The sequence below is a fragment of the Xylocopa sonorina genome, chromosome 11, assembly GCF_050948175.1.
Source record: "Xylocopa sonorina isolate GNS202 chromosome 11, iyXylSono1_principal, whole genome shotgun sequence".
Taxonomy (NCBI): domain Eukaryota; kingdom Metazoa; phylum Arthropoda; class Insecta; order Hymenoptera; family Apidae; genus Xylocopa; species Xylocopa sonorina.
Genome location: NC_135203.1, coordinates 4,849,946 through 4,988,662, shown reverse-complemented (window position 1 = coordinate 4,988,662; position 138,717 = coordinate 4,849,946). Strand labels below are relative to the sequence as shown.

The following is a 138,717-nucleotide window of genomic DNA, read 5'->3' as shown; positions in this document are numbered from 1 at the left end:
CAAGGGGTGGAGGGATGAAATTGCATCGAGGGCGCCGATTGGCCGTTCAGAGGACAGAGAAAGGAAGCACCACTGAAAGAGAGACGACTTTTCGTCGATATCATAAACCACTGTTCGGGGGTTGAAGCTTCCCTCCCAGAGAAAGGGGCAGAAGGAGAGAGGGCAAAGTAGGTTGAGTGACAGGACGGGTTCGACTTGCTCGTAAATTCGTCGATATGCAAAACAGATTCTCTTGGACCGTTTCCTCTACACCTCCTCCTCCTCGTTCTATAACGGAGCTTCTTTGTTTCTCTCCCTTTCTTCCTCTCTTTTTCTGCGTCCCTTCGTTTTATTGGTCGACACGACCGCGTATAAATTCGTAGGATTGGAGCACAATGAAACGAACGATACCAGCAGCCACCTCGATCGCCGCGGTAGTGGTAACTCGTAGCTAAGATAACTCTTTCCCCGGTCAAAGGTTGCGCAATTGCGGTCGTGATTTCTCGACCGTAGGTCGAGCGGCGGAGAATCGTGTTCGCAGACGTCGCAGGTAGAAACACCGCGCGATATCTCGTTGTCGGCGTACTCGTTCATTTGCATAGGAATGGTGAGAATGTTACACAAAGGCGAATCCTCGGAGCGAAAAAGCGGACCGGATTATCAGGCCACTTCTTTTTTTTCCCCGAACGATATTAACATCGCGTCCGTTATACGAGGTGCCTTTAGAAAAAGTACGTTCGTATAATTTGCCGAGCATCGAACGTTATTAAATAGTAATTCACTTCGATGCAGTTTTAATTAACGTTGATTCCCTACGAAACTTCATTACTAGCATTATCGGCGAAACTTTTAATATTTATCCTGCGAGGGAACTTGTCTGAAACGAATTGCAGAGCATAAAAATTCCGTTTTTATATATTTAATGAAACTGGGACGAGTGGTCGCAAGAGGCAAAATAAAACGATAAAAATCGCGAGAAAACGGTGGAACGATTTTATTATAGTCCCTCTCTCCCTTGCTATCGCGAGTTAGCTTTGCATTACTCGCGGGGCGATCGTTTTAAGAGCGATCGCCGTGAGAGATACGCGACGAATCGGCTCGCCTTTTAAAATTCACGCAGCGGGAAGACTTGGCCACGGGAAACAGTTCTCGTTACGAAATTCACGTGGAGGTTAAATTGCGACGCGCGAAACGCGATTCGCATGTTTCGATCGGTTTTTAGCTCCGTGATCCGAGTAACGGTGCTCCAAGCGGGGTGCATTTGTATTTTAGCTTTACGCCGTGATTATGGCCAAGTTAAAGTTTAAACTGGCGTATCATTCAGGATAATGCGGGATAAAATCGCGTCGAACGATCAGCCGGTAACTTCGAAGACGCTTTTGAACGAGGTAGTTTCGGCGACGATGGAAAGCGGACGGGGGTGAAAAGGGGAGGGAGCGGGGGCCGGATTGCAAAGTCTCCGTGATATTACGCGAATTTTACGATCCGGGAGTTAGTTTGCATATCAATGGGATATATATTCGAGTTCGAGTCTCGCTGGACGTGGAAGGTTTTTCGAAAAAGGAGACGACATCGTCGGGAAATTGGGACGTAGCCGGGGAAACCACCGACGCTGCTCGAACTTTTCATATACGTGTAGTTTATTGATAACGCTTATCGTGCTATTCTCCCCGCGCGGATCTTCTCCCGTATTCCGCGAATAACTAAAGTTTCCACGGTGAATACTCGAAAACGTCCGGCTTTATTTCTCTCCGCTCGAGAAGATTCTATTTTCTATTTCCCAGCGAGGTTCCATCGAATATGCTTTTAGAATTACGCGACCTGCAGATTCCTTCCGGGACGGGAGATAAAAGTGACGTATAACTGTCGCGAGATCTACGGAGACGTATAAAAAAATAAGGCACGAAGAAAGTTCGACATGATCGTAAGGCGAATTCGATAAAAGGGAAATACGCGAAAAAAGTTCGCCAGGGTAATGAAAAGTTTTCACCCTCTTCCGTGTTGTTTAACGAGCAAGTTTTTCTGAACGAGCAAGCTTAAACGACGACTCGATGGCGATCGCGTCCCACTGGAATATTTTATTTAATGAAGCCCTAATATAAATATCGAAGATTAATCGAGTCATAATGCGCTCGTTCCCAGATGATAAACTACCCTCGGCCTCGATATCAGCCGAGTCACTGTCCATCAATATTACGTGCATATACCCTCGCCCTGCCCGAGAGTCAAAGTCACTTTACCCTGACAAGAATGAATTTGACGAGAAAAGTAAGTTATCTACTTTTCTCGTTTCTTGGCGTACTTCCTCCGTTCTCCACCCCCCTCGCCCTCTGCCAGCCCTCAAGAAATGGAAATTTCTTTTAAACATGAACGCGTCAACGGAGCTCGTTAACTTGTTACCGTTCATTTTTCAATATCGTTACGGACACCATTTCGTAGGAAATTGATAACTTGTATCGATCAGATATCTCTTAACTTTAATTTAATATATTCATCGTTAGTTTCCCGAACATTTCGCTACTCGGCATATTCGTGCGATCGAAATCTCCTCGTTTCGCGTGCGACAGAAAACCTCGACTTTTGTCTGTGCTCGTTTGAAAAGTTCCTTGCGTTTCTCGTTGCATTTCGCTGAATATTTCGAAAGTTTTATCCTCAGGGTCGTTTCACGGAAGAAAAGAGTACGTTAGATGCGAGTACACGATACAGAGTTAATGTACGAGCCAGCCGTCACGCGCCAATAGCACGGCAACGGAATGACAAAGAGAAAATATCGGAAGGAACGGAAGAGTGGGGCGGGTGTGTTCTAAGGGTGGAAGAAAATAAAGTTGCATGGTTCATAAACAATTCCATATGGTCCTGGGCGTTCGTCGACCGGCACTTACGACGGTGATCGCGCTTCTTCCTAGTTTCCTCGATATCGTCTCCACTTTACTCCCTCCATTTCCGGGTCGAAGCTCGCTGCGTTTATGCCTTCGTATTTCTCCTTTGGTTATGCCTTTGAAATTGTTATATACTTTCGTCTGTACGATTACACCACCCGCACGGTGGCTGGCTGGTGGAAATCTGACGCAGAGAAAGAAGGTTCCATAACCATTACCCGCGTTCCTAAAAGGTTCCAGTTTCGTGGCGTTCTGGCGTAAATTTCCTTTCACGATACCAGCGACGAAAATGTTAACCGGTTCCACGGATCACGCTAAGAAACCGTAAATATAGTTCTCTTTCTTCGCCAGAATTGCCGACAAATAAAGACGTTCGTTACGGTCGAGTTTATGGCGTCCATTCCCTCCCCACTTTCAATCTACCTTTGCATTAACTTTAATCGATCGTTACCTCCGCTGAACGTTTTCACGAGACCCTGCGAAGGCGCGAAGGGATAAAAAATAAATCAAGTATCGTTTCATCGCCTCGCAATCGAACCTCGCCCCATCAAAGTTCCGGCTCGGTCGAACGAACAGGCGAAGGCGATTTTACAGCTCGGTTTTTCCCTCCTGGCGGATTGACCGTTTGACCATTAATTCCAATCACACACTCCGGTGACTTTTAATTACCAATCAAATCCCCGAACGATGCCTGATGAGGGAAAAATTACCAGAGCGCACGATCTACCCTTCGATTAGATTGATTTCTTCCTTCTTGTCCTTTTTTTCGCTTCTCTCTTTCTGACCATTTTCATCCCCTGCGCGCGCGGCCAGAGACTAAACGGCTCCGCCGTCGCCAGCGTCGAGACGACACAGGACGCGCGTGTTACGAACGCCGGAATCGCCGAGAATGCCGCGCGCGTTCACCCCGGAAATGAGCAAAGCGAAAAAACATGTTTGTACCCCGTGCTAAAGTGTCAGGGGTCTTGTGTTGGATGAGCAATTGAATAAAGTGGAGGCGTCAATACGTGACGGCAGTCGGATACGGTTCAATCGACGAGAAACCCTCCAGACTAGAATCTATCGATTAAATACTCCCTACATAAACTTCTGTCGGGTTGGAACTTGATCTTTAGTATGGAACGCCGCAATTAACATTCACGGTATATACATAAAATATTAGTTTCTCACCGCCATATAGGTAACGGAATTAAAGGAACGACTCATTGCGCGTATTGATACAGACGATTCACAAAGTTTCAAGTGCAAGGTATATTTGCATAACGAGTAATCTTCGACCGACCGTAATTTCTGTTACGTCCCGCATTTCGAGCGTCGCGGAGCCGACAATGACTCGTACAAATATCAGTATCGCTGGTAGCAACGTTTGCACCACCGTGAGCTATGCAGTTTGTTTGCGCTGGATTACTTTTTCCTACGACTGGAACGATTCCGGCTCGACACACGCGCCTCGACGTTTCCGGTTTTACCCGTGTTGCTGCTACTGCTGCTGCTGGATGTTAACGACTTTTCGCATGTATATGCAAGGAGACGGCAGCTGTACTTCCTAGACCACGGAAGCCCGTCGATACTCGAGTCGCGTACAAGGTTAATTATAATTACGTCCAGGTTGATCGTAATGCGGTGAAACTCGTTTCCATCGTCAGCCCGTAAATAGCCGTACAGTAAGCGAAAGGGGAACGGACACATGGATGGTACGGGCAGAAGTCCTTTAACGTCGCTTGCTAGTCCCCCACGTGTGTGTCACCTGGTTACGTCGAGAAAAAAAAACCGATAGACACGCTCGTTGATAGACCACTTTTTTCCAACTCGATAAAGTTATCAACGTCCAAGGCGAACGTCTCTGTTCCATCCAGAGCTGGCTCATCTCCGTAGGTGTCCACTGACAAGTTTACGACAGACTGAACGAATTATAGGGATGCTCGAGGTAAAAACAGTTTAATGAGTTGGTTTAATGGTAGCATAACAGTTGTTGAAAAAGCGAGGATTGTCTTTAATTAATTGTATCCACAAGAAATTAAGACTAACTTCAACCAAACGAGAAATTTACGATTCAGCTTTTTGCCATCTATGGATTCCATGTTAACGGAACGCTTCCGTGTCGTCGCTTCAGAATTTCATCTCCAAGGGTTCTCGATATGAATATGCGGGTGATATTATTCGGTAACGGGAGACAATCGCCGAAAGTAGATGGTCGAAAATCGTTGGAAAGGAATCGAGGAGACTCCCCTTGGTGCCCGCGACGTGTCGACGAGGAGCGGCGTCCTCCGAGTTATTTCAATAAAGCAAATGGAATAGGCATCGCGGAGGTGGTATATCTTCCCATAGAATGGCAGAGAGCAGACCGATCGACCGAGGGGCGGAGAGTACGGCGAGTTATGATGGAGCCGTCAGTACATCGTGATCCACGCATCATCAACATTGACGACCTCCGTCCGCTTTTTGGCCCCGGCGAAAACCACCCCCTTCTCAGGGCCATTGCGCCAGTTTACGAGCCTGCGGGGATCTGTCTCTCTTTCCGCCATTCTCGTAGTGCTAGCTACTGGCGCGCCTCCGCGCCTCGACCGTTCCGCGTTCGTGCTCGTTCGACGGCCATCTCTCGGCTCCTCTCTCCTCGAGGACCTCGAATATCCACGACGCGACCCGTGACGTCACCCACGGCTAAATCACCCTTCACGCCTTGTTAGTTCGCGCCAACGTACCGTTTTACGGTCTCACCCTGAGCGGCCTGCGAATTGCCAATTGTTAATTAGCATTCTCGCGGAAGAAGGCCAACCAAGTAGGGGGGTGTCTAGTCGAGGATGTACACCGGGAAGATTTACGCGGTAGAGTTGCGAGCCGCGCGAGCGTACATCCGTCTTTACCCGGCTTATACCCGCCCTGTCGATACCGAAATACGCGTATCGAACACGTGGCGATCTACCGATGTGCAATTACACGGCAATAATTGGTAAGGCCGACGCGGACCGGCAGACGCGTTAAAAGGATCGTGGTCCGCCGTTACTATTACAGGAATGTAAAATTAGTAGTTTTCTAACGTCGGTAGAAGCGGGTAATAATAGTGCACCGGTTTACCGTTATCGTCGTTGCGCGAGGGCACGGTTTTACGGTGCCCGCTGATGCAGACATTGAGTACGTTTAAAAAGTGAAAGCATAAAGGAGCGAATAAGGAGTAACTCGTCGGTAAATTAATAATTCATCGACAATTAGAGCTCCGCAGGTGGTCGGCATAAAATGCAAGGCAGCATATGTTTGCCCCGGTGAATCATAGTGGAATTAGCATAACTAACGCGCCACGGGATCATTAGCATATTCGTGTCGATAGGCGTGCATAGGGATCTCGCATGTCAGCCGTTCGTCGTGCACTTCTGCCGGCGCCTTCGAACGATCATACCAGGAAACATCTTTTTCCTGCATTTACCGCGGCCACTTTGCATCTAATTTCCTGGTTAACCATCCCGTGTTCGCTCGTCAACATCGACGTGTCGCCATCGTGTTTTCACGCCATTAGTCTATCTTTTTCCCGTACGCGTCGAGACTGTAGAGCTCTGCTCGAAGTCGATATTTTCGAACGAAGAGATGACGCGCCAATTTTTAACCCACAGTATTTTCCAATCCGTAACTATGATTTTCTTCGACTAAGACGTAGCGTGTAATTGGTTACGAATCTTTGCCCCACCATCCGGAATTCGAACCAGTTTTACTTCGTTACCTCGATCCACTGAAACACGCACACGCCCGAATTACAACAACCCCCGTGAATGGCATCGAATCGAGGAATTCCCCGGGCCGTACCAATATTTTAGCCAAGCAGTAAATCGGCGTAGCCGACAGAATTTAATTAGCAAATTCTGAATATCGGCACGCGTTGCCCGTGCACCGTTCGTGTGTCGACGGTCGGGAGCCGAATCCCGCAGGGTATAGAGGCTCGAACGAACGAGCAATCGGGCTTCAATCGTTCTCTGGACGCCCTCGATTCCGTGGAACCGATAGCGGGACAGAACGAAACGCGAGCGGAATGACTGCTGCGAGCTACGGCCGTGAGAAACGCGATAGCGACCCCACGACGCGAACCACCATCCGAACGAGCTTGCATTTCGGTCGACGGGCACGCTGCCTGCAGAACTGCCTCTGTCCTCCGCACAGAGTGCATGCGTAATTAATGAAACCAATCAGGCCGCGTCCGTGCCCGTGGAAATTCGTTAAATTTAATTGGACGCGACTAATCGCCAGGGCAGCGAGCGCGTCGAAGGAGAGGGTGTCGCTAAACGCGTGAAACGTGCCAGGAACACGCGTGTTCCGCGAGGAGAACGCTACGAGCTCCGGGAGAACAAGTCAGTTAGACGGGAACGATGGACTTTTTTTCGACGCGATAGAGGTGGAAGAGGCTCCTCCAATTGGACGAAGAATTGAATTGCGCGCTGGATACGTGTAAGCTGTACGGAGTTACGGGCGCGTTTATTGCGCGTTAAAACGGGCACGGGATGAAATGGAAGAAATCCTTTAACGAGCGGTCAAGAAAATTCATTGTACCGTTGCGGCGCACGGAGTAGTGACAAGAGGTCAAGTCGGTTGGATGGAATTCGAGGATCGTTAAAAGCGGTTGCGAAGAGGTTGAAACCCGTGTCACGGTGGATACGACCGTTGGTAAACGAAGTAACCAGGAAACGTAAGACGTTTCCACGGTGGGAAACATTTTCGCGATTAGCCTCGTCGAAGGCTCGCTCGAAATTGGAAAAGCCGAGGAGTAAATGGGCGCTTTTCTGCTTTTAATGGATAAACATGGAACGCGAATAAAACTGCGTTTCGCGTGATACTTCGGCGCAGGCTATTAATTAATCGTGAATTTACGAGTGCAAACGTTGATCCCATTAAATTAAATTGGCATCGCGGCGATGGTACTAATCCGAGCGTGGAATATCCGCGCGTTAGGACTATAATGCGATCCGCGTTATAAATGCGCGGGCATCGCGATCAACGGCGCGCGGATGATCGTAAATTTTTGAATTAATGCCGCATTAAGGACGCGCGTTGCATCGATCGAGAACCTGGTTACGGGACTGAGCTCGTATACACGCGTGTATCGACATTAATCTGGCTCTCGAATAACAACGTTTCACGGTTCGATCGTGCCTCGCGGGGACGACCGTTTTCCGAGAGTCGACACCGGGCAGAGTCGTTCGGAATTCAGTCGACACTGAAATATCGCGTTCCCAACTAAATCTGGCCGAATCTAATTTTACGGGACCCATGTGCATTAGCGGATTAATGCACTCTATTCCTGCTGGACCAAGTGATGAGGTGTATTTGCATGGCATTATACTTGCGCTCCTTCCCTACCCCCACTTCGATCCCTTATACGGGGCCTCTTCAATCCAATCTCTAATTATACGTGTAACACCCGCTATGAGTCCTCTTGCGCAGGTGATAATCATATTACCATCCTATCAACGTTATTGCCATTCCTGGTCGCATACCACGATCACACTATTTGAAGTGCTTAGACTAGTGGCGATCGATCAACCCCTAAGAGGTTCGAATTTACCCTCTCACAATCGGTCTGGTCTTTGAAGAGGATCCGTGGTGCGAGTAGAAGAGGTGAAACGGGGTTGAGGGCTTGAGAGATTCGGTGAACGGAGGATCAGACAATAGCCGAGCATCTCTCGCCACCGAATATCCTATTAACTCGAACGATATTTATTCCAATTTTCCTGGTCCCCCTATCGATCCCAATTCTTTCCTTTACCAACCAGATTCGAACGCGAGTTCCTTTCCCGCCGGCGGGCAAACAAAACGTAAATAAATAACGACAGGAAGGGGGCAACGAACTCGCGTTTGGCAAAGTTTCGGCTGCGAAACTTTTGCGAAACTGGTGCGCGAAGCTATCGCGGCCGAACCGGAAAGGAACGAACGAATGTTAGATACGCCGTATAACTTCTGAGTAATCTCGCGTTGTCGGGGCGGGTTATAAATTTCCGGGCGAAAAACGAAGAACGGAGGTATCTCTGTGTACCGGCTCGCCGTGGAAGCACCGTCGTTTGATCGTCAGCAGTTAGATCGAGCCGATGGAAAGCAAATAATCGACCGGCGGGGTAGTCTTTCCGGTGAAACGGTGTACCGTGTTTGCCCCTTCGCGCAGGCAACCGACTCGCCGTCCGAGTATACACGATCCCGTACACGCGATATGCAAATTCCCAGATAAACGCACCGCTCGTCCCCGTAAATCACACAACCCGCAGATGCTTTTTCTAATGAGATCATTCCATAATTAAAGAACAGGTAAACACCAGAATATGCAAATATCCAGGTAAATTTATCACAACGATCGTGCAGGGAATAATAACGATCAAGTTTAACTTATGTAGGCATCCGTGTGACCCACCTCTGTCATTTAATTTGCCACAGGTGATGAGATATATTTTCGTGACATTCTAATCTCTTCCTGCACGTTCTCTCGTGATTACATGTTCCATGAATTATGCCTCCCTTATTCCGATGCACCTTGCCGCTGCCCCTCTCTTTAATTAAAATACGCGCCCGCTTTCAAAACTATCGATCTTCTCGCGGTTCCCGACATTTCGAGCGACATCTTCGAGCTACCGGATTGTTCGTTGCTCCGAATCCGCGACAAATTAATCAGGCAAGTAACCAATGCACCGCTAATGCAGACTGAGCGCCAAATGCTGTTTCTAACGTAATCGAATTTGCAGCTTGTGTCGTACGCGCCGGGACCCACTCTCTCCACCTATACGCGTCACGTTGAATAGCCTGACTATACTAATCGAGTAATTCATTTTCGCAATCTCGTATCGCGGGACAATATCGACACCAGTTACCGCGGCGGCCAGAATTATTCAAGAATGATTTAATCTTCCAACGACTGGCTCGCCATCGGGTCCAGCTTGATATTTCGCTGGTTATTTCGTGTTGCTCGTGAATGCACCGGCACCGATATTGACGAACACGTAGACAGAGCTGAAAATATCGCTGGTATTCGCCGGGAGTACATTTTCATAATCCGAATAGTTTAATCGTGAGCAGAACGGAACGCGAAACTTTCTCCCCATTGTGCGCGTCAACATTTAACGACACGATGTTTCGTCGCGAAATTTTTACGCGAGGCGTACACACGAAGGCTTTCACTTCAATGCCGTTGTATACATAGATGATATTAATTTTACGGAATTAAGCAATAGCGCGCGATTGAAAGAGATTCCGTGCTGTAACGACAGGTTTCAAACTTTTTTCATTTTTAGGGATCAACCACGGGTTGTTCCGAACATTTATGATCAAATGCATCGCTCTGAGTGGATAATACTGTTTAATTTACGGATGCTTGTTGAACAATGCTTCATGCGTGCTCATTAAGCGTCAGTATTTGATTCATCGTGCACCATAATCAAATATTGGTCGTTCTCTTTAATTTGAGCAAACAAAATTCGATATAAAATTCTGTAATATATGTTATAGATAAAATACAAAGCTCTGAGCGTGATTCTTGTTTTATTTCAGTTAGAAGATTCGAAATTTTTCTGTGTAAATAGTTTTATGTTAAAATCGCAAACCCACATTCGCTTATGCGGAGTAAATTCATATAGCTGCGATGGTGGTGTAATGGTCAGCATAGTTGCCTTCCAAGCAGTTGATCCGGGTTCGATTCCCGGCCATCGCAGTGGATTTACTTTTGCATCAAGGAAACTATTTTACTGCGAACATTCTATTTGTACAGCACTTTTTTTCTCTAATTAAGATGAATTTCATCTGCGATGGTGGTGTAATGGTCAGCATAGTTGCCTTCCAAGCAGTTGATCCGGGTTCGATTCCCGGCCATCGCAGGGGATTTCTTTTTGTTCTTTTTAAGGAAATTGCATTTTTATCTCTTGTAATTGGCAAGACACCTATTATCATGCCTTGAAAACTTAATAACCAAGCTGCGATGGTGGTGTAATGGTCAGCATAGTTGCCTTCCAAGCAGTTGATCCGGGTTCGATTCCCGGCCATCGCAGTGAATTTATTTTTTTCTCTTTTCTTTAAATTATTATTTTTTCAACTAAAAATATTATACATCTATTGTGTACCAAATTTTTATTGTAATTGGCAACAAAATGAACGAGTAAAGAGATAGGAAAAGGAAACCTGAGAATCTAATGATCATTCACTGTAATAATGGCCAATAGATTGTCAAATAAATATGTATTAATTAATTAAATTAAGTTGATAACAGAGCACAAACATTAATAGAATAACAATAGAAATTAGTTGAATTATTTATCGATGACTAAGATTAGATATCTGGAGAGACGTCATTTTGACGGCACTTTGTCAACAATTAGTACGATAAAAGAACTGTTTTTATAATTCACGTGATTTAATTATTTATGATTAATCATTGTAAAGAATTTTCATAAATACCCGCCGTATTCAGGAGGGATGTACTTGGTATGAAAGATAACGAATTGTATGCCATCTATATTTGAAATACGTATTACCTGGAAGGGATACTTCTTCGTGTATCACTAGTCTGTGACGATAGTGTCAGTTGCTCTTTGGTGGTGATATGGTAGTGAGGTGCTGTTATATCGAATGGTAAAAGAATTATCTTCATTGTAAGACAAAGGCCGCATAAAACACAGAAATACTACGTATTTCCAGGAGGCGGTTTTAGAAAGGTAACAATTTTACAGTACGCTGTTCATAAAATCTGAAACGACCACGAGGCTTACGTTTCAATTCCTTTTGGGAGTCATTGACCGCTGTGCTCTCATATTTTCTTAACTCGATGCCAAAAATATTATTAATCATACATTAAACAAGTCATAATTACCGTCTCAACATATTCCAATAAATGACAATCACAACAAAGAAATTTCTAAGAAGAAGTAAAATGTATATGTACTTGTCTCATTATCTTATATTGTTATTTATGTATTTCCTTAGATAGTGAGTAGATTACTCACCTAGGCAATATTTTATCTGAGTAAAGGATAATGCACCATGTATAAAAAAAATATTTTAAATGCAATTTATTTCATACCTTTGCTGTGGTTTTTATTCGTATTGTTCAAAGTACAAATTTGATAAATGAAATAATTAAAATTTTGTATGTCAAGGTTCATTTGGCTGGAGAGCCTTGAAAATACTGTATTCAGACTTAAGGAATGTTACTTTATCTAGTTATCTGAGAATCTACAAGTTAGATTAGGAGTCTTTTCATTCATTTTTATAGATAACTTTGTTACAAACTTAGCACAAATAATACAATAAAATATACATAGACATTGTACAGATGGATAAATTACATCAATATATTCTTAAAATGCTGCGAGAGAGGATAGTGGCCGATATGGATGTACATAATAGTATTATAAAGCCGCTACAATCACAACATATATTAACAGATATTCATATAGGAAAAATTAAAAGTGGTGCTTCTAAAAAAGAAAAAGCTGAAATCCTATTGGATATACTACCAAGGTAGCAATCATACATGAAATTAATTAATATTTGAACTTTTATAAAGAAGTATTATTAGAAAAAAAAACTGTAACCATTGGTATTTATATGCTATTTGCAAAATTGCTGCTCTGAATTTTTTTAGCTGCGGCCCAAGTGCATTTAATATTTTTCGTGAAGCTTTAAGACATCATTATGAATGGTTAAGCAGAGAAATGGATTATTTCGAGGAGAATGGGAAATTTGTTAGCGAACAAAAATATGTAGGCACACCAACGCTTCCCCCAATTTTACCATTAACCGTTGAAAGAAAACAAAAGGTATATACCATATGTGTCATTAAAATGTTGAAAAATAACAGGCATATCAGCTACTATAATTCAATTGATGTATCATCATAGTTTTATATTTTTATACTATATTTAATAATTATGTTCCTATATTTTAATTTTCTATAAGATACATAAAGACTGTTCTGAGTCTAGCTAATTGTGAAATTTGTTATCTTATATGTATATGCTTATGGAAATCTGTCATGTAAGTTTAAAATGTAAAATTGTTCAATATTTGGTCACTATTCTATTTAATTAAGCATAATTCTTACATAAAATCAGGCCAGTGATTTTTGATTATAGATGAAACAGTTGAAAGATGATTTGAAACAATTACAATCCAATGGGTATATCGTGCTCCTTGGTATGAAGGGCTTTGGTAAATCAAGCTTAACAGCTAGTACATTAAGAGACACAGAATTCGTAGAAAATGTATTTCACGTAAGTCTATGGTCTATATTGAAAGATCACAAGTAAATTTTTAGTCTATAATTTAAACAATTTATTATTTTTTCCTCAGAATGAAGTTTATTGGATCAAATTTAGATATAAATATCCAGTCGATGATGAAATATTAATTCAACTGAATAGACTTTATCATCTTGTTAAAAATATAGAAATAGTGCCAAACTCATTAGATTCAGGACCTTTAAAAGAATCACTAATCTATTTCTTACATGATCATTTTTGTAAAGAAAAGCATTGCGATGCTCTATTAATCTTGGATGATGTCTGTGATAGCAAAATAATAGAAGCATTTGATTTTCAATGCAAAACATTGGTAACTACAGATGATCTTAAACTTGTATGGGATAAAAGACCTTCTGTCATTGAGGTAGATTACTTTTCAATCTTCTTTTCTGCAATAACAATATATGTCTAATGAATATATAATAAAAAAATATTTCTGTTTACATACACAGTTGAAAGATGGATTTACCGAAGCAGAAACTTTAGGTCTTTTTGCTAAAGTGTTAGAAACAGAAGTAGAAAATCTACCTTCGGAAGCAAAACAAATTCATGATGAATGTAAAGGAATGCCTTTATTAATAGCAATGTTTGCTGCTCAATTTGGGGAATTTAAACATGATATGAAACTGCGTTCAGATAGGTGGAAGTACTACTTAAATTCATTGAGAAACAGGGATGAAGGAAATGGGTATATATTATATACCAACCATATAAGTACATATTGTCACCTTAATAGTACATTGGGTAACTCAAAAAGCTAGGACTTTTGGAGGAAAGTATATTAGAAGTTAAATTTTCCTTGCGATTATGGTATGCTGAAATAAAAAAAAAAGACAAATAAGGCTAAACTTATTGCAGATTTGAGATATCTACTTGCATTATTAAAAGGTGTTTATACAATATGTATTTGATTAAATTTTTGTGATAATTTCAAATAGTGTTTTACTTATTTTTCAGTGTATATAAACAATTTTTAAAAAAACAAGAAGCAATTTTTGATATGTGTATACAACAATTACCTACTGAAATGAGAAAACGTTATGAAGAATTAGTCATTTTTAGAGAAGATGTTAACATAACACCACAGGTAAAGTGTTGTTATTCTCATATAATATTTATGAAGTATTTTATATTATTATAAAATACTCAACTTATATCTTATAATATTTCAACTGATTTTATAGACATTGGAAATTCTATGGGAAAGAAGCGAATATGAAGTTGAAGAAATAATGCTTGATTTATGTCATAAATCACTTGCAGCGAGACAGTGGAATGACGAATTAGGTAGCTACATCTACGGTGTTCATGATTTATTGCTTTGTCACCTCCGAAAGAAATGTGACAAAAATGATTTAATAAAAATGCATAAATCATTGATTGAAAAGTATCGTAAACATTGCAAGGATGATTTCTCAAAACTACCAGCTGATAATTATAGTTATTCATATATTGGATATCATTTGGAGCAAGCAGAATTATATGACAAATTTGCAGACATATATTTGGACTTTGATTTTATTCAAGCAGCAATAATTCACAGTGGCTTGAATAATTTGTTAATCGACTTGAATAACTATAGAACATACATTACGAACTGTATAGAAGAATATGAAATGCGTTTTGATGATCTAACAAAGTTCTTGAGAGAACAATCATGCATTATAGCAGAACATAGACGTAAGCAGTGTTTGGATATAATACAGATTGCCATGAGTCATCCTGATCAAGGATACATTAAAAATACTGCCATTGAACTTGCCAGAGAAAGATCCTATCTTTTATATTTGTTTCATAATAAGAAATTAGGACAAATGGATATACCTTTTAGTGAAGAAATGTCCACAGAAGTATCCACATCATGTTTTACGTGTGATCCAAATATAATTTTATTTGGGAATAGGACCGGTGAAATATACTTATGGGACAGCTTTTACAAACGACAAAAGCTTTTCAGTGGACATGATCGAAATAGTTGCATAAAAAAAATTATTATATCTAGCGAAGGTGATTGTTTCTTGTCACTAGATGATCATGGCACAGTGAAACTTTTTAGACTTTCTAACGATGAGAATTATGAGCAAAGTAATATTGCTGTATTAAGTCCAAAGCAAAAGCAAATATTTTGGAAAGGAATTTTTACAAATAAAGTGCATCACGACGATAGCTCAGTAGTTTTTTTTGTTCCTAGTGAAATAATACTAGATATGACATTTGCACATGATAACAGTCGTATTGCAGCTTGCACAGATAAGGGGACTATAATGGTATGTTTATATAAATTTGAACACAAGCTTGTCAATGTGTTCCAATTAAACAATGTGTGTCTTTATTTTGTAGGTTTGGGATCGTTTTGGAAATGTATTGTCAAATAAGAACCATAATCCACAGAGGTCAGTTTTAACGCATACACACAAATTTAATATTTTATTCATTAGTATTGGAAGAAAATAAAATTTTAATCATTTTTTCAGTAATAGTTATCTGAAACATATAACATTCACAAGGGAAAGTACATTACTTCATGTAATGGATGAAATACACGGTGTTCTGATATCATATTGTAGATGCGACAACGAATATAAATACTTAACACAGTACAATCCAAACTTAGAAAACAGAAAAATTATCTTTTTCCGCAGTGTGCCAAAGCAAAATAATTCTTTATTTATTGTTACCGAAAAGAAAGCTGTATATGTAAAATGGTTTCCATCAAGCAATAATGATATGCATAGTTATAGTAAGCAAATAAGAGCAACTGCTGAAAATGGAAGAACCGTTTATGTTTGCGCCAGCTTGACTAATGACGGTCAATACATAGTTTTGGCCGATTCCAGCGGTTTCATAAACATATGGGATGCAGACGTTGGACATCAACCACTAGCTACTTATAAAAGTCGTGTCTCCTCTTTGGATACATATTGGTTAGAAGAACAGGGATACCACATCATATGTGGTAGCGAGAACCGATTGCTTCATAACTGGAAATTTCCGGTAGAAGGAAGTTACCCGTCAACAAAAAAACGCTTATTTGACGCAAAAGTGCAAAGATTGAATGTACCAGATACTATAGTTACAGAAACGTTTTCGAATACTATTATCACATTATCTAGTGATGATATAATAGCGGAAACCGAACCGATTAATGGAAAAATAAATAATTTAATTCTTCACGAAGAGAAAATAATTTATGTTACCGATGAAGGCCTTGTGAATATATTTGATATACGGAGTAAAATGAACATACGTGTATTAAAATTGTTGTCTAATGTGGAGTTGATCAAAATTTTAGATGTAAAATCGGACGAAAGCAGCAGTGACATACTTGTCTGTAGAGGAAAAGATGACAACTTAAGAGTACAGTAGAAAATTGTTATCATATTAGACGTATGAAAAGTTACTAACGTTACTTAAATGGTTACATGTGTTGTGTTTTACAGGTATGGAAAAACGCGAAAGTAGCGTATTTAGTTGAGAATACCGGATACGTTATTTCAATTCATAAGATTGATCAAGAATGTGTAATAACGGTAACGCGAAACGGTGTGGTAACACTTTGGAATATCTATGATACAAATTGGTCACGAATAAATAGAGTAGCCGTCGGAGGCTCAGATGTAGTTACCAACTTTAGTTGCTTGAGTTATCAGAAAAATTTCCTAGCTGTGTTAAATGAAGATAGCGATGTGGTTCTGTATAAACTACAAAATGATACAGCAACACAACCACCGTGTACCAACATAATAGAATACTTTAGAAGAAGATATAGTTATAAGCTAACGTGTTGTGAAATCTCAGAGAATGAAAAATATTTAGCTGTAGGTTTAGAAAATGGGGATATTTTTGTAAGTTTTTATCGCATACTATCCTAAACTGTAAAAATAGTATACCGTTTGAATATTACAATGTTTCACTTTCAGGTGATCGATATAACAATCCCGGAGCAAATTCTTACATTGTGCTATCATACTAGTTCCATTACTCAAATAAATTGGGCTCCGTCAATAATTGACGTTCCAATTTTACTCTCTGTAAGTTCTGACGAACTAGTTTGGTGGAATATTGCTCTACCTGTGTACAACCCTCAGAACAAACCAAAAATAAAATTGCGACTCGGATCGAAGCACTGGTTTAACAATCCTCTTGCTGGTGAAAAAATTAATGTCTATCCGCAAATATCTACTAGTCAAAGCGTAGACTCGGGTATATATGATTTCCGCCAAATAGACGAAGGTAATAGCGTCGAGAAAGACACGCATAACTTAACTAAATTTTGGAGATCCAAAGTAGGTAAGGATCCTACGCGCCCAGCGTTGTTAGCTGTTGTCGAATTACCATCAAACTTCTTTGGCAAAGTATGCATATCTACCGATTTCACAAAATTTGTTACAGTTGATATATATGGGTCTGTTAGTACTTTCACATTATGTGGGTACAGCTAATGAAAACTATTTTATAATTAAGTATTCCTATAATTCAGTTTGAAAGTTTTATATCGCGCACATGCAATAATCAGAAATATTTTGTGGAATATATGATCTCAGTTATACAAATTTTATTTACAAGCATCCAATGTGGTTTGATGGTGAATTTTTTGACTAGAGAATATGCCTAATCGGTGATTATAATTAAGATTATAATATCAATTAATTTTGATGCAATTTAATTTAATAATGCTCAAGATTGCATGTGGAAACACATAAATTTCTCAATATTTTAACACGACTTGCATTTACTTGCATTTACTGCGAAATTATGAAGATCTCATATTTTTACATCCACACGAACAAAACTACGGTTTTCATTTTGTTTTTAACTACCATTTTTATAGTATTATACATATATTTTATAGATTTTGAAAATACCCACATATTTGGAAGCATTTGTGTATTTGATAGCTACTTTCATTCGTAATTCGAATAATTAAGCGCACTTCTAAATTTTATACTACTTAGTCTCCAGGCAAATGATTTTTTAAACATATTTTAGATAATTTATCGTAACTCTACACGATGCTCTCGAGTATACACACGCTCGCGGGTATATATTTTATGTATGATTATAATTATGCATATGCAACTTTATATGCAATATAAAGTATATTTTATTACGTATACATCATTTTTGTAAATATCAGTAATTTTATTAAATTACAAAAATTGAGAAAAAAATTATTTTATAATTTTGAGAATGCATTGAAAAAATATTTGCAATATATTTAAAGAAAAAAAATTAAATCAATTAATAGTACTTAGGTAAAGTAGTAAATTTTGAGACCTATTCAAATTTAGCGTTAAAACATCGCCATATAAATTGTTGATGTTTTATTAATTATGGAAAGTTCCATACCTTTGACTTTTCGTCCGTTTATCGAACTATATAAAGTCAATACTAGTTTTTAGTGTTACTTTATACTACCAATGTGCCTTAAATGTATGATATACATATTTAAGAAGTCAAGATTTGTTCATAAATTGAATTTAATTTATAACGAATTGTATATTTCAATTATTCGTTCAGCAATTAATTTGCGATATAGTATTATGATTTTCGTGAGAAGTTTAAGGAGGTCCATCGAGAGCTTATCGCTCCAGATGACTTACGAAAATCAAAGTACAGTAAGCTACGCATTTACTTTATATATAGAGTATAAAAACGAACAAAATTCTTTAAATCAATATCTATAATTATATTTAATTCGTTTATTATATACCATATTTCAGTGCGCCAATTTGTTCATTTTTGGCGAATTTATTTAATCGTATAATTATTTAAACATTATTGAATGTTCCAATGAGATGAATAGTTGAGAATACAACAAGCTGAACAATAATATATAATAGAAAATTTGTCGATGTTTCCGAGTACAACTAATTTAGACAAATTAACTAAAACATATATACATATATATATATATTGAATAGACTGCATATATTTTGACATATATTTCGTGTATGCAATGAAAATATTTAGACACGTATACGCCAAAATATGTATCAAACTTTGTGATATAAGAATACACGCGATCGATGTATTCGTGTTAATTGTGGTGCAATTGATGGGAGGTGCGAATGATACTGTTGCTCACGAATGGCTCGATCTTACTGTTTGATCAGTCGAAAACGAAGTTTACATTCTCTTTATCTTTCTCTCTCGTCGAATACCGTTTTTTTTTTCTAGCATTTATTGTATTTGCGTTTTTTTTTAACATTTTACTCAACGTTCTACGAAAATATTGTATACATTTAAATGTAAATAAACCTCTGCAAACACGCACACTTTCACGCATTATTTCCGTGAGATCAACGGACTTGTAATCGCATTCGCGTACTGTTTGCACTGTTATGATGTTAACAGCTACACGTGGTTAGCGTATTAATAGTATGGAATGACCATGCAACGTACGACTTGGCACTTGACGAAGTGGTCAATTTTATACTCTAGGCCAATGTCGATTACTATATTGGTATGTCGATTATATATTAAGATATGTGTATCGATAGTACATTATCGGTAAAGTTAAGGATTTAATTTCATGATCGTACGTCGGAACATTCCCTTATCGGCAATATGTTGGTGCAATAGTTTGGCACTCGCCAGACATTCGAAATACGCGTGAGAGTTCATCTTCTGAATAAATTACGATCGCGTGATTACGAATCCATATTCATTGGTATTTCGTTGAATCCTAGTAATTGCATACCATTTAAAAGACAGACAAGCGCAATTGAGATTTATCAATCACGATCTTATCTGTAGATAGATTGAGTAGAGCAGCGCGATAACTTCATTAAGATCCGTACACGTAATTATCTGAGAAATTTAAACGATTTATAAATTCCATTACCCTCTATACTATTTCGCGTAGAAGAGTTATTACGAATAATAAATATTTATTTACACAGTAATTTATATAGTTATATTATTTTCGAGTATCGATAGCGAACGATACCCGTAGAAGGGTATTTCCACGTGCCAATAAACGCACGTTAGTTACTACATTGCTATTATCCGTCGGCATTAATCGATCGGGGAGCACGTGTGGTTAACGAGGTCCTAAATAATCTACGATTGTGTGGGAATATTATAAGGACGCACACATGCCCGTAGATATCGTACGTAGACGTAACAGAGCACGTTAGGTTCCGGAAATGTACGCGGGGAAAGGGGTAAGTGCGGACTACTCGTACCGCCAGCACGGTTACCAATCGTTGCACTTGGCGATATTCAGTCTCGGTGTGCGGATCGCGTCGACCGCTTGTCATCTCCACGTTCTGCCCGGTCAGTGGCAGATATCCGCACAATTCGCTCGTCGATACTTATTCTCCTTCCCGAGGATCGTGGGCGTGTGGACGCGTGACAAAAACAATGTCGGTCGTTTACAAAAACACGATGACCAAGATTGGCAAGTTCGTGCCTGAGAAGTTTCAGCCGCTGTGGAATCATCCAGCTGGTTAGTAGAGCTACGATCGTTTAAATTTCTGAATTAGACGACGACGCACGTGCGTGCGTCATACACGCTCGTGTCATCGTGCAGCATGTGTTCAACCGGACGGGCAAAAAGTATACGCCGTCGTTTCTCCCTTTTCTCTCGGTCTTTTCCGCTGCACTGCTTAGAAACCCGGGTGGACTTGACCGTCGTTAACTCGTGTGCACATGTAAATCAATGTCATTCCGCGACACGCTGCCCTACATTGCAATGCGCCACTATTTTTTATGCCTCCTTCTGCTCTGCTTCTCTTGGAACTATCGCTCCAAGACCAAGAACTATCGGGCTCGAAGGTTTCACGCTAGAGCGTATTCTGGATTTACTTTTTATAAGCAAAATTTGCTCGATTTAGTCTGAACACGGTTGAGCAACATGCGTGCATTATGAAACAAAGTTTCTTATCTTCGCGTGAATTTGAAAGCATGGCATAATCGTTATCGTTGTACCATGAATCCTACGCTTTTCGTATCGTTTCGTTGTTAGACTATTTGTACATACATTACACCGCAATTATTCAAAGTGACACGTAACAGCAGTATCGACCTATTTTCCGCTTTTCAGGTCCGCAGACAATATTCTTCTGGGCACCTGCATTCAAATGGGTCAGTAATATCATTGAAATTTTCACGTCTCGCTGATTGATAATCGTTCGAAATCAAGCAACGGAGGAAGGAAATCATTGATCGCACGTAAAGACTCTCGGTTGTTGGATACGCATAATCCAGTTAACACGAGTTAAATCGATTTTAACGCAAGCTGATTAAATGCACGGTCTTTATATTTCTGGCTGCAGTAAACCGTACAGAAATATTTCTCGTCTAACTACGACGTTATATCCTCATGGACTCGATCCAAATCCCTTCGCTCGGACGATTGTTGCAAAAGACACGACTAATCTCATCGCCATGCGATATCTTCAGCATTCTCCAAGTCGCGATGTAAATGAGCAACTTTGTGACGCACCAACGTATGTCTAGCTTTTTTTCTCTTAGATGAAGACGAAAAAAGAAAGAAAAGAATACGCTGTTGCGACAAAAAGGCTCGCGTGTCCGCACCAAGTCCAAAAGTAACGGCTTCATACGGTTAGAGCGATGCACGAAATCGTTAGCGACACTATTTATATATTTTCCCGTGACAACAAGAAGCAACAAAAGGGAACTATATCGCGTGCGTTTCGTAACTCGGGTAATTCTAAATTCAGCGGATAAAAAATTGCCTCGGTCGAAAACACACGCGCGCGCATCTCTCGCAATAAATCGCGGTCGATCTAGCCGAATATAGGTCAACCTTTTAAAGTGAACTATCTGAATACGACCCGCATTGCTGACCCCTTCGTTATCCGCCTTTCTTGTGCCTGGAGGCTTGCTATTTTCCTCTCCGTTCCTAATACACATATATACCTCATCTTTAATGCATAGATTTCGTCAACATTAAAACGAATTTTCAAAATTACAGGGACTAGTGATAGCTGGTCTCGGCGATCTCCAGAGGCCAGCAAATCAACTCTCCATTAGCCAATCATCCGCTCTGGGCGTTACCGGATTGATCTGGACCAGGTATTCTTTGGCGATCACTCCGAAAAACTGGAGCCTGTTTAGCGTAAATCTCTTCGTAGCGCTAACGTCTTTGTACCAAGTTAGTCGGGCGATAATGTGAGTAAGACTTCTTACGGTGTTATGTAAAAGCTTTACAATTTTGTCCTCGCATCGTTCAAATAATATCACATGCAAATGACAAACAGCACCGATTGCAAATAGCAAATAACGCTGCTGGTGTGTCTGGTAACCGCAGAGAGTGTCATGTACAGAATCGGGACAAAAAACTGGAACAACCATTTAATTTTTGCTTAGTTATTGTTCATTCGATAGAATTATTTTATCACGTATAGAATCAATGCCTATCAAAAGTGATATTGTTTAAAGAAAGTCAATTGCAAGATACTGTTTTCTCCGTAGCGCGTATCTGATAAAACCTTTTCTTCTAGGTATCAACGCGAACAAGCGGCTCTAAGTGCAGCGACGGCAGCGAAAGAGAAATAGCAATTGCACTAAAATTATGTACATTCCTAGGGATGCAATGTATATATTTAGAATATTAGGCACACTTTAGTGACGTGCGTATTCATTACGCAGTTCCGTACAAAAGCAAAGCAAACACATGCTTAAGGGAATGACGCGTGTTTATAATCAACATTATTCACGAACTGTCAGTGTTTGTGGGGAAAATTTTATAATTTAATTGTAAATAATTCGGTTCAAGTAAATGTACGTTATACATGTAATAGGGATGCATCGGACGCAATTAATCACAGAGTAAACAATCATAAAATTTGAAAGATAAGTAATTACAAACCACGAATAGAAAGTACCAATAGGAAAAAAAAGTTCGAGCGTTCACTACTTAGAGAAGTGTTGAAATACTAATATTTGCAAAACTGGAAGAGCCAAATATAAAGAATATTTAAAATACCGCAAAAGTCGAGAACACAAACAGCATTAATGTCTGAATCTTTTAAGACAACACAAAATGTTCGCGTTAAGCTGTGATATCGAACGTAAGGTGCTGTTCGTATCCTTGTTCCACTAGCTATGCATAAATTCTAAAACCATAACTATAAGTACAAACGTACCAATATAACATATACAGCATGATTCCAAAGTGCAGTGCAACACTTAAAAGCGTACGAAATAAATTTAATTTAATTACCGTACCAATGAATATCACACCAAAACACGTAGTAAAATATTAGATTTAGGTAAATTTGTTCGCTTACAAATCTACCTCCAACTAATAATGTACAATGTACTTGTCTTAATGGTTAACAACACCGATGCTGAAATACTCGAGAAAGGTAGGATATGTACAAATTGTATACCGAGTTCGATAATGTTGTAACTGCCTTGTATAAATTTAATAAAGTAATATATTTTTCTAAAAAAGAAAACTGATTTCCGACACTTTCCACGTTCGATGCTACTTTAAAAAAAAAAAGAATTACATACGATATTATGTATCTGTATTTATTATCTTTAGTGGAATTGTTATATTTTTTAAACTATTTAATTGCATCGACAGATAGAAGAAATATTATACGTATTGTATTATATAAAACTTAAGTTTTTTGTAATTTCTTGTATATTTCAGTTTTTTTATTATAATTCATTGCATATTATAGTAATTTTATTGGATTTTCTTGTATATTCAGTAGTTCTAATACAATTTCTTGTATATTTCCCGCTTTAGAGGTAAGAGAGAGAAAGATATATATGAAAGCTATAAGAAAGAGTGAGACAGATGCTACCGACCTTACTCTGGAACCTCTGGTGCCATCTCTGCGAAAAGTGCTCAAACTGGTCGCACAGCGTTATCGACAGCGAAGTGAACTACTGAAAAACTAGCGCCATCTCTTGGAAAAGTGCTGAAACTAGTCGGGCATTAGTTACAGTTTTTCTCGCAGAGATGGCGCTAGTAGTTCTTCAGTAGTTCACTTCACTGTTGATAACACTGTGCGACAAGTTTGAGCACTTTTCGCAGAGATGGCGCGAGGGGTTCCAGAGCAGGGTCACTAACATCTGTCTCACTCTTTCTTATAGCTTTCTTATATATCTTTTTCTCTCTTACCTCTAAAGCGGGAGATATAATTTATCTTACTTCTTCTATTCAATGAGAATTAAGGAATTTCTTTATTTAATCAGCAGTACTCTAAAATTCTGCAATTAAGATGAGAGGGAGAACAGCAGAAAGAAGGCAAGAGCAGCGGAAACGAATTCACGAAGGCAATAGATGTGTAATATACAGTGTGATTCACTACTGGTGTAAGATATTTTTACAGCTGATGCTACAGCTGAAAAGCAACAAAAAAGTTCATATAAACGTAGGTCCGATTTGTAAAAATGTATACTGTGTACATCTTGTTTAATTTAAATTAAACAGGAGGAGGTGTTGAAAAATAAATATCTCTAAAATTTCTAGGGACATTTAGGTTCTCGCAAGCATACGGCACTAATCCTTTTAAATTATATGTTAAATTGCATACGTTACACATACTTATTTCGCGTGGTTCTTTGTGAAAATCGATTAAAGCGTTGCGTTTCAATTTGTTTCCGTTCCAGGTTGGGCGTCGCCACCGTCGGTCGCACAGGTTGCGCAGAATGATATGCGCCGTCGCGCGTAGAATCCGCGCAGTTCGTGGTTACGCGACCAGCGAAGCGGACAAGTATCTGCCGTCATTCGGTCCCGTAAGGGTTTCGGGGACGTTTGTGATAGCGTAGAAGATAGGAAGGAGGAGGGAGATCAAGATATCACGCAGCATATTCCAGTGTGAAGCAGTTGCCGTATTATAATATCGAAGATGTTCACCGGATTAACGAACCAGGTGTCTACGTGGATGGGAAAGAAGGCGGAAGACGCCGGTACGGAATTGCCGGCTGAGGAAAAGATCGCGACAGTCCCCGAGGGAGAAGATGCAAACAGGAAAGATAGGTGAGTACCATTGTTAACCTATATTATTACGCTGTCGTATGTCGCTCGATATGTCTCGTCCACGACGTTTCCGTGTTTTGCCAAACGAGCTAATCTTGTTTATACTACGCCGCAGAATAGTCCTCTTCGTTCGAGATAAAGAAACGCGTAGTTCCAGTGTGAATGTTGCCGATTTGTCGCCAGGTAACGATTGCTTTTTGTACGAAAACGCCTATTTACGGCTGAATGTCATCTATGTTACGACATTTCGTCAACCAAAATGAGGTTAAAGCGGAATGTACGTATTTGTACTTAACCTTGTCTGAAGGTGATCCATTGTAGTTAATACTTAGTACGATTTATATATATTCACATATTGCGAGGTGTGAAAATTGTTGTTTGTACATCTTTTCAGTTCTGAACGGAGTACTATGCGCATCGTTACTTTTTCTTTCTTCCTTCTGTAATTCGGAGCAATACTTTCTGCAAAGTACACGTCCCAGTGTATATTCTTTTCGTTTTACGTATTATGTTATAAAACTTTTAAACGTTGCATCACCACTAAACGTGTCGTACGTTCTGTACAGAAAAAGCGATACGATCGCAGATTCGCATAGATATTATCGAACAACTTTTCTCACGGAATGTACAATTTGTAGAAGAGAGGATTTTTTTACACCCATTTTAGAATGCACAGTAATTTTTCCCTTGACTGATTTCGAATAATTTAACGTCTGCTATTCATTAAATACAATTTACAATTCCTCTTTTACCTTTTTTCCCCTCTACTGAATAATGTTACTCATTATTAAATACGCTGTACTTATTATCCTTGCATATATAAAATCATATTCATATCAGTGTGGAATGGTATCTGTCGCATTGATACGGTGACTAACAATAGCATGTCCAATCCTCTTTTTACTCCTCAAGAGAAGAATTCAATTTTTGTTATTCATTTTCGCACCCCTTCGAACACCTTTTACGTACCATCAAAGTCGATATATTTTTTTAATTTATTTCACGTTCCACAACCGCATATTTTTATTCACACGGGGATGGAATAAGCGCAACGATACCCATAAATCGAGCTGCCTTTTAATTTTTCGCGCACGTTTCATCCGCCACGCAAAGACAGGGGAAAAGGAAATGCGAGAGAAAAAATCGTGCCCGTTTTCACCGAAACAATTTCCCAGGAGTACGTCGGTCTTCGAGTAAAGGTGGCGCATAATTCAGCAACTCTCGGGTCAATTGCTCGGCTGATTCTATTCCCGGTATCTACGGATGTTGTCACGATAAACATTTCATCGTGCATCGAACGAATGTCAGTTTCGTTGATGATATGGATAGAATTTCCTGTCACGGGTATCCCGCACGGGGAAAAATTGTTTTTCCGTTAAAGTGGGCGGAGCAATGTTTTTTAAGAAGTCGCTGTGGATGGTAGCAGGTATCTACGTGATCGAACGACGATGTTGTGCAGGATTCGAACGAGCTTCGTTCGCGTATGAGGAAACACCGATGTTTCTATTAAAGGGAAGAAGAAAGGGGGGTGGCGGTCGTAATCTTTTATATAGGTCGCAATCGATACCACCGCGGTCGCCCTCTTACGAAACTGTTAAATTTCGTAAAATGGTAACGAGAGTACGTAACTTTTTTTATTACTCATCCCTTCCTCAATTTTAACAATTTCGTAAATTTTCCAGTTTTCCAAATACTTTAATCCATCGTTTGATACTCGTAATGGACGTTATGCAGAAAGCATAATTGCACAGCATGGAAGCAGCTAATTCAAAATAATTGCATCTGTTCGGACGCGAATCTAATACCGGTTAATAACGGAGCGTCATTATCGCGATATCGATACGAATGGGTGCAGGGCGTCGAAAGAGGGTATTTCAAAAGTTTAAAAGGAAAGAAAAATTTCGCACAACTGCCACATTAGAACGGTTAAAACCAAAAGATCGGTATCGCTAGCTTTATTCCGATCGAAATTGATTAAGGTAAAAAGTAATACGTGTGCTTAAAACACTCGTTTACTGTTTAATCGTTGGTCATTTAAAGAAGAGGCAAGAAAAAGGGGTGCTAGAGGCGAGATGAAATTTTTCACGATCGCTGTCCTAGATCCCTTTTAATTGGCTACATTTATGACCTCCATAAATCACTTATAAAAGCTATGGTACTTTTAAACGAGTTATATACGTGAAGTTTCAACACTGTTTCGTCGTTGTCCTTTCAGGACCGGGTCGCATTGACCTGTTTTTGCGCTAACATATTTATAGCGAGAATAGACAGAAATCGGAAGTGCACTTTGGAGTACGCTCGCTTCCGTTGGCCTGTTTCCGACAAGTGTTAGGTAACGATCGCAACAACATCGCTTCGATAAAAGTTTGGGTACTGCAAAATATGACACGCATCTCGTTTCTACCGTTTGGCCAGCGATCGAACTCGATCGATAGGGTGCATCGAATTAATAGCCGTCCGCGACTGTTAGCTGTGATCATTAAATAAAGCAATTAGAGACATCGAAGTTGAACGTTTGCGAACTTGTTACGCGCGTGAACGTTTCTTAATAACATCGCTCTGGGACCAGATATTTTCGCAACTTTTCCACTTAAATAATTATCCTTAACTTGCGGTCGAAGCTCTGGCTACGTCCTAGCAATTATCCGCTGTAGAAACCCCAGGAAGGAAGAGAAGCGTTTACCTCCAGATGAATGATTTCTCAAGGCACTAAGCAACTTTTGTTCTTTGCGCTCGCGTAATATCCTTCCTTTCTCGCCTCGTAACCAGGTGTACACTTTTTCATACCACCGTGGGCATTGTCGCGAGTTAAGCTAAGCCAGTGGTCGTCGCGTGGTAATTAAAGTATCGTTATCCTTGTGTGTCCCTCGCAGCCCAACCAAAGGCAGCAGCAAATTGGACATGCTGGTCGGTGTGAAATCGCAGATGACAGGCTGGTTTAGCGGCGGGATACCAGGATTAAGCCGCGGTGCTCAGGGGACCGAAGGTGAACAGGGAGCCGGTGCAGCGAACGAGGCACAGGTACCGCAAAACATCGAGGGCCCTGTCGAACAGGCGAAGGACGACGACGCCAGTAGGTAAGAACTTCTCCACTGCATTCCAACATTATTCCGCATTCGAAACAGTATTCTAATCGCGACAAAACAGCTGCGTCGGAGGTGATAATCTCAACCTTCGAATTCGTTTGCATTTCAAACGTGTTCGCTTTGAAATCGTGAATTTGAAGCGCGAGATGGATAGGCGTCAGAGAATGATTGTGTAATTTTTTTTTTTTAATTATTCGATTAATGGGTGATATAGAAGGTAAGCGTTAGTGACGAGAGTAAAGGTAGATTATATTATACTTTTGAGGTTCACACTTTTTTCTGCATACGATTACATCACATGGTTAATGCATAGAACAATAAATCTCGCTTTTCCTCTACATTTTACTTGCATTTCCTATTTAAGCTTCTAAAGAACGTTCTCTATAGAGTAGTATGAAATGCACTGCGATGCCAGTCGTTTGTACTTTATTCCCGTGTTTTTTTTCTCGTTGTACTTACAGTGCAACTGGCGGGGCCGATAGCGGTCCTGCGAGTTTAGGTTCCCCGACCGAGGACAAGGAAGGACAGCAGACGTTCGCAGGCGGTGAGTTTTTCAATTGCTTTTTAACTACCTTCTACTAGTGTTTAAGGCGATTCAAATAATAAGTAGGCTCGATTATATACTTACACCACAAGATAATAAGACTTGAAATTGTTAAGGATTTAATACGCATTCGAAACCACTTTTATTCCGTTCATTAAATTAGCTTAAATATCGAAGAGGGGATATTAAACGGTTATTGTTTCAATATTTGGTAATCAATTGGCAAGCGTTGAAGCGTAAGGGAACGATTTTTTAACCAGAAAAATTGCAGTCGAAACTTTTCTCGTTATTCATTTCACGGTAAACCGATCGATCGAAAAGGCAGAAACTATCAGACGTACCAGTCGCCTCCGGTATTTTTCGCGAAATTTATTCACCTCCGGTGGTGGTTGTTGCGTTTAACGATCGCGAGCGATAGTCATCCGTGGAAAAGCGAAAAAGCCTTTGGTATTTCCATGCGCGTGTCCGCGCAACGAAACCTCCCGTGTATAACTGTTTCACCTGGAGCAGGGATTTGATATTTCCCGCACGGCTCTTCTGATATTTCGATATGCATATTTAAATGCGCAGCGTCTACGCGATCGAGTGAAAGATTCAACGAGAATATTAGAGTAACCTGGACCCTCGGTCCCCGTGGCGAGCCACGCTAAACTTATCTGATTAATGATGCAGTACGCACTCGATAAAGTTGAACGATTTGATACCGCGCTCGCTATCGATGCGCTCAACTATTAAATTAGCTTTCCTCGATTTCCTCATCGATCTGCCATTTCCATCCCCCCATTCATCTTCATCTTTTTCTCCTATCTTTTACTCGTTATCGACGCTAGCGATTGCTCGACCGATCGTCAACTTGAGATACTTGAGAAGCCATTTCAGCGGACGCAGGTCCACAAGAGTCGAAATCGATCTTTTCTGAAAATCTCAAGTTGATACCCACCCACGCGCATCATTCATACGAGATACTTCAGCAAGACGAATAGAGCCAGAATTGTTGCTCGTTATTGTTTTATAAGCGAACAGGTGAATAAGCGAGAAGAAGCAGGGAAAAAGAAAGGAAGAAAAAATATATGGTACTCGTTTTAAATATATTGGAGGTATCACGGTGATAGATTCAATTTATCGTTAACACGCGTAATCTATTCATGATCGGTAAACCAGTCATTCGCGGTATGAATTCCTCTTTTTTTGGGGGAATGCAATAAGGCTACGATATTTAATTTGTGTATATTACTCTTCGTAAAATGGTTCAATTACCGCGAATCGTTTTTATAATTAATTTGTTTCAACCGTGGCTCGCGCGGTTTCAAATTAAAATGGTTCGAAATAGATATGAACGCGCCCACGCGTTTTAACGCGATCGTTCCGAGCATGGTTCTTTGGCCAATCGCGAAAAAAAAAAGTTGAATTTTTTGCTTTTCATACAAATCCGATATTTACAGCGGACAAAATTGTTGCGGCGCGAATATGAATCCGGAAATTTACATGAGAAAAGAAGAAGGATAGGAGAAAGGATTTTATCGGCAAAGGAAGTTGAATTTTATACCGCGGGCCATTGCCAGCCGACGATAAAATCCTCACAGAATTTTCATAATAGTTAGACGCGCACGTACAGTGGCTTTGTTCGCTATTTTAGGGTGAGTCTACCGTGACGCCGATGGAAATCTCGAAGCAATGCGTTTCGCGTTTGTCGTTATCAACCTGAAATATTTAAAAGCCATTGAAACGTGGCCAACGTCGCTTCCATTCGTTTCTTCCGCCGTTCTGTATTAAATCAAAATTTCAATCTAGCACCACGTCGGACATCGAACTGACCGCTGACACGTCCGTTCGAATGGCCATTCATCCATACGTTTCGCGTCGAAACGATTGCGCATTTTTTCATACGTCTATTCCATTGAACGTTCTATCGAAATTCTATAAAGTTGAGACGCACGGTTCGGCTGTTCACCACCTTGTCTCGGTCTGCTTTTTTCGCACTGTGCGACAAGAAAGTCGCAGGACTCTGGAAACATTCTGCCGTGCGCGATATCGATCGTGTTCCCCTATCTCGCGAACCTTTTCGTATTTCAACATTATTCCATCCTCGTGTCTGCGAAGCCTGTCCATGGAGATAAAGCTCCGAGGCTCGGAAATTATGCGTCTTTTGTCGCGAAATCCTTCTACCGAATCGTTTTACTTTCGTACGACCGCGGATTCCATGCACGGAAATATGCGAATGGTAATCGATTTTGTCTTTGAAGTAGCATCGCATGTGAAATTTTATATCGTTACGGAAGGACTGATTAACTTTATCCTACCCGTGTTTTATTGAAATCTTCCCGATTTATCTCATCGCGTAGAATCTCGTTTATTTCTCCACGGCGTGCAGTTGTTTGTCAAAGGTGAACAAAGTTATATAATCGTTCATCGTAACAATCCTTTTCTCCGAGAGAAATAAAATGTTGAAGGGTGCCTGTAAAGCCGCAAACCGAAGCCACTTTTTTTTATCCACGTTTTGCGAAGTGTCTGGAAGTGCTCGTTGAAACGTTCTTTCGTGTCAAAGACATTCTGTTAAAAAAAAAAAAATCGTACGCTATTTCCGATCGTTTAACATCACTTTTTTAACTCTGACGTACAGATGCACAGATGTATCCAACGACCTATACGCGCATTTATGGCAGCTTTTATTGTCGTTGTTTTATTACCTTGTGATATCTAGATTTCATCCCCAGAATAGCCAGTCACGTATCCACGCGTCGCGTGCATACTATAGGGATTTGCATAGAAAAGAGAGAGAGACTTATTTTATTCAAACTGAAAGGCGCTTTAGAAACATCTGTAAACCACCTCTGAACGATCCATGGCTTCGCGTTTCTTACGTTCGTTACAATATTCACACCAGTTTCTTATGACACGTCCAAACTGGCACGAAATGTTTGATATTAACCTTTCAGAGTCACGCATTTCCTCATGGTTCCGTGTCATTTATACTGACAATACTCACGAGACTCTCTGTACGAGAAAATGTAGAAAGAGAGGATCGCACTGGCGAAGAGTCTGTCGAAACGAAAGGGTTTCTTCTTTCCACTCCGTTGGTTTGTCTAATACGCTCGTTGGGAGCCAGAAGCAAGGACATGGGAGACTTTTTAACATTAGGAGGGTGTGTTTAATCAACAGGGAAAGTGAGCAGGAGGTCGAGGCGACGTGTTACGTGTTCGTCGAAGTTCGTGCTCAAGTTCTGCAAAGTCTCCTGGCTAATATCGTCCCTGTCGCAGGATATATCGTTCCGTTGGTCGAATAGGTCGTGTTGTTCGGTCGCGAGAGGCACGATAGAGTAGAAGCAATCTCCCTAACGTCGTTACCTCCCTAAGAGAGGTGGGAAACTTGGACGCGAAAAGGAAACACCCGTTGCATAATGCCATTGCTCGGTTCGAGTTCCGCGGGGGCAAGAGAATAAAGCATGCCCTCGGATACAATTGCGAAGTTACTCGCGGCACCGTGGAAAGAAGTTTCTCGAGCAAGAGGAAAAAAAGGGGCGAAAAAGAAAAAATAGATGAAGAAATCAGGAAAGAACGGGAAGAAGGAAAAAAGTACGCCGCGTAATGGCGTCAACGGAATGAGATTAAGTTCCGAGGGGAGGTTCCGGGAAGAGAACGAGATTTTCGTACAGGATTATAATCCTTAAGTACACGTAATGTCGAAGGATGGTGGTTTTGTACGCGAGTCGAGCGCGGATTAACGAGCCGAGGAGAAGAGCTTGAACTTCGAAAGAAAAACACGTAAGAAAGGGGTGTCTCTAGGGAAAAGGGTGAAGGGGCGATAGAAGAGAGAATCTTTCGCCGATAGAGGGGTAACAGGTTCGTCCTTGGCCCGGGGCTTGGATCACCTAAATATGTCTGTGGACACAGTCGTCGATCCCCGATAAAGCATCGTGTCGCCTGAGAGATGCAACCTATGTGCTCCCTCGGGGTATTCGATGACCGCATACGTACACGTATAAATCAGGGGTGATTGTCGCGATTCGCGTGTACGCGATGGACGAGTAGGTGGCCCTCGGCGTGCGCCACGAAACGTCCTCAAGAAATTTCCTAGAGTATTGCCAGATCGAGTCAGCAAGTAGAGGCATCCCTCGCGTCGAGGGGTTGGACTCCCATCTTCGTCGATCAATACGACCGCTCAAGCGACTTTTCTCTCGGAGATCGACGGCCAGGATGTGCACACGACGGAAGCCCCATTTTCCACTGCCCCCTCTTTTACTTCCTGTTCTACATCCATTTTAGCTTCTCGCTGGTTGGAAATTGCTTTATTGGATAGACAGTACTTGATCTAGAGGAGAAGTTATCTTTTGCTTAAGAAAATGAACGCCTATTTGTTGAAGTTTGATTCCACGTGAAACTAGATTAAACAAAAATCGGGATTTAATATCTCTCGAATAAGTAAACGAGGAAGGAAGAAAAATATAGAAAAAGAGCTGGAGTAAAGCTTGGAATCATTCAAAAGCCGTTTCTTGTATACCACCCTAACAAAGACTTAACAGGGAAAGCCCCATAAGCCCTAGAAAGCTTACCTAGGACACACCCGATTTCTTCTGCCGGTCGATCAACGCTTCCTCTAGATTTTTCGACAGATTTACCAGCGGCAAAAACGCGGTCAAGGCTATATTGTGTCGCGGTCATGCAAAATTGAAGAGAACGAGGATAACAGGATGACGACGAGAGAAAAAAAGGATACGAACGGCGATCGTGGGAAACGATTGAAATTTTCATCGATGAAATTCAAATCCCACGCACAGTATTACTCTGTCAGAGAGAAAGAGAGAGGAGAGGCTAGCTCGGAGGCGCGTTGTTCTGTCTCTGAAACGCTCGCGCACGCGTTTGCAAACCGCGTAAAATTATTCGCGGTGACGGTTCCGGGCTGGAAGCGCGCGCGATCCTCTGCGTCGCTTTCACGAATTTTTCCGCTGGTGGTTCCGCGCCTCGCTAGGTCAAGGTTACCTCCGACTGATGCGTTTTCAATGCCGAGAATCTGGGTTGACTGATGCCACACGAAATATAACGAACGACGCGGCGTTTCGGCTCGCTCGTAAGCTTTTTCGCGCTTCTCACTCCTTTCCCTTTCTTTCTCCTCTGATCCTTCCATTTTTTCCTTTCGTTGTGTCCTATGCTACGGTAAATTGCTATTGAATTTTATACGGGTTTTTTTTTTTGCCTTCATCTCGTAAAAGTTTAAAGAGCTTTTTCGTCCAACTTTTTTGTACCAGACCGGTTAAATTCATAACCAGGACAATCTCTCAGCAGTGGTCACCATCGATCCTTTCTATAGCAAAGCCTGCATACTCGAACAAGACTTCCGGAGGGACATTAATCCCGACTCGAGGAAATTATGTTGGCTCCCGACAAACAATCGTTTAATCTTGCAATTTTCACGAAGCCCTGCCTCGAGACAAGCTAATTGCACGCACTAATTATTTCGTCGAGCCGGCTGGAGCAAAGCTGCAGCGAGAGGACAGGGTGGCTCGGGTTTTAATCAACGCCTTCCCCCTGTATCGCGACCTTGCGCGTCTCCAACGTTCCACTTCCCGTCAAATTTTCTAATTTGTCGCGTCGAGAACGCTAGATAGTTGACCATCGATAGTCGACCTTCTTTCCCGCTTTCCACGCGGAAATTAGCCACTCTTATTCGATCCGCTTTACGCTTCACCAATCCCGTTCGTCTTTCCGAGGCGAGCGAAAGAGATTATCGAAGCTTGAGCGGTCAGATCGAAGATTCTAACGAGCTTCCACTAGAATTAATTACGGACGCCCGTAAGTCTGCCGGCGCACTCCTCTGGGGGTGTTTCGTCGCTGTTCGAACGCAGCCAGTCTCCGTCGAGAGATTTTCCCTATTGTGGCTCGAATGTCAGGCTGCGGTGGGGCTGATGAAATCCACGGAAGACAACGAAGAAATTTGCAAAAAAGGAACGCTCTAAAGGAGACAGAGAGAGAGAGAGAAATTTTGCGATTGAAAGCGCGAGGATCGTTTAACGAAACGTCGAACTTGCCGGACAAGGAACGGGGAAGGAAAGAATTTTGCCCTCGTTATTTGGCCTTACCCCTTTGAAAAGTCCTCTGTACACACAGACAGTCGCTCCTAGAGCCAGCCGGATAGAAGTAGAGATGGATAGCTTAAAGAGACAGGCCGCGTTCTTTGACCGACCTACCGGAAGACGGCCAGGGTTCGATGACATCGAGAGTTTACGAGACTGCGAAACTCCGGCTTCTCTCGAACCGACGGGGTTCGTTTTCCTCTTTCCGAATCGAGGAGTAATTGAAGTTTGAGAATCGCGAGATTCTCCTCTGTCTCGTGTTCCCACTTTCTCCGGCATTGGAGAACGGCACGAGTGGAAAACAACACTTCTGTTTAGCGCGCAAGCGCCAGGAGTTTTACAAGAGCTACCCCCTCGGAGAACAACGAATACGCGGTCCTATTACGGGGTTCCTGCACCCTCGTGTGCTACTCTCTTTGCACGGGAATGCACCTTGAAGGTGGCTAGAAAGCCACCGCTATCAGTGGTGGTAGAAAGTTCAATGAACCGTGTGCGCGACGTTGGGGTGCAACGACTCTCTCTCTCTCTCTGACTGGGGTGATAAATCGAACGCGATCACCGGGAAAAGGAGAAACGGGGGAGAGGACTCGCGGGAGGAGATCTCCGCTGGCGGGGTCAAACGTTAAATCCATTTCTGCCAGACTAAGGTCGTGGTAGGTGGGATTATTAAATCATTGAGCCTGCCAGGGTGGGAAGAAGCTGGTAACTTTATTTACCGTTGCATCCGGCCCCGTCGAGATATATATATATATATATATATCCCCGCCACGTTCCCGGGGTTCGAACGCCACGTTGTCCCCGAGGAATAGCAAGCGGGCCTACGAGGCATTTTTAAAGGGTCGCGTAACACGTAGTTACGGAGGTCCGACATGTAAATTTACAGCCCTTTTGAAGCACTCACGTTCCGAGATAAAACAACTGTAATATATTTTGGAGATCTTCAGGGCCGTCACTGGATATAAATGAATTTATACTAGTGTTAGGGGGCTTGGTATAAATATAGATTTAAGACTAACGAAGTGTACAATGGTTAGATACTCGACAGGGAAAACCCACCCCTATTCTCGATTCAGTTTTTTTTTTGTTCTCCTTTTGCTCTTTGATTTCCTGGTAGCGAAACTGGCACGAGGTTAACACGGTGGAGGCGCAAGGTCGATGTTTGATTAAATGCCAGTCGGCACGTCATATGATTTCTAGAGATCCTCCACTCTTTCAACCACTCTCCCCCTGGAATAAGGGTATGGTCACGAATCTTGAAGTTGGGCTTTTATTGTGAATAATCTTGTTGAATCCTGACTTTTGTCGAGGAAGACAAGCTTATTATTATGGCTCGCGCAGTAAAGATATTTGAGGGCACTCGCTCAATATTTATACTTACCTCTAATGCGCTAGATTCTAAAAAAACGGGACCCTAATATCGTTTCGCTTCTTCTTTGAAAACGGCGCAGCGAGGAAGCCAGAATATTTTATTAAATATTAAATTTGCCTCGAGCTAAAAACGCTCGAGCTCGTTTCTGGATAGTTGAGCGAAGCGAATCAAGTATAAAGGCGTACAAAAGTTCCATAATCTAAATATCAATTTTATATGACGCTTGATAACTCTATCTGGAACGTTATTCAGTTTTTGAAAAAACAATCACTCGAATAGGTGATAGCTTCGTGTAATCGAAAGATAATTTTCTGAAGCTGCTGAAAATTTCAGCGCTCCCAGTTCGCGTCGTTAAGACGTAATCGCATCGGACACGGGACGGTGCGCCCTGCGAAATGAAACCTTCAATCCCTAAGCCCGGCTCCATGGCCTCCGATTAGCTGTTTCTTTCTACAGAATTCGAACGGCCGTAAAGTGGATCTCGCTGGATAAATACGGATAAATACGGTTCGCGCGTTTTATCTGTATTAACCAGACACTCGAGACCGTGACTCAGAGAGTTATCACGCACCGATTATGCGACGCGCATCGCCATCCTTCACGTGCTTCTGTTCCCCTCTGTCTTCTCCGTTTCCCGTAGCCACTCTAGCGCATAGCTCTAGAACAGCACAGTCGACTAGCGTCTCGCGAAGAACTGCTGGTCACGTTCTCCGAATTCCTCTCGCAGTTCCTCTATTGACGTTACACCAGTTGAAAAAAAATTCGTCTTATTGTTCCTGAATCAGACTGGGAGTCGCCCCGTCACGTAGATCCTCGCTCGTTATCTGTCAGAACCGTACAAGTTAGGATAAAAGTGCATCCGGTGAAAGATAGTAACGTATCGATTCGCGTGTGAATCCAATCTCGAAGTTCTTCCGGAGCGGGAATTTTTAGTCATCCCGATGACGCAACGTAGCGCGACCCGGCTGGTGCATCCTCTATCGATTAATCGACGGTGTACAGGGTTACAGTGGTGCAATGTTTCTTATTATTCCCGTTGTTAATACGTGTTAGCGGTAAATCACCGGTGCCGCGCTGGGTGGGTTCGATCTTGTCAGGTAACAAATTACACGGGATACCCTTGCGCGATGCGAGTCTCGTACGATATTTGGCACCTGTTCGGGGACCGTTGGTACCGTGCCAGCAGCTATGAAAGTTCAACGATGGCTCTCGACTTCTTTTTTCACCGCGTTTCGTACGACCTGGCTGGCTGAGGGCTCGCTCGGCCGTGACTTTGGTCGCGCGGCACCAGGATCGCGTGAATACGGTGTTCCCGAGTCACCTTGATCCCTGGAATTTCCCGCATTCAGGCTTCATTCGGCTGGAAGAAACGAATTAATAAATAGTAGTAAATGGGAAGAAGAAACGTTCGCTGGAATGAGAGAGGAACAGAGAGAAATCGAGGAAGAACTGCGAAGAAACAGAGGAGGCGACGTAGCCACGCGAATCGAAGTGGCTCAATTTGGTTGATTAAATTGGCCTCGGTTTACGTCGGGAACTCCGAGCAGCTACGCTAGCAACGCTCATGGTTTATGCACGTTAACGACGAGCCTTCTTCGCAACTTCCGATTAATTTTCTCGTCGGACGTTACGACTGTTGCTTTCGCTATAAACCGCTGTCTGATTCGTCGGAAATAAAATTCCTACGATTGAATGAAGGAAGCGAGCGTCTCGCGTACGAACTTTTTGGACACTTTTAGGGAGGAAGTTAAATTAAAAATTAAAAAGAGCCACCCTGGGTGGCGCGTTTTGAGCCACGGGTGACACAGAGATTCGAGTAATATGATCCTGCGTACCGTCAGCTATTCTGTCAGGTGGCAGCTTGGATGCCAGACGCCCATCTCTGGCGAGGGATGGAAATTTCGCTTGGAGAACGTTAGGAAAGGTGCGGGACATTGTGCGCGCGTCTTTATTAAAATTTAATACTTTCGAGTGGTCTCATCTTCTAAATGAAAGTGTCTTGAACATTCTATTCGCGCTGGTTGTGAAGTAAAAAATCGAGAAATTGAAATTTGAATGATTATATTAAATTCTTCGATGTTATTAGTGTCCCTTAGTGGAATAATGTTTTGCATTATCCAAGATCGTTTCTCAAACTGATCTTGCAGATAGAAGCAATGCATTGTGATTAGAGGTTGATATTCGCTGATGTGTCCTCTATTCCAGGCACAATGACTCTCGTGATCTCGAAATCTGTCAAGCAACGTCTGTTAATTAATATCTACTAGCTATATACCACGATATCAGTATAAATGCTCCATCAAATGTGTAATGGATAAATCATCTACGAAGCATACCAGTGGTATCGATGATATTCGATATTCAACTAATTTTTTTTCATATATTCGATTACTTTGAAATTATCGCGTATCAAAATTATTAATATACCGTAATTCGAGATAAAGCCAGGAAAATTAGCTTGCAGGACACAAATTAATAATTCTGAATATCGACAAATTAATCGCCAACATAAGCTTCGCAATTTTATCCCTGAATATTTTACCTCTGCTTTATTAAGCAAAACTGGACGTTGGTTTAATAATTATCCTTTATGCGATATAGAATAAAATAACATTCTCATATATTACATCTTGAAAAAGAAACGTATTCCAGAGCAGCTTACTTTTTTTTATCGCCTGACATTTTATACATTTTCCCGCAGCCAACTTCATTACGCGAAATAACATCCCCCAATCAGCCGACTCCACTCAGAACGGTCGGCACTCGTTCGTTAAAATGCTTAGTTTTCGTCGAGCGTCGGTGATAAACGCCAGAATCCCCGGGAGAGATCGTGAAATGCGAGAAATTCGAGTGACGTATCCGGGTTTCTCGTATTTTCACTCATGGATAACTGCTGGCAAAGTTTGTTCGCGCCTCTGGCCGACATTTCTTCGTAGACTGGTCCCCGTTAAATTCCGCTCGGCTAGATAACGTATCACCAGTGCTCATTATTCTCCCTTTTCTCTGCCACAGTTCCTACGAAGGCGCTGGCAGGTGCTAAGACTCTGGGTGGATTTTTGTACAGCGCCGTGAATAAGGCTGGAAAAACCGTGGCGGAGGCTGGAGCGAAGATCAAGAAAACCGTCGAGGAGAACGTGAGTAACTTGTCCATTTTCCTATCATTTTTTCTTTTTATTCCTCGTATACACGTAGTTAGACGTACGTCGAAAACTGAACGGTTTTTAAAGTATAATTTATCATGGCCGTCTTTTATTCTCGACTCTTTCGCTGCTCGAGAGAAAATAAAGGCTAACAGCTTTAGTATGCGAAATGTTGAAACGTAGTGTCGCAGACGGGTAGGATTTTAATAAATTGGATATTATTGATTTTCGATGTCGAATCGCTTCACCGCTGAAAGCGCAAAAGAATTTATCGCAACCTTTTATATTAAATCATTTCGGATTGTATTTACGAAAATCTTTTGGAACAATAATTCTCTGGTCGAATCATAATGATCCATTGCGGTAAAAAATTCTCGTGCGTCCGTTCTTTGCGAGAATGTTATCGTAAGAAGAAAACTGTACAAACAAAAGAGAAAGAGAAAATGGAAAAACGCCCGGGTTATGCTACACGTCGATGTATCATGTGTCGAGTTCACCTGCGCGTAGCTTTTCAAATGGGACATGCATTTTTCCGATAATTGTGTTTACGGTATTGTCACGGTTAAAAATTGTTTTGTTAAGGGAAATATGTTATCCCTCTGCTTTCTCGTATGTTTTTTTTTCTTTTTGCGTTGCCAGCTCGTTATTTCAAATTAATTTCGCAAAGTTTCGCGATTCGCGTTCAACCATCATCGTTAATTGGAAAAGGTGCTCCGTTTTATTTCCGTCCGGTGAATAAGTCTTCTTCTGACCGAGAAGAAAATAATTTCCGCGTGTTCAGGCGTTAGGAAAACTTGAGACAAGGAAGTTGTCTGAACCCCTTTCCCTCTTCCATCGAGCTATCATTAAAGGTTGCAAAGGTGCCCGCGTCAAGTCGATGGTTCACTTATAAAAGGAGCAGTTTGATTGTCGGATAATTAATTCACAACGCTCTACTATGACGCAGAGAATCATTTTATTTTTAATCGTTGCTAAGCGTATCACGTTCTCATTGTAATCCGTTAAAATTAATAGGTTCAACATCTCGCTCGTTAAATTACTTTCCTGCTCATAGGAGTGATAATAATATATCCAATTAAACATGCAATGTGCAAATCAATGATCAAGAGTAAAGGGAAATAGATCCTTTTATTCAGAATTCCCATATCGTGTGTATATGTCCACTCCGTTGTATCTTTAGTGTACAACCATTTATAGATACTTGTCTACCACAGACAAGTGCAGCTATTCGAGAATACCATTCCACTATCGAAATGTCATTTCATCGCACACAATGCCCCCTACGAAACGAAGACACAGAACGTTCTCCACTGGTTAGAAGTCATTGAACACCCTCTTAAGCGTCTCTTCTATCTCGACGATTTTTCCGCGTTACACGCGCTCTTGACTTTATTCCTCGATTTTTGGATCTCAAATTTTCTATACGTTCGCGAATGCAGAAAATTTCAATGGGTGTCTTTGAATCGTCGACGCCCATGCCGGGTCGTATTCAGTACATTTAATTCATCAAAGGATCGCTGGATATCGGAGAGGTTCGCGACCCCTGTTTTTCACGATTCTACGCGCCTCGTACGCAGACAGAGATATTGGAAGATCAAACACAGGAACGATACTCGTTTGCACGATTTTCGGAAGTGCTTGCTTATATAAAAATAGCAAACTTGTTTTTCGACGGTCCGTAGAGGTGCCTGGAGCATATTTAGAAACGATCAACGAGTATCGTCGATGAACGAACGTGCTCGAAGTCTGTACAGCTGAAAGTACTCGAAATTTAATTTACTTTGAGTCGTCGTCGATTGCATTACATTAATGTTGACTGACAGTATCGCATTACGGTTAGTTTTTAGTCGAATATTTTTTATCGGGAATAGAAAGGCAAGGTAGTCACCTAATGGAACGAACGGCATATAAAATACGCGAAATGAATTCCAGCTGCTCGACGATGATCACTAGGGAAAATTTCTCGTATCCGCACGATTTTTCGCCGCTAATCGATGATACGTTCGGGTCCGACGCGGTGGCTTTTGTTCGCGGCGAATTGCGATGGATCTCTTTGATGCTCGTCGAAGATTACGATCAGTAATATCGCTGGAAAATCCCCTGCGTGCAATGAAACGAAATGTGTACGCGAGGAGCACCGCGCGACAATTTATTCGATTCGTGCTCGATCAGCCGGCGATTCACACCGACGAACCGTGTCGAAGCCTTTGACTCTCGCGATTTGTAGCTATACACGCGAAAGATTCACCCTTCGTATCCGCGCTTTTTATGCACGTGTACATATGTGCGTCTATGTATAGCTGTAATCAAGTGGCTGTCGAGTGGGCACTGTTAAAATGTAGGTCGTCGAAGTTTATCAGTCGCACCTCTCGAGCATTCGATTTCACTTTTAAAATGGTCTTTCATTTGTAGACCTCATTCGATCTCGCTGAATCGGCTGAGATAGCAATAGGCAGAAAGGAAAAATAGTCGAGGAACGAGGTACAGACAATTATTAATGCACCCGACGGGATTCAATTTCGCACTATCACGGTTGATCGTGACAAATTCTTGGCAATCTCTGAAACTGCGAGACTGCCGTGTCGCGTTTTCTCACAGAAGTCGCGCAATCTTGTACGTGGTTCACCGTATTCGAGTAAGATCGTACATGCGTGCGACGTGCAATTTCTCAAGAGAATCCAAACCGTTCAGAAACTGTAGATTTAATGCATTCGGGACGCATTAAAGTTGCGTTAGAACTTCCAAGTTTTTCGAGCCTGGTCGATGCGCAAGTTTATTATTCTTAAATTCCCCAGTTTAATGGCGTACGATATGTAGAGTCTTAGAGAAAAGTTGGTTATTCAAACTGAACTGAATGTCTTAATGTACAATCTTCGTTTGCTCTTTTCGAATGTATGCCACGCACTCGAGTTTCGCTCAGAAAATCGATTAGCCTGAAATCAGTCTTTGATCAGCTCGTAATTACCAGGTAATATTAGTCGTAATCGCGCACGTACAGTTGACGAATCATTATCAGAACACACTAGGTCAATGCGAGGAGGTAAACTCGTGTAGATCGAAATTAGATTTTCAGCGTGGGCGCGACCGACAAATTCGAGCAAGCTACTTGCGTCGACCGATCCGATGAATTACATTTGCCGGGTCGTCGAGAGACAGATGGCCATCCGTCGAGCGCATAATTAAGTTACGGAATGTCGAACGTTAGGCACGCGAGAATAATTATTAAGGCACGTTCGTTCCAGAAAAAAGACGAACTTTGTTCGACGAAAGTTACACGCGTTTTCGTTCCGTCAGGAACCAGGGGAAAAGAAACTTTTTAATACGTCGCTTCGTTTATTCGCAAGAAAGTTTCACGGAGAGACGTCAGACGGCACGGCTGGACGTCTGACCAGTTGACAAGTGTCACCCTTAATAGCGTCCATAGCGATATATGCACATTGTATTAGCGCTGAAACTCCTCGGTCGTTCGGACACCCGGCGTTTCCCCGATGAAATATGAGCAACGACCTGGTAAAATCTGTCGAAGGGTGGAAAGGGCCGATTAGTGAAAAGCGATGCCCATTCACGGCGCTAGATCACGCGGAAATCTTTTTCCAGTCAAATGGTACATCCATGATTCCGCTCCACGGGAGCAATATTAAATTCCATGAATTACTACCGATGCTCGATTGCAGGCTGCCTCGATAAATTCTAGTAATCTGCACGGGCAATATCGTTTACGGGAACCGAGAACAAACACGTCCCGTCACGTAGCACGGTCTCGCGCGCGTTTCGTCCGCGTGAACGGGAATCAGAGACATGCGGGAACACTCGCGCCTTTTCCATTTTCTTCGTGGCGTGTTAAATTAGAGTTTATTAGTTCCGGTACGCGGTCGCAAAGAATCGAGGAATTGCGTGTGCTCGTTAAACCTTGTCGCTCACCGGCGACAGGCCAACACGCGTGGAACAAATTGAAAGCCCAGATCTGTTAGGGAAATCAGTCGCGTGAAACCCCGCGATACAACGCTCCGGAATACGTGGCCAGGTATGGCGCGAGTGTGTCGGTCGAGGCGCACGGCGTTAATTAAAACCAAACGTCCAATATCGAGGGACGACCAACGTTCGATCCGTGTCGTTGCAGCGGGACGCCTCTGTAAAATCGTAATTCCCAGAAACTTTGAATCGCGCCGGTGGGCCGTTAAATTGCGACGATAATTCCGTGATAATGATCGCTAATGTCATCCAACAAGTGGAACCAACCGGCTACGCGTCAATCTCGGACACGCGTCCGCAGTGGCGGGGCTCTATGTACGGTCGGACACGCTCCAGCACAGAAACGATCTCTGCCAGCACACACGCGAAACCCCTGCTCGTCCGATAGGTTGCTGTTACGAAAGCCACGTCCACGCGAGAGCCAATATACGCGCACAGGTACAATGTTCGCGTGTATGGATCGAACGAGTGACACACGTTGGTGAACACACGAACACAGTTTCGCGGGGTCTCTGCGTGTTGGTACGTCCCGCGACGAAACTACGGCTCGTGCATACACGGATAAAGAATAGGGGCAGTTGGTATTGATCCGAACGCCACCCTCTTCATTCCAGACCCAACTGTACGAACACGGGCCAACTCGCACCGTGGAGAGCATCTTTCTGTTTTGTGTATTCACTTCTGGAAAAATTGCAATGACGCCTACGCTACGATCTATTGCTCGTTCGAGACGTATTGGCGACGAAATCTTCTCTCCATTCTTTTTTCCTTCGAGCCTGTCTTTCTGTTTGTTCCTCCTCCCGTTCGTTCTGCTACTCTCGTCCCTCTTACTCGCTACCCCAATTTGTTTGCCAGCACGATCCTCGTCTCTGTTCGTGCTGGCACTCTCTCTCTCTCTCTCTCTCTCTCTCTCTCTCTCTCTCTCTCTCTCTCCCCCTCCCTCTCTCTCTTTCTGTGTCACTCTCTGGCTGTTTCCCGCGACTCACCAGCCAGGAGAATCGATGCCTCGAGCCTTGAACTTTCTCCGGTCTGTCGCTCACCACTTTACGCACACGCCAGATTTCTGTCTCTAATTCTCTCTAAATTCCAGCCCTCTCTCTCTCTCTCTCTTCGTCCAGCTCGATCCATCCGTAGTTATTTCGCGAGCCTGCCCGCCCACACCCCTCTATCATCCACTCTGTCAGCCACTCTAACCCTAGCCCGGGTGTTTGCACGGATTTGGTTTTGCGTATATTGAATGTCGATTCCATCCGCCTGTGAATTTCAGCCATTTGGCAGCCCAAGGTTCCCAGAACAGCTGATGCGCCCCGGGAATCGCTTTCGATGATTCGCGCCCGCCAAGCACACCTCCGCTCTATCATTATCACCGAATTTATCGAGGGGGGGGATAGAAACGTAAAAGCTTACCATTCCCGCGCAGAGCGTATTATCGATTTTCGTTAACACCCCCTATCCGTGAACGTTTTCTCTCCCTTTCGCTCTCCTCGTCTGCGGCCGGGGCTTTTTGTCCGGCATTGTCAGCTGCCACAGTCTCTGCCGCTCGGGATGCACGAAGGTCAGTTTCCGCGTAAATTAATTGATATATGCCTGGGATTACCACACGTGTTCAACCCTGATGAATTGTTCTGCTTGAATCTCGAATATCCACCGCTGTAACCAAATTCGACTCTACTCGAGGCACGACAAAATTGAATAAATAAAATACCAAGTGGATGGAAAGAATAAAAGGCAGAGAAAAAACAGAGAGATGGTTCAATTTACTAATTCGTTCCTCGAATGGAAAAACTACGCTCTCTGTGCATACCTTCTCGAAAAATCTTGTTCAGCGGTTCGATTTCGCCGATCGTTGCGTCGGGGTCAAAGTACTCGTCGATATCGTCAGATTTTGCCATCGATCCCCAATCCACTGGTATCCTCGCTTGTGGCGCACGCTCGGTCATCGACAGTGTGAAAATTCTGCAGTCTGAAGTATCGTGGCCGCGATGTGGCCTGGCTGATACCGGCCATCGGACCGAAATAGGATTTTCACGACGAGATCAAAGAGACGTCGATGGACTACCGCTCGTAACAGTGTAATGAAAAGAGCCCGGCCAGAGATCATTGTTGTCGGCCCCGGGGAAACTCTCCGATCGATTATCGGAACCCTGTGTTCACGTATGCGGTACTCGACCCGCGTACATACGTTGTTTTTTTATTCGCGGCTCGAAACTTTCTCGATATCTTTGATTAGCCTGGCAACTGTAGATTTAACGAGCGCCCTCTTTTATCGCGAATTTATTCGAACACAGAGTTACTTGTTTTGTGCTACGAATATGGAAAGTCGTGAGAGATTTAATTATACAAGATAAGCTAGAAAAAGGTACGTTGTTCCATATGTAGAAAATACGATACGAGGAGAAATTCGACAGAGGTGTGGTTCGTGGACGTTTGTAGATAGTCCTCTCAGGCTGAATAAAATAAATCTTTCTCTGATTTAATGCGAGTCCCCTATGTATATAAACTGTCTGTTAAGTACCATGTTCGATGCTTAAAACTAGGCCATCTTTCCTCTTATTTGCCTCGTTATTTGTCTCATTATTTCTCTTTCGTAACTTTTGAGGAAGCTCCGTTTCGATACGTTGACGGTGATATTTCTCTCGGTACGGCCGTTGCACATCGTTGACGAGGCACGATACTCGTTCGCAGATCGCAATCGCGAAAATGTTCAACGCGTGTCGTAAATACAAAATCGAAGTAGAACGTTGCTCGATCGAGTGCTCCGACCAGGGCAAACATTGTACCTTAACGCGAGAGTAAAAAAAAGAGGATCCTGTTCGCGCGCGATAAAACAGTCGACTCATACGTGGCGCCGGATGGAAAGTTCGCATTATCCGGGCAAATATTTACTGTTTCGCGAATCGACGCGGAACGAAACGGTTGCTGCCTCTCGGACAGCGAACTTTATCGATATCGACAACGTTCTATACGACAGCAGCCCGTTTTTATAATCTGTGAGAAGAAAAACAGGACTGCCCATTCAGATTTTATATCGCAACTGTTAAACGTGAATCTATTTTACTGGAATTTCGTATCGCGAATAAAATGGCATTTTTGAGGAGAAAAAATTCCTCGCTATTTTCACCGATTCATCCATCGCCAATTTCCGAACTAGCTAACCTTTTACATGGAATTAATACGTAACCGCTGTTCCATCCGACCCTAGCGTATTTCACTCGGCATCAACCGCACGCTAAACTCGCTTAACCGCTGCAGAAAATCGTTCGAAGGGGAATAGCATCGGAGTAGAATACGTCGTAACTGACATGCACATCGCAAACACTTCGGACAGTTCGATTTGTAAACACGATACACTCGCGAACCAATTACATCGTTAATTATATCAACCAGTTATATTCGATTTTTATCTGTTCGAAGTGTGTGCATATTTTCACACCATTGCTCTGAAATACGCCAGTACCTCGATCCGAGATAACGTAACCGCGAACGAAAGATAAGCCACCCCATGGATAGGGCGAAGGTATTAGGTGGTTCAAAGGGTAGGAAGCCTACGTTAGCCAGGGCACGGAAGACACGGCAATTTAACGTCACAGCTTGCTCGTATAACGACAATATTGAATTTGGGGACCTGTGTGATACAGTCGTCGTATACACGGACTGTGGGAGAAGCGAACCTGGCGTGGTGGCTCGCGGCAATCGGGTCGTAAATCAATTTGCAAGGCTTCGACGGTCCTTCACGTAATACACAGGTGGATATTATAAGGTGGGAAGAGACGAAAGAGGTGGCGGTGGACGATGCGTTCTGCCGCTTGGAGCCACGAGCGAGCGTGCCAACCCTGCGAGAGCAGACACTCGGGGGAGTAATCGATAACGAGCCTTGACCTTCGTAGGGCTGGCGAGGTGCATCGCTCAAGGCAGCCCCGTTTCGCGGAGATATCCGACGGATTAATACCCAGCGGCCAGAGTTTGTCTCGTAGCTGTATCGTAATCGTTCGATCCGTTCGCCGGATTATTCTTAATGCCTGAGAGGAGGGAAAGAGAGAGAGAGAGAGAGAGAGAGAGAGAGAGAGAGAGAGAGAAACCTCCAGGGTGGCTGGATTAATATTATCACTCCGTACCAGGGACAATTTGTCGAGCAAGAATTTCCGCTTTGAAAACTTTTTGCCTCCCCGTTCGTATCCATTTGTACGTGGAGTAGTTATTCTTACCATTCTGTTATTGCTCCAGTTCCGTGATTACGTTCCTTTTTATTTATTGCCCCCACTGTCGCATTTGTTTTCCAGCTTTTGCTTGCTGAATTTAATATTCATGTTCTCGCATTCACGTCATCGCGATATTTGCGGACCTTCAATCTTTCCGCTCTTTTTTTCGTTCATCTTCCTATTTATTGTCCTCTCGCATTTGATGCGTCGATTGAATCCTGTGTGTGCGCGTGGTTACCCTGAAACGAAATCGTTTCTCTCGTCTCTTTGAGCCTCGTTTTGTCTCCATTTATTTTTTTATTATTTATTTGTTCGTGTACACGCTCGAAGCGGGATAAATGCGGATCGCAAGACAAATATAGAGAGTAAAATTAACTTTGTTATTCGAAAGATACCAATATAACTCTTAAAGGTTGAACAATACCATTTATAGCGGGATGAAACACGTTTAATTTATAAATATATTACAGCGTAGGGATTCGAAACCCCGTGTATCCAATAACAATTAATCAGTCGGTTTCGTTTCAACGCGCGGAGATGCTTTATCGTAGAAATTTATTACGATTCGAGTCGAGGATTCTTATTTCGTGAAAAATTCGATTCCTTTTTCTTTCATCCATTTCCTGGTGCAACAGGCATGATTTTCACACTTTTTTTTATTACCTCGTTACCCTTATACTCGTTGAACCGGTTGTATACAAAATACGTGCTCCCAGATTGATCGATCTACCTTTTGCTACCTTCTCGTTCCCCGTGAGTTTATCTGATACACCATTAGTTCAGTTTCGCGTTAGGCGAGTACAATGAAATTGCATTCTTTGTACGTAGGAAGCGTTCGCATGAAGATTAATTGTTTCCTGCACAGTGAACCGAGATAATTCATCACTGTACGTTAACCAGAATTCGGAGTTTCGAATTTTAAGTTTGAAACTGGAATTCGTATATTTAAAATTGAAATTAGATTAGAGTAAGCCTCGGTTTACCTCCGTATCGACCATGCATAATCCTGGTAAAATAATGTCTCACGTTCTCATTAACGAAACGCGTTATACCCTCTGCTCGTGATGCATTTCTATGACGCTCGAAACATTGTACGCAAATCGTCGCCTCCGGTCGAATTAAAGCTATTGTTTGTCCAGTGAGCGCGAATTAATTGTACGTTTACAATCCCGCAGATAATAGTCGTTGATTTGCGTTCTGAAAGCGAGAATCGGTCCCTCAAGGCCGTAACCTGTCCTAATATTGGTCTTGTGATTTCGAACTACCAAGAGAATTACTATTTCCCGCGAAAACACCATGAGAAAAATTTATTCGTCGAACGTGCCTACGCGAGGCTTAGTTTGCAAAGAGATGACGCAGCGTTCGTTTTTTCTTCAACCAACACGAGGATCTGCTCTTTTATTATTCAAATCCTGAAATGGATACGCGAAGTAGACAAGTGTACTTCTAATTTTACCAAGAAATCGGATCGATACGAATATAAAATAGCGAGAAGGGGCACGTGTCTACGTCGCTCGAAAATCGTTCGAGTTTAAACGAGGAGAAATGCCACGATTTTTATGTATTGCCCGGCCACTAAATGCTCGGAACCGGATTTCACGAGCAATAAAAGATCGTGTAACTATCGACTAGCTGTCAACACCCGCGAGTGCATTTGGGATCTGTTCCTTCTAAATTCGTCTGTCTTCGGTTCTCTCGTGATCTTGGTTACGGTTCGAAGTGGTTTTGCTGTACGTATTGACTTCTCTGGCGTACGAGATTCATTCTTCGTGTTCAACTTCACATCGTACGAGGATAATGAATTTCCCAATACGAGGCGCTCTTTAAGAGAAAAGTACACGAAGAATTATTGTGACTTTAAAATTTATTTTTACGATTCGTATAACTAGAATAATCAATCGCAGCATAGTCTTCAGCTACGATATGATAACGATATTACCTAAAATCATACAGTCTGGAATTGTTCTATGGATATATACATAGACTGCGGTGGATGCAAATAATTGTTATTTCAATTGATCGAAGTGAATCGCACAAACAAGTTCGACTGGTCGCAAGTAAATAATTGCCTGGCTTCGGATTGCGCTCCCGTCATTGTTTCAAAAACATTTTTATCACATTTACTGGTACAGCGGCTCGCGATACCGACAACCCCTCGTTAAATCGTTGCGCTTCTCGAGATCTCAGTTTTATCCGGTCATCGTGCGCGAAATATTTATTTTTTCTTCTCTTCGATCGAAATGTAAATATTTGCACGGCAAACTTTACGATTTAATCAGCCCGCCATGAATTGGAACAAGTATGTTATTCATGCATTCTCTCCGATACGAACCGTTACCCGATGATTCCGGTGATATTTGATGGAGCAAATACCGGGGACAAAAATTAATTGGTCGAATCGATAGAATCAAACATTTTTCGCCGCTCTGTTTACTCGCGCGCTTTCAATCTCTATACGCGAACCTACGTATGCATCCGTTTCGAAGTGGATTTTCATAGAATTCTGTAGCTTCCCGAGGAAGTCTCTTCTATAGCTTCCCTACAAATGGAAAGCAGCAACGGTAAATCCATAAAACCACGATAACGTCACAAAGTTAAGTTCCTACGATTCCATACTTGATACGCGAACTCTTTCGTAACTTTCAAAGTCCCTCGCCCGTAAGCGTAGCTTCAAACAAATCTACGCTTTGCAATTTGATACATTTTTATGCAGAGTTTCCCCTCGATACTTCTACCTTTACGCTCGCCGTAAAATTTTTAACGGCCCCCCAGGGTGATGTCCGCGCGCGAAATGCCGGACACCTGCCGCCCCTAATTAAACCTCCGGTAGCCATAATGAATGAAAGACACGTGTCCGGGCAGTCTGCACGCGTTGAATACGGAATCAGGCTCTGGGCCGCGCGTTATCGCGATCATCACGATGAAAAGACGGCTAAACTGTTGCTCGTCCAGTAAACGCGAACCGAAACGACGCTGCAAACGATACCGGCTCGTTTTTCCAACCCCTCGAGGCGCTCGAGAAGCCTCTGTAACTCGACTGCTTCTGACGTGAAGCCAGGTCACGCTCGAAGGGTGTCGAAACTGAAACCGGCGATTGCTCGCCGATACCAGCCGTGTTTCCGTGCCTGTTAATTAACCTGTAATTGGCATGGACCTGTTAAGATATTCTGCGCGTTGTTCCACGTTTTCCCCGACGAAGTTCCCTCGTTAATGGATACCGACTACGCAGTCTTTGAAACGTTTCAAGGTCGTCACGAGCTAAGTTGCGTACTCTTCAAACGAAAGAGAAGACGCCAACGGGGATTGACGTAATTTCCAATTATGCGTCCCGCGATGCGATGGGTTGTTTTTCGTTCCCCGTCCTCTCCGTCTTGGCTAATCGAGGCTGTAAGTCTTCTCGTTACCCCGGATATAATCTGATGAAAGACCAACGACGTCTTTTTCACCGACTTTTTCACGTTTTTCGCACGTCCTCCTTTTTCCCGTTACCGCCCATTCCTATATACCTTTGAGTCGACATTCTAAATCGTTCAACCAGATTGCACGTGTCCCAATCGCAAACAGAGACGTCGAAAGCAAAGAAGCAATCCCTACGCGTCGTGCAAGTAGAACGCGACGCACGTGTCAAGCACGTGGCACACAGTGTGAACTTAATTAATCGCCGATTAGCGGATAATCATGTATCCGTGTCATCCGATCGATAAGGACCGCAAACACCAGCCGGAGTATATCCGCAAGCCAAGTATCTGCAAAGGTCAATCCGGGCCGATTTGCATCTGAAAATTTTGCGCCTGTCCTTCGTTCGCACACGTCAATGCCTGGGGATATGCCCGATCCACGGATCGAATGAATCTTGCCGAACTTTGATTGCGTCCGTGAATATTTTATGAATTATTTATAAACAAACATCGTGATCCACCACCCCGTTCCCGTTTTCTTTTTCCATGGAACCTTCAACAGAGTTCTGAACCAGAATTCCTTTCTATCGGGCTTCTAATTCAGCGACGAGAAAGTAGTAGGTGTGAGGAAAGAAGTCAAACGTAGAAAGTACAGCCAAGACAGAAGCGTGCTAAGGTCTCACCCACGCGTTCCCATACCCTGCTCGACCTGTCCACCCACGACTCTTCAATATTAGAGGCAAAGTACGTCCCAGTTTTCAACGCGACCGACATGTACCCGCCGTTGAATGCGGTTAGTTTTTGCGGTCAGCTGCGCGTCACGATGTCCAGCGTCCGCTGGTGACAGGTGTCCCCCGTATAAACGCGAGTAGACACCCCTGGCCGAGCTTTGAAACCCGCCCAGGAGGCTCGCCTTGAACTTGAAACACGTTGGAGCGTGTGACGCGTTTTCCGTTTAGTCCGATTATTGCGCGTTGCAACGCTCGTTATCCTAGTTCGTTTGGCGTTAATTAAATCTCACCTCTCCCTTTCCATCCGCCCCCTTCCCCCCCCCCCCCCCCCCCTATCCGGCTCTGTTCCTCGTCTAGTTTCCCTGTCCCGGGAAACCTGGCGCCCGGGCAACCGTGACATCGGAGTTCGACTCTGGAACGAAAACACGGAAACAGAACACGGGCACGCGCTAAACTTTCTCGAGGTCATCGCGAGAACCGTCGAGCTTTTCAAGGTGAAACGCGCTAACGGGATTCCGATGGAACGTTTCCGCGAGAACGAGCACCCGCTCGAAAACGAACGTTTCCACGGAAGTTCCCAGACGCAGACCAGGGAAAACAGCAGGACGCACACAAAACAGACCCTTGTTTCGACTGTTTACCAGAAGATACCCTCCGCTGGAAGGAAAGCTCGTCGTTGTAATTAAATAAATTAATTGGATGAACTTGAAACCGGAGTCTGGATGGTAAACATTTTGCGCGGATTTATTGCTACTTCGTCGTTGCGAAAATATTAGTGGACTCGTGGAACGTTACGAAAAACAGAGAAGCTCTGTAAGCTACGAAGCTTAGATCAGCCGTGTGTCCGGTTAAAGCAATCGACCGGTAATCCTATCAACCTCCACCTATCCCTCTTCCATTCTTTTACGTCTGGAAACACACCCGACGTGCATACAGTTGCACTTTTCCCTATCGTAACGTGTCTCCATCTTCAACGGACCAGGGAACCTACTCAACCAACCACCCCCGAAATCAACCCCTGCGCCGCGGCTCGTGCAACCCAACGTCCTCACGTTTCTCTGGTAACCACGATCGAAGTTGGCTGGCTCGTACCAGCCGCTTTTACTAGCCTCGCCAATCTTCCGCGGCCATATTACAACTAATCCGCACGAAACGTCGATATCGAACCGGGAGGAATGTCGTCGTGGCTACCGGCTAATAAAATCGCGGCGGAAATTCGGTGGAAACGAAAGACGGGTACGAAACGGGGTTGAACAAACAGGCCAGGAGTATCGACCGACCGGTAGGGTTGTCGCGTTCGATCCGGCGAGGCCTCGCAGGGGCGAAATAAAGGCGTGGAAAAAGCGAGAGCAGCGATAGGGTCGCTACAAATGCCCGAGCAGCAGCTAAACCCGTGCAAACACCCGCGCGCGGTTCTCCATGGCCAAGCACGACGGTCCGGGACCACTTTAACCGCTATCACCTACCTGCACACACTCGAGACCGCGCCAAATATCCGCGCGTCGGCCACTTCACTCGTGCCTCACCCCTAACGACCACCAGAGGGTGGGGTAGTTTATTATTTTCGCAGTTGTACGCCGACCGTTCCCACGCGGCACGAATGTTACGGCTTACCCCGCGACCTGGATAATGCCGTTCGTACGTGGCGTTCGTAATTCAGCGTCGTGACTTCTCTCTCCGCTTGGAAAGAAAATTTCGACTCGTAAGGGTGGAAGTTTTAAATTATGGATTCCTGGGATGGCGTGGGCGATGATCGATATTCGAGTATATTTAGGACGGTGGAAATTGCTGTTGCTATTATTGGTGTATACGTCCAGGAGGCTTTTAACATCGTAGAACGTCGATTCTCAGATGTACGGTGGCGGTAGAAATCGGAGTCCATTATAGTCACATCCACCAGCCTTCTCGAAGCTCTAATTCTGCGGAGTATCGCGAAGATAGGAGCTTCGATAACCATTGCGCCTCATTAAAGGGATAACAAATCCGCGACACAATGCGCTTCGGGCATTATCTTTTGTTCGATAGCACGCTTATTGTTAACCTATATCGAGTTTAAGGGCGGTTTAGTATCGATTCGCCGTAGTCGAACGCGTGTACCAGAACGAATCTATTTCCGCGTTGGATTATCTCCCATCGCGAATTTAACTGGAATTCATAAATGTAATTGAAACTCGCGGAGCCGACGTTCAGACGATCCCAGCAAATTGCAGTCTGACATCGACAGATCGATCTTGGGATTGTTAATGTAGATTGCATCAATTATCCGTCGTCCCACGGTGTGAGACGTTCGAGCACATAACTCGTGTACCACGGATGTCGCTTTCACCGGCTCGTTTTAACGTATTGTGCCTGACTGCTGTAACATGTACACCGATGTTATGTCGGTTTCGTGTACACGCTTCTGTACAAGCTACCTCGCTCCAAACGGCCAAAATTGTGTCTTTCGACTGTTGCCGCTGCACTTTGGGAAGATATCTGCTGTTTAATAGCACCGAGGGCTTGTAACTTCTGGCTGCGTTTAATTCGAGCACTTTGTTGCTCGTTGCTTGTTGGAACGCTCAAGTGGGCGTACCAGAACGAATTTTAAACTCGAAACACATTTACAAAAACCGAGTCGTCTCAAAGGAAAAAGAAAGACCAACGTATATACTTAATATAGGACGTGGTATTTCAAGAAAAGAATTCGCGGAAATAGCTTGCGAGTTTCCCAGGATGTGGAATATCAACTTTAAAAAGAGCCATCCAGTTTCGCGGAGTAAGCACCAGAGAAGAATCGATGAAAAATTTTTTAAATGTCACCACTGGCATTTCCCTTGCTTACTTTCGACGTTGTTTCCTCGTACCCACGCCACAATAACCGTGCATCGTAAAATGGCTCGACAACGGTCTGTGAAAACGATTCGCAAGCAACGCGAACAAAGAAACAACCGATTCTCCACTTTAAACACAGTGTCCAGTTATCCAAGAGACGCGGACCATCGCATTTTATCCTTTCCAAACCATCCAGGAGGTCTGCACAGCTGTCCCATGTTTGCACGCACGCTGTCATAGCCTATCCTTTTGCATAAAGCACGTCATGCCATAATATAACTCACTTCCGTGGAGCATTCAACGTCTCTGGTAACGTGGGTGGTTCCGAAGCGTTCGTCGAAGGGCCAACCGAAGAAAAGAGTGCGGCGCCAAGAAGATACTCTGAGAACCCGCCACCTTGACGCAGCAACGAGAAGATCAAGGGGGTTACGTGACGTCACCCGACATTCATCTGGGTCAGGACAGGCTGCGACCTAGTTACAAACCATGCCATACCCTTCCGCCTCTCTCGCTCTTTCACCCTCGCTTACACACGCACGCGAGTTTTCCACGGTAACTGAGATTCCGCGAAGAGAAGAGCGATGGTTCCTCTAGAGGAAACCGAAATTTCGTTGTCGTTCGTGACCAGGAAATTGAATTCGCGGAATTCCTTTGAAACGCGCTCGCTATGCATCGCGCAGCACCCATCGCAACCCCCTCTGTCTCCCTTGTCTCTCCCTCTGCGCTCGTCTGTCAACGTATATCAGTTTATTCGCGCTAATTCGTAACCCAATGTTGCGGTCACGTCGTGATCTATAACGCATGCGCTTATTAGTGTGCACCCGACGTTTTGGACTAATTGCTCTCGAGTTACCTTTGCGCGCGACTCTCCTGTCGTTTGATGTTGCTGCGAATTTCGTTGCGCGATCGCTATACAAAAAACTCTCACTCCCCATTCACTCTGTTCGAGTGGCCCGATTCTCTCTTTTCTTTGGACAAGAATTCGGTGAATTTTCTCTAGATTTATACGACCGTGAATCACTCGCAAAGAACCCCGGTGGTCTGAAAAAACAGAATTCGATATGGCCGGAAAAAGCAGCTCCGATAAATAAATCGAAATCCACAGGGCGAGGGAAAATAAAACAGCAACGAGCCGGAAACATCGATTCGTTTGAATATTTCACACATCGGAGGCTCTTCCCGGTGAAATGGTACGCTTGTACAGCTTCGAGAAACACCCTTCCGGTGTTCTCGTAAATGAATTTCCACTTGTTAAATACTCTGTCTTAAATAGAGTAGAAGAGGATTTTAGAGTGGATCGCAAATTCGAAATAATCATTTTAAATTTAAAGGGTGTTTCCTTTAAGCTAGCAAGAGGAGAGCTGGCAAAATATTTGAGGAGGAACTAGCTGGTTGATTCATCGATTTCGCACTAATCTAGCGGACGTAATCCCATTCGAAAGACGAGTTTTACAATGGCGCGGTCATCGATTTGTCCTCGACTCCGTTGCCCGAGTGCCGACGCGAACGATTCAGCCGTTCGATCGTTGCTGTTCCCTCGTCCTTCCTTTCATTGCTTCCCTTCTTTCCGCTCTGCTCGCTCTGTTTTTCTGCGCACGCGTTTTCTCGTTATTCCAGCGACAATTTCCCCCGAAAAACGCCGCTCCGACCACTTTTCCTCGAAACGAGAAACGAGGCTGTACTTCCTTTTAAACGACGTTAGAACTTTCCACAGTTTCATCTCTTTGCTCTCTCGTTGTTTCTTTTTTAAACGGTCCCCTTTTTATGGAAATTGATGTAACGAGACATTTTGGAGAAAAGTTGGTTTATTTCGATGGGTCAAGTTTCTAGCAAAGCGAATATTCGAAGTTCGCTTAAGGGCCCGTTGGTCGCAAGCTTCACTTCTTTACATCCCCGTGTTCATTAAAATATAGTTTGCATCGCCAATTAGCCTCCGGGTTAGAATTCTCTTAATTATTTCTTTTCTCAGTCATTTCTTTCTCTTCTCAGTCATTCATTAAACGTTCCAATTAAGGGACTACGTACTGTGTCGTCTGTCCACCTTGCAAGTTTTAAATGCCAGCATGATTTTTACGCGCTCGTGATAATTATCTGAACAACCTGAAAAGTCACCGTACTTTAATTTTATCACAAAAATGACGAATTTCACTACCATTATCACTTCGTTTATTTATCAATTAATTCAACACCACTCGAAATTGCACCATTTTAATTAATCCTCCATATTCCGACCACTTCGACCTCGACCTCGAAGCTCAACGCACCTAATCAGCTGCACAGCGCGCCAAAACACTCCACGCAAAGCGCAATTACGCTAAACCACCGTTCCGCAGACGTACTCCAATATAAATCAGACTTTATGCCTCTCCAAGGACCATCAAACGCGATAACTACCCCCGGTCGAACGTTCGAGTAGACATCGAGGAGACAGACTACAAAAAACCCTCCACCCTCGTAATTGGTGGTCGCCCCAAAAAAAAACCTACGAACCAACATCCAACGCACATTTCGGGAGACAATATATTTCTAGTAGCTACGATGGCGAAGCTCGCCAGAGAGCACGGGAACTGAGGCTAAGAATCTTTATGTGACACACAGGTAGGAGGGAACGCGAGTTCCCTGAAGAAAAGGGTCTATATCTACCGTCTAGACGAAAGTTCCGCCGTAAACGAGGCGCGAGAGAGCCGAGTTTCTCGTTAAGCGCCACTCTAGGCGTGTCGCGCGCCTATAATTACGCGGCGGAAGCTGCGTGTGCCCTCGCGGTCAGATAGCGCCGTGTAATAAGCGTCCAGTGGGGCAAAGGCGCGGCGGAAGTGCCGCTGGAAACGGAACTTTCCAGCAACCGGGTCACAATTGCGGTTCGACCTTGACACGATCGAATAAAAAATTTCTTTTGGACGAAAAGTGCTCTCTCTCTGTCTCTCTCGTGGATCCGCAAATAAAACGTTCGATTAGCGATGGCAGAAACGAACGATACTTTGTACCAGAAAGTGGCCACTGGTACATTCATTCAGCGAATGCGCGATTCGTGCAACGTTGAGGAAAAACGTGGAAAGAGATTGGGAAAGTAGGTCGTTTATTATCGTAACCAGACGAAGTTTTCGAAATGTATACAAATTTGCTGAAGTAAGATGGAAATAAGTGGAATGTTGGAATAAATAGAACGATTCCAGCTTTCTTCTTTTAGATTCATCTGCGAGGAATTCTTTGACGAATTTTACCGCTCAGAGAGACTTCGGATAGAGCAGCCAGGAAATTGATGTTTTTCAATAGAATTCAGGCGAGACGTGTTCGCAATGCGTTCGGAATTTCGTAAATTAGAACACGCGCCCCGTTCACGACCGAATAGCTCCCAAAAGTGACTTTAGATCGAAGAACTTTCAGACAGTTAACGCGGCAAAGAGCACGGCCAGAGTTCCGGTGCATCGAACAGGACGCGTACGTCAACGAAGTTGTCACACGAACGGGGCGATGCAACGACGAAAGTTCCCGGTGAATCGGAAGAGTAATCGAGTTTCCGTGCTTGGATAATGGCTCGTCGATACCGCTAACGATGGCGGCCGATGCAATTTCTCTGGCGCATTCTACGTCGCCGGACAGAATTAATTCGACGTTCAAAAGCAGTGCATACCTCGCCGCTCTTATTATTATTCCTATATCACGGCCATTTAGGAATAAACCGCGGATGAATCAATGCACCATAAATAAGAGAAAGCCAACGACCTCGATATCTTCAAAACCTTTCTCTTTTCTCACTTTTTTGCATTACTTCGCCAAACCTTTAACAGACACCGGAAGTCAGACGTGGGAATTCCCACAGTGGAGCTTCTTAAAATTTGCAGTCAGGGTCACGAGAATCTCGTGCTATTTACCTGGCGTTTCTCTCGTTCATTGTCCGTCCATCTTCTCGCCGTCCAGCTCCTTCGCAGCTTATCTTTTTTTTCTTTCTCGACTCTCTTTCTCGTATGCTTAAGGGCGTTTCTTTGACGATCCCGTGGTGTAATGGCTGTCCGAACTAGGTTAAACTCCGGAGGCGAGTGGAACCGCGGATCTTCGGTAATCGATGAGTCCGGACTGCGTGGAACTCGGTCCAATAACGAGTTCGCGGCACGAAGAATGCCGGTGCACGCCGCGAATCGTTGCTCGTCCAAGTATCGCGAACGAAATTGAGCGAGATCAATCCATAGCGAAGGCGTTTCCACGCCAGTTGCGCGTCTAGGCGTCGAGTGGTTCTCTCCAGTGTCCTGAAAGCTCGACAGTTAGAACTCTCGCAACGGAACCGTCGATCGATGCGCTTAAACAGGTCGGTAATTCAAATCGACGTCACCGACGTCAACGAGCGGCGTCCAATTTTCACGACGATCGTTAAGTATATGTTGGAAATACATACGCGCGGCTGATATATAGCTGTTATTGTTTCGCGTTTCGCGTTCGCTGATAAACGATTATTATATCAAAGTGCCGTTTGCGGCAACGCTTTTACGAGCTAAGAGAATACCGTGTCTTTGCTAAACGACCTACTTTGAACGGAAACTATTCTGGACCGGGAGCGTGTTGTTGCTTTCATTTATGCCACCGTCCGCCACGAAGCATCTTGCATGTACACGATCGCATCCGTCATGGTTAGCTGGCGTTGGCTGACTATAAACGCGTCGCTACTACTGTCCGCCTCGTTTCGCGCGCTCCTACTACTACTTATATACCCGACGCTTATTAAAGGAACTGGAGGACCAGCAAAATTATTTCCAGCCAACTTCCTACAACATTAAACGAGGGAAACGCTGCCGCGAAATGTATAATCTTCTTAAATATTCGGACAGACGAAGAATAACAGCCTTTTAAACTGTCGACAAGTAGGGAGCCACTAATTAGAGTCAGAGAAGTTTGCCAATACTTGACGTCTGTTCCATCGAATCGCGACTGAAATAACGACACCATTATCTTCGCACACTTGATATCGCGACGGCAGGAAAAGACGTTACAGCACGGTCGTTCCGTTTCATTGATTTTTCTTCGTTGAACTTGCCAGTCTGACCACAGCCGACCTATACCACTGGCACAGTTTATCCCTCGGTCTTTCCACCACGATTAACCGTACCTCGCATAATTGCGCGATATTGTCAGCTCGATTTCCGCGTACCCCGTTGATTACGTAGCTTGTCGTTTTGCCAGCGAACGTCAACCAACTCCAGTTCGATCGTAGCTTCGAATAACTGTCCGATTCGGGCTGGTTGGATCGTAATTACATCGTACGCGCCGCGGCCGGACGTTATAGGCCGTTCAGACATTAACGACGAGTGATTTGTCGTGTTTCATTAAGTCGCTCGTTAACACCGGCTAATGGCGTAACGCGGTCCCGCGGAAGAACCGTCGAATCCAATTGTCGGAAATCCGTTAACCTTCACGTGGGTTGGCCTGTCCCAGTGCCATTTCGACTAGCTTCCGCCGCGGCAGAAACGCGAAATATAATTTACAGTTTAATTAATACGGCCCACTATCGGGGCGCGGAGCTTAATTAGGCGTTTATTTCGTTTAAAAATCGATACCGTAACCGTGCGAGCCAAAGACAATAAAGCGCGGGGGAATGCAATAAGCCGGGCGACATTATTCGCGGAGCCACAGCTGCGAGGAGTCTCGTGCCAATTATCAGGAACGAGCGAAGCCCAGCCCAGCTGGAGACGTTATCGAGGCTCTGTAAGAAAATTATCCGAGTGGATTACAAGAAAGCTAGCAGACGTTCCTGACGGGGGGTCTTCAACGGAGATGTCTGACAGTGTCTGAAGGAAACAGAGAACGCCACCGATGTATACGGCTACGGTGCGAGCGAGAGGAGGAAGGGAATGGACGAATAAGAAACGGCACTCCCGCGGTTCATCCCCTGGGACGAGCAGAAAATCGTAAATGGAGCTTTCTCTATCAGCGGCAGATATTACGTCAGGGACGAGCCACCGCCATCTCTTTGGCACTTACTTCACGGATCAATAGGCCTGTTCTTCTCGGAAATGTCTCTTGTCACCGATCGCTCCGCTGGAACACTCCCTGCTGACGTTCTGTCATTCGTCTGGAGACGACTCGTCGATCAGCTTCCCTTTCAGCGTCAAAATGATACTATTATTATTTTATTATCTCATCCGTGGCTGAATAATAGTCGATTATCTACCATTTCAACGGAAAAGAAAACAGGTTATGATATCTAATACACGTATATCATGATTCATTTATTTCTAGTAATTTCATCACTTTTTAGATCTGAAACCAAATTGAACATTATCGTTTTTCTTTTTTTCATACTGATAAATTCCATGGCGAACTTGCACTACCGTGAATTTGCATATTGCAATTTAACTCGAACAGGTTTCGAGCGGAACGTGCCGAAAGTTCAGCCGAGAGAAATATAAGTCGGACGGACCGTCACGGATCAATAAGTCGCTCGGTTGCCGTAACAGACTTCGTTGAGCCGCTCGAAAATTCCACCGCACGGTTCTCCTTCCTACCGCTGGATCCTCCAACCGCAGCTGAAAAAAACCCGTATTTTTCAGCGCCCGTTCGGGCGATGCCGTGTACAAACGCAAGGGATATAAAATGATTAAATGCGGCCAGGCAATGTGGCGAGTCCATTACTGTCAAGGCTCGCGCGTGGATCAATAACGACTTCTGTACTCGCGAGGTTCTTTCGCTGTTAATCGCCTCGCGAAAACATTTTCTTACGTTCACGTCACCTGTGTTACGAGAGCAATTTACACGAATTGTACTTGGTAACTGGTACAACAGCACACTGAATGCCAACCGATATATCCCATTTCACCTGTCCAAACCACTCTGGTCTCGTACCTTCGTTCTGATTATCGTTCAGTATTCATAGCAACTAGACATCGATCACACCAGCCGATTTTCACTCGACTTCCCATCGAGACGACCCCTTGCTTCCTCCACACGCTCGACTTAGATGGATATTTTGAAATGCGTGCATAAAAGACGCGTCACCGCATTGTTCCGCGAGTACAAAAGCTCTTCTTGTTCTTGTTACGTTTCCTGCCATCGTCCCACGTATTCGTGTTTGAACTTGACTTCAACTTCGCCGCATTGTCAGCATGAAACCGGAGCCTGAGTGTTCTTGACAGCGAGGAACGAAGTCGCCCGGCGTTCCGATGTTTCCCTTGGAGAGATGCTACCCCCTTTTACCGTGTTCCTCTTCCACCGTTTACATCCGATGCATCCACGTTTGATAGACAATGTTATCCCATTGATTCGTATGGTAGAGGGGCGAGCGAATTACGCAAAGAACGACGCCCGATAGATTAAACCCGGCGAATGGAAAATAGGTCGTTACGCATGTGTAACAGAATTCAATAGGAAGTTTTTTAGGTGAAGGTCGCCAAGGGATTGTTCAGCCAGCTCTTGTCCTCATATCGTAGTGCAATTCCAGACCGGGAGAATGGAATTAGCGTTAATCAGATCTTATCAAACCCGAACTGTTAATAATCCATATCGCGGCAGCGTTACATCCGAAGCTTTGCTACTTTGCGCGTTGCGAATCCCTCGGAAAAACGAGATTATTCACGGCCGTCTGCGTGTTTTCACCTTCCGCCACCTATTTGGCTGCACTCGAACCTAAAAGCTGCTGTAAACTCCGACCAACGATGGTGGTACTTTTCGCTCTCCGTGAGTAACTCGCTCGATAAATTTTCCTCGAAGGTTCGACTCCGTCAGAGATCGGTCGAAGTCACGGTGAACGTTGGGAACTGAAATATGGAAAGTTCCACGACGAACCGGAGGGAGCTATCGATTGTTCGAATTGAACCTGGCGTCTGCCAAGTCACGCTGCGACTCGAGTTCCGGTTTAATAAGTATCGCGAGGTTTTTACCAGACGTGGCACGTCTTTGTTCCGCGAGCGGTCGGATTTTCGGGACGTGCCGTCGTCGCATCCGACGCGTTCGCTCCATCGGGAATTGGGTCGTCGCAGGAAGGACGAACGAGCACGTCGGCGAAGAATCGCCCGTTGAATGCGCGATCGTTTTTAATGACTCTACTGCGACGATACCGGCCCTGTGCAATAACACGTGCCATTTGACAGCTGTCCCGATATCGATGTCGTCGTTAGACGTCGGAACGGATCCGTGAACGGAACATCGGTCGATTGAAAGGTTGTCGATGGCTACGAGGCGTGAGAATGTCGGGAGACAATGCCAGGAAGAATGCCGGAAATCGTATAGAAATAAATGCTTTCACTCGACACAATAAATAAAAGTGGTACTTTCTGGCGGGGAGCCCAGCACGGCTTAATCGACCTCTCTGATAACCGACAATAAGATAGTCGAGAGGAAATGATGCTCTCACCGATCACCTGCTGTTTCAGTAGCTCTCTGTAGCTTTCTGAGGGAATTTGCTGAGACAGTAATCTTTTGATCAAATGGATATATTTAAATGTCAAGTAATTCGTCCCTGAAAGCATTGTTCGTTGAATAAAAATACTGCTTTTTTTATGTCGAGACATACGACGCGGAAAGGACTCTTACATCGATCTCTGCTCGAGCTGATATCGAGTTCTACGACTCGTAAGCTCCTAGCATCGATTCTTACGACTCTGCTCCTTCTAATATTGGGACCCTCGACGTCGCAGGATTTTTATGTAGGTCTTTATGACTCGATTGCTGCATTAATATGTCTCACGCGTCTCCAATTTCTATAATTTTATTAAAACTTAGTCTCCACGGTCTTCTTCAAATTGATACGAACTTCTTAACACGAAGATCCGAATGAGAAGAATCAAATTAATCTATTGTAGGTATATATATTATCAGAATCTATTAAAGTTCTCCTCGTCTATCACAGGAACCAAACTCTCAACTTCGAACGATACGTTCACCGTACCCCTTTTTACTCTCAAAGCTTTAATCCCCAGACGGTAATTCCATGACTGCGAGACGACTTGGCGGAAGCGAGGATCCACCCTGCATTCTAGCCACGTCTCCCGTCGTCGCGTGACCGTAATACAGGACTCCACGTGAACACGATGCTCACGTTCTCTCACGATCCGGCGAGCTTCGCGATTAAAATCATTTTTCGTTAAGAACGTCGGCCCATTCCCCGCGAAAGGAAGAAAAAAAGGGATCGCCAGGGATGTAAAGCGAAATGTCCAGGTGAAATGTGCCGCCGGCAGGAGTACTTTTCCGTGTTACCCGTGAAAATTCCGAATTGCACGAAGCCTCAGGCGCGTCCCGAAAGGGACAGAGAATATTATAATTACAAATCCAGGATAATTCCTCCCAGTCGGAGAAAGAGGTGATTTACCGTAGCTAATTAAATGTCGGTGCACTTCGTTTTATCGCGGAACGAGGTCGTGACAGAATCATTTTAACGAGACTCGAAAACAACACGGTAATTAGCGCAGCAAGAGTGGGCACGGTCGCCGTTTAACGTCGATGAAGTGGATGCGGCGAGACGCGGCGGCGCCAGAGAAAAAAAAGGAAACAGGGGAAAGAGAGAGAGCCCAGACACGATTTTTCAAGACGAGAGAAAATAAAAATGTTTGCCCGCGTCTCCGTAAATTAATCGCGTCGAAAGGTTGACGCTGCGTCTATCCGTTGCATCGTCGACCCGCTTTCTCGTCTGTGTTTTTTTCCAACGTGCGCCGCGTCGCTTCGAGATCAATTCATCCTGTAAACGTAGACGAGAGAGTGCGGTTTTTCAATCGTATTGAGGCGTATACACGCCAGCGTGCGGTGGGTCCAACGGTGGGTCCAGGAGTGGTATCCACCAGCCAGCAAATGTGAAAGGTCACGTTGAATGTTACGTAGTCTCATGGCCTCTTGCGGCTAGTTTTCCCCATTAATTCCTGCATCGATATCATCACTTTTATTATCGCGAACGTCCATACACGGCTATGCCAAGAGTAAAGCCAGACAAAATGCATTTATCGACTAGACATCTATATTACTACCGTTTTCTCTGGTGAATCGAAACTTTAGTCAAAGAAACAAGTAAAAGTCAGCAAAATCTATAAACGAAGCTTCCTTTTCGAGGATGATAGTTTCGAATACCTTTCATCTAGACTCGCAGTAATAGTACAAGTTCATGAACCGTCGGAGTATGAGCTTCGATGAACTTTCGTTTCTCCTAAAGTCATCCAGTTCGAGTTACCTTCTAATACACCCTTTACGTGCGTTCCCTTTGTGATCACGGATACGGAAAGAAAGATACATTTCGTGTTCGATGCCAACCCGAGGCCTCTGCCCGGAAGGTAGTATTGAATCTCTCGCAGACGCTATTTCATTTCTCCAGCTTGAGCCGCGATCGACATCGATTTATCGGACACGATCCGCCAGGCCAAAGGGTATTTTTCCAGCTCCCCGTGTAATGCTCCACGCTTCCGGGAGTTAGGTCGTCGATATAGTCGGCTGTGCCGCTAAATCAAATTCGTGGGGACCACAGACGCCGGGAATCCTCGAATAGTCAAGGCAGAGGATGAAGTCGTCGAACTGGAGATTAATCCGGAGTTCACTTCTTGCGGCTGATATCCTGGACCCTCGAAATGCCATTCCATTCCGTATAATCGTAGCACTTTGACGTCTTCCGATGATTTCTCGGTGAATTGGGAACCGTCCGGAATGTCTCCTGAATTTTGAAAATTATTTCACGTTTCAATACCGGCAACCTGCTACGACAGAGTACAGTTTTCTGCTCGTTGATCTTTGGCTTTCGGCGCAACGCTCATTTCGTTGATTTATGAAGATTACGCCGTTAGTCTGCAATTTCTCGTATCGATCGACGCGACGGAAGCGATTCACTGGCTGGCATCGTATTGTAATGTTAAGACCGGTTCCCAGTACCATGAAAAATTCCCGTTCGTACGTGGAAATAGCCTGTAGGCACCACCCGAGGGTCGTAATGACGTCATCATATATTCGCGTGACCAGCAGTTGTAAAAATTCACCGGGGACGTGTACACAATTGTAAAAGAGTGACGCGTGCTCGTCTACGTAGTGTTGCTATTAAAGTAGACCGTGTTTTCTGGGCCACTGTCGCGCAAATTCCTGGGATTGGTGTGGAAAGGGCTAAAAATTGTTGCATCGCTCAGAATGGAGTGAAATTTGTCCAAGCGCACATTTCTCATGAAACGGTGTGTGTACATGAAAAATATATTAGACACACATTACATTCGTTTCTACGAAACGTTAAAATAACTCGAACAGGAAACGTCGGGGAGCTATGCTTTCATATAATTAAATTTCCGTCGACTTGCCAATCAAGTCCTATTTGCATTTATAAGTATCTACACTCCGGATACGACACTTCGTTTCTCTAATTAATATGATTCAGAAAATGAAACGAACAGAAAGAGAGAATGAGAGAAGAAGCTATATGGTTTCACTGAACCAAGTAGATCGTTCTGTCTGTCAGTAAGTCGTGGTTGTAACGAACGTTAGATCAGATACGTGCGCCAGAGGCTACGCATGGAAGGGTGTAAGGAACAGGGAAAAATAGCACTCGATCTCCGGGGCAATTTCTGTGGGCGACAAAAGTCGTTTATTCAACGACGAGGGATTGGTGCCGCTTAACTGGCGAACTTCTCGAGCTCGAAACAAAAATATCGATCCTTCCGCGAAACCGGCGTGGTTAAACGAAGAATGTTGCCGCCGCGATTCCGATGCACTGTCTACGCGAAATGGAGAAAACTTGCTGACCTAAATACGATTGCGATAATAAGGGGGTTCGAGTAATCACCAATGGATCCTGGCGCCGTGGGGTGCCCTATCTTTAATGCATTAGCATTCCTAACGGTTCTCCTAGTTGAATTTAGCAGAGTCAGAGGTCCTTTGCGACCAGGGTTCTCTTTAAATTGATGTTCAGTGGTTTAGAAACTAAAGTTGAAAATCACTTGCTTTCGTTTCTGTCTAGACTGAGCGGTGGAAATAAATGTACATCGGTGATCCTTTTTATCAAGCAATTTGATGTTGAACTTTACTAATATTGACTCGATCGATATAGGAGCTGTTATTTGATCGAGTACTTTGTCCCAAAGTTCTTCGAGTCATCGGTACGATATCAAGAACTTGGTTGATCCAAGCACAAGCGCCATATAACAAGAGCGCGGGTCTAATTTGATCCCTGGTACTAGAACGACATCGGTTTCGTAAAGTCTACCGCATAGTAGATCGCGTACTTGGAGTTGGTATCGGGACCATCGAGTCGAAGATCGTCAAGAACTTCGTTGACCCAAATACGAGCGCGATAATAGGGGGGTTAGTCTGGTGGAGCTTTGGCTCAGGCATTCGCCCCGGCTTTAATCCTTCTGGTTGCTCCGTATCCCCCAAGATCTCTCGAGCCATCCATTTTTCTTCGTTCTTAGCTCAATCCTCGCCCATTTGTTTCGCTGTACCATTGTCTATACCCGCCCCCTCTGTTCTCGTTTCACACTCGTAACCCCTTCTTTGTTTTCATTTTTATTTCCTTTCGTTTAACCTGCCGGACAGCTGTTCCGCCGGCTTCACAAAGGGGTATTTTATTAGACACTTTATGAAGCCCTCGGCTGCAATTTAGAATAAGTAAGCTCTTAATAACGTGGCAGTAAATCCTGCGAAGCCAGAGCTCCTTCGAGAAAGGCTACCATAAAATCAGACTACGTTTCCGCCTATCCAGCTTCGGTGGAAATCTAATAAACAGTAGAAGGTCGTATAAAGCCGCTCTGATTGACGCCACCTTCTCACGCGACTGAATAAGATACGATCTTGACGTTTTTATTCTTAAATAAGTCATAATACCTGCAGTTTCATATTTTATACGCCTATATTTCTTACATACAATTTGATATTGTGAAAGTGAAAGGTGCAACCAGACTAAAAAAAAACACTTTATCGCATAGGTATTAACAAACTACACAAGTTAAGCTAATAATTGCACTAACTGTAGAAAAATCTGAAAATAATACTGGTAGACGTCCCCACGGACTCAGGTATTTTAAATACCACCAAAGCGACGATTCCACGCCACTCCGATCGCTCCGTTCGACGTTCCATTCAATTTTCACGAGACTCCCGAATCCAACGTCAGTCTCGGTGCTGGCGAAGCGATCGATACGATCTTACATTAGCCGCGCGACGCGACTATCGACAAAAATACGTTAAGAACGTTCTAATTAACCAAGGGGTGAACGAACCCTGAAGCGGTTCGCGCTTTTCAACCGGGGCGATAGCTCGTCGCGTGGCGTGAATGGAAATAGCTGTTCACGGCTATTCCAGAACGGGGTCCGCGCGCGCTCTGTTCCATCGATGACACCGTTAATTGCACTCTGTCCCGTGGCACTCGGCCGTCGCCGCGGTGTCTACGCGACAGCTGCTCTCTAACGTGGAATTAATGCTATTCCAGAGATTGGTCGCCGAGCTGAACAAAGAACAGGAGGCGTTCATTGCCAACAAGCAAAGCGGTGAAAAGGGCGAGGCTGTTGCACCGTGGGTCGGTGCGCCGAACGAGGACGTACTGCGCGAGGAATGCTTATCTCTGTCGACGGTGAGTAATTCCACCTTTCCCGCCACGCTCTCCCTATATAGAGAGAGAGAGGCTCTCCTAATGTCCTCGTGGTACACGTCGCGAGAATCCCTCGGTAAACGAACCTGGAGCACCACGAGTGCCCCGAAATCGGATTTCTTCGACGCACAATGGACTTGTGCACGCGTTTCGAGTCTGCATCGTATAATTTCCGTATAATCTGATGAACAGAACGGGACGCGTTGTATATATGGAGATTTTTGACACGTGTCTATATATCTAGCCCGTTTAAACTAGCTTTTATCGCGCTTTGAGGTTTGGAGCCGGGGCGATTAGTATTTGGCGATTATTTATGCAGATGGACACATTGATATGCGCAAGTTTAATTTGATTCGGGAATTAATAATACGTATTAATGATAATGTCCTGACGGAATGTCACGGGGGCTTTGAAATTGCGCCGGTGTCAATTTATGTTAATATCATGGGACCGAGATCGGATATAATTGCCCGCGGTTTCATTCGACATGTAAGACGGTTCAACGAAATTTTGATTAATTATTCAGATTTTTCGAGCGCGTTTAACCCAGCATTCAAACAGAGTAACGCGAAACGAACGTCACGAATGATTGTCTGGATACAAATGGATTCACCTAGTAACAAATTGGCACTATCGATGACTGCGCAATTGCGCTGAATAAAATGAGCGTTTCTTTTGCTGTTTAATGCAAATGCCCTGTAGATGTGATCGCGATTAGCGACATTCGCTGAACTTACAATTGGATTTCTCCGGCTAATGGGGTATTTGTTCCATTAAGCCGAATCGATCGTTCTTTAATTGGATCTCGTGGACCAACGGCGTATCGTTAAGGGTAGATATCAATCGGCTGGTGGAGGCTGGGTATACGTACGTTCGATATTACCAAGTTCCTCGAAATGAATCAGTCACGGTGACTGATAGGAACAGCGACGGAACCACTCGACCGTGTAAAACTTGTTACGTCGAAATCTGAAAGGAAGTCGGAAACACGTGAGCATTGATTTCAGGACCAGCGTAACTTCTTGAGGCCCCCACCGGAGGGAGTCGATTTCCCGTGGGACTTCGAAGCTGTGCAACCGATGGCACAAGCCACCCTCGCCCTTGATCCCAACTTGGAGAGCATGAGGTTCCGATTGGTGCCCAAAGAGTGAGTTATCTCATCAATTTTTACACTTGACATTTCGTTTATGTTACGTTAACGTTATCAGTATTTTCCAGTAATTTTTCCACGGAATTATATGTACAGTCTTCCAACATCCACACCCGTAATCTCTACCTCAAGCCTCTATCTTTCCTAATTGCACTCCGTCTCGACATACCTCGAAAGCGGATCTGAATCTCCAGGATCTAAAATCTCCAGAAATATCCGTAGAAGTATCTCTAAATCCCATCCAAAGATACGCAAAGTTATGGTCGAGCCACGGTGCTTAATATACCACGAGTCTCAAGTTGGCCTGGCAATCCCTCGAAACGAATTTGCGGAAGTGGCTCGTGAAACGAGCCCCTGTACATATAATTACGTTCTATCTCTAGACACATCGGTCCTCGAGGTCGATACGCAACCGTGCTCCACGTTCCCAGCTTCCGTTCGCGTATACGCGGACTCGAATCGATTATTTACCCACGGCCTAAATTAAATCAGTCCACGGTGGTCTGGCGTTAATTGGCAATTTCCAATGCGACGTCCGATTACCAGGCATCGGAAGTCAGACTCCTCTCTGTATCGACGCTCGTGAGACCGTTCACGCCTCGATTAATACGATAACACCGGCCGTATCGTCTAGAATATCGGAAGAGAATTTCTGGCGGAACTACTTCTACCGGGTCTCCGTTCTCCGTCAGAGCCATGAATTGAACACGATGGCCAACCAGACGGAAAACTTGAACCAAACCTCCACCGGAACCGTGGATCAACCTGAAGGTAACTCGAAACGCTGACCAACCTCTACATCTTGCTTATCCAATATTATTCCCGTCCTTTTTGAATTCATTATTATTCGCTCGATAAATTTTTGCTATGCGATATTACGATCGTCTCTCACGTTCGACTCTTGCGATCGGAACACGTTTGCCTTGGCCAATTAGAACATCTGCGTTGTTTTTTCCAAGAAATATTCATTGATCGATCTCATTAAATGGTCACATGTAGTAGTCAGTAGTGTTTCTTGTACATTTTCTTGTTCGATGGAATTCGAGAGAATTTATTGAGACACTGTCGGGAGTGGTAAGAAGGTAAGTCAAGTTTTGAATCGTATGGAATTCATTCACGCACATGCCCATAAAACAGACACGAATATTTCTCGTTTTCCACGGTGAAATACAACGAAGGTGTTTTCGATGGTCAGGTTAAACGAAACACTCTGCGCAACTCGGTGGCTGATAATTCACGCGGGTTAGAACCACCCTCCTTTCGTACATCTCGTTAACCGTAAGACAGTAAATCGTCGGAGGGTAGAGCGACGAGTGGTCGTTACATAATTCAAAGGATGAAGTGTACTCGATTTCAGCAACCGGATAAATGAAATCCATGTTTTATGTAATCGAAGTTACGCCCCAGATGAACTAATCAAATTACCGACTCTCGTAATTGATACGCGAAAAGGAACAGAAAGTAGAATCGAATGCCTTCAGAGAACAGCACCGTGCTTTTCAACGGTCGAACAGCTTCATTCGGTATAAAAATTTCGCGCGTTAAAGCGACGAAAAAGAGATGGGGCAAAAACGAAAAGAAAACCGACACAAAGGACCATTGCAATTCGATATTCAGCCATCGACGTTATTCCATCGGAAAGGGTCGATCGTCGAGCCGTTTGCGGAACGTACACACATAACTTTCAACTTTTCCATTTATTTCCCTGTTGTATGTACGTTCCTTGCCTCTTAGTTTGCATCGCAACTTCGAGTCGCTTGATTCGTCGTTCCCCTAGCTCGAAAAGTGGCACGGTAATTTCCGAATCTCCGAGACGAGCGAATCCTCGCCTGATTGTCGCCATAGTGGTGCACGACGCCTTATAAACGACACCCCTCCGCGATGAAACATCGCGCTGGAAAATTATCGGTGTCGGGTGAAACGCTTACCAGGGCGTCGCGCGCACAGTGGTTCACGGTCGATCTACGGCTGGTTCGACGTCTTCGGAGATGAGAATCCCACTGCATGGCACATCTCCTAGTTTTATGCGTCGTGTAGATTTATCTGTTCGCCGACGAGCCGCGAGCAACGTGCTGGCGCATCCTCTAGCCGATCGTTCGATTCTCGTATACAAATTTTTATCGTGGAACATTTGCACGAGACGTCGATATCGTTTTATCCAGCTGATACCGGTTCTAAAGTACCATCAAATTTCATAGATTATTTACGCGGTTTTATTTCATAGACGTCGCGACAGGTTTTATTAAACCGTGGTCGCTGAAAATTTATATCGTTATGCTCGCCTCGCGTCAGAATTATGAATGCCGCGTTAATTCGCGATGAAACGATAATGCTCGATGAAATGTGAAATACGCGCTTCGTTCGGTGGCGAATCGAGGACTCGGTCGGCACGCTGGAAAAAGGCATTGCTCGGAGTGGAAATGACGGAATCGGAAGGTGGAATCGAGATAAACAATGGAAATGAGATGAACGAACGGGATAGAACGAAATACGAGCACCTCTTCCAGCTCGGATGCTGAATAGTTTCTGAAATACTGTCTGATCCTGAGAATGATCGTTGGCGAATGAGAATTCGAGGCGATCTTCTAGGGGCTGTTCACCCTTCTGCGTTCCGTCGACCGTCTCCGGCCCAGTTTCCTGCTCTTTCTCTCTCTCTCTCTCTCTCTCTCTCTCTCTCTCTCTGTCTGTCTCTCTCCCTCTCTTTTATTAAATGAGAATTCGATCTCAGCCACTGCTCGCTGCATTTCGAACGACGACTTCCGCTCGTTCGGAAGTCGAGCGACTGAGAGCAGGATGTTAATGCCCTGCTGTCTGGTTAAGTTGGACTTGAAATTCGACCATTTCGAATTCGAAAGTTCTGAGGAGATCGAGTTTGGCATTCGTGCAGATTCTTTGTTTGTAAAGTCCGTCTTTTTATTCCATTACGGTCCAAGTTAAACTTTATTAGCGGATAAATTGTTTGCTTTCTTTTTTCCAAAGTAGATTTCAGATATTTTTATTAGACAATTTATTTAATTAATTCTTTGCTGATTTCCTTTTTGAATAAAAAATTTTATTACAATGTTAAACTATCGAAAACGTAACGAAATGCAGCGAATTTCGGTACAGTGAAGCTGAAATCACGCGCACTGCACCAAGTAGCCGTGAAATTCAACTAACAGAGAGAAGAAAGGAACCGGCCACATACGAGCATAGCAAATTTAGAAGCTTTTAGCATTAGGCAGAACCCATCCCTTCTAGTTTAGCCGTGAGTGTTGTCTTGCGAACAGTTCAAGTGACCACCGGACAAGAAAGCAGCGGAACCGTGACGACCGGAAGTAACAGCGCGTTGGCCGATTCGCCGGGCCACGAATTCGTGTCCGATAGCATGAGGGTCTCGGACACGGACCTCGAAGAGGTCCGAGAAGGCATGAAAAAGCTGGGAATGCAACCACCTAAAGGTTAGTTGATCGTTGGTCGTCGTTTAACCTTGCCTTTCGCCAATTGGCTACGGTACAGAACACGAAACACGACTTTGATCAATCGTGGCATAATTTGCGACTGAAAAGGAAAAGGGAATTAGTTAGCATTTTTTTTTTTACAATATACAAATGAAACTTTTTATCGAATGTGATAAGGTAAAGAGTGAATCATTTGCCACGAGGTTACGGTGCTTCTTGGTTCGTGCAACGTCCTCGATCGAACCACCCTTGGAAAGAACCCGCGCGGTGCACGTTCACTCGAAATTGTTCTGTACACGTGACACAGTCGATTAGCCATGGGAATATAGAATGTTTGACGAGATGTACGCGCGTGTTTCTCCGTTACGACCACCAACGAAATTTTCGTGCAACAAATATACATATACGGTTAGAAGAGGAACGGGCTCTTTTAGTTTTTATTCGTTCGTTCGCCGCGCCGGTGCCTCGATGAATATTCATTTCGTCGATGCGCTGTAAAATTGCGAAATTCGTATCGCGATTATACCGAAAACGAACGAGCCCTTTACATCGAATCTATGATCAGACGGAATACGAGTTATCGCCGATGCAAATTGAAATGGGAAATTAAAAAGAGACGTTCCTCTTTGATCGCGCGTCATCCATGCTCAAAACACAAGGTGTCCAAAGAAACACATCCCTCGTGAGTATACCCGTGAATGAACGTCAAAAATTGAAGAGTCGATCTGTCGATGTTCCACCAACCTTTTTCACCAGCGTTTAGCTAACCACGTTACGTCACGTTTGTAGTCTGTGTGCTCGTTTTTCTTGTATCGTGCGAGAGCAGCTTTTCCAACTACTCCTCTGAGTGTGCTTGTAACTCTAGTAAGGAATTGCTCGTATTAGATTAGTATGTAGCCTCTCCTAGTTTTGTTGTACTTGTATTCTCGAAAGAAAGGGAGAGAGAGAAAGCGAGGGAGAGCTAGAAAGGGAGAGAAAGTTTGTATTGCTTGTCGTTCCTTGTTTGAACCCTGCTAGTCTGACTTTTACGATGCCTGATGTGACTAAACGACCGCTTTTCCATTCTATTCTGTCAACAGCCTAAGAAGAGGAGAATTCCCCCCGATAAAAAAAAAGCATTATCCAAAGCACACCCCTCAGAAATAAATACGACAAGCTTCTTTCCCCGTCTCGAAGACCGACGTTGAGCTTTTCGGTTCTCGTCCACGATCTCCTCGAAACCCTCCCCCTCTTGTTTCTGGTTTTCGTTTCTCTGTTCTCTTTTCTTCCGCTCGTTCTTTTGCCACTTTTCTGTCCCAGTGTAATAAAAATACCGTAACGACCGCGCGCGACACCGTCGGACGCTCTCACGGGACGAACGATCCACGCGGTTTCGCTGACCCACCCCTTTCGCTTGTCCCGTAACTTTCGTTTTTCGTTCACGATCGTTTCCCGTCGTTTACCATAATTTTTCACCTTTCTTTCAAGCCCCAACAACCGTCGACGCGACCTCGTGCCACGCGCGCGTACCAAACCGTTCGACTATTTTGGGGGGTGGCCCGCGTTTTCGTTTCTCCTCACCGACTTCGTCGTCGTTAAGTGTACTCGATGTTAGGTGTACTCGTGACTGCGACTACGAACTCGCGAGACGAAACGGCCACGCGTTGTCCTTTCCTTCTTTCGTTGTTGCTATTACCGTTGGCAGGTAACAAATGCATTTTGGGGAGAAAAAAGAAGAACATGCAGCGAAAGAAACAAATAGAGAGGATCAAAGAAAGAAGTAGAGGGTGGGGGTGGAGAACAGGCGAATATAAAATAGTACGTGGTTTAGGAGATACGTCGGATTTGAAACATGAACAAAAAAGCTACACGTAAACCGATTATAGCGAGTAGTGATACGCGAATAATGACACGCATGCTGAAGGGAGAGCGGGAGAGAAAGAAAGGGTGAATGAGAGTGCAAGAGTGTGTGGATGAGCGAGCTAGAGAAAGAGTGATAGGACGCTTATCTTTCGTGGAAAGAACGAAGTGGAGAGGGTAAACAAAAAAAAAACAGAATCTTTGGTAAAAAAGGAGAATATGAAAAAAAAAAATAGAAAAAAATAAATCGTGTAAAATCACAAGCAAAGATAAAACTCGACTAAATATCTGTATGTCTGTCCGTTTGTCTGTCGTCTGTCTGTCTTCGTTCTTAATCAATAAATATTATCTCTTGTCGATTCTCTCCGTGTTGTAAAACATTAAGAAACATTAAACAGGTAACAACAGAAGAAGGAGTTAGATGAAATAAATAAAAAAAAAAGAATGCGCAAAAAGTAAAGGAACAGAAAATACCATGAAGAGAGAGGAAGGACGACGCGAAATTGTTACTCCTGGGGAAAGCCAACGTTCTTTCGTAAATTAGCGCGCGATTAGAGTGATTTTCCGATCGGGGAAAACAAATAGCCGTAGTAGAAAAACAGACGTGTTATCCGGGTCTGTGGTCCGTTTCAAAACAAAATCAAATCGATATCTCTCTTCACGATTTATTCTTAGCCTGGTACCATTCTTTTTACAGCACATTACTTTCACCCACTTCTTAAAGAGCGAACTTGCTCAGTGTCTTGAAATTCAATCATCCTCCGTTGTATGTAGCTTCTTTTACGGCCACTAATTTCGTCTAACTTTTCCTTTCTCCTACGCGTCCGTCCAGTTGAACGAACTTTGAAAAATCGTTGCGTGAGATAAAAATAGATCAATGAGAAATACTTAAAAGAAACTTATCTATGAAAATCAGAAAATGAGACAAAAAAGATACGAAAAAAGTAGCAAATTGCAAGGGTGATCGATGAAGTAACGATTAGGGAAATTGAGCAACGCGAGACTAATTCAATTTACACGCGGACGGACGCTTAAGCGGCGTAAACGAGCACGCGAGAAAATCAGCAACGTGCACCGGTGCACTTGATTTCGAATAAATGAAACGACACAGCGCAGTGGAAGGCTGAAACGTAAAATAAAATAGAACAAGACTTAGTAGAAACAAATCGACAAAGAGAAAGTAAAAAAAATAGTAGAAGCGACTGTGAAAACGAACGCGAGGCCTCGATACTCCGCCGCTCGCGGGGCTATCGAACGTCGACTAGACTCGACATGAAGAGCGCATGTAAAGACGAATCGATATACACACACTGGGGTTGGTACAGGGAGAGGGTACGATGAGAGAAAGAGACATAGGACGAGTATCTGGGTGCTGGTGAGAGATTCGATTCGCTCGATTTTCCGAGGACGTATTTCAACAACGCGCGAAAATAATTTATTCCATTTGCCAGGAAGCTTTATAAATTCTCCGAACGGTTAACAGTGACAATTAATACACGGTGCAGTACGTAAAGCGAAACTTTCGGACAGGCGAATGATTCGTTAGCCTCGACTCTAGGTTTCAGCTAATATTCGAGCTATTTAGGAAATTCGTGAACGTCGTTAACATAATCCCTGATCGACCTCCTCGAATCGAGACGTAATTAGCTGAATCACGTTAAGAGGATAGAATTTTCGTGCGATTCGATCGATCTTGACTTAAGCGGAGGTTCTTCCACGCACGGTAATCGTGTGAAACAATTCGCGAGATACAGGAATTAATCGCGACGGATTGATCTTGATGCGGCGCAGATTGGGATGCTCGCGGGTCCATCAAATATTGCGAGGGATATTAAAACAGTCCGCGCGTTCTCTGTAGACGTAGAAAAGGGAAAAAGCGTAGCGTAGACAGGCCGGAAACCCGTCTGCACCCCGGTTTCGTTTCGCGTTCACCCCCTTTCCTCGGTTCCCAGTTGTTGCGTGGTTTGAGTTTTTGCCACCATCCGCCACCCATCCCATTTCCCACCACCTCGTCTTCCCACCGTTGACTAACACTAACACAGAGACACGATTTAATTCTGATACTGGCACACGGGCGAAGCACAGAGAGGGAACCGCGTGTCGCGAGACGGATGCGAAGAAACAGGGACGAGGACGGCGAGCACACGCTTCCGAGAGAACGACTCGCGCTCTCGATTGTACGTGGAAAATCGCGAACTTAAACACACATGGAACACGCCCACGCTTCGAGATTCGAGATCGTACGTCATACATACACACGTACACTCGTGCGCAGACACATGCACACACACACACACACACACACACACACACACACACACACACACACAGAGAGAGAGAAATGTTGCAAATAACAGAGAGAGGTGGGATAGGAAAAACGGCACGCAAACACACAGGGTACATTGACACGCGTCGTACAACCGAGTGGCCGCGTGGCCCCGCTTGAAACTAGCTACAACGCTGCTTGTGAATCTCCGCAGAAGAAGATTGGGAACGCGAATTGGAGGCTGAGCTGAAGGATTACGAGGTAGTGACAGGGAGCGAGGAGAGGAACAGCGTCGCGGTGCCGGTCAGAGGTGCCGACGCGTTGGATAAGGACGATTGGGAAAAGCAGATCGACGAGCTGCTGGCCAACGATGACGTCGAGGACCTCAAGTGAATACGAGGGGCGTGAGATCCCTTTTTGTGAACGGGATAGAGAGACGATCCCGTCGCGTTTCAATTGAGATCCTGCGTGGAAATAAGGGAAGAGAAGGTGAACGGTGTGAGAGATCGTTGGACGATGGGTTGTTGTATCTTTCTTCCATCGAGCTTCCTCCACTTGTTTCAGAGGGAGGGACAGGGAGAGGGTGGAGATTCTTGAACCGGAGGGGTTCTTGCCTTTTTGTTTCCCTTCATCTCTTTCTCTCTGGCCCTCTCTCGCGATCGTTGAGACGATCGTTGAAATTGAAGGAGATAAATTACAGCAATTGTTCGACGAGAAGTGTGGACAAGTTTTAGGATCGAGAGATCGTTTAAAATTCGCAGAAGAGAAGGTGGAGAAATAAAATCTATTCTCTTCTGTGAGTTCTGAACGATCTTTCAATTGTGAAATTTTCTCACAATTCTCCTCGAACGGTTGCTGTAGTTTGTCTTTCTATGCTCGAGGTTTTCCTTTCTTTTCTGTTCGTTTTTCGTTACAATGTTTGCATGATCTATAATCGAGAGGCAGGGGGAGATGATGGAAGGAAAGAGGATGTTCGAAAAATACAGAAGACGAAACGAGGTCGTTCCTTGTTTCCTCTTCTCATGGGGCGTTTTCTTCGACGGAATGTACGTTTGCGATCCTCGAGCACGATGAAGACGAGAAAGTGAAAATTGGGACTGAAAGGGGAAAAAAGAAGAGACGTGGGAAGATAGGTTGTACAGAGAGACTGTATAATAATTATTTTGCCGATCGTTCGATCACGCTTCTAAAGCCTCCGTTGATATTCCATCCATCGATGATCCATGGATCTTCTGAACGGTGGACGGGTGTGCACACGAGAGAAATACCTTAACGCCACATTTATGTCAATTGTTAGACATCTCGCCTTCGATTACACGGGCGAATATATAAGATTAATGAAAAAAAATACAAAAAAAAATAATTTCAAGCATTTCTCGTTTGTAACATCGATCGTGTTTGAATATATTTAACAAGAAAAAAAAGAATAAGTAAATGAGTAAATAAAAGCATACTGCTTCCAGCATCGAGCGTGTTACTTAATGTTATCCGAAATGCACTGTGCTATGGAATATATATCGCAAAAAGAAATAATAATTAAAAAAAGGAAAGAAAAGGCACAAAATTGAACGCTTCTTCATCGGGTTCGAAGGATCGAGGACTATCCAAAGTAACACATTACACTGCCGTGTGCCGAAGGACACCGTTTCGAACGAGGATCGTCGAGCACTGTCGGCTATACTTTTTTTCCCCCAAAAAAGAAAGAAATTACACGGATGACGGTCGCGTTTCTCCGTTATCCTTTATCGTTACTCGTTGATCGTGGATGTTGCATGCCAAAGATGAACTCGACTCGACGAGCGATAGTGAACAGAGAGGGAAGGTTTAGCAAAGATCCATGCAGTTTGATGTTTCTATTGTTATCGCTCTTAATCTAATTATTATTATTATTACTAGACGCTTTTGTTGATGTTGCGTCGCAAAAAATATATTGTTTTTTGTGTTGAGAACTCGTCCAGGTATTTGTTAGGTGTTTGTGAAATTTAACATCGGTTCGCAGCGTCCACGTAACAGGGAGGTGAAAATTATCAGTAGAACTAGTTGAGATGAGACACGAGTAGGAAACAACAATCTCCCGACATGATTTTCTGCGACATGCCGTCCAATTATTTCCACGACCTCGCCGACAAAAAAAGAAGAAAGAACCGAGGCGAGACAACAATTTGCGTATGTAAATCAGACTGAAAAATGTCACGATGGATAAAGTGGTAGAGTTTCACAGACGCGACGTTTTATCGTCGTTAAAGCATACCTCTTCTCTCGCGTGAACGCTTTGTGATCGATGAGGAAATAATAGAATGTCTGATTGTTACATTGAGCTGCAGATAATGAATGCGATACACAAGGGGAAGGGTGAACGATTGTCCTGTGGTGCCGATGCAAAAGATAGTCCGAAGACTGGGAAAAGAAAGCATGAATGTCAATTATGCGAACGATCGAGGGAAAGAGGGGATGGCCAAGAGAGATAAATGTTGCACTTCCGGTCGAGACGTTCGTTTTGCGTGCCGCGCCGTGTTGAGTCCAGATGTTTCGTCAATTCTTTCCGGAGATTTTCTATATCATCCTCTTGATTGTTCGTGCGTCGACCGATTAATTCGGTGTGCGTGAGAATAAATTTAAAAAACGTATGTATGTATTTAAAAAACGTTGAAGTCCAGTCGTTTAAGAGGAAGAAGGGAAGAATTAATTCTGAGCTCAACGCTGGTTCACCGCGTGCGCGTGTTTCACCCAGCTCGCTGTGAAGTTTTTCATTCGCGCTAGTCGTTAGGTCGATATATAATACGTATATTGTACGAAATACATATATATATATATTAATGTTAAGGTGTCGTAATTATTCAGGCCTAAGTTTATCGGAATGTTAACGAGAGACCGAATCACGCGTGACTTTCTTACGCCGTCACGCGGATACGAACGTAATGGAAAAGGGGATGCGCAAAAATTTCGCCGCGACGTCGAGCGAATCTTTCGTTTGACAACCTGTTGTGTATATTACATTGTATTCTATGATTCCGTTCAAGGAGCGATCCTCCCTCGTGTTATATTTCTTGTATACCCGCGACACGGTTACAAGTGTTAGAAATAGTCCGCGTTTTATGTGTCCTCTTTGCCCCGGCTGAGACGCGAGGAAATACATTTTCGCGACGAGTCCTTCATATCTTGGGTGGCCAGAAACGGTGGATCAGGAAAGTAATATATATATACATATAATAGTATATATATATATATAATAGTGTGTATATGTCGATAAACGAACGTCTTTCCCTTCAATGGCCAAAAATAACAAAGAGCAAGAAAAATAAAAAAAGAATAAGAAATAGAATACGAAGAAAATAAAAATCAATCATCATGGTGTACTTCGGCAGTTCCCCTACTTTAAAGTGACTCTGTGAATTGTGTAATTAAAAGCTATCCTACAGTACAGTGCATTCACTCATAAGGATGAACATACACCCGATACGTATATATATAAAATGATATACATAATATACATATGAAAATAAATAAATAAAAAATATATATATATGTTGTTGACTCCATTGAAAGTATGATAATATATTATGAATATTAATGAGAGCATAAGGCGGACAAGCATTAATTACGGAACTATTAAAAGAATAATTAATATAAGTGCGGAATGTAACGATAAAGGTCGTGTACCTCGTGGAAAATAAATTGAAAAAAAAACAAAATATAAGAAGTAAAATCGATAAGCTTTTATTCATCAATCTGTTCCTCTCGGTATCAAAACTCTTCGTATATTTGAATAAAACGTTTCGAGGAAACTGAAAAAGTATAATGTTTAAAAAATACATTACTTCTTTTTTTAATACAAAGTACAATTAGCAGATATACAAATACTGTTTCACTGTTCTTACGATATACCCTACAACATAAAAAAATAAAGTTCGATGAGAAATATCACAGAAAAATATCACGTCTCGCTACGTGACGTTATTTATAACATTATTCATCATAGGCACTGTAATTATACTTTGTTTCTGCTCAAATCAATATCTCTCTCCACGATTTATCCTTAGCATGGTGTACGTTCTATTTACAAATCATTACTTTCGCCTACTTCTTAAAGAGCGTGCTTGCGTCGCAGGAGTGACATTTGTTGCAATCTAAACAGATAAAAATAATGATAAACGATACATAGAGAAAGTCGTGCAATTAAAGAACAATTGAGGAAAAGCTTACCTCAAGCGACTCAATATCTTGAAAAGAATCATCCTCCGTTGTATACAACTTCTTCTTTGTGCGAGTGTTTTTCTTCTTAGTTGAACTTAGTTCTGGAGGCGCTAAGTAAGTGCGTTTTCCAGTTCGTCTAAAATATAAAAGTACATATAACACATTTGGATATAAAATTCCTACCTAGTTAAATATAATACACGTTCATATTTTACTTCGCAGCGTACTTCGATTCGGAGCCAGAAAGTTCGATTATTGATACGTCATCATGTTTAGGTGACTTCTTTACTTGTCGTCTTCCTCGACGGCTTTTAGGTACCACCTCATCTTCGGACGTGTTTTCGCAATGGTTTATTTCCTTCGAATGATGTTTGATCAACTATAAAGGGAATGGCTATTACAACGTACATTAATTACGTATCGTATTATACAATATAATAAAGGTACCTCCTGCTTATGTTTCTCTAACTCTTCTTGCTGAGCTTTTACCAAGCTTTCATATTTTGTTACCATATTGTCCCTGTTTTTCATAAACGACTCCATTTCTCGTTCTTTCTCAATCAGACTGTTCTTCAATTCTTCATTCATAATCCGTAACCTCTCGTTCTCAGCTTGCCTCTCGTGAGCACTTTGTTGAAGAAGATCTAAAATTTTGGTATTTTGCTCGTGGTGTTTGATCCGCATTTCTAACTCTTGGATATATTCTTGCTTTTGTGAAAGCATTTGTTTCGTCGAAGTTAGGTCTCTAATTGTGTTCTTCATTTCCGTTTCCATCAATATATCACTCTGTTCATTATTTTTGTTCATTTGTATCATATGCTTCATTTCTATGACAAAAAAAGGTATATTGGTTATATTGATATTTTATTATATAAAACTATATACTAAATATTATACTTACCTTTCTGAATAGAATTTATTTCGGCATCTTTTTCTCGCTCCGTTTCCGCTGCGAGTTCTAAACGATCTTCCAATTCTAGAATTTTATCACAATTCTCGTTGAACAATTGCTGTAATTTATCTTTCTCAGCTTGGCACGTTTCTAATTTTTTATTTAGCTCATTAATAATTGTTTCGAGCCCTTTAACACTGTCAAGATTATGTTCCAATTCCTGGACTTTAGCAACATGAACATCCAAACACTAAGAAGGAACAAAATTATAAAATTTCATCCTTGAAAAAGAAACATGTTATATCCTGCGAATTTTTAATTACCTGCGATTTGATATTACACTTTTCTATCGCGGACGACAATTCCTTTCGTAAGTTACATATTGTTTCCTTGTGTTCAACTTCGCACTATAATATATAGCAAGCAAAATTACATTAGTATAAAAAATGATTATATCACTGTATATACATACCTTCGAAAGGTTAGCGTCAAACTCTGCTTGCAATGTATTTAATTTCTGTAAAGATAAAAGAAAGAGCACTCTTTACTTTAAGATTATACATGCGAAATTCCTATGCAAAATTATCGTTAAAAAATACAATGTACCTACTTGCAATGAGCATTTAACATTAATGATAATAAATTATGTGAACGTAAAAGTAAATAATTAATTGCCCGGTACATCAATACTTACAGAACATTTTTCTTCGTATTTTATCTTAATATCATCATAGTGTGCGTTAATATCATCGTATTTTGTCTTGATATCATCATATTTTGCCTGAATATCATTGTATTTCACTCGAATATCATCATATTTTGCTTTAACATCATCGTATTTTACAGTCAATTCTGCTAGTTCATCTAAGAAGCTTTCCTCGCCGTCAGATTTTTCAAGAGAACTTGTCTGATTGTGATACTTGGTCTTGATATCGTCATATTTTGCCCGAATATTATTATATTTTGTCTTAATATCATCGTATTTTACGGTCAGCTCTGCTAATTCATCCAAAACGATGTCATGACCATCAGTTTCTTCGATGAAACTCGTTTGATTTGTCTCTTCTTTCGTTAAAGTTTCAATTGTCTGACTACTTTTATCGAACACATCGTTTTTAGACGTCTCCGTGGATTGTCCTTCAAATATTTCGGACATATCAATCTGCGCTTGACAACCTATTTCTACTGTTTGTACCGCTGGTTGTTGTTCGGTAGCTTCATCATTTTCAGCATTAGGCTGCATATTTCTTGTTTGTAAATTAGATATTTGCTCAGATATATCTTTTAATGTAACTTTGGCGGATTCTAGTTCATCTTTCAAACTTTGTATTTCCACTGTACTTCGACCTAACTTCTCTTTTAACGCTGAATTTTCACCTTCTATTGCAATTATCTTTGCCTTTGTTTCAGCTTCAAATTCATGTTCTGTGCAATTAATCGTAAGTATTAATCATGAATGTAAAACCGAAGATTACATCTACATACCCGTCTGTGTATCCTTGTTCTCAGTTGAGACCTCTGTTACTCTTTCTACATTAACATCAGGGGATGATTCTTCTACAGTCACTTCTAGGTTAGGATCTTTCAAAGATTCACAAAAGTGTCCACATTCCTGTAAAATAAGAACATAATATTAATAATATTGAACAAAGTATGTGTAGTATTCTTCATATATATAAAGAATAACATACATTATTTTTCTCTTTTAATTCTTCTTTTATATTCGCTTCAGTATCAATTGTCTGTGTGCCCATATCATTTGTAGTCAGGCATTCTGTTATTATTTTTACTTTGTGATTAAGCGATAATTTTTCATTTATAATTATATCTATATCGTCATTGGTCACAAAGTTATGTTCCTAAAAATTAGAAGTATTAGTAGAATTTAATCGATCAATTAAATTGTTTAGAAGTGTGATAAACATACATCGTTTGTATCTTCTAATTCCTGTTTTATATTCTTTCTAGTGGCAACTGTATTTTTAACTACTTCAAGTTCATGCAATAACGATGCTTTTTCACTTTCCAGTGTATTTATTTGTGCTTGCATATCTTGGATTTTATTTTCGTGAGCAATCAAGATTTTAGTTTGATTATCTAATTTTTCTTCAAACATATCAGCTGCTTTGGTTTTTTCTATTAAACAAACATTAATATCTGCAAGTTCTTCCTCTAAATCTTCTATCATTTCTTGTTTCTCGACTAGTTTTTCTTCTTTTTTTTTAATTATGTGTTCTTTTTCTGCCATCTCTGTAGTGATTGCGATATATTCTTCTTTTGCTTCATTCAAAAACTCTTTGAGTTTCTAAAATAGTATAGTTATAAAATACGATGTACGCACAAAAAATATAACACATACATTATAAATTTCATAAGTTATTAAAATACCTTGACTTGTTCCTGTTTCGCATGCAACTGAGATTCTATTTCTATCATGTAATACTTCGCGTCCTTGTCAGAACAATTATCTTGTCGAGTTGCACTTAATAAAGTTTTCGTGGCTTGTAGTTCCTCTTTTGTCAAGCCAAGTTCGAATGTTGCTTTATTTTTTTCAACTGTCAGATGTTGATTTCTTTCCCTAAGTTCTTTCACTCTGCTCTTTAGATCTACAATTTTCGATGTCAAACGTGAATTTTCTATTTCTAATTCTTGAATATTTTGAAAATTGTCATCTTCATAATTCAAAGAATGGGATGAACGTCTTCGTTTACGGCTATTAATTTTATCTAATTTTTCCTTATAAAAATCTTCAACTTGTTTGATGGACATCTGAAGTATATCTTCTTGCTGCTCTTCTACAAGCTTTATATGTTCCCTAAACATTATATAACATTATGTTATATTATATGAAAAGTATTTGTTATATTTGTGAAAAAAATGTCACAACTGAAGAATGAAAATATTGCTACGTACTTCCATCCTGCTTCAACGTCTTTCAATATAACTTTGTACTGTTCAGCCATCTCTTCGCGTATTTGAATATCGCGGGACAATGCGGAATTTTTCAATGCGATAATTTCCTTCTTCAATCTCTCGTTTTCATTTACCAATTCATCATAATCTTCTTGATCATACTCATTTTCCTCTATTACGTCTACACTGTGCCATTCTATAAAGATGATTCAAGATCATTCATTAAATTATAAATCTAGTTTCGTTCAAAATACCTGAACTTATAATACTTAATACACCATACCTGAACTTTCTAATTCTGTAGCATCCCAATCAGTTACAGTTTTTGTGCTTTGTGTAACAATTTGGGAGAACCTTGATTTATTCTTCTTCTGTACTTTCTCCTTTTCTATAACTATTTTCTTTGCTATTGCAGAGAAATTGAGCACATTCTGTGTTTCTATGTATAAATTTGGGATAGGATTGATATTTACAATCAAAGCTATATGCTCTTTACCAGATAATGCTTTTTGAAATAATCTTGTTAATTTTGATTCTCTAAATGGACCAATATGCTCCATTTTATGCTTTGTCAACTGTCCTTCATGAATTGTTTTCAAACATCTTCCTAGTACCAATAGACTTGTATTAATATTTTGCGCTTCTTTTAATCTATCTCCAATATTTAATGTCTTTTTTAAACGTTCTGAACCAGCCAAGTCACAAAACGCAAACCTATTGTCCGAAAAACGCAAAAGAAACAAATAATACGAAGCAGCAAATAATAAATACTTGAAAAAGACAAGAAAAAAATGTTCTACGTACGTGCTAACTTCAACAGAATTAGGATTATTTTCAACATAATACTTCAATAATTTTATAGTGAATATACAATGCGATCTAGAACTTCTTGCATTCAGAGCAGTTGCAGCCACTTTCAAATTATATTGCCCAGCCATTAACACTTGATAAGCCTCTGAACCAGAGTTAACGCAAATAGTCTTCAAGCCTTTAATAAATGCCCTTCCCTGGCTATCTGTAGCTAATTTTAAAGCTGTTCTCTTTTTCTGGCATTCATTTGACAAAAGATCGTACACAATCTCATTATAGATTTCAGCAAACGAAACCCAAACAGAGTAATGCGCATCGATGCATTGGCTGGGCCTGATAGGTGATTCCTCTTGAAGTAATTTCTGCATCTCTTTGTAGGCATTAATATATTGATATTTATCTACAGATGCAAAAGTCAGTAACTTGGTTTTTATCTCTAGTTCTTGGGCACGATCAAGGGGATCCAAAGTAATAACATCACAATGATTAATAGGCTTGTATGATGGCGAAGGTTTTGGTGTAATATTTGAGAACACAAATTCTAAACATCTTGGTATAATTCCAGGAGACGTGATGGTTCCTTGTAAAGTATAAGATTTCCCTGAATTTGTGGTGCCTGAAATATAATTTAGAACATTTGAAATAGAGTTTCTTTTTTTCGAATAATTTATACATATTGCATTCATCATTACCATAAGTCATAATTGTAGAATTTTGCCCACTTAGAAAGTCTATCATTTGCTGCTTCACAGACTGTTCAAATAGCTCTAACTGAGTAGTCTCTGGACCAAAAGTTTTGGTAAATGTAAACTTTCTGCACACGATATCCGTACTATTGGATCTCTTCAGACAACTAGTATTAGTGTCTAAAGTTGGTAATCTCGTAAACAAAGTAGTCGAATTCAAAATCTTGTAAGCATCTTGTTGCTCTGATGATAATTTTATCTTTCTTGGAAATGGTTTCATTCGTAAATACACTTTAACGGTAGGTAAAATTTGTAAGTCAGAATTCGAAGTAGTCTCCTGTGCATCACTGGATTCTTCAGTTTCATAGAAAGGAAGTAAATTCTTTTTGTTATCCTTCAATGGACAAGGCCTGTGTCCGTACGCTAATATACTTGGATCTCTTCCGAACAAATACGACATTTCATCTTGTGGATTCTCATTATATAAAGGTCCAACAGACTCTAACGTATTATCCATCTATAAAGAATACAAAACAACACGTAAAACTTTCTATATTAATCTTCATAATACAGAAGAATTGATATCAACATTATCCTGCCGTACCTTCAATAAAACTTTCAGTTTTATCGCACTGATCGTTACATGAAAAATAAAATACCTCAGCACAGGTAATGTAAATGTTATTCAAACGTTTGCGAGGCAACGAACGAAGAAATTCAAATTTTCATCTATTACTGAATGTTTCTGTAAACAAACGTTGCCTCTTAACGCCGGGAACGGTTTTAATTCTTTCATAACCTGCTGTCACTTTTAAAAACGTAAATTCTACTTTAAACCTAAGATGTAATCAATTAGAAATGAATAGATTAATAACTATTTTAATGCTCTACATGAAAATTGTAATCACTAAATTAAAGCAACGCACGTTCTTTTCTTTCACGGAACTCTCGCCAATTCAAGACAAACGGTTGGTATTTTATTTTAAAATTTGATACTGCGAATGCTGCAACCGGATTGGCGAATCACTCGATAACGCGTTCAAACCCTCCTCGACATGTGCGACCAATGAAAATCAAAACATAGTACAAACGACCTAACATAACCTAATCACAAAGTTATTTTTTGGTAAATAACCGCCAAACTACGGTTAGTTTTAAGCAGAAATTGGATAGAGGTAGTTCGTAGAAATGTATAGAGTCTGTTTCATTCGAATAAAAGTAAATCTTTCTTTTATTTTAATGCAAATCTCCCCTACACATGAATGGATGAGTATTATTCCTACAGCTGTCAATACAGTCAATTGTCTCATATACATAACATTTTAATATTTTATTTAATAATTCTCAATATTCTCAATTGCTTTTACATTGATTAATAGTTAAAATTATGTAAACTACACAATATAATTATTTTTAAAAAATTTTATTTTTGACCGTGGCGCCATCTCTGCGAAAAGTGCTCAAACTGTTCGCTCAGCGTTATCGACAGCGAAGTGAACTGCTGCGCTAGTGGCGCCATCTGTTGGCGAAATGACGAAACTACACAGCGAGTAGTTTCAGCAATCTTCCAAGAGATGGCGCCACTAGCGCGGCAGTTCACTTCGCTGTCGATAACGCTGAGCGAACAGTTTGAGCACTTTTCACAGAGATGGCGCCACGTGTAGAAAATAGACATTTTATAAAGTAAATAGTAAAATTCATTGGAATAATATAATTCGAAATACTAACTAATTTAGAAATAATTAGAAATAGTAGACAGTGCAATTAAGTTTGAAAATACACTTGACATTCATAATTTAACACTATATTATTGGATATAATTATTTTGAGGTTAGCTGTGAAATTCAGTGTGGATGTTGCTATTGATTTTCTAAAAATTATTTGTTGTACAGAATAAACAAATTATGGCACAGAAGAAGAGAGTACTTATGATTTGTTTAGGTACGTTAGAATATATTAAAGTAAAAGAGCAAATTTAAGTGATATCATACTTTTAAAGTTATAAAGCATGACTTTTATTTTGCAGGAAATATTTGTCGTTCACCTATAGCAGAGGCAGTGTTTAGTGATCAAATAAATAAATTAGGCTTAAGTGACTCATGGGAAGTGGAAAGCGCAGCTCTTATCGGTTATCATACCGGTAAAAACCCAGATCACAGAGCTATAGCAACGTTAAAGGAGAAGGGTATCAAGAACTACTCCCACAAAGCAAGACCAGTAAGTAAATTTATTATTGCTTAGGAAATGTTGAATATAAATACTTATATGCATACACACTTTATTATAGATCACAGCAGATGATTTTGTTAGATTCGATTGGATATTTGGTATGGATAATAATAACATTCAAGAATTGCATAATATGAAACCTAGTAACGGTACTGCTAAAATCGAGCTCTTGGGAAAATATGATCCAGAAGGAGAAACTATAATAAGGGACCCTTACTATGTACATACATAATTATTTTATTGCCAAATATTTTAAAGATTTAAAAGGAATTATATACGCGTTCGACAGTAGTTTACTTTATGTTATTTCCTATGTACAGGACAACAACAGTGCTGGATTTCATAAAGCATATGAACAATGTGTACGAAGTATAAGTGCTTTTCTAGAACAACATAAAGGTACTATTAATGATTTTATTAAATATTGAAATAGTCCATGAATTATATAAATGTATAAAACTAGAAATTTTATTTCCAGATAATAAATAGTGATCAAAATAAACCTTAGAAGCGCTTACAGTTATTTAAATACCACTGTAGGGAATAATAAATATTTGTCCTAAGATTAAATTATTGAGTTATGATTACTTATTTATAGATATATATTCTTTAATGTAATTCTTTTCTATTATCATCTATAATTAGCAGGAATATTTTGTTATACATTAATAAACCAGTTGAACACATATACTGTATCATGTATCATTCAAAACCAGTCTTTTCTTCTGAAACTTTTCTTCCTTTCATGGAACATATATATTGAATCCTAGTTTCTACTTATGTATAAACAAGAGTTATCTATAGTAAGAAAGTATACATATATATATATATATATATAGTTTTAGAAGATTTTTCACATAACCTTAACAAAAGTATTAACAAAGTTTAGTTGTGTATCATTTTGTAAAAGTATTAAATAGCCATATGTCACAAACAAAAAAAGTATTAATGGTATGTTTAGGTATGTCAATGAATACTAGCTGCTTTACACTGCAATGATAGAAATTTGAACATATGAATAATGAAGAATACATTGTGTAATTTTTCTAATTTTTAGGGAACAGCTGTCGTTCTCCAATAGCAGAGGCAATATTTTGTGACGAGTTAAAAAAATTGGATCTCTCAGACTTTTGGGAAGTAGACAGTGCTGCACTTTTAGGATATCACGTAGGTAATGATCCAGAACCTAGGGCTATAGCTACGCTTAAAAGAAATGGTATCACACAGTATACCCATAAGGCAAGACAGGTAAAGAGTAAAGGCTTGAATAGAAGCTATGTTATATATACTTATATAAATATAGTTATATTTTTATAAACAAATTAATATATTATATGTTTGTATATTTCCAGATAACAATAGAAGATTTCTATAAGTTTAATTGGATATTTGGAATGGACAATAGGATAGTTTATGATTTATATCGGATGCAACCAGTAGATAGTCAGGCTAAAATTGAACTCCTTGGAACATATGATCCAAATGGTGAACTAAATATAAGAGATCCATTATTCGTTAGTATCATTAAGTTTCTTTATTAATGTAAAACTGTTTAAATACTAATTGGGTTTTAATTCTAGGATGCCGATAGCATTGGATTTGAAAAAGCTTTTGAACAAGCATCAAGAAGCATAAAAGCATTTCTAGAACAACAAGGTATTTTTGTGTACTAGATAGTGTTTAATTCACTAATTTACATAGATTAATTATTTGCGCAATACTTTATTAAGAAATAAACTTTTTTTGTAGGTACTGAAACTAGACAATCCTAGTAACTATGTAACAGTATTATCATACAATTGGAAGAATAATTTTCTACATAAAATAGAACAGGTAGTAAATATGATGTAAGTATAATACATACTATAAGAATAATATACTTAAATTATTTTCATTTAACTTTACATCCATGTACATATACTTCGACTATATTACGATCATCACCTGAATATATGAATTGTTGAAGTCGTTCTTCTAATGTGCTGTCGCGTAAATTATTCAAAATCCCAACACTTGTATCTATGACAAGAGCGTCAAATTCCTTACCTTCTTGGAAATTCCCTACTTGATCGTCTATTGCAAGTGCTAACGAAATATTACTATATTAATTCAAAATTATACAATGAATAATAATATCTTGATCTTATAAGTCATACCTGCTGCACCTCCTATGGTAGCCATATGAAACACATCTTTATAATTTAAAGCTTGACAGTTTTCCTTGGTTAAGGATAAATGGGTTGATACTTGTAAAGCTTGTCTCATTGAATCTAAAATGCTACAACTTTGTCCTCCCGATACATCTAAAAACAGAAAAGAAAGACATTTTCATGTCAAGTTAATCAGTGTAAAATCATTAATAATAAATCAAAAATAATCTATACCAGTGCCAAGACCAATCTTCACTCCCTTCTGTTTTAGTCTTTGAACATCACAGAGACCACTTTTTAGACATGTATTTGATGAAGGACAATGTGCAACTGTACTACCATGGTCTACTAATAATTTAATCTCATCATCTGAGAGATATATTCCATGAGCTAGTACTGTCTGATATAAGTAAATAACTGATTTCATTTTTTTATATAGTTAAATAGGATAATTAAGAGGCAGTAAAAAATATTGGGCTATGTAGTATGTTCTATATAGGCTTATATTTAACATACCTTATTTGTAAGAAGTCCAGCTTCATTATATACAGCTGCATATGATGAACAATTAGGAAATTTTTTTCTTACTTCTTTTACTTCATCTAAATTTTCTGATATATGAGTCTAAAATATTTTAAAAGATACAATATATATTTAAATATACATTGTAAAAAATATAAATGAAATACTTAATACATAAATTCTTTTGTTTATAGAATTAATTAAACAGAGATATTTTATGTAATACCTGTATGTGAAGATTTCTCTCTTTTGCAATTTTTCCTAATTTTTTCATCAGTTCCATATCACAGCTTAAGGCAAATCTTGGTGTTATAATTGGTTTTATGAGAGGACTCTAGAATGTAATTATGTAGAAATAGAAGTTTTGTAGGAAATAAGTATTTTAAGTCTTACATTTAAATTAGTTATTTCTTCAATAAATTTGTTTAAATTTTCTATTGATTTTTCAGTAGTTTCATAATAATCATTAGGAAGTCTTTCATTCATGCTTAGTTTTCCAATAAAAGCACGTTGACCTATGTCCATTGCTGCTTTTCCAAGTATTACAGATGCTTTTGAATAGAGGGATGCAAAATAACAAGCTGTTGTTGTGCCTTGTTTAATAGTCTGATTCTGTAATTAAAAAATAATCTTGTTTAGAAAAAAGTATAAATTTAATGAAACATATTTTAACTTGATATAACACATCAAACTCACTACAACTATATTAAACACTTGTTTGGCATATTTTTCATCTGCATATCTTATTTCCAAAGGAAAAGTATAAGTCTCCAACCAATTTAAAAGCTTTTTATCATAGCCAATTCCTATGTTAGGAAGTTGAACAGCATGAATATGACAATCAATAAATCCTGGTATTAAAAATTGATTTTTACTCAGAACAATCGTATTTTTGCCCTTCGTATCAATTAATTCAAGATTCGATACGATCCGATAGATCTAAAAAATAAGAAATATATATTTTTTAGTCTGAAGGCTATTAAAGACTATATTGTTTGAAATATATTTTTTCCGAAGTTCAAAATAAAAATTTTGATCGCATAATGGGTACTTTTCCATCTTTTATGTGTATCGCAGCACGATCGACGATTTGTAGGTCTCCGTCTTTATTAATGTGAATAAATGAACCAATAAATATTTTTTCTTTTAGAATTAGAGACATTTTATTAAAGTTTGTTTTATTATCCTCTGCTCTTGATATTCCAAACTTTCTGAAATTATAAATATTAAGGATTAAGCTAACTTCATCAAAAAATGGTAACAATATTTTTCTGCCTTACAGTATAGCAACGCAGAAGGTATCGATTTAACATAAATGAATCTAGAAACAGTGTTGCGGTAAGATATACCGACTTCTGTATTTTATTGTTACATATTATAAACGATAGAGAAATAATGAGCGGAAAGAAAGAATCAAGATCAGAAATCTTAAAGAAATCAGATAAAATGATAGACAGTCATCGAGAATTTTTAGATATGGATACCGATGAAGAAGATTTTGGACGCCAAGGTAAAACGAATCTCAAAATTACTGCAAAATTGTAAAAAATTTACACTTCTAAATAAGCTATTAAATATTCCTAATTTTTAAAGCGATTTTAAAAAAATACGTAAAATAATCTAATATCTCATTAAAATACAATTCCATTTCCCGCAGTTAAAACAATTGCAGCAATTTAAGGTATTTAACTGTATTTTAGAGTCGCCTGAAGTTGAAGAAGAACTTCCTGTAGAACCGGAAAAACCAATATTCAGCGAGGAAGATTTAATTACCTTAGTAAGAGGACGCGGACAATGATCAAAAATTTTCTATTAGAAAACGATGCGTTATAGAATATTAAAATACATACACTAGATTGTTTTGCTTCCGTTTCGTATTAATATGTAATTCGACACGACCTGTTGTGCTGAAATTCTTATCTCTCCTACCACCGTGTTCCTTAATCTTCTTTAAGTCATACAACCACTTTTGATTAGAAGAAAAATTTGTGGTCTACGAAACGGAATAACAATAACAGAATAAACGAAGAAAACCGAATAACAATAACGGAGAAAACGAAAAAAAAAATAGAATAACAATAATAGAGAAACGCTTGCTCAGGTCATTTATTCGAAATTTGAATTAGCTTTTTCCCTAACTAATACGCCGCTTTCGTAATCACGTAAAAACACTTGTAACGAGTTTATAAACGTGGTAACAGTAATATTCCGAGGAACATAGGTTAAGAATTGCTATACTACTTTAATTATCAAAGCTATGTACGTCTTTCTTGCGCATCGCGTGATACTTCACGTTAGAACTTCTGTATGAGTAGCGCGGAAGGAATTAAACCAAGCTAATGTACCAAGATAAAACGTTGCAAAATATTTATGCTTTCTTGATAGTATAGTAAACAGAGAAGCCTGAAATACGTGTAACTTTTCCGGTCAGATAAAAATAAGAGTTGCAAGTGATAGTAACAACTTCTTTTCCCAGAGATATATACGTTTAGATTGTATGTACAGAATTAGATTAAATTATCAAATTACTGGAATTATTTGAAACAATTATCTAATGTTGTTTATACCTATTTGACGAGAGAAATTTTATTACAATGAGGCTATGGCATAGGTTCCATGGTCTTCATGTGAAAACAGTAGTATAGCCATTCTTTAGCAAAATGGTTCAGTATTTATGTTTGAATATATTTGCAGGTGAACTATGTGAAAAATTTAACGATACATTCTTACCACGAAATGATTTGGAACGAAAATTGCGATCGTACAATTGAAGAATATTTTAAGAATCCATCATACACTGTGTTAACTATATTTTTTGATGGAAATCAATTAAACGCCACATTAGCCATCCCAACATGTGCATTTAAAGGATTTACATATTTCTTAAGATCACCGTGGCAAGTTTATACGCCAGAAAACTTCTTAAACACCGTTTCATTTGGCAGTATTAACGACAACGTTAAAAGTAACGTTTTGAAATTCATGGAAAATTTATATGCACCAATTGTCCTCCACAGCGACGAGTACGCATCATGTATCCAAATAAAATACATATTATCTTACTAATTACTCCTAAGTTTATAATTTCATTCGATAAACGCTTGACTCTTCTCACGTTCCGCTTTAAAATCTATTCGATCATCAACGTTGCGTTATAATTTTCCATAACAAACAGTTTTACGAAATGATGTTTTCTTAAATCTACACGAGTTTATTGTAAGCTTAACGGAAGAAATATATAAACCAATGGATCGTACTACATTATACGTACCAAAGGAACGTCTGCTTCAAACATTTTCAAAAGTATCGAATAGGAACAATTATTTTCTATTGGGAGAAAATCAAACAACGATCTTGTCAGAGGAAGAGGAAGGAATACGGAAGTTAGTAGGCAGATTAGAGAAAGTGGTATGGTTTTGGATTAGACAGATGCGTAGAGTAACGACAATATCAATAAGGAAGAAAATTGATAGTATACAAGATGAAGTTAATTATTGGAATACGAAACGTTAGTTTCGTACATTTGTTTAGCATTCTTTTATTCGAATGGCAAAAGGAAGATGTTTAATGTATTTTTTTACAGATTCAAATTTAAATCACTTGCGTGGCCAACTTCTTAATCCAGAGGTTCAATTAATTTTAAACATATTGAAGGATTTGCATTCCCCGTGTGCAAGTAAATTAGAAGAAATAATAACGCACATCGATACAGGATTAAAAGAGTCATCGTCTAATTTATTGTACTTAAACATTTTACTCAATTTCTGTAAAAATCTGAATCTTCCAGAAGACACCGATAATTCTCTAACAGAAGCGTTGCTTTTAATATTATTTGTTTGGACAGAATCGCCCTTCTATTCTACCACGTAAGGATTTAAACTTGTATACAAGAGAAACTAAAGTAATTATTTTTTAAAAATTTTTAGAAACAATATGGAAATATTATGCCAAGCACTGAGCTCGCAGATAATGCATCGATGTCAAGAGTACATTAAATTAGATGTTGCCCTTGGAAATAATCCCGAATTGGGAATACAAATGCTAGAGAAATCCATACGCTGCTGTAATATTTATGAAACAAGTTATGATAATGTACGCTGATTATCGTATACATTTCTCATGTGTATGGCAACTTATTATTAATTCATTAATGCGTTCTTTACAGATCATGATAAATGTTACACCTTATATTAATTTTAATAAAAACTGGGATGTAAATCGACAAGAAGTATTTAATAAAATTGATACTTTTAAACAAAGATGCTATGATTTAATTGAAATCTGTAAGGCGTTAATTGTGTTTGGAAGGTATACAAAAGAAAGAAAAGAAATTATTAAATAAATAAATTACGCTTGTGCTATTTGCTAGGTGTGATAAAATGCGATTAATTGGAGGCCCAAAGGGGATCGAATGCGAAGCTTATTGGCGTGAAATTGAATCTTTGTTTTACAAAAGTTTAAATCAAATTATAATGGCTCGTGACATTGTATTCGATATTACTAAATTTACTTGGCTTCGAAAAATCAGAGAATTTAGATACATGGTTTTACAAGTGGAAAACATGGCAGTAACATTAATTAATGACATATTTGAAAGTGTAAAGAACGTAGAAGAAGGTGTCGAGGCGATTTACGCTTTACAAAAATTTAAAAGTTGTGAATGCTTACAAAAAATATTAAGGAACAAATGGATACAGGTATAGTAGCACTGTGTTAAATGTGAAACCATTCATTTCTACTAATAACAAATTTTTAGGTGTGGAAAATATTTAGTAACGAGATCGAGCAATGTTACATCAGTATAATCAACCAGCCAAAAGAAAAGACCGACATTAGTGTAAATTTATTATGTATTTCGCGATACTTAAAATATCAGCATTCTATAATCATGAACGCGTTATACTGGATTGGAGATAGCGACTTAGAAAAGTAAATAGATATAAATTATTTAAACACATTTATTGAAATGATAGGTTTTCTTTTTTTTCAATATTTTTATATTCATTTATGCTAAACATCTTTTTCATATAACTTCTCTACATTCGTATTTCTAAAGAGGACGTATCATGCATGATTTCAGGTGTGTCTTGCAACAATATGAACATGTATTAGATGTAATTGACGAGGGAAAAAAAGATTTTTAACATTCACAGTAAAGATGGAGCACAGTACTGGGAATTTTCAAGTAATGAGAGAGATAATTAAAAATTAGTTGCAACAATGTTTTATGACAACTTTCTCTCGCTGCATTACCGAAATTGATATTGCCATTATTTTGGACGGGGTACTATGCTGATAATACTTTTACACATGTCTTTTTGTTTTTCATTTAAAATAAATATTGTTAACAGTCGAAACTCTTACACGAATGTAAACTGATTCATTTGACATAACGTGGAATGTTCACTCCCCCAGACTTTGCAATTCATATTTATTGGAAATGTGAAATGTTATTTATATTCAAAATTTGTGATAGGTTTATAGTACAGTTCACGTCGCTAACATACTCCTCAAAATTACTATTCGTATCGTTTTCCTTCTTCTCCGGTTAAAATCTTAAGGGGTATGTATGTATACCCCACACGTAAATCTTTTAAAGATTTTTCACTGTAATTCCTTTTTGTCAATCACCCTGCCTTTTTTTAATAGTGCAAAAATAAGATTTATAATATAATCGGCATCGGATGAAAGAGAAATTTCAGATGGCACTTTACACATTGTGAGGTATTCAAATAGTAACTAAAGTAAATGTACTTTAGTAATTTATCGTATAAAAATGAATTCTCGTAGTGTACACTAAAACTTTCAAGGATCAACAATACTAGAAACTAATAATAAAAATCATATTTTTCGTCAAATCTCATACTTATAAGAAACTTGCAAAAAAGATATTGTAGGTGTAATTAATGTATCACATAAGAAAGAAATAAAATTATAATATTGAAAGACTTATATGTATGTATATAAATATAATTTTTCAATTTATCTAACAAATATATGTGTATCTCCTGTATTAAAATTACCTATAACTTTGGGAATTTTTAACATTAGGTTAACATTTATGTAATGTCTACAGCAACTTTCAACTTTGTAGCAGCTATTATTAACTATTTGTTTAGAATTTTCGAAATCATCGAAAAATCGCAAAGATAGTCAACGAATGGTAATGGTAATTACTGTTATAGTATTTTATGGAAGAATTTTTATGTCAACCATAGCAAAACTTGCAAACGTTGAATTACCTAATTTCTGCAATTGAAATATCCGCTACTTCCGAATAATTTATCCATATTTAGGCACAATATTCATACTTTCATTTCTTAATATGTTATTAGTACCTTTTATATTCTGTGGTCCCTTACACAACTTCAAACATGACTAAACGCGAAAAGTAGATGTAATAATATTGCACATATATCTTCTTTCTTTACTCTTTTAAGATATATATACGCTTCACGTTTCCCGAAGTTATAGCAGTTACACAGGACATGCACACAGTATACATATATTACATTTAATTATACCTAACAAAATATTAAAAAACTAAGAAATAAAATACAATTAATGAGTACTTTTGGATGCAGTCCATTGATGGCGATATATATAGGGTAATCTATGTAACTAATATTTTTCTGTACTATTAAATAGATAAATGTATAAGTTCCTTATAAAAACATATTTTCAGAAGAACTATGAATTACTTTAGTGGGTTAAGTGAAATAGTATGTGTATATATTAGGTACTATCACGAAAAATGGAAGCATGTATAACTGTGGTTGTATGCATGTGTGAATGTGTACTTGGTTTTGATGGATGTATAATCACTTATGTTTTACCTAAAAATTGTACTATGCTTATAAAGAATATTACGAAATATAGCCAGAATAGTTGTAGATCTCAATACTAAGATAAACTTAATAAGATATCATTTTTTTCTAATATTATTTGGCAATGTAAAAAAAATAGATTTTAACTTTCTGACACAACTTACGTAACATGATATAATATATACCTTTCAATAATAAAAATATATAAAAATAGACCTATTACACACAGTACTATCGATTACATTCTAAAAACAACATATATTTAAGTATAAAGTAGCACCGTTATTAAATTCACTCATCTTTTATGATTAAAACAACTGTATGTTACATTGAGCTGTGTTAAGTAGCAAAACTTCAACATAGATTACCCTATAATCACTTATGTATCCTTACTTAGGAACTATTATAAAATTTATACATAAATATTTCTTATACATATATACGATATATGTATATGCAAAACCATTCTTTTTCTTCAATTTTGATTATCGTAATACTACGATCTATTTTGTTCTTTTACTTAGAGAATTAGAACACTCTTTTGGCACAAGTAACTTAAATAATATATAATACGTATTTGGTTTCTTTGCCCTACTTATTTGTAACATAATAGCGCGTTTCAGTTTGTAGCAATTACCAGATTTTCCTGGCCACTGGATACTGTAAAAATTGGACTACCTGGTGGGTCTTTATAATCGAGTAATTCACTGTCATCGCTAAACGAGTTTCCGGAAGATCCAACTTGTTCCAATCGTGACGGTGGTAAAAGAAATATCAATGAAATGGCTATTATCATATGCCACGCGCTATGAACGTACTATAAAATAAATATAAATACCTTTTATGTATTTTTTCACTTTTCTAAACCTCTTGTACTTATATATATATATATACCTGATAATTAGCTTCCGTTTCAACTAAAGAGAAAAGCAGTAAACCAGTAGTTGCCAATGTTAAACCTGCTAATAACTTTGTAATTCCATTAGGCTTTTTCCATCTTTTTAATTGAAAACAACGATAAGCGTATGTTCCCATCTGAAAATATATAAAAGAAAGAAATAATACAATGGAAAAAAAAGAATTTCCTCAATATATGCAACATTTTTATAGATTATATATTTTAAGAGTCAAATGATAGTGATGTGCCCTATTGGTCACCCATTCATGTTTCAACTATAACTCAGCAATCAAAAACAATCATTTGCTATGATTGCAGCTTATTATTTCTGAATAAAAAAACTTAATTTATCAATTGAGTAATTAAAAAAACTTGCAAAATATTATAATTACAGCAAATATCTTTCCAATATTACTCACTGGAATCATAATGCCCATTCCCAAGGGTACTAATATACTGGTTAAACTCGTTTTATTAGATTCCACTCCGAAAGCTATAATGAGAACTCCAAACATGTGACACAACGATACAAAACGAATTGGTATTTCAGCCATTGCAACAAGTGTAACCCAAAACGCTAATATGCTCGAAAAAAAGTCGCTATACTGCAAAACCTGGAATAAATTTAATCATAATATTCCGTAATGAAATTTCAAACAAAAACTGCAGAACAACTGCTATAAGACAAAAGCGATTTACGTACTTCGTATTTAGCAACACAATAAGTCATAACGTGTTGATCACAAGCATGGTACAGAGACGAAAAAAGCATAGTTGCCAAATAGACTAATCCCTCGGTATATAATCCGCGCCTAACAGCTAAATATATAGCAGGTATGAAAAAACCATTACTTAAAGTGAGCATCAACGTTGTCATAAGAAGAGAAGATTCTAATTTGGCACTGGTAGCATCAGTACAGCCCCATCCTTTGTAACCTAGATGATAAAATATATTAGTACAGGTGAAAGAACTTGTATAAGCAATAGTCCAAGAGCTAACTGGAAAAAGTACAACATAAAAAAGAGGCTTTTCACTGTTCAAATTATAAATTATTATGATATTTTTATAATACTATTCTTTTTCCATTTAGGCATTCAATTAATTACTCAGAGGAATAATCAGACCTTCAAAGCATTTACAAGTTGTATAATAAAGAATATCGTGATGAACTTCTTGGCAAATTCCATGATGGCCACATGGATAATTTCCAGGAAACACGCATTGTCTAGTTCGTATGTCCAATGATACCAAAATTTCTTCCATTTCGCAGTTTACAGGCCTTCTATTTTTATCACAAGAACACAATGTTATTTGATTGTAACTTAATTTCAAACTTTAACATTTTCAATTTATATTTTGTAATAATATACGCTTACCCATTAAAATAGCATGTTGCATCTAAAGTAATGTACCAAGTATCTGGTTGAGGATACGGTATTAACAAAGTCCCGTCATGGTTGTCAAACGAAGATAAATTCATTGACATTTTCGAGTCTTCGCATACAATATTACCTTTAATTCTATTTGGAACTCGCCCACGTTGGACGCAAAGTTTGACTTCTACTAACTGCCTTGTTGCTATCTGAAAGACACGTAATGAATCGGATTGTATATAAAAATTATATGCATCAATTTTCGTTGTCATTAATTACTTTATACATCTCCAAGTGAGCGCTTATATCGAGTGTGCCACCGATATCTACTAATGGTAAAATATTAAATTGTGTTATCACTGGATGTATATCAGTCAACATTATCCAAGATGTTAACCATTCTCTTCCCTATAAAAGATTATAAAGTCTTAAATATGTACATTTAACGATTAATATCGTTTATATTTATCGTATATGATACCTGTAATAAATAAACCCCCGAAAAAGTTTGTGAGTGTTTAATTCTAGCAAGTTGATATCTTGGGACACAAGGATCATCAAAATTTTCGTCTGTTATACGAAAATCAGATTCGTTATAAAATGATTCATTACTTTTCTCTTCATCTTCAATGCGATGTGAACGATGTTTCGTTAAATCTTTCATATGCAATTGAGCCAGTGCTTTAGAAAATGAAGGTGCATCTAAATATTGCCTTACAAAGGACTTTTCTGTTATTCTGATTGGGCATTCTGAAAAAAAACGATAACGTATATATAGTATAGTTTATAAGTTCAATATTAATTGAAATGTAAATAATAATAGATGGTAAAACTTACCTGAAATGACTACTTTCACACTTACTTCAATGACACTGTCTGAAATAATCATCAGATAATAGTAGCTATCCTCGTAAGGAGAAGATTCTGTAAAAGTGTATGAATTTATCATAGTTAAATTTTTAAGTTCAGTTGGATCAGAATGATTGAAAATAGGTAACGAGCGTCCTTTTAAAGCTATGCTTTTAATACAAGATTCGTGTATACTGTGAGAATTATGTACAGTATAATTACAACCCCAAATATCAACACGGAAATTCCATGTGCCTGATGGGATGTATATCCTAATAGAAAATTCATTACATTAGTAAATTTGAATGGTTCAAGCAAACTCAATACAGTGATTACACTATTTACTTGTAATAGGAAGTACTTTCTTTCGTTCTCAATGTGTGTTGATAACCAATAGGTATGTTCTCAATACTATTAGTTTGTGTCCATATAGCTACAGAACCTATACTGTAATGGCATTTATGTCCAAGTCCCTGAAAAATGTGAACAGCGAACAAAATTTATATAAAGCAATCAATAAGATTAAGCACAAGATAAAAACTGGAAGTTTTTTACCTGTTGTTGAACTTTTTCATCCCAATAAGACAGATATGCTCCCACAAACCAGTCTCCAGCTTCTGGCCCATAAACTGGTACAATTGCAGTGGTTTTTGGTTCAAATGTTGTGACTGCAGAAAGTATAATAGTGTGATTACGTTTAGGATACATATCATCAGGAAATGTATCATTATTTACAGATATCACAGGGAAACTGCCCCATTGCAGGTATCTGATAATAGTAAAAGCAGGTGTTATGTTAAATAATATTTCATATATACATATACATGTACAGAATGCAAAAGTATAAAAGAAACAAATATTTACATATGCACTTTCCTTTCCGGACAATCTTGCCTATCCATAAATGCTGCAAATTGCCAGTTAGCTCGCAGTACTTCTTTCGGAACTGTGTAATGAAACATCGCTATATCTGAATAACTTTTAAATGAATGTAACAATCCTTCTTGACTTGCTTCTGGCATTGTGCATTCCTTAGCTGCAAGTACAAAACATTTTCATTCTAAATGAGACGTAAATTTATTTGCACAAGGATCAAAACTATAACATTTCAAACATTTTAATAGATATTATCCAAAAATGAAAAAATGGTATATAACTCTAAAATACAACTATGCTGAGATACCAAAATAATAACTATAGTTGAGTTAAATGTTTCATGAACAAAGGCATGTTTATTTGAATAATTCGCTCGTAAATTACCTGAAAAAAGTAATAGAATTACAAATATATGAAATTGGAGGATCATGAGATATCGCCTTGGAAAACAACATATCGAAAGCATGGTAATTGTTTTCGACATCACTGAAAAATGAAAATCTCCCTCGTTCGGATGCCCCCATTCACTTCTTATTAATTATCGATCATCTTCGTGTTTCTGTGTTGACTGTACATTTTGCACAGACAATAAATAACTGCGACAAGCCCGCAATGTTTGCGTGTTTAGTCTAACAGCTTATCCTAGTTTCCTTCGATCAGCTGTAGCGAACGATATACCTATAAATACCAATAGGATAGAGTAGGTACAACGGATGACGATTTTACCAGCAATCTTATGGGAATGCCGCGTTATTTTAAACATGTAGAACAGTATTGTAACATTGCGAAACAAAGCAAGATACGAAAAATTCGGCAGCTAAACTAGTCAATTCCGCAAGAGTTAAGCCCTAAACATACATTCTGATACTAAACTCGACAAATTTACGAAAGTGGAAAGAATCTTATGCTGACATTATGTCTTCACTCATACGCGAATTCGTATAGCTGTAAAAAGGAAATAGAAGAAATATTCTAGTGTAATATATTTTTAATACAATTACAGAAACCTTCCTTAGTAATATCCAATCGATATTTACATAACAACGTGTTGCAATATCATATATACACTATTTATATATGAACAGTTTGAAAAAGTCATATAAAAAATACTCCACTACAGATTTCTATATTCTAATAAATTAAACTTCGATATCTTCTTCGGCAGCAGGCAGTATCACTGTCGTCACAGTGATTGGTCTCGCCTTCGATTTTCTGCACAGCAATACTTCTACTTTTCCCGATATTCTACCTTTCAAAATTGCATGTACCACCAAAGGAATCGGGATACCGCTGGGTAACAAAGGCACATCCATCACTCGTGGTTTCACATCCGTGTTTTCGCTCCTACAAACGATATACATATCCGTATCGGACAGGTCGTCCGATATGTTCGTCAATAAAACACGAATTTGATAATTTGGTCCCAACCCTAAAACGGTGGCCTCCATGGTAAGCGGATGTGGACCCGCTTCTTGGCTGTTGTTTAAAGTTTCAACAACCTTCTTGGCTACCGCTAATTGCAACCGAAGGAGACCTTGTTGGAAAGTAGTATGAATCTTTTTCGCTTCTGATCTCTCTCGTATCGTTTGCTCGACAAATAGTCGCGTTTTCTTTGGTATCAAAAACTTAGAGCCGTCATTTAACGTAAAACTTGACGTCGCGTTGTGGCTAAAATCGGCCGTACGTTTCAGAATTTTTACGCAAAGCCCACCGCCTACGGTGACCATCGCCATCGTTCGTTCCTCTTGGCCCATTCTACCATACTGTACCCAAAAGAAGAATACTATCACGTTATACTTATTAATGATTAGTTTCAAAAATTACCTTCATCGCAGACACTGGTTCCATCATTTTCAACGTGTCCACGTGATGCTTTCCATCGTATACGCGAATACCGTATCCAGCAGTGCTCACAGCGAGCAAAGAAAATCCGATTTGTGGTACTGGAAGGCTTACAGAGTCCAAAATAGCGCCAGGAACATGAACGTCCCAAAGTTTGATGCCCTGTACGATTAATCTGTACGGCTATTTTGTAATGATACATAATATAAAATAAAAATACCATCCGTACCTTCTTGGAGAAGCCGACTAAAGTGCCATCCATGATAGTTACAGCGATACCGTCATTATTGAGGGCTGAAATAGCTACAGCTGGAGATGATAATTTTTCCCAATGTTTCACAACTTTCCCCCTTCTTAACGCACTTATTTTACCGTCTCTTCCAATAATTATTATCCTTCCATCGCCTGTCCATAAACCTGTACACGCAAACGCAACTGGTGGCCATTCCAATAGATGCTTATCCATAACGGAGAATACTCTGCAATAGAGAAAGAAAGTATCAGAAGAAGTTCGATATTGTACACGTGAGAAATCTAGTTGAGAAGATTTACCGAGGATCTAGAATAAGTACTTCGCCAAATTCTGTGCCCAGCACAAGACAACCGCTCGCTGGGTCATTCCACGAGTCTTTTCGAATCACGGAGATCGCTGTTAACGCATTGCTCTTAACAAGAGGTACTCTTCTATATTGTTCAGCGAAGCTGGGCCTCAAATTTGGATCCATAGATAAGAATTTTAACGTACGCGGTGAGATGAACCCTGCGCCGAGTTCCTTTAATAAGAGATCCAGTTCGTCAGCTAACGTGAGTACGTTTAATTCTTCGTCCAGTCCAGCCTTGTGCCAAATCTGTGGACACATTGATGGTTTCAAATTTGTAAATCAAAGAAGCATGCATCGCTAAGGAAGCTGAACTTCCTCTATACCTCTCGTTCCTTTGGATGCACGTCAATGTGCGGCAAGCAATACTTAAAATAGGGTCTCATATTTTTGAAAATGTAAACGCTGGAACCGACACCAACAGCCAGCACAGACGATCGAGGTTCTCCGTTCTCTGTGTAAAAGCCAACCATCCCACAGGGTAGATCCACCATGTTATGCTCCGTTACCTGGTCTCCCCCTCTGTAAACTCGAATCTAATTGTAATTAAATTTCATTGTTAAAAAAAGCAGAAGCGAAACACCTGCGTTGAGGAAAGAAAAAAGAAAGAATTGCAAGATTTTTGGATGAAATGTAATAGAAATTACTTTAGCAGAGTTGACACCATTGAGTGTCCCCAAATCGGTGCAGATAAGTCTAACATCACCATCCCCGGTTACATCAAGCATATCAAGTGCATTTGGTAATGTGTATAATCGTGCTGCTGGTTCCCAAAGTGCTTCCAACCATCGGCTGGTACCGAGACCGCTGATATTATGTTCGGCTCTAAAAATTAATCCGGAATGGTAAAAAGGAATTATATAAAGTATTGAGAAAGAAGAAACGGATATTCCTTACCGTAAACTGTGCATGTTATAAACTTTTCTTCAACGTTTAAGTTCTTTAAGTCAGTCAAAAAGATGTTCCAATGTGCTATAATAGCATAATATGATGGTTTGTCATATTGTTGCTAATAAATTGGACATTATGAAGACACTCTTCTTTTGGATAAAATTAAATGGGCACTGTATCAATAGCACTTTCCAATTTGAAGAAAGATCGATCATGTTGAGGGATCTGTTTGAAAGATTTCCTAAACGATAGAAGGGTATCAATACACTGTACTTTGTTGTGAACGTTTGTATCCATAGAAATGTTAACGCGCGTAAAATATCAATGATCGCGCGCAACTTGTTTAATATGTATTAAGAACAAGATTAAGTTATGATAGAAATCGAAAAATACCGCAAACTTTCGGTTTATACAATTATTGAGCACTGGTTTAAACCACTGTTGTTATCACGTGTTTCTTTTTTTTTTAATTCCAATCCAAGTTTCCATAACTTGGCCTGTTTATATACAAACACTCGAGCTTCAGTTGCAGAGCATTTATAATATCCGTATTGTAATACAGTGCACGTATAATTAGTTTCAACCAGAATTTTAAAAAACAAATAACTATAAGTTCTTGACAAAATTCATTTTGCAACGAATTGCATATCCCTACGGTTGAGAAAATGGATCAGGAGTTAATTGCGAAGTATGAAAATGAGAAATGGGACATAATCAACTCTCCACAATTCGTGGATTTCTCCAATTATCGAAATACAAGCGGTTCATTCGTTAGTAAGTAGAACAATGATAATTACTAAAGTTTCCCATTTTTTTGACACTAACTTTTTTGGCATTGTTTCTCAGATAAGTTGACTGTAATAGTAAGTACACCAATTCCTAATGATGCAAACGGGAAACATCCAAATACGATTACAGAGAATCATGAAGATGAAACATTAATTGCGTAAGGATTACATTCGTGGACTTTTTTAAATCAGAATGAAGCTGTTTTCTATTAATCGGATAATAAATGAAGGTACTTATATTTTTACAGATCTTTAAGAAATATTTCATTATCTGGCATAGAATGTGAATCTGAAACGAGTCAGACCTATATCGATCAACAGGAAAATGATGAAAACAAATATATTATTCATAAAGCCAAACCGGTAGGTAATATTAATTTTAAATTATAATTAATCTTACTGTTGATCGATTCATAAACGAATCAGATAAAGTTTCAGACGCCGAATGTTACGACTAAACCCGATAACAAAGATAAAAAGTCGCAAAATCCTGCGGTCTATCCTTTCACTTTTGATCTACGACAAAATCACAACACTAAAAGTAAACAGGCACAAGTTAAGAAGGTATACAAATTCATTTTTCATCGTACAAATGATTAAAAATATGTATAATTTTCTGGTATTACTAGATCTTGGAAGATGAAGAGAAAGTAACAGTATTTCGTGCTAAACCTCTTCCAAAATTTATAGAGACTCGACGCAAAACAAGTGTAAACGATAATCATAAAAGAAAAATTACTAACAATAATAATAAAACAAATAATAACAAGAATGAAGTGATTAAAAAACATAGTGAGGTAATTTGGTAATAAATTAATAAAATCTTTACCCGAAAAGTATAATTGCGCGCAGTTTGCCTTGATTAGATCTATACATTATATTAATCAACAATAAATGCAGATCTCTATTTTTAAAAACTAGCTTTGGAAAAAACCACCGCTTATACCGATTCTTCCACACAAGAAAACGGAAAGGGCAAAAACACCACCCTTGAGATCAGCGGCTCGAGCATTGGAGAGAAAGCGTTTTGATCAATACCTTCAAGAGAAAGAGCGACTAAATCAACAGCTAAAAGAAATGGTACACGACTAAATCATTTTATATAATTTGATTTTTACGATACGCTATTTCTCGAGATTTAAATATATTATGTATAAACAAAATGAAAATAACAGGAGATTGCTGCTAAGAAAAAACAAGAGCAGAAGGAAATTTTGGAATTAAGGCAACGAATTACCTTTAAAGCTAAGCCAATTCGAAAGTATAAACCAGATTTACCACGAGTGGAAAAACGACCATTAACTGATCCCATAAGTCCAATAACACTGAAACGGCGTCGTCGAATACAATAATGTTTTATATGTATATTTATGTACATTTATTTTTGCAGTAAAGTTTTTCTTTCATGAATTGTTTCGAAGCAGAGGAGAAAAGAGAAAACGGGGCCACATATTTAAAAAAAATAGCTTTTAGAATAATATAACGTAAACACCAAATAATTATTAGCCATAATATTGGTAAAAAGTCTCCACCGAGAGTATTTTTAGACGTGACTTGCAGTGAAAGTGAGATGTATTTCTTTATAGTGTATGTTTACATGCTTATCACAGCTTACACTGGATTAAACATTAACAAAGATGCATATCAACATGAAATATTTAACATATGCAATAAGCTCTAACTATAATACGTTTATTATAATATACACATAGCATATACATATATGCAAGGTGGCACAAATAAAATGTTACGAGTTGTTTTCTCAGAATTTATTGAGGACAACAACTTCGTTTCCCTGAAAAAACAGCTACACATTTTTCTAAGACACATTACTTGAATCACCCTGTATATATAGATATATTAAAGATTGCCAGGGCATCCTAAATTATTTCAATATTTCTAATGTGTATGATACTTATAAGTATTTCAATAACCAGACATATATACAGTAGTTACAAAAATGGATTCTCTTTAACAGCATAAATTTTTATCTTCTTGAAAGCATGATGTTATACTACATAAATTGTCAATTTGTACCTTTCTCTTTTTTAAATAACGAAATGTATACAAAAAATAAAGTTATACCTTGAAGACGTAACATTTAGAAACAAATAATATCCCAAAAAATGCAATAAGCATTCGTTTATATAGAATGAAAGTTCGATTACTGAGTATCTGTCTAAATAAATTATTGGAAAAGATATTGTTTCGAACTTTTCTTATACTTATCACAGAAAATAATTATCGACGAAAATGATAAAAAGCTGTCAGTCTTCTTTTAGTATCTTACACAGTTTATACATACAGGTAATGTTGAAAGAAAATCATGTGCAATACCACATTCCGTTACTTTTCCTTAAATTTAATTGCAACGTGCACACACATACACACAAACACACATATCTTTTTGAAACGTTAGTCAGTGGAATACTTGAGTATCTTCTTATGTTTGAATATATGCATGATAAGACCATTCATTCCATTAAATTTATTATAATATTTCATTTAATTGAAAATTAAACAGTCTCTGTATGTGATTTTTGAGTTTTAAATCAGTTTGAAGTTTGTAAATTATATTCAACAGAATGTTTACATATTTTATCTTCATTCGTTGCAAGAGTAAAGCCAGTAAAGGTAAAATACTTTATAGTAATATAATAAACTACATATAATTAACTAAAAATACGGAAATATAATAAAGTATTAACTAAATTATATGTAAAATTGATGATCTATTTATTCAAAGTACGTTTTATAATGTATAAGTTCAATACTATCAAAAAATAAATAATTAGGTTTATTAATATTCGCGTCAAGAAAAAAGTATATAGGTTAAATTAAATACATTATGTATATAATATAAAAATTGAATACAAAAAAAAAGTTAAAATGCATTCATAGATATGTAAATACAAGTCTAATAGTATAATACTTATTAGTATCATCGATCACATTAAAGCTACATACATATATGTAAACATAGAATAGTTCAAAATTTGTTTAAAAACCAAAAATCAAAATACGTCATAAAATATAAAACAGTCTGCGATATATTTGGCACTTGAAGCCTTACTCATATCACAATGGATATAGTGTGCATATACCTGCGTAACTGATATAGGAAGCCCAATGAATGTTAATAATAGATAAATATATAAACAATTATCTTAAAACTATTTTGAACACAGCCAATGACACATTAGTGACACACGATCATAGCTTTATATAGGATATAAGTTACACATGAACAAGTAAATTCACCCATTCAAAATCTGGAAGAGTATACATCATATCATAATTTTTTTCATTTTTTTTCTCTTTTCTTTTTTTTTCCCTAAAATATTCATCACATCACTTGACCTCCATCATGTTGAAGTAACGCTGACGTTGGAGATGGAGGTAGTGATGGTGATGGCGGTGGTCTTGTAAAAGTTTCTATTTCATTACAATGGAATTGACATACGGTACTGGATGTACTTAAAGTAGATTCTGACCACATCCCTTTTCCCTTAACCTTTCTTCTAGTCCTACTGCTATCTGTACTTGCATCAGGCACGTTTCCAGACTTGTTTTTGCGGACATAATTCCATACTGAATTTAATCTGTGATATAGTTTTGATATTAATATTTAAAAACTTACATATTATTTTGTGAAATTGTAATTACATATTTATAAGATTTACCTGGGATATTGAAACTGAGCAAAATGGGATGATGGACCAATAATTGCTAGTACTGAACACAGGAAGAATGTAGCATATATCCAACTTATGACCATTACAAGTAACAAAAATATACCAATTTGAATATATGCCAATACAGATGAAGGTAACATAAGAGCACCAGCGGCACCACTTGTGAGAGAGGCCATTAAAGTTGGACCACCCATTTGAGTAAGAGCTGTCTTTACTCTGTCCTCTCTTTCTTCAGAGGTACATGCTTTATAACTTACTACATAGTGTAAACTGAAATCTACAGTTAATCCTAAAAACAATACATTAATCACAGTATGTATTATACCACTGATGAAAACTTAACAGTGCAGGATACTTGTTATTAAAATCAGAATATAAGAAATTATTATCAATTAATATTAATTTTCTTAAATACCTATTGCTGTAGACACTGCAACACTTTCTAAAACATTCAATTTCCAACCAAGAAGAATCAAACCGGCAATTGTTACTGTAATTGCTGCACCAATTGTTATAATTGCATATAGACTAATAAGAGGATTGAATGTTACGAATGCCAACACTATGAGAGCTAATATCAATGAAACTCCCATTGCCCAAACAGTACCTTCATATAATGTTCGCTGTAATTCATAAAATTCTAATCTACTAACAAACCAACCACCACGCATTCCTAGTGGAGCACTTTTTAATTGATTTTGCATCCACGTCTCTACCTGTAATAATATAATACTTTAGGGTTTTATTAATTACATAATTGTACAGATATTTAAAATATAATATTATATTTTATGTACCTCGTGAAAAAATTGATCCATATTTGAGAAAGAAAGACTGTAGTTATATATGCTTTCATATTCGACAACTAGAGCTTTAATTTTAAGTGTTGGCATTGTTAAGGAATTTGTTTCATTTAATATTTGTATTTGTGTAAGGTTAGGTTCATTGAAGAATTTTAAACCGGCAGAAACACCATTACGAACCCACAGATAGGAAGGTGTGCGGTATAATTCTGCATTTGCCTCAGCTGCACATCGTTGTAAAGTGCTAGCGTTATACGGAAATTTAGATTCATTACAACACGGCATATAGTTAATGCGTGAGTCGATAGCATCGTCACAGCGTCTTTGCATCCAATTATTTAATGATTCAATAAAACAATTAGGAAGTAAAGGTCCCAAAGTACTACGATAGAAAGGTTGAGCTCGCAAATCACGACAAAATTTTTCCAGCCACACTTGTGACTGTGGATGAGATACATCAAAAGATTCATCCCATTCTGGTGTACCTATTAAACTTGGATCTAAATAATTGCCATTATCGATTGGTTTAATGCCCCATACAAATCTCAGTGGCAGTACATCTCCATTGTCAATCTACAATAATATTTGATTATGTTTATAATAATTTTTATATAAGATATGTTATACATATAAAAGAATATTTATCAAAATATTTGTACCCACCGTTTCATGTTTTTCAAACCAGAATTTACGAGAATATATTAAATCATATTGTTCAAATGGATGAGAACTATCAAATAATTGAAAATCAGCAGAATCAGGCAATTGTAAGCCTGGATACTTGAAAACAATAATGCAACATACTATTGCTATTATACCCAGGCCCAACAACCAACACCATCGAAAATTGATAACTATCCTTGTAAGAAAAGCGTTGAAACCCGTTGCCACTTTATCTCCCAATTGTTGTAAAGGTCGAATAATTTTTCGTGTTATAAAACTCACGGGAGACAAAACACCCAATCTGAATCGTTCCGATACCACAACGCATGCTGGTAACCAAGTAATCATTAGCAGAAAATTTGCAAGAACAGTCATCCCGGAAAATAAACTAAAAATTTACACTATTAGTAAAATTCACATTTGCACATTTTTTATGATTAGAGTAACTTAAACAGCATACCTGAAGCAGTTTATAGCAGTAACATTACTAACAACTGATGCAAAAAACGCTACAGCGGTAGTTAAGGATGTGACAAACATAGACGGAATAGCATGCTTCATTGTTTGTTGCACCAGTTTAACTAATCCATTATCTGGTATCTTTTGTTCTTTTCCTCTTTCCCAAATTTTACAATATATAAATGCATCATCCGCACCTATTCCTTTAAATAAAAATGTAAATCTAAATTATGTTGTACTACAAAAAATAATAGTTTTATTTATCACGTATTTTACGTTCTTTAATCTCTTACCTACAGCAACGACAATTGCCAACAGATTCATAAACGGGAAAAACTTGATATGTAAAACTAAAGTATATAATGCATATGAAATGCCAAGACTAAAAATAACTGCAGTAATAGTCGTAACAGTTAATAATAAGGAACCAGTATATGCCCATATACAAAATGTTACAAAGGTGAAACCAATGAGCAATAAAATTGAATCTGAAACTAATAATCGATCAAACAATATACTTTTTAAACCTAGCTGCATTCCTTTTACACTAAATCTTCCATAGGATAAACCATCATTGTTTAATCCCCTATAAAAGTCTAAAGTGGCTGAACTTGCAGCAATTGGTAAAAATAACATGGCATATTGTAATGTTGAATTTAACTTATTTTGGGGATCTTGTTTCTGTAACAAAATATGTATTAATAAAATTTGTATTACACAAATAATATATGTATATGAATAATAAAGAATATATTCTGCAATTAATTTACTTACATAATCCGAAATAAAATCAATATCTAACAAGTAATGCAATAAATGATAAGCTGCATTATGCATATAACATTCAACTGGAACATGTCTTTGACAATTTAAATCTTCTGCACAATTTGATGTCAGGTGACGATTTTTGTAATAATAAATGCATCTTTTCAAAAGGGTTTCTACGCGGCTAAGATCATTTTCCGTCACGCCCAAACATGAACTTCGGTTGGATAAAAGCGCAACGTAATTTGCCGGTGACCAACTTCTACAACACTTCTGTCCTAGATTGTTATGTTCTAACTGCGTCTGACATAAAGAAGGAAAGTGAGGATTTGATCTAAGCTCTGCATCTATATAACATTGTGCTAATACACCTTCCATTGACCATAAGTTAGTATCTTTAGAACTTCGACCAATAACCACACGTGCATAAGCAGAAGATGGCAAATTACAAAAAAAATTCTCACTGTCAATATGGTCTTGGTTTTTATAATCTTTAACTATGTCCAATTTATTTTTATTTTTTAACTCAATCAATTCTTTCCATTTGTCTTTAACTTCAACTGTATCCATTTCATCCTCTTTACCATTTACTTGTGTTTGATATTTCTTTCTTCCCTTTTTCTTACTTTTAGGTTTCTTTCTGACAATACCCTGGCCAACCCAACTATGATTTGGCATAATAGGACTCTGTAAATTCTGAAACATTTTTTAATGTTAATTTATAGATACACTGACTTATATTTTAATTACAATATTTTTCTAAACAACTCATAATAACATGCATAATTAAAATAATTAAACATAAATATACCTGTAGATTTAGTTGTTGCGCATAATAATAATATTCTAAAGGATTATCAATCAACTGTCCTTTCGGCTTACTTGCTTCCAATAAATTTTGCCAAGCGATAAGCCTTTGTGCTAATATTGTGCCTCTTGCTTCAAAGCCCTTAATAAAATGAATCAAATATAAATTAATAATAAAAAATGTGCATGTATACTTTTTATCTTTAATTCACTTATACTTACTAATTGAGGATCAGAGAAGTCTGGAAACTTTTTAATGGCTAAGGGAACAATCAAACATGTTGAAGAAAAAATAAGTATCGCCATTAAAATGGTATAAGGATGGTGAGCTATCACTCGAGAAAACCACCACACTTCCATCTTGACAATTTTATTTTCCATTATCTTAAGTCATTATTTATTGTAAATAATTGCAACAGCAAATATAATACACTGTAGCAATATTGTCCCGATCTTTGTCTACACGTTGTCATAACATTGTATTTTCAAATGATTTTCAAATTCCAAAAATTTTACAATAACAAGATGTAATCCTGTGGCATAATATCAGCGAAAATTGGGTTTCAATACGTGTAGTTTAAATGCAAATGACTGAATAGTACGCGTAACATAAACAATTTTTATTTACAGTTTCACACATGTTTTATGTCTTTTTTTCATCATAATCTTTATTGGTGTCATTTTTTCGCATAACTCTTTCGCATATCGTTTCAAGACTTATACCAACAAATGCAAATGTAGGGGTAGTTAAATTCAACCACTGGTCGTGTACGAACTGCCACTAATGTATTATAAATAAATATAATTTTATGCAAAACGTTTATAGCATAATTCTTTAATTTAGAAAACAACATGGACTTCCCATTTAAAGGGGTGGCACGTGTTTACATCGCAGTAACAAATGGGATGATCCACGGACCTTCGAATCTGTGATGAATGTACATACATATAAATACATATACCTGTAGGTATAACGTCATAGATACCTACATTGCTTATATACAATATCACTCTCTGGAGTATGGAGTATTAAGTTTCCCTCTCAATAAAAAATATTATTCTTTATTAAAAATTAATAAAATATTAATATACTTTGTACTTTCTATATTCCATATAACATTCAAATTAATCTTACCTATATTTATACAATAAAATATAGGTGTGATTAAATTAAAATGTAAGGATACATTATACAAACATTTATAAATTTCTATTTCGTATTTAATAAATGACATTTTTTAAATTATTTATGTACAATATTTTTGTAGGTAGATATGATATTTATAATGCATACCCCTATAAGAATTTTAGCAATTTAGTAATAGTAGTTTTGTGCTATTATATTGGCATTATATAAAATTACACGTGATAAAGTCTGATTCGTGTTTCACAAAGTATTTGACACTCTGATTGTACGTGTGTAAGTATTATACACGTGTTCACTTTCAAGAAAAATTAGACATTTGACTGAAGTTCTGTTACTTTATGAATTGAATAGATGTCATTTAATTTCTTAATAAAGTACAATGTAAGTATAAATTCAATTTTCATAATCTCTCTTATTTACAGGTGATTTTTCATATAATCTATTAATATAAATGTTTATTACAGATGAAAAACCTAATATTGATACTTTCCATTTTATTTATAAACGCTTTTGTCAAAGGCACTGAAATTGATAATAAGCTTTTAAAATGTTTAGGTAAATGAAAAGATTTTATATTACCCTTTTCTGAATGCAATGAATGATTATTATAAATTAATATTAATAATACATAGTTTGTAGATCAACGGTGAAAGAAATTGAAGCAGAGTTAGCAAAAATTGATCCTTCAAGAGAAATTGAAATAGGTAATTATAGATTAGATGCACAAGGAAATATTATTCATAAAAAGGTAACTATAAATTTTTATATCTAATTTATATTATAATGTACGTAGTATAGAAAATATATTGTTCATTTTATAAACATACTGGTATTGTCTAAAGGTTCCACTTGCCCAATCTGAAGTACATATATCTGAAATGCTAGATAATGTTTGCGAAAAAATGTCAGACTACGTAAGGGCAACATATAAATCAAATGGTCAGTTGACAATTTTAAATCTCATAGATCCATCTGGTGGTATGAACCCTGAAATAAGCAAAGTTGATGTTATACAGGATGGAGATTTGAATAAAAGTTTGAAATATTATGTAAGTATATCTATGCTTTCATTTTGTTTAAACATCCTTATACATAATAATGTTATAAAGTGGTATATTTTGTTATGAACTAACTTCTACTACTTGTGTTATTTTGTAGTGTGAGCAAATAGTGGAAGAGTTTGAAGATTCTATGATTTCATTACTAATTCGCAAAGAGAACAACATTAAAGAGCAATTATGTACAAATACTGCAAATCTGTGTAATTCTGCAGATTTTAATCAAGATGATGAGGAAGATGTTGAAAGTGATAATAATGAACATTATGAATTATAATAGTTACTCATAGAAGAGAAAAGAGTAATACATTGGTACTTACATATATTTTTGATATTCAAGGGATGTGACAGATTAAATATGCTACTTAAATATTATATGTTTAGGACTGGAATAAAGTACAAAAATATAACATCTAATTCATTTAAAATAAATATATCTCTTCAGAGAAACTTAAGTATAAATTTAGTTTTACTACTGTACATGAATATGTATGTTAGTACTTTAAAACAATAAAAAAAAACATGTCCATGCAGATAATGGTATTATAAATGAAATCTAACACAAAGTACAAATAGGTCAATAAAAGAACCGTTATAAATTATGCGATAAATTACATAAAAGGAACAGTTAATTTGGTTCGGTGGCCTATTAATAGAGAGCGCTTTAATCGGTGAGTAACATTCGTACAGTTGGCGCTTATAAGATGTCGCTCTATCGTCTATGGTCTTTATACCTAGGTTCCTGTGCGCGCTTGTTTCGTCTTCGTTCGCCGCCATCATTACGAAGACGAAAGAGGTTGGTTTTACTCATTTTCGCGTGATAGTGTCATTACACCAAAGCCAGTACAAATGAAGATGGTTGATAAAATAGATATGAGTCTCGATGATATTATCAAGCAAAATAAAGGGACTAGACCACGCGGCGGCGGTGGCAGACGTGGAAGAGGTGCCGGTAATTCACCTCGTAGAGGAGCACGCAGAACGCAAAGAGTTGGTGGTGGCGTCATGCGGGGACGCAATCGTGGTGGCATTACAAGAAATTCTCTTCCATACATAAGAGTAAGAAATCAGATTTATTCTTCGATAGAATTTCGTCTATTTACATTACGCCAGTTTTGTCACGTGTACCATATATTAGAACCTATCGTATTACTTCCGCCATAAGCGTTTGTGTATGAAATATTTCAACCTAGAGATAGATTAACGGTTGTATTTCAAGGCAAAATCGTCTTGTATGATGAAGTTGTAGTACATATAATTATTATACTGCTCTATCGGAAAGTATGGTAATACATTTCAGAGATTGTTCAGTTAAAAATTGCTCGAAAATTATCGAAGTCCGCGCTTTTACGATAGGGCCACCAGTCCGTTGATTTTCAAGACAATTGTATGTACCATTTTTTTATACGTTTACGTATTCAAATGCCAGTACAGGGATATAATATACCCTTCAACTATGCAACAAAAGAGAACGTGCAATTTTTAATAAACATACACTAATAAAATGTTTCTACATTTTACTTAATGTTTAATGAAAATATATTTTTTTTAATATTTAGAAATATTGAGAACTTTATGTGACAACAGATGTTACTTTTATTAACAGGGTGATGTAAACAGTGCATGGAAGCATGACATGTTTGATGGAGTAAAAAAGGTTGGCAGAAGTTCAATAGGTAGCACGGGAACAACTAAGCTCCTTGTATCAAATCTTGACTTTGGAGTATCAGATTCGGATATTCAGGTATTATTATATAGAATTTTAATATTTGATTCATACATGTCCTTTTAAAGTAATATAAACAGGAATTTAAATATTTATGATTCGAGCAATTAATTTTATATACTTTTAAAAAATTATTAGTACATTGTTTAAAAAGAAACAAAATTGAAACTAGATTTAATACTAACTTTTAACAATTATTAAACACAATATAAACGTTTACAGTAATGTATGTGTTTGTATGTTTGTAGGAATTATTTAGTGAATTTGGTCCCTTAAAATCAGCAGCAGTACATTATGACAGGTCAGGACGATCATTAGGCTCTGCAGATGTTATATTTGAGAGAAGAGCAGATGCTATTAAAGCAATGAAACAATATAACGGCGTACCACTAGATGGTGTGTAGTTGAATTTATTTCAAGCCTATAAGTTTTGCTTTGAATGTCACTTTTTAATTATGAAATTCCGCCTATATTTAGGGTTTCAGTAACACTAATTAATCTGGTCTCCAGTTTATACCTAGCAACATACAATTTGAGCATTTTCTCTTTTATCCTTCTATAAATACTCCAACATGGGATGACATTAAAGAAAAACAAATTTCAAAGAAGTTATTGTGAATTATGATTTGCACAACTATTCACATCTATTATTGCAATATGTGGTATACATCGGCAGGTCGTGAAATGAACATACAAGTTGCTACCTCTGAAATACCAGTCACGTCTATCCGTGGAGGCCCGAGACTTAGCGGCAGTAATTTTACACAGAGACCTCAGTCCCGCTTTAGAGGTAATCGTGGAGCAGGATCTGTCAGAGGTGCGTATTGCTAAATTGTATGAGGAAAAAGTAGGGAATTATTAAATAGAGAAAATATATTAATATCTTTCTGTTTGTTTTTCTTATTGTATTTTTAAAGGTCGTGGAACTGGTCGACGTGGTGGCAGAGGAGGCAGTCGACAAGCAACAAAAACTCCCACCGCCGAAGAATTAGACGCTGAACTCGAAGCTTATGTGAAAGAAGTAAAGTAACAACGTCACAAACCTACACACTTTTAAGATTTTGTTCTGATCTGACTTAACACGATACAATGTGTTTCTCTAATTTTTCATGAGAATATATAAAAATAAGTATAACTGTATCATTAGTAAGATGTTATAAGAAATTTCTTTTAAGTGGGTATTTTTTTATTTTTGACGTTTTCTCTGCAAATTGACATACAAATTTTACAGACACCTATGAAAAGATGATTTGTAGGAGTTCATAGATTTTTTTATGGTATCGTAACAAGAAAAAGAAAAGAAATAAAAAGTTATGTAAAGACTGTATGGATTTGTATGTACTATCGTGCGTGTGTGGTTATCAGATGAAAAATACAGTAAAATTCATCTTTAAAAGTTGTTGTTTATCAAAGTACAGAAGTGCTTCTAGCCCTCAATCTAATTAGTTTTTACGAGTAATTAAGTATAGAAATATTTAAGAATCCATCTTTGAACATAGTTTATACACTGGAACACCTTAACTATATCATGTCTATTACCATGTTTAGTAGTATCATATCTTTGTAAATTACGTTTTATAAATTGTTTTTTATCATGATGCATAATAAAAAATACCACTATATGTAGCTAATAACTTATAGTGGAATAAGGCTGTGACATACTGTTATCTAGTCGTCTACTAATGAAATATTTTACTGTGCAGTAATGGGCTTGTAAGAGAATGTACACGCTTTATTCATGCAGCGTATGAATGGCAATGCAGTGGTACAAGACTGAAGCAAAGAAACTGACGAATCATTACCTAATAAAAAACGATCTTCTTGAGAATAAAATAATTTTTATTTCCTACCTAATCAAAGATTCTTATTCAAGTCTTAACTTTTTCAAAGGTAATTTAATTTTTAGTACATAATTTTTATTTGAGAAATTACATAAACATCAAAACATTAGTAACTATAACGATATTAAAACGCACATTTTATTTGAAGAACATTATTTTATTTAAATAATCACACGAGGTATCATTTTGTACATATGTAAAAATATTTACTAATAGATACCATAGAGTGGTCTATATTATTTTCCACTCCTGATTGTAAAGTAGATCACTACAAAGTTGTACTTGTTTGTATCTTAGGAAGTCATTTTTAATGCTTCTAGAATTATTAATTTTCTAAATACTTAATAATAAGATCAGTCGAGTTTAGATAATAAATTTTTACTATGCAATAATTGTGTACAATATGAGGCAACGTTTACCACACACACCAGTGTTTTAAATTATAAAAGATAGATTAAATTATGTTGATCTTTTTTTTTTATAATCTTTTCAGTGTCCTCTTCTTGTCTTTTAATATTTTTTTCTTTTCCGCTGATAGTTTTTTATCTCCTGCATGTTTTTTTGGGAGAGGTCCTCCGACTTCAGAGGAAGTACAACTTTCCAGACCTGCTTTGCTGCCTTTTCCACCTCCCTAGGTCACATATTTATCTCACATTGTTTATCACTAGGTATGTTTCAATCATTTTAATACAAATTCTAATAATGTTGGTTTTTTACCTGTGCATGTATTTCTGTCATCATTTTTGCTCTTTCTGAATAATCATCGTACCTTTCTAGAAGTAATTTACCAGCTTCTTCATTTAAAGCAGATTCTGCATTTGGCACTATTAAAAGACATTTTACAGTCTGCAAATATAAAATAGTTAGATGTAAAAATTGTATTAAGAAATCAAATACAGTTATATTTATGTATTTAAAAATAACTCACTAATAATATGTGTTTAATTCCGAGATCTGATTTCCAATCCTTCTTTAAAGTATTGACACAAATTTCACCATTTTTCGCAACGTTTGGATGAAAAATTTTTGTAAGGAAAAATGCCTTCGGTGGTCCTTGTGGAAAGTCTTTGCCAAGAGCTAATTTTACTCTGAAGAAACCGCCAGCATATGGCGTTCCCGCTGGTATTAGAAAAATTTATATTTTTAACTTATAAATATTATTATGCACGTAAATCTTTACAGTCTTGAATGAAATGAATGTCATACGTGTATACAAATTTGTGATGTAAGTAATGTTAAATAGAAACTTCCAATAACAATAAATTTCAAATGAATAAATAAGTTTCAATAATTATATTATAGAGAAAATTTCATCATTATCAATGCTGTTTACAAATAACTTTAAAACCGATTTTGCATATGATCCTTTTTTAGAATTGATAAAAACGAATCTATAGCTATATGTGTACATATATAGCTTGTATATACATAGAAATCTGACATGTGAATAGGTTATAGTCCGATAATTAAACACATTTTTAAATATAGCAGATAATATTTGACAGAGATTTAACGAGAATATTAATTACGTGAATGTTAATCTTACAGGGTCCTTCTATGATAGCTTGGATGTCAGTTACATCTTCCTCATTCAAAATAACACGAATACCCTCGGGTGGTTGTGCTGTTAATTCGCTCATTTCTTTGGCAACACGCCTAATAATTTGTGGTGAGAGGTTTTCGACATTTGATATCTAAACGAATAAATTATAATAAAAAATGCATTAATCAGTAGACGAGATAGATCGAGAGGAATCAGTCTTCTTAACCAGAACATAAACAAGAAGTGCCATTGTTGAAAATCGTGTTACAGAAATTAATGTGCGTCATTGAATTACTTACAGAACTCACAGCAGCCATATTTAGCAAATTTTGAATGGAATTACAATTAAACGCGTTTAGGACGCGATTGTTTGAAGTATACTGTTAGAAAATCTTTAACGTCACAACATCAGCACAGCATCGCCTGCAATAACCAACATTTTGAACTGATAGCCAATCGCGTGCGAGTTACAATAATCTCGAAGGTAGAAGTCGATTCTTCGTCGTTTCGTGTGTTTTCAAGCAAAAAGTATCCGGCGTCTCTGACTTTTACCTAAGGTACATCGTGTGATAATCAAATTATAGAATAAAGAAATGTTCGACTAAAACGAGACACGACTGGATAATGCGAATAAATTGTAATAGCATCCTGTTATAACTTCGACGTAGATTCAAGCCTTTGACGGAATATTTCGAATATTTTCAAAGCGAATTTGAATATTATATTTAGTAGCCAGGATGGCTGATAGTGGAGCAATAGAAAGGGTAAGACTTTTCGCATGTTTCTTAACCGTTCAATAATCCAGACATGTCCAATGTGTTTTATTTAATATTTAATTAAGCTGCATTGTATGTACTAAATCATGTAGCACTAGTGTGGTAGAAAAATCAATGACACTGACACTCATATTTCATCTCAAATAATAGTAATATTATTACAGGAAAAGCATATGAAACAATTAAAGCGTAGAATGGAATGTTGGCGTGAACTAATACTTCCATTGAATTCTATTCTATTATGGGAACGGTCCTGGTACCCTGGTCTTATACTTGGAATTACAACTACAATATTTTTGTAAGTGAAACATTGAAGTATTATGTAAAAATATGTATTCCTTTCCTATTAAGTATTTGTTCTGTAAAGTTAGTGTTAATATTTTATAGGCAATGCACATGTCTATATTTATTGTTTAAATTTTTCTCAAATTTTTTATATTTTCATTTTAGGAATAACTTTAAAAATTTAGTGATATATATGCTGGCTATTAATTCATTGCATATCATATAAAGGTTGAATTTATAAATATTACACAATGTCTATAAAATTTGTTTGTTTATAGCTTGATATGGATGTTGGAACCTGCTATACTTACAATAATATCTATATCTCTTCTTATATTAGCTTTGATTGATTATATTGTACCACCTATAATATCTTTGCTAAGTCCTGTCAACAAATGGACAGGTCAAAAAGAGAAGAAGTTAAACGAGATTTGTCAAAATTTGTCCCTAATAATTTTACAGTGTCAAAGTCTGTGGAAATTAATGTTACAAACACGAACTGATCGTCCAAATGTTGTAAGTTGATAAATTTATGAATTTAGTATTAGAGAAAAAGAATGAGAGGGAGACAGAGAGAGAGAGAGAGAGAGAGAGAGAGAGAGAGAGAGAGAGAGAGAGAGAGAGAGAGAGAGAGAGAGAGAGAGAGAGAGAGAGAGAGAGAGAGAGAGAGAGAGAGAGAGAGAGAGAGAGAGAGAGAGAGACAGAGACAGAGAGAATAAATATTAAATTAATTGATATTTTTCATATGTTACAGTATTATGCAGGAATAATAACATGTCTTCTTGTTTGTATATGGATTGGAAGTACAGTTAATAACTTGCTTCTGCTTTATATGGCAGGTAATTATTTTTTAATTTATATTTTTACTTGACAATTTCTCTATTCTATAACATCTATTTATGTATTAACATAAATTCTATCCCATTGGGATGTTACAGTGAACGCTCTGTTACTTATGCCAGGGCTCAGACATAAAAGACGCGCGATGACGGTTATATCGTATGTGCGCGATACTGTATTTCACGATAAACAATTATAATTGTCGTTTTGTATGTATGTGTTTTCGCCTTATTCTCTGTGAGATTTTTGTATCTGCGATAAATTAATAAGTAATTTATTAATTCATAATTAGGGATAAACTAGCTTTGCAGCTTTTTAAAAGTACAACTAACATAATAGAAATTATGCTTTCATTTTGTTTTGTCGTTTTATGTGATATTTATGGAATCTCAATTCTTTTTCCATGCACTTTTATACTATAAGTATATTTACACATTGTTCTTCATTCATTGCTAACAATAAATCTATTTCATCATTCTTTAAAGTTTCTTTAAATTAAGAAAAATGGTAGTTGCTTAAGTAATAGAACTGATATTTAATTTGTTGTTATTTGAAGGAAGTTCAACTCAATATTAAATAGTATACTTGCATTGTATATAATATATATTGCATCGTGTATTATTTGATATTCAGTAAGTACATTTATTACACTGAACTGAATTTTCAATTTTTTACATGTTTCAAAATGGCGGGTTTACACACACACACATACATATGTACACGCACATTGAAAGCGTCCAATATGGCGCCGATAGCACAAACGAAAACATTTTATTTACTTATCTCGTATGTATGTATCTACTGTGACCAAACTACTTTTAGCTGAAATAATAATCATGACTGTAATAACAATAGGAATGTTATTATCTACCTTACAATTAAGATTACAAATGGTGTGATAACGATGAGTCAGCAATACATATTTTATCCACCAATTCGTACCATTTGAGGTTTCGCGTGATGATATTGACTGTTCACATTAACTGTTTGCTCGTATGAAAACTGACATATGTACGACACAACACGTAAATTAATTTAAAAACTGAGTTTCTCATAATTCTGTTCTTAAAATATTTAATATTTTTACGTTAAATTGAAGAAAACATGGATATAGTAATAAAGCTAAATGAACAAACGGTGGGCAGAGATAAAATTATAAGGTATGCATATATTCGTTTTTCAGACGCATATTAGTGCTTTATTATGTTTTTGATTTTCATTAATACACATGAAACAAAATCCTCATTTTTTATGTAATCAACAGTTTCCTATTTAATTTTATATTATATTGGTATATCCAAAACTATTCCTGTTTTTATTATAACAAAAGTTTAGAATAGTATATTTTCTATAGTTTTTGATTGTTAACAGTATATAACGAAAGAGGTAATTGTAATATTATATCAATTGTTAATGCTTTACAGATTGTTACAATATGGAAGTCGAGCTTATTGGTATTATGGTCAGAATATTAGCAGTATGCAACATTCTGCCGAAGTCTTAAGAAGTATAGAATACAGATTCAGCTCATTTAGAAAAAGTATTTTATCTTAATTGATGCTTAATTATGGTTCTAATGTGATTATTATTGCTGTTAACATTATATTTTGGTTTCCTTCTAGTATTACGCCTCGGGAGATGTTTGGATTGTTTATACTCTGCTCTTAAAATGTCAAAATATCCAGATGTATCTATAAGAATTACTTTGACTATGTCAAAAATTGCTAATGCTTTATTTTTACTAGCGGATCATATAATTTGGGTAGGTCGTGTAGGATTGTGTAAAGTTAATATTGAAAAGTGGGGTAAAGTGGCACATAAATATTGGTTAATGAGTATTATAATGAATCTTACAAGGGATGTTTATGAAATTGCCAAAATCCTTGAAAGTAAAAGCAAAAAATCTAATATATGGGAACATTTTCAAGTTTTATTGGGTTTGGATCATAAAGATATTTTAATGGATACAATAAAAAATGGTTGTGATTTGTTTATCCCGCTGACAGCATTAGGTTTTACTAAATTTAATCCTGGCACGATTGGTCTGTTTGGTATGATTTCTTCAATTGTAGGTCTTTATACGTTAATTCAGCCACAATATAAGTTGTTGCCAGCTTAAGTTTAACAGGATGTATAATTTTTTATATGTATATGATACATATACTTACACAAGGTTTTCTTTAAATTATGTTACAATATATTACATTTTAGTTAAAGTAGTATTTTTATACAGGTTTCATGGTGTTTTATGCATTTTTAATAGGCACATGCTGTTATGTATTGTAAAAATTACAAAATAGTAATACTGTGATATTTAAATAACTACACTGTTAACAATTTTTTAAATATATTTCTTATATAAATGTCTATAAGAATTTTTTAAATGAAAAGAAAGTAAATTAATACATAAAATAAAAAAATCATTTTATTTTATACAGATAAAGAAGACATTTGGGTAGGTACATTAACATGTATTTAAACATTATCATTAATTAATTATAATATTCTTTGTAATGTCAATTATCAAAATTTGTAAAAATTATTGTGTTTATTTCATACAAAAAGATTTAAGTATTACTGTCTGCTAATATAGGTATGGAGTCTTCTAGTATAAATAATTCATACTTGTGAGAGTAATACATTAAGAAAATACCCCACTTTCCACAAATCATAGCCCAAACAGCTGTTATTGTTGTACTTGTTCGAATGGGTTCAATGGCTATAATATTAAAAGCATATGATTATTGATTTATAAATACGTAACGTTCATGAAAAAATAAGATAAGAAAGTGCCTATTTAATTATAAAAATAAAAGAATACACACTTACGGATTTTATAATAAAATGTAAGAAAAAGATACCAAATTAATGCGGCACATGCGCTTACTGCACTAATAAAACCAACAACATTTAGATTCCTTAATGTTACTTTGCTGTGCCATCTTTCTAGACTTTCTTTTCCTTTAACCCAGTGTAGGTGAAAACAAATTGCAGCTAAAATACCTGTATAATACTGTCTGTGTTTATATACTATTTATGATATAAAAACTTCTAATTACATTAATGTTTACCATATACAGAATGTTTAAAAGCATAGAAAAAGAAATTTGACACAACTGTTTAAAAAACGATTGCAAAACTTTATTGGAAGAAGAGGAGTGAGTGTTATAGTTCAACTATGATTATTAGAAGATAAACGGCACACAACGAAAACAGATAATTTTTATTTGATTCAGATAATGGATAAATAATAATTATGATCTGTATTGTATCATATACTGTAAAAGTGACAATCATTTGCAATTAATTTCAAGGCCAATTTGGTCGAAAGAAATTTTATCAAATAATTAGTATAGTAAAATCCTTATCTACCCAATGTGTACGATATGCTAACCTGATAAGATCGACCAAAATCCAACTTCGTGATTCTTATATACGATAAAAAATACGATGAATGCAGATATAGCTACAATTACACCAATAACACTTGTTATCAGTTGGATTCTTACATCCCGTAACATTTTTGAATTTTCTTTTATTCACTGCGTAGTATGCGAATCGATTATATACCGTTCACAGGAAAACTACTTAGAATGTACAAGTTCTGTACAGAATGAAACTGTACGTTACAATTATACTAAGCGCGAACTGAGAATAAAAGCAATTATTTACAACAATTTGAACTTATTTTAAATATCAAATTACTCCCCTGATATTACAAAGTACAATATAAATTGTTGATAATTAATAACAAGTTTCCTAGAAATTTAATGAAATAAGATAGTATCTATACTATTCATTATATTGTTTCAATGAAGAGTAAGAATAATGTTTTATCAAACATTCGTTTTGCAATATAATATTTATTGCAGATATATAACTATCTATGAATATATGGCAGATATGTTTATAACAATCTGTAGAACTTCTGTATGAAAACTCTGTTTTACTAGCACCATCTCTGCGGAAAGTACTGAAACTAATGCCCGACAAGTTTCAGCGCTTCTCCAAGAGATGGCGCTAATAGTCTTCAGTAGTTTACTTCGCTGTCGATAACTATGTGCGACTAGTTTGAGCACTTTTCACAGAGATAGCGCCAGGGGTTCTGAAGAAGGGTCAGCTTCATCTGTCTCACTCTTTCTTATAGCTTTCTTATATATCTTTCTCTCTCTTACCTTTAGAGCGGGAGATATAATTTATCTAACTCTTTTTATTCAATGAAAATTAAGGAATTTCTTTATTTAATCAGCAGTATACTAAAGTTTTATAATTAAGATGAAAGAGAGAGAGAGAGAGAGAGAAAGGGAGAAAGAGAGAGAAACAGAGGGAAGGAAAGAAGCGAAAACGAAGTCAGGAAGGCAATAGATGTATAATATGCAGAGTGATCCACTACTGGTGTGAGCAATTTTTACAGCTGATACTACACCCGAAGAGCAATAAAAAAGTTCACATAAACCTAGATTCGATTTGCAAAAATTGCAGAGAATTTTCATCAGATCCCTACAGAGGTGAGGAGCGGAGTCTTCGATGTAACTTCTTGTAGGCATGCATACTGGAGCGAAACAGCACGAAGCTGGAACTGGGAAGTCCATAATTCGACAGAAAATAATAGTTTTTTTATTGGTTTTGGCAAGCGTAATTCGCAGCTCGGATTCGCATTACATTTTGTCTGTGTCGCGTTAACACGTTGACGTAAATGTCGCCCACAGATATTTAATGCATGGGATTACAAACGTAAATGATAGCTGTAGATGTTCGCCAATTCTTAGGAAAATCTGTTAGAAATAACAATTTTATTCTATAAGCTTGAAACAGGTTGATTGAACTCCCTAAGAATCGACTAATTAAAAATATTTACTTTCGTCGTCTACCGTCGAATTCAACGTTTTAACAGAAGTCGCTAAATAAATGAAAAGAAGAAAGGGACAAACATTTGATTTAGTATCCGTAGTAAATGCATTATTATGGTGAATAATCTTGTAAAAGTCTCAAGGCGGACCTTATATTTTTCCACACTTTATTAGAATTTATACACACTCTTGCCATTTCTATCCTAAGAGTCGAGTAACGAAACGAAACATTCGATATGAAACCGATTCGCGCACAATTATCGGTCGCTGCTTTATAATATCCTATGACACTATATTATAATGTGATAAAGTATCTTGTAATTGACTGACTATCATACATGAGCGCACACTTGGAAGTTGTTTCTGTTTACTCTTTCAGTGAGGAGTCGAGCATACTTGAAAATTTGATAAGCTTGACTTGTAGCAATTATACGAACCGCTTTTTGTTATCGAAAACTCACTTTTTATCTTAGTTTATCCGAAAAGTAAATATTCTTATAAAAACTCACATACGTGCAAGCGTTTCAAACGAGTTTACCACTGAAAGAGCTCACAAATAATGAAAAGTTGATCGTACGATGCAAAAGAAGAAACGTAAAGACCATTTTAAATTTGCTGGTCGTCAAGATTCATTCATTTCTTTAAATAGTCATAGCACTTATTCGCGATCTTACAAAACCACACTGCAGCACATGAAAAATGGTTATTTGTAACTGAACTAATTCAAGATTAGTATACGAACAGCTTATAATATTGTACGAATAAAGAACATTATCACATAATGTTAAAGACTGCTTTATATAAGTACATATATAGTCAGTCGCAAAAATTTAAATACCTGCAATTCTCTAATTTCAATTATTTAAAAGAAAAAAAAAGAACTGCACAGGAATTTTGGAGATTTCACGGATTTGTTATAGTTGTGAGTAAACAGTCAAATGATTAAATGTAAGCCTAATTAACATTTATGACTGACTATACAAATTTTTTACGAGCAGAGATATTCTTAAGATTTTCGATCCGTTCGTCAAATTTTAATTTACCTTCTATCAAATCGCCATTATTATCAATATATCATGTATCAAAGTCCATCGTCTTCTACATTACCGCCCTGACTTCTATTAACTATTTAGTATATTAAATCGTAGGAGCTTTTAACACCGATTCAAAAAAAAATCGAGGGAGGAAACTGAAAACTGACTTCTTAAGTTTTCAGTCTTAGTACTGTCTCTCTGTACAAGTATATACATACATACACAATCACGCGAGCACACACACACGCACACAATACATATAATACGTGTACAATACTTGATGTGTAAATACAAAGTTCACAATTGACTAAAGAATAAAATGATGATAGTCCAGTGATCGCTAACTTTCATAAAAAAAAGAAACAAAATTTCGCGTCTCCCAAGGACAACTAATGATAGTCGACCCTGAAAGCCATTAGAAAAACACCATTAACGAAATCTACCAAAAATGGGCTCTCATCGTTTCTCTCCGTTGAGGATTTCAATTTTAATGAAATAAATCTATCTTCATCTTCAAGAAAATCAGTTTGGAAATATCGGAGAACAAATGTTAATAGATCCTCTATGATTCTAATCAGATTACCCTGAACATGGTACTGTATCATATTCTAAAGCTTAGGTATATCACTTACGATTAGTTTAAAATTAAGAATTATTTACAATATGCTTCAAATGTAAATACATTTGAAAAATTCAAACACATTGAAGTTGAATGTATATTGAACAAAAACGAGAATTTGCCATTGCTTCATTAATTAGAAAAAATTAAATTAAGTACGCATTATTAATCAATTATGGCACCAACTTGAATAAAATTCAAATGGCTATTCTGAGTTAAGAAAAAAAAACTATACAGTTAGTCCACTTTGGCTGTGTGAAACCCTTATATATAATGTTTAGGATATATGTATACTATATATAATCCAGTTAATTGTTGGATCTCATTAAAGATATTCATTTGTCAGGAAAATCGCATTCACCGCACACTGTGTTACTGCAAAACATTGATTCATCATTTCCATACGCATTACAAAGTACGACATGTATTTTTGTTTCCAATTCTGGATATTGTAAGTTTGTAATTTTTGTTGCTAACATGTCTTTACAATGATTAAATCCTACACGCGAAACACCTGTGAAAAGCAATACGAAATCCTAGACCTTAAACACAAGTCGCTACAATACTGTGAGATTGATATGTATATACAGATACATCATTTTTACACTTTTATCCTTACTGTATCTTCGCATAAGTATAAATCTATATGAGTGAGGAATCATATTTACACAAAAGAGTATAAGATAACTCAATCATAAAAGTAATTTTGTAATATTAATATTAAATTTCTTGTAGTTTCTAAAAAAAATGCAACTATATAATTAATATAAAGAAAAATCATATACATATAGTTAATATACAATAAATCCCCATAAAATATTTGAGCATGACTAATTATACAAGTTCAAGATATCCACGGGTTAGAATTGTACGCTATTACTGTTAAATTGTATGCATACAATAAAAAAAAACCACAAATAAAATTTAAAAAATAATTTTGTTTAATTTACGTATATATTCCTATCCTTAGTATAACAATTTTTAATAATATATAATCGAAAAGAATCTATCTTAAATATTATGAATATAAATAAACGAAAAGGTTTTAAGTCCCGTTATTCATTCATATTACAACAATTGTTATTATTAATTATTTGTAACAATGAAAAAATGTTTATGGCTTAATACGACTCACTCAATTTACAATACTAATGAGATACTAAAATAAAAATTTGTAGACACAATAACAGAATCAACATTTTCGTTATCTCTATTAAAGTTTCTGCGAAAGAATATATAACATTGATATAGGACCTGAAATTAACATCAAAATATTACAAATATTGCTCTCAATTTCTGTACATATATTTTACAAAACTTATAAGTAATATCTTTGCGTTACCTAAAGTTAACAAACGATCCAGAGTTAATCTAATAAATCTTATACAATATTTTTAAAATATTTTCCTGCAAACAATACTTAAAACATAAATGGTTTCTATTACTTCCATTAAACTAAAATTAAAGAAATTTTTATAAAGCTAACTTCATAACAGCTGAAAACATTCCTTCCAAAATATTCTCATATTATCAATAATAGTATGATTATTGCCAATATAACATAGAATTTATGTTATACCACACAATTAATGTTTTACTTTGGATTTAAAGGAACACTTAATAATATTAGAATATAGTATACAAGTTTTAAGTAATTTACAATTTTTGAAATTTGTTTAATCAAGTAACAATCTTTGTAATTATTTTAATCGTATCTTCGTTTCACGTAATGTATACATATTTCAATTATATTTAAATCTCTAATTCATAGATGCAATCATATATTTAAAGCTGTATAAAGATTACAAGATACATATAAATGGAAACATTATTGCAACTTTAATAAACTATTTTTTGCAGATGTAGCAAATGGCATTTCAAACATGTGTACCGAAGATAATTTATTATTACTGTGAGTATCATACAGATTAATACCATAGTCATAATTATTTTCTGTGCTAATTTTAATGCACAAGAATTAACATTGACGGCAAAAACGATTGGAATAAATGATAGACTGTTTTGACTAGATAATAAAAACAGAAAAGAAGACAACTGAGTTTACAAACTAATTATGATTTGGTTCTAATTACGCTAAATATATATAAGATAACAAGAAAGTAATTTCAATTTCAGTAATTTAGTACAATTGCAGTAATTAAGTACAATCGCATGTATTTCATTTGAAAAAATTTCAAAAAATTCAGTTAGATTCTTTTCCATTTTTCCAATTATTAGTCATTAGAAAGATAAAAAAGAGATCATTAAAACAGTGTTTAAAAATTAGTGTTTGGATAAACTATAAATCTATTGCAAGAACATTGTAATTAATTATTATAAAAATGTAGTAATTAATGATAAATAAAATGCGGCATAACATCGCAAATATTTTTGTACTGATGAATTCTTTTTCCACAATTCTTTTTATAGCTTACTCTGTTTCTTTATTATTCAATAATATAAATGTTTAATCAGCTGTTTGAAATTTCTCTTTTTTAGCAAATAATAATGTTACAGTTATTGAAAAATTGTTGCCTATACTATACAAGACTCTTAGAAGTAAAAATAATTTATAACAAAAAATAATTTTTTAAATATTTCAATATAAAATTCTTAAATATTTACACAAAATTCTCTTTAAAAATAAAATTTACGTAAAACTAGTAAAATTTTAATGTTGTCTTTTTCAAACACGAAACGTTTAATTGCTATAGTAAACCCTGGAGTTTTTAAAACTTTAAAAAAACACAATCTTACTTGTATACATTATAAAATTTGTAGAAAGTACATTTGCGTGATTAAAACTTTATAACCGTTTTTCCTTAACACCCCAAAAATCGCTATTGACTCTAACCTTTGTATTATCACTTTCTCCTTATAAACTTTTGAGACTACTTATATGTCCTATCACTTTATATTATTAACACCATTTTTTATATAAGTTATTGTATATCTCTAAAAAGGAATTATTGAATATACTAAGTACTCTACACATAATGTAACTTTATGATCGCATTAAAAACAAATTAAAAAACTGAGTAAGTATCTAAAATAAAATTTGAACATATTCGTTTTTTTCTTATATGTGTTATCGCTTAACATGCAATTCACCAGCTGTTACTGTTCTGCGTAATTTACTCTCGTTACATATACGCATTTTTACAAATTTATGAATTGTTAAACAAGTTTATCATGTTAAGTACAAGAGCTTAATAATATTAAAGCCCATCTATCGTGAATAATCACGTGAGAGGAGAAGTGTAGTATTTTGATATCGTTCCGTATGATTATTCTTACCTATCAAACTGCTTATAACTGTTGCCGATATATTGTTTCCTACAATATTAGAGAATAAGAAATTTGTTAGTAATCGCACAGTATTATTCAATTTCATACGTTTTTTCCTTTGTCGTTTACGGTTTTGTACGTTGTTTTGTACAAAAAGGAAATTACCATTGTACTTTTTGTAATTGTTTCTGAAATTTCGACTTTACGAAGAAAAAGTTCTGGTCCTACGTAAGAGAAACATCGCAAAAGAAGGTCAAGATTCGTAAATTAATCTCTGATAATGGGGAAATATTTCCCATGTAGGAAGATGTAAACCGAACTCTAAAGCCACCAAAACAGCGAATTCAGACGTAATTAAATCTTTGCGGTTTAGACGAAACACACTTTCAATTCTCTGTAAATTGTACAAAAAGTATTTAATTCAAGATTATCTTACATATAACACTGACGCACAAATTTATATTGTAATAAATTAAAATTTTTATATATGAAATAAATACCTCTATTAATGATTTAAGCACATCACCCTTAACATCATTCAATTTTGCTGCAAGGAGTAAGCATGCACCAGCACATAATTTCCGTGTTTGCTTCGTGACAACATTTCGAAGAATAAGTTTCTCAAAATATACATAAGCCATAGCTACTGTTAGGAGATCAATACCATATTCCATCTTCGCTATTTTCCTCATCTCTCGTTTTAAACTGTATATGTATATATATACACATACATATATATATATATACGTGCGTGTGTGTGTGTGCGTAGAATATTATCATTATAGCATATTATTCAATTTCGCGAAAAGATATTACATATTTATGAACCTTACATATTTTGTAATACTGACCTTCTTAGCTTGCTCAATGTAAGTTGTATATGGGGAAATTTTTCCTTAAATTTATCATTTAATTCTTTCTTCAAATCAGATGGCCTTACATAATCAATAACAGATGCCTATACAAATATGACAAAAAAAAAACAAATAGATAATTATTAAATAAATTTGTATTATATATTGTATCATAAGTTCATAAAATTCAATATACCATGTATGATGTAAATGTAAGCAATGTTCTATGCTTTCCAGCTATGAGTTCTGGATCGTCTAATAAATTGGGGTTGTATTGTAGTGATTGGTCATCCCAGTCATAAGCTGCAAATAAAAGGATGTACTAGCTAAAAATTATCTAATTCACAATATTTTCTATTCAAACAATTTACATGTTACATAAATATACCTTTGGAATCAGCATTGAAAGATAATGGCGGAGATTCAGGTGTTAAATGTTGAGTGCGATGTGTTGCCGTATCATAAGATAGACACCTGAAAGAAGTTTTATTACAGTAATAAATATTTATTAAGAAGAAGCGTTGATACTATTCAATCAAGTAGTCGTAAGTACTAGTTAAATAAAAAAGTAATTATTAGCACTAAATGTACACTGATATTAAACTTGAGTACAGAAAGTTAATTAGTTTGGCTTTCAAATGACTGAAATAACACTATAAAGAAAAATATATTTAAGATCATACAATTGTAACAAACATGTATAATTTATATGCCATAATCTTTAAATATTTATATTAATATACATATTACATGCTAAATGTAATAATAATCAATGAAAATTATATGAATTATAAATGACTATGCGCGTGGACAAATGAAAATGTAAATGATAATATATGTCCATTAATGATAATATGTTTTAAAACTAAAAAAGTTCTATTTTGACAAATATATTACAATCACTGAAATCCATCATTTTTTTACAATAAAATTATAAAATTCATAGTTAATTATGCAAACATAATATTTACCATATCAACATAGTAAATATTTATTTTTTAATCCAAATATAAAAGCAAAACAAATACATTTTGTAATACATATACTATATATTTGATGTACAATAAAAGTATACATATTAACGCTACTGTATAGATCTATCTCAAATTAATTAAAAATATAAATTATAATTTACATTTTCTACTGCATACTACATTATACTAGTGTATTTAAACCTTTTTTTAATACAATATGGTTATATGTTTTACCATTTAGAGTGATCCACATTCCATGTAATAGTTTTTGTCCTGCAAAATATGGTTGAAAGATTCTGTTATAAGACAAAAAAAATAATGCGATGCATGTTCTCTGAAGGTATATTAATGAAACATATGATAGATGAATGAAAACATTCAAGAAGGACATGTATGAAGATGTTAAATTCACGAATATTTGTCAACAGTAAAATATATATATACATATATGTTTATATTATTTATACTTACGCAAAATTAGCAGAAAATATTTTATAAAAGCAGAAATATATTAATTCTAATTGAATAGATTAAATACCTTGAAACTATAGGATGCTTGTTAGGTATGAGCTCTATCGTATCATTATCACTAAAATGTAATTTTTTGTCCTTCTGAAACTGCCTAGATGGAACAAGCAGTTGACCATAAGATATTTCCTAAAAAAATTCTGAATTAATTTAAAAGAATTAAAAAGAATAAATTCATTTCGTATCTTGTAAATAGATACCTGGCCGTCTTTAGCACGTTCTATACCCAATAAACCAAAGGGATCAATATTATCATTAATTGCTGACAGTGGCCTCTGCGAGGAAATATTTTTTCTTCGTGTTGTATCTTTACGCAATTCAGACCTGTAAATAGGCAAAGAAAAATTCATAACACTTACTATACGTTTTAAATACAGTTTTATTCAATTTTTACGATATCCTTACCAACTAGATCTCTGTCCCTTATTATATGGAAGAGCAGAAAATACTAGAAATGGTACACGTTTATTGGAAACCAAAACTAATCGATCATCTCCAAATTTGTAGCCATTCACAGGACGTTGCATTAAACGTAGCTCTCTTGTTACTTCTGGTATTATACCACTATTTGCAGAACCAGATTGCACATTATTTGGTGTCTTTGTTTTTAATTTTGAAGACTGTGGTTTAGAACGTAAAGATCCAATACTTTCATTGGAAGTATTATATTGATGTTTTATGTCTTCAGAAAGTGTAGATGTTTGATGAGTTATACGCTTCTTATACTGTAAAGAACCCACTCGTCTTTCCGGTAAAGAATATTCACTGCCAGTTGTCCCAGTACTGAGAAATGGAAATAAGTATCTTACATTTCCTGCTTCTCATAATGTCCTAATTCTTTCATATATATTTTACTCATTTACAATGTAAATATTTTCAGATGTTGAAAATATTAGATAAGACATAAACTAAAGAAATAGGAAATATTATATGTAACTGAATGCAAACTTAGGCTCAACAATGAACATAAATCCTTATAATATGTTAAAAATTTAATGTAAGTCACATAACACTGAGTAAATAAAATACAGTTACAAATATATTAGTATTTACTAATGATATTGCTGTATATATAAATTATATGATAGAGAATATTATATATATGAACGATAAATACGATAAATACTTACTCCATATCCATCCAAATAAAATTTAAGTATTATATTATTTTTATAAAGGAATTAGATACATTAAATCATTTTTAATAGAATGTTTAGCTTTTTTTAATTACCTATATATAGTCATCAATTGTAAATAATAAAAATTATTGGTCTTTATGGGAACAAATAAGATACCATAATATATTATTATATTCACATAAAGTGATTCATTTTATTTTAAAGAAATGTATATATAATAAAATCAACGACACAATTATTTATATAAAAACAGATATGTATATAATATTTATGATAATTTCAAACTATACTTGTTATATCATTTAACTTATAAGTAGCAAAGCAACTTGAACAAATCATTGACGATTTAATTCCTTTGAACATGTATAAACTACAAAATTATAGGGAACCAAGAATATTTAAAAACTTTACTCTTCAATAACTTCGCAAAGTGGAATGGAGTATACAAATCTTAGATTTAATGTAATTTAAATCATCATTTACCGTTCTCTGAATGAACTATGAAATCCAGTAGGTAGCTGCGGATAATTTCTTTCCTGTTCAAGAAACACAGCCACCGCTGCCTTCGCTGGAGTCAGCAACCCGTCAGAATTTGAACTAAATGAATTGTGTTCGGCACTCTTTGGCACTAATTGTGGTGAGCCGGTTTGTTTCACAGACGAAGGTACTAAATGCTCTTCTGTAGAGTCATCGAGAACTTCCTCAGCAGAAACATTCAGGTCAGTTTGGCGAACATCAACCCGATGAGCTTGACTGTCGCTAAGGGTACGTGTATGAGCAACACCGTTCCGCGACAGAACAGCTAATTTGGTGTCGCGGTGGCTGCCATCGAGGGAGATGTTCGAAAGAAATGTTAGTGCGGCCAACCTTCTGCGTGAATGATGCTTTTTTAAGGCTGCTGCCATTCCACGGTTAACCGTGTCGATAGACCGGTATTACCGAGTACCAACGTAAACAACCAGGAAAGGGACGGATGCCCGACGAGGATTCTACTATCAAACCAGGACAACTACTAGGATCACAATTCATTGTCACCGCTCGTACACTTAGTCCTGACATTTTTAATTGACGTGTTCACACAGCGCACGTAGAAACGTGAACCGGTGTCACTCATCATCGTACTGTATCCTCTCATAAGATTAAAAAACAAATCCTGCTACCAATGAAACAACCTTCCTTCCTACTACGCAACACTGAGACCCATCCTCCTCTTGACGTCCGTGTATTATCCTCTGTCTTCTTCTACGACTGCGCCGCTACACGCATACTTATGCGCAAACAACGTCGAAGCGTAGAGCGTAGTGGATTTTCTAGAAATTTCATATTTCTCTTTAAAAAAATTAATAACATCTCTATTTATATTAACATGGATACTACCTTTAATGGATTTAGCAAATTTTATAGAACTCTCTTTATTTGTGCAATTACCTTGCGAGGTTAGCAACAATACTCTAAAATTAACTACGTAATACTAATTTCGTTTTATCTTCACCCTTTTTACATATACATTACACATAGAAAAATATGTTATTCTCCGACATTTAAAGTCATCTTGTTATTTTGAAATACGTGTAGAAATTATATATTACCTGTGAAAAATTCAGTGTTAATTAAAAATTTACGGTTTTTAATGGAGATATTTAAATAAAGTGGAATATGTGCGCACCCACTCACATACATACGTACATATATATATGCATCTTTTATATAATAATAATAAATATACAAACTCCGAAACTCATGAATTAGGATAAATTGAATGTTATGTTTGTATTTTTACGTATATATTTGTACGATTAGCAAAAAATTGTAAACAAAAATAATAAAGAAAATACTATTTATTATAATGATAATGCTTACATACTTTCAGGATCATTACTCTAAACGTATATATATATATATATATATATATATCTGAATCGATTTCAATATCAAACTCTTACCCTCCAATGGCATTTGCTAGTATTAATATTATATTTATATGATTATTAACCAGCAGTCGATAACTTTCAGTTTAAATTTAAAAATGAAAATGGTATTCACATTACATTTACAGAATATAAATTTTCACTATCTTGTTACCATTAAAACTCACGCTCCTTCTCTCGTAAATTTAGCTACCTCGTTTTTCTTTTAAACTATTTAATATATACTTGAAATATGTATACATTTTATCAATATTTTATACATAATTGACGTTTTTCAACATTCTTTTGTACATATTGTATTTTTGTTAATCAATCATAAATAAAACAAAATTAAATATGAAGTAACTTGTTACAAAATTTTGTAAAAGTTTTTTTATTATCATTGGCACTGTTTACTTAATATCTCTAATTAGATCTAATGAAAAACAAAACAAAAGGGTAAGATGAAAGCAAAGAAAAATATACATTATTGAAAAGAGTATAAAAGATTATAAACACATAAATTTGATTAAAAGTGCATTGCCTTCTGTTATTACTAATAAATTGTTACATGTTTGTTACCTTTTTATAAATAGTCGGTATTAATATTTATTAAGATTTACCGCGTGTAAAAGGAATTCAAAGTATTTGCATTTATATTGTTATTAATTAAGGATTTTAAATTTGTTAAATTGATTAAGAGAATATAATTAATATTTACATATTATACCTCTATTATAAACCTATACATATAAATAATTTTATATTAAACAACTGTACAGTATACAAGTTAATATGCTGCAATATTAGAAGCAAAAAAACTAATCTTATCAATATAAAAATATTAATATTATGCAAGAAAGAGAAATCTTTTATTATGTTACATATTTTATTGTATCAAATATATTGAACTAAAAGACTAGCAATGATAAAACAAATATTATGTCACATTATTTATTTTAATTTTTTAAAGTAATTTCAATATTCTTTTATGATTTTTTCCAACATTTATCCATGTGTTGCAACAATATATTACTGTGTTTAGTAAATTTGAAAATTAAAATAAATGTTCAAACACTGTAAAATATTATTTATGTTTGTACCTTACATCTTCAAATAGTTACTTATTCAATTCTTTTAAGCATGTAACACAA

At 37.9% G+C, this 138,717-nt stretch overlaps 19 protein-coding genes and 3 non-coding genes across 27 annotated transcripts; 14 read left to right on the top strand and 8 right to left on the bottom strand.

Moving 5' to 3' along the window:
• The first annotated feature begins 10,458 nt into the window (after positions 1-10,458).
• Positions 10,459-10,530, top strand: Trnag-ucc (transfer RNA glycine (anticodon UCC)). Its single transcript has one exon. It is a non-coding gene; the product is annotated as a tRNA-Gly (tRNA).
• Positions 10,531-10,621: 91 nt separating this feature from the next.
• Trnag-ucc (transfer RNA glycine (anticodon UCC)) lies at positions 10,622-10,693 on the top strand. Its single transcript has one exon. It is a non-coding gene; the product is annotated as a tRNA-Gly (tRNA).
• Positions 10,694-10,791: 98 nt separating this feature from the next.
• Positions 10,792-10,863, top strand: Trnag-ucc (transfer RNA glycine (anticodon UCC)). Its single transcript has one exon. It is a non-coding gene; the product is annotated as a tRNA-Gly (tRNA).
• A 451-nt stretch (positions 10,864-11,314) lies between these two features.
• Positions 11,315-17,676, top strand: LOC143428890 (uncharacterized). Its single transcript, XM_076904150.1, has 12 exons — positions 11,315-11,527; positions 12,085-12,332; positions 12,457-12,631; positions 12,947-13,084; positions 13,164-13,478; positions 13,567-13,802; positions 14,072-14,201; positions 14,299-15,381; positions 15,455-15,507; positions 15,589-16,471; positions 16,555-16,959; positions 17,035-17,676. The coding sequence occupies exons 2-12, from the start codon at positions 12,145-12,147 to the stop codon at positions 17,554-17,556; spliced, it is 4,128 nt and encodes a 1,375-aa protein (XP_076760265.1). The 5' UTR covers positions 11,315-11,527; positions 12,085-12,144; the 3' UTR covers positions 17,557-17,676.
• Positions 17,677-20,316: 2,640 nt separating this feature from the next.
• LOC143429046 (mitochondrial pyruvate carrier 2) lies at positions 20,317-23,547 on the top strand. Its single transcript, XM_076904422.1, has 4 exons — positions 20,317-20,567; positions 21,165-21,205; positions 22,059-22,255; positions 22,588-23,547. Exons 1-4 carry the CDS (start codon positions 20,483-20,485, stop codon positions 22,640-22,642), a joined length of 378 nt encoding a protein of 125 aa, XP_076760537.1. The 5' UTR covers positions 20,317-20,482; the 3' UTR covers positions 22,643-23,547.
• Positions 23,548-24,783: 1,236 nt separating this feature from the next.
• Positions 24,784-79,493, top strand: Sap47 (Synapse-associated protein 47kD). 2 transcript variants are annotated; one of them, XM_076904615.1, is made up of 9 exons: positions 24,784-25,085; positions 27,959-28,162; positions 28,633-28,715; positions 39,164-39,285; positions 67,769-67,909; positions 68,935-69,074; positions 69,712-69,848; positions 72,347-72,517; positions 76,837-79,493. In XM_076904615.1, exons 1-9 carry the CDS (start codon positions 24,955-24,957, stop codon positions 77,013-77,015), a joined length of 1,308 nt encoding a protein of 435 aa, XP_076760730.1. In that variant the 5' UTR covers positions 24,784-24,954; the 3' UTR covers positions 77,016-79,493. The 2 variants fall into 2 exon arrangements, with proteins under 2 accessions (XP_076760730.1, XP_076760731.1); XM_076904616.1 differs by lacking the exon at positions 76,837-79,493 and adding an exon at positions 73,597-73,907.
• Positions 79,494-80,625: 1,132 nt separating this feature from the next.
• Positions 80,626-86,880, bottom strand: LOC143429158 (uncharacterized). Its single transcript, XM_076904621.1, has 16 exons — positions 86,722-86,880; positions 86,124-86,634; positions 85,426-86,047; positions 84,905-85,335; positions 84,622-84,817; positions 84,097-84,523; positions 83,684-84,013; positions 83,194-83,320; positions 82,403-83,133; positions 82,181-82,225; positions 82,032-82,115; positions 81,718-81,958; positions 81,264-81,643; positions 81,044-81,195; positions 80,821-80,952; positions 80,626-80,741 (listed from the first exon to the last, which is right to left on the bottom strand). The coding sequence occupies exons 2-16, from the start codon at positions 86,632-86,634 to the stop codon at positions 80,690-80,692; spliced, it is 4,461 nt and encodes a 1,486-aa protein (XP_076760736.1). The 5' UTR covers positions 86,722-86,880; the 3' UTR covers positions 80,626-80,689.
• A 1,004-nt stretch (positions 86,881-87,884) lies between these two features.
• LOC143428824 (low molecular weight phosphotyrosine protein phosphatase) lies at positions 87,885-89,018 on the top strand. Its single transcript, XM_076903969.1, has 5 exons — positions 87,885-88,058; positions 88,144-88,334; positions 88,405-88,566; positions 88,667-88,745; positions 88,825-89,018. Exons 1-5 carry the CDS (start codon positions 88,022-88,024, stop codon positions 88,833-88,835), a joined length of 480 nt encoding a protein of 159 aa, XP_076760084.1. The 5' UTR covers positions 87,885-88,021; the 3' UTR covers positions 88,836-89,018.
• Positions 89,019-89,203: 185 nt separating this feature from the next.
• Positions 89,204-90,200, top strand: LOC143428885 (low molecular weight phosphotyrosine protein phosphatase). Its single transcript, XM_076904143.1, has 5 exons — positions 89,204-89,307; positions 89,404-89,594; positions 89,699-89,860; positions 89,927-90,002; positions 90,096-90,200. Exons 1-5 carry the CDS (start codon positions 89,271-89,273, stop codon positions 90,116-90,118), a joined length of 489 nt encoding a protein of 162 aa, XP_076760258.1. The 5' UTR covers positions 89,204-89,270; the 3' UTR covers positions 90,119-90,200.
• Positions 90,201-90,237: 37 nt separating this feature from the next.
• On the bottom strand, positions 90,238-92,187 carry Dhpd (guanine deaminase). Its single transcript, XM_076904142.1, has 8 exons — positions 92,070-92,187; positions 91,715-91,957; positions 91,412-91,630; positions 91,245-91,352; positions 91,013-91,120; positions 90,731-90,896; positions 90,503-90,649; positions 90,238-90,431 (listed from the first exon to the last, which is right to left on the bottom strand). Exons 1-8 carry the CDS (start codon positions 92,178-92,180, stop codon positions 90,238-90,240), a joined length of 1,296 nt encoding a protein of 431 aa, XP_076760257.1. The 5' UTR covers positions 92,181-92,187.
• On the top strand, positions 92,108-96,211 carry LOC143428883 (uncharacterized). 2 transcript variants are annotated; one of them, XM_076904139.1, is made up of 10 exons: positions 92,114-92,528; positions 92,719-92,795; positions 93,713-94,052; positions 94,194-94,526; positions 94,602-94,884; positions 94,945-95,110; positions 95,184-95,326; positions 95,388-95,715; positions 95,775-95,947; positions 96,099-96,211. In XM_076904139.1, the coding sequence occupies exons 1-10, from the start codon at positions 92,414-92,416 to the stop codon at positions 96,160-96,162; spliced, it is 2,022 nt and encodes a 673-aa protein (XP_076760254.1). In that variant the 5' UTR covers positions 92,114-92,413; the 3' UTR covers positions 96,163-96,211. The 2 variants fall into 2 exon arrangements, with proteins under 2 accessions (XP_076760256.1, XP_076760254.1); XM_076904141.1 differs by lacking the exon at positions 92,719-92,795 and having other exon boundaries at positions 92,108-92,528.
• Positions 96,212-97,978: 1,767 nt separating this feature from the next.
• LOC143429150 (post-GPI attachment to proteins factor 6) lies at positions 97,979-102,507 on the bottom strand. The gene is made up of 13 exons (XM_076904612.1): positions 102,227-102,507; positions 101,831-102,002; positions 101,522-101,735; positions 101,312-101,439; positions 100,955-101,238; positions 100,599-100,867; positions 100,397-100,525; positions 100,121-100,326; positions 99,869-100,026; positions 99,447-99,679; positions 99,163-99,357; positions 98,740-98,880; positions 97,979-98,662 (listed from the first exon to the last, which is right to left on the bottom strand). Exons 1-13 carry the CDS (start codon positions 102,324-102,326, stop codon positions 98,465-98,467), a joined length of 2,427 nt encoding a protein of 808 aa, XP_076760727.1. The 5' UTR covers positions 102,327-102,507; the 3' UTR covers positions 97,979-98,464.
• Positions 102,508-102,905: 398 nt separating this feature from the next.
• Positions 102,906-105,804, bottom strand: LOC143429274 (BBSome complex member BBS1-like). Its single transcript, XM_076904805.1, has 10 exons — positions 105,796-105,804; positions 105,588-105,671; positions 105,363-105,512; positions 105,168-105,292; positions 104,931-105,108; positions 104,610-104,819; positions 104,237-104,532; positions 103,914-104,163; positions 103,667-103,846; positions 102,906-103,605 (listed from the first exon to the last, which is right to left on the bottom strand). Exons 1-10 carry the CDS (start codon positions 105,802-105,804, stop codon positions 102,982-102,984), a joined length of 2,106 nt encoding a protein of 701 aa, XP_076760920.1. The 3' UTR covers positions 102,906-102,981.
• A 35-nt stretch (positions 105,805-105,839) lies between these two features.
• On the top strand, positions 105,840-107,314 carry LOC143429273 (uncharacterized). Its single transcript, XM_076904804.1, has 7 exons — positions 105,840-105,948; positions 106,021-106,120; positions 106,211-106,325; positions 106,389-106,526; positions 106,592-106,759; positions 106,884-107,042; positions 107,138-107,314. The coding sequence occupies exons 1-7, from the start codon at positions 105,840-105,842 to the stop codon at positions 107,312-107,314; spliced, it is 966 nt and encodes a 321-aa protein (XP_076760919.1).
• A 1,994-nt stretch (positions 107,315-109,308) lies between these two features.
• On the bottom strand, positions 109,309-114,086 carry LOC143429369 (protein dispatched-like). Of its 2 annotated transcripts, XM_076904952.1 has the most exons (11): positions 113,377-114,086; positions 113,159-113,296; positions 112,357-113,043; positions 111,876-112,263; positions 111,584-111,785; positions 111,124-111,511; positions 110,455-111,033; positions 110,073-110,373; positions 109,761-109,946; positions 109,646-109,697; positions 109,309-109,564 (listed from the first exon to the last, which is right to left on the bottom strand). In XM_076904952.1, exons 1-11 carry the CDS (start codon positions 113,533-113,535, stop codon positions 109,309-109,311), a joined length of 3,336 nt encoding a protein of 1,111 aa, XP_076761067.1. In that variant the 5' UTR covers positions 113,536-114,086. The 2 variants fall into 2 exon arrangements, with proteins under 2 accessions (XP_076761067.1, XP_076761066.1); XM_076904951.1 differs by having other exon boundaries at positions 109,646-109,946.
• Positions 114,087-114,497: 411 nt separating this feature from the next.
• On the top strand, positions 114,498-115,786 carry Sel (canopy family protein seele). 2 transcript variants are annotated; one of them, XM_076904948.1, is made up of 5 exons: positions 114,498-114,682; positions 114,766-114,856; positions 114,934-115,049; positions 115,144-115,350; positions 115,460-115,786. In XM_076904948.1, exons 1-5 carry the CDS (start codon positions 114,653-114,655, stop codon positions 115,634-115,636), a joined length of 621 nt encoding a protein of 206 aa, XP_076761063.1. In that variant the 5' UTR covers positions 114,498-114,652; the 3' UTR covers positions 115,637-115,786. The 2 variants fall into 2 exon arrangements, with proteins under 2 accessions (XP_076761063.1, XP_076761064.1); XM_076904949.1 differs by having other exon boundaries at positions 114,636-114,682; positions 114,941-115,049.
• Positions 115,787-116,091: 305 nt separating this feature from the next.
• Ref1 (RNA and export factor binding protein 1) lies at positions 116,092-118,719 on the top strand. The gene is made up of 5 exons (XM_076904945.1): positions 116,092-116,418; positions 116,966-117,103; positions 117,334-117,481; positions 117,762-117,902; positions 118,003-118,719. The coding sequence occupies exons 1-5, from the start codon at positions 116,209-116,211 to the stop codon at positions 118,113-118,115; spliced, it is 750 nt and encodes a 249-aa protein (XP_076761060.1). The 5' UTR covers positions 116,092-116,208; the 3' UTR covers positions 118,116-118,719.
• A 569-nt stretch (positions 118,720-119,288) lies between these two features.
• On the bottom strand, positions 119,289-120,908 carry LOC143429366 (ubiquitin-conjugating enzyme E2 S). The gene is made up of 5 exons (XM_076904947.1): positions 120,769-120,908; positions 120,473-120,620; positions 119,855-120,045; positions 119,644-119,772; positions 119,289-119,557 (listed from the first exon to the last, which is right to left on the bottom strand). The coding sequence occupies exons 1-5, from the start codon at positions 120,784-120,786 to the stop codon at positions 119,405-119,407; spliced, it is 639 nt and encodes a 212-aa protein (XP_076761062.1). The 5' UTR covers positions 120,787-120,908; the 3' UTR covers positions 119,289-119,404.
• A 136-nt stretch (positions 120,909-121,044) lies between these two features.
• On the top strand, positions 121,045-122,848 carry Arl6ip1 (ADP-ribosylation factor-like 6 interacting protein 1). Its single transcript, XM_076904950.1, has 5 exons — positions 121,045-121,233; positions 121,410-121,543; positions 121,809-122,046; positions 122,285-122,369; positions 122,469-122,848. Exons 1-5 carry the CDS (start codon positions 121,207-121,209, stop codon positions 122,567-122,569), a joined length of 585 nt encoding a protein of 194 aa, XP_076761065.1. The 5' UTR covers positions 121,045-121,206; the 3' UTR covers positions 122,570-122,848.
• Positions 122,849-122,986: 138 nt separating this feature from the next.
• Positions 122,987-124,493, top strand: Pex11ab (peroxisomal biogenesis factor 11ab). The gene is made up of 3 exons (XM_076904946.1): positions 122,987-123,530; positions 123,795-123,910; positions 123,993-124,493. The coding sequence occupies exons 1-3, from the start codon at positions 123,475-123,477 to the stop codon at positions 124,487-124,489; spliced, it is 669 nt and encodes a 222-aa protein (XP_076761061.1). The 5' UTR covers positions 122,987-123,474; the 3' UTR covers positions 124,490-124,493.
• Positions 124,494-124,859: 366 nt separating this feature from the next.
• On the bottom strand, positions 124,860-125,935 carry LOC143428875 (heme transporter hrg1-A-like). The gene is made up of 3 exons (XM_076904123.1): positions 125,765-125,935; positions 125,200-125,373; positions 124,860-125,089 (listed from the first exon to the last, which is right to left on the bottom strand). The coding sequence occupies exons 1-3, from the start codon at positions 125,889-125,891 to the stop codon at positions 124,938-124,940; spliced, it is 453 nt and encodes a 150-aa protein (XP_076760238.1). The 5' UTR covers positions 125,892-125,935; the 3' UTR covers positions 124,860-124,937.
• A 6,477-nt stretch (positions 125,936-132,412) lies between these two features.
• Positions 132,413-136,569, bottom strand: LOC143429330 (CDK5 and ABL1 enzyme substrate 2). Of its 2 annotated transcripts, XM_076904869.1 has the most exons (10): positions 136,140-136,569; positions 134,923-135,300; positions 134,718-134,841; positions 134,528-134,646; positions 134,224-134,262; positions 133,404-133,489; positions 133,212-133,318; positions 133,013-133,119; positions 132,662-132,866; positions 132,413-132,555 (listed from the first exon to the last, which is right to left on the bottom strand). In XM_076904869.1, the coding sequence occupies exons 1-10, from the start codon at positions 136,559-136,561 to the stop codon at positions 132,415-132,417; spliced, it is 1,728 nt and encodes a 575-aa protein (XP_076760984.1). In that variant the 5' UTR covers positions 136,562-136,569; the 3' UTR covers positions 132,413-132,414. The 2 variants fall into 2 exon arrangements, with proteins under 2 accessions (XP_076760984.1, XP_076760986.1); XM_076904871.1 differs by lacking the exon at positions 134,224-134,262.
• Positions 136,570-138,717: the final 2,148 nt, after the last annotated feature.

Excerpts from the sequence above, each read along its gene's own strand:
- Ref1 (XM_076904945.1), top strand. The coding sequence starts at position 116,209 with ATGAAGATGGTTGATAAAATAGATATGAGTCTCGATGATATTATCAAG. Across the intron at positions 116,419-116,965 it reads ATTCTCTTCCATACATAAGA|GGTGATGTAAACAGTGCATG; the intron begins GTAAGAAATCAG and ends TTTTATTAACAG. Across the intron at positions 117,903-118,002 it reads TGGAGCAGGATCTGTCAGAG|GTCGTGGAACTGGTCGACGT; the intron begins GTGCGTATTGCT and ends GTATTTTTAAAG.
- LOC143429366 (XM_076904947.1), bottom strand. Across the intron at positions 119,773-119,854 it reads GAATTAAACACATATTATTA|ACTGTAAAATGTCTTTTAAT; the intron begins GTGAGTTATTTT and ends TTATATTTGCAG. Across the intron at positions 119,558-119,643 it reads TGACAGAAATACATGCACAG|GGAGGTGGAAAAGGCAGCAA; the intron begins GTAAAAAACCAA and ends TATGTGACCTAG.
- LOC143429274 (XM_076904805.1), bottom strand. Across the intron at positions 105,109-105,167 it reads GTTTACGGTAAGGAATATCC|AGCCGAACATAATATCAGCG; the intron begins GTTTCTTCTTTC and ends ATTAATTTTTAG. Across the intron at positions 104,533-104,609 it reads TGCATCCAAAGGAACGAGAG|ATTTGGCACAAGGCTGGACT; the intron begins GTATAGAGGAAG and ends ATGTGTCCACAG.
- LOC143428890 (XM_076904150.1), top strand. The coding sequence starts at position 12,145 with ATGGATAAATTACATCAATATATTCTTAAAATGCTGCGAGAGAGGATA. Across the intron at positions 15,382-15,454 it reads CAGATAAGGGGACTATAATG|GTTTGGGATCGTTTTGGAAA; the intron begins GTATGTTTATAT and ends TTTATTTTGTAG. Across the intron at positions 16,472-16,554 it reads GAAAAGATGACAACTTAAGA|GTATGGAAAAACGCGAAAGT; the intron begins GTACAGTAGAAA and ends TGTGTTTTACAG.
- LOC143429150 (XM_076904612.1), bottom strand. The coding sequence starts at position 102,326 with ATGTCGAAAACAATTACCATGCTTTCGATATGTTGTTTTCCAAGGCGA. Across the intron at positions 100,327-100,396 it reads CTCACTTGGAGATGTATAAA|ATAGCAACAAGGCAGTTAGT; the intron begins GTAATTAATGAC and ends CGTGTCTTTCAG. Across the intron at positions 99,358-99,446 it reads ATTGTGTTGCTAAATACGAA|GTTTTGCAGTATAGCGACTT; the intron begins GTACGTAAATCG and ends AATTTATTCCAG.
- LOC143429330 (XM_076904869.1), bottom strand. The coding sequence starts at position 136,561 with ATGGCAGCAGCCTTAAAAAAGCATCATTCACGCAGAAGGTTGGCCGCA. Across the intron at positions 134,842-134,922 it reads AAGGGACAGAGATCTAGTTG|GTCTGAATTGCGTAAAGATA; the intron begins GTAAGGATATCG and ends GCCTATTTACAG. Across the intron at positions 134,647-134,717 it reads AACGTGCTAAAGACGGCCAG|GAAATATCTTATGGTCAACT; the intron begins GTATCTATTTAC and ends GAATTTTTTTAG.
- LOC143428875 (XM_076904123.1), bottom strand. The coding sequence starts at position 125,891 with ATGTTACGGGATGTAAGAATCCAACTGATAACAAGTGTTATTGGTGTA. Across the intron at positions 125,374-125,764 it reads ATTTTGGTCGATCTTATCAG|GTATTTTAGCTGCAATTTGT; the intron begins GTTAGCATATCG and ends AGTATTATACAG. Across the intron at positions 125,090-125,199 it reads TACATTTTATTATAAAATCC|CCATTGAACCCATTCGAACA; the intron begins GTAAGTGTGTAT and ends TTAATATTATAG.
- Arl6ip1 (XM_076904950.1), top strand. The coding sequence starts at position 121,207 with ATGGCTGATAGTGGAGCAATAGAAAGG. Across the intron at positions 121,234-121,409 it reads ATAGTGGAGCAATAGAAAGG|GAAAAGCATATGAAACAATT; the intron begins GTAAGACTTTTC and ends ATATTATTACAG. Across the intron at positions 122,047-122,284 it reads GAACTGATCGTCCAAATGTT|TATTATGCAGGAATAATAAC; the intron begins GTAAGTTGATAA and ends CATATGTTACAG.
- Dhpd (XM_076904142.1), bottom strand. The coding sequence starts at position 92,180 with ATGTCTCTAATTCTAAAAGAAAAAATATTTATTGGTTCATTTATTCAC. Across the intron at positions 91,631-91,714 it reads AAGTGTTTAATATAGTTGTA|AATCAGACTATTAAACAAGG; the intron begins GTGAGTTTGATG and ends TTTTAATTACAG. Across the intron at positions 90,432-90,502 it reads TACCATAGGAGGTGCAGCAG|CACTTGCAATAGACGATCAA; the intron begins GTATGACTTATA and ends ATATTTCGTTAG.
- LOC143429369 (XM_076904951.1), bottom strand. The coding sequence starts at position 113,535 with ATGGAAAATAAAATTGTCAAGATGGAAGTGTGGTGGTTTTCTCGAGTG. Across the intron at positions 111,034-111,123 it reads GGTTTGAAAAACATGAAACG|ATTGACAATGGAGATGTACT; the intron begins GTGGGTACAAAT and ends ATATTATTGTAG. Across the intron at positions 110,374-110,454 it reads TGGATCAATTTTTTCACGAG|GTAGAGACGTGGATGCAAAA; the intron begins GTACATAAAATA and ends ATATTATTACAG.
- LOC143428824 (XM_076903969.1), top strand. The coding sequence starts at position 88,022 with ATGGCACAGAAGAAGAGAGTACTTATGATTTGTTTAG. Across the intron at positions 88,059-88,143 it reads AGTACTTATGATTTGTTTAG|GAAATATTTGTCGTTCACCT; the intron begins GTACGTTAGAAT and ends TTTATTTTGCAG. Across the intron at positions 88,335-88,404 it reads ACTCCCACAAAGCAAGACCA|ATCACAGCAGATGATTTTGT; the intron begins GTAAGTAAATTT and ends ACTTTATTATAG.
- LOC143428885 (XM_076904143.1), top strand. The coding sequence starts at position 89,271 with ATGTCACAAACAAAAAAAGTATTAATGGTATGTTTAG. Across the intron at positions 89,308-89,403 it reads AGTATTAATGGTATGTTTAG|GGAACAGCTGTCGTTCTCCA; the intron begins GTATGTCAATGA and ends TCTAATTTTTAG. Across the intron at positions 89,595-89,698 it reads ATACCCATAAGGCAAGACAG|ATAACAATAGAAGATTTCTA; the intron begins GTAAAGAGTAAA and ends GTATATTTCCAG.
- LOC143428883 (XM_076904139.1), top strand. The coding sequence starts at position 92,414 with ATGAGCGGAAAGAAAGAATCAAGATCAGAAATCTTAAAGAAATCAGAT. Across the intron at positions 95,111-95,183 it reads ATGAAACAAGTTATGATAAT|ATCATGATAAATGTTACACC; the intron begins GTACGCTGATTA and ends CGTTCTTTACAG. Across the intron at positions 95,327-95,387 it reads GCGTTAATTGTGTTTGGAAG|GTGTGATAAAATGCGATTAA; the intron begins GTATACAAAAGA and ends GCTATTTGCTAG.
- Pex11ab (XM_076904946.1), top strand. The coding sequence starts at position 123,475 with ATGGATATAGTAATAAAGCTAAATGAACAAACGGTGGGCAGAGATAAA. Across the intron at positions 123,531-123,794 it reads GGCAGAGATAAAATTATAAG|ATTGTTACAATATGGAAGTC; the intron begins GTATGCATATAT and ends AATGCTTTACAG. Across the intron at positions 123,911-123,992 it reads ATTCAGCTCATTTAGAAAAA|TATTACGCCTCGGGAGATGT; the intron begins GTATTTTATCTT and ends GTTTCCTTCTAG.
- LOC143429273 (XM_076904804.1), top strand. The coding sequence starts at position 105,840 with ATGGATCAGGAGTTAATTGCGAAGTATGAAAATGAGAAATGGGACATA. Across the intron at positions 106,121-106,210 it reads GAAGATGAAACATTAATTGC|ATCTTTAAGAAATATTTCAT; the intron begins GTAAGGATTACA and ends ATATTTTTACAG. Across the intron at positions 106,527-106,591 it reads AACAGGCACAAGTTAAGAAG|ATCTTGGAAGATGAAGAGAA; the intron begins GTATACAAATTC and ends TGGTATTACTAG.
- Sel (XM_076904948.1), top strand. The coding sequence starts at position 114,653 with ATGTCATTTAATTTCTTAATAAAGTACAAT. Across the intron at positions 114,857-114,933 it reads TAAGCTTTTAAAATGTTTAG|TTTGTAGATCAACGGTGAAA; the intron begins GTAAATGAAAAG and ends AATAATACATAG. Across the intron at positions 115,050-115,143 it reads GAAATATTATTCATAAAAAG|GTTCCACTTGCCCAATCTGA; the intron begins GTAACTATAAAT and ends TATTGTCTAAAG.
- LOC143429158 (XM_076904621.1), bottom strand. The coding sequence starts at position 86,634 with ATGGATAATACGTTAGAGTCTGTTGGACCTTTATATAATGAGAATCCA. Across the intron at positions 84,818-84,904 it reads TACAGAATTAGAAAGTTCAG|AATGGCACAGTGTAGACGTA; the intron begins GTATGGTGTATT and ends TCATCTTTATAG. Across the intron at positions 80,953-81,043 it reads CTTTCTGGCTCCGAATCGAA|ACGAACTGGAAAACGCACTT; the intron begins GTACGCTGCGAA and ends TTTATATTTTAG.
- Sap47 (XM_076904615.1), top strand. The coding sequence starts at position 24,955 with ATGTTCACCGGATTAACGAACCAGGTGTCTACGTGGATGGGAAAGAAG. Across the intron at positions 28,716-39,163 it reads ACAGCAGACGTTCGCAGGCG|TTCCTACGAAGGCGCTGGCA; the intron begins GTGAGTTTTTCA and ends TCTCTGCCACAG. Across the intron at positions 69,075-69,711 it reads TTCCGATTGGTGCCCAAAGA|AATATCGGAAGAGAATTTCT; the intron begins GTGAGTTATCTC and ends CGTATCGTCTAG.
- LOC143429046 (XM_076904422.1), top strand. The coding sequence starts at position 20,483 with ATGTCGGTCGTTTACAAAAACACGATGACCAAGATTGGCAAGTTCGTG. Across the intron at positions 20,568-21,164 it reads GCTGTGGAATCATCCAGCTG|GTCCGCAGACAATATTCTTC; the intron begins GTTAGTAGAGCT and ends TCCGCTTTTCAG. Across the intron at positions 21,206-22,058 it reads GGGCACCTGCATTCAAATGG|GGACTAGTGATAGCTGGTCT; the intron begins GTCAGTAATATC and ends TCAAAATTACAG.